The 105,150-nt window shown below is 39.6% G+C and overlaps 3 protein-coding genes across 5 annotated transcripts; 1 reads left to right on the top strand and 2 right to left on the bottom strand.

Annotated features, from left to right (window-relative positions):
- Window positions 1-2,784: 2,784 nt before the first annotated feature.
- PROS1 (protein S) lies at window positions 2,785-48,890 on the bottom strand. Of its 3 annotated transcripts, none has more exons than XM_075197043.1 (15): window positions 48,709-48,890; window positions 44,090-44,247; window positions 42,587-42,611; window positions 41,933-42,022; window positions 40,212-40,334; window positions 38,556-38,687; window positions 36,584-36,709; window positions 34,220-34,341; window positions 22,128-22,246; window positions 20,628-20,817; window positions 17,947-18,111; window positions 14,853-15,021; window positions 14,600-14,748; window positions 10,281-10,512; window positions 2,785-5,127 (listed from the first exon to the last, which is right to left on the bottom strand). In XM_075197043.1, exons 1-15 carry the CDS (start codon window positions 48,785-48,787, stop codon window positions 4,985-4,987), a joined length of 2,022 nt encoding a protein of 673 aa, XP_075053144.1. In that variant the 5' UTR covers window positions 48,788-48,890; the 3' UTR covers window positions 2,785-4,984. The 3 variants fall into 3 exon arrangements, with proteins under 3 accessions (XP_075053144.1, XP_075053143.1, XP_075053145.1); XM_075197042.1 differs by having other exon boundaries at window positions 14,600-14,751; window positions 48,709-48,889; XM_075197044.1 differs by lacking the exons at window positions 41,933-42,022; window positions 42,587-42,611; window positions 44,090-44,247 and having other exon boundaries at window positions 14,600-14,751; window positions 48,709-48,889.
- A 5,459-nt stretch (window positions 48,891-54,349) lies between these two features.
- ARL13B (ARF like GTPase 13B) lies at window positions 54,350-101,819 on the top strand. Its single transcript, XM_075197040.1, has 11 exons — window positions 54,350-54,640; window positions 56,979-57,177; window positions 60,925-60,995; window positions 65,701-65,950; window positions 89,927-90,032; window positions 91,426-91,628; window positions 93,374-93,485; window positions 93,868-94,111; window positions 95,511-95,627; window positions 96,178-96,246; window positions 101,118-101,819. Exons 2-11 carry the CDS (start codon window positions 57,116-57,118, stop codon window positions 101,192-101,194), a joined length of 1,311 nt encoding a protein of 436 aa, XP_075053141.1. The 5' UTR covers window positions 54,350-54,640; window positions 56,979-57,115; the 3' UTR covers window positions 101,195-101,819.
- Window positions 70,043-78,147, bottom strand: STX19 (syntaxin 19). The gene is made up of 2 exons (XM_075197041.1): window positions 77,934-78,147; window positions 70,043-71,769 (listed from the first exon to the last, which is right to left on the bottom strand). Exon 2 carries the CDS (start codon window positions 71,713-71,715, stop codon window positions 70,849-70,851), a length of 867 nt encoding a protein of 288 aa, XP_075053142.1. The 5' UTR covers window positions 71,716-71,769; window positions 77,934-78,147; the 3' UTR covers window positions 70,043-70,848.
- Window positions 101,820-105,150: the final 3,331 nt, after the last annotated feature.

Here is a 105,150-nt window from a genome sequence, read left to right as displayed (position 1 = left end):
CCTTCCCGCTCCTCATCAATACAACCTTGGTATGATATTCACTCAGTTTAGGGTCACTGCTCTCCAATGCTCCTGTATCCAATCTATCTTCCTGGATGCTCCCAAGGTAACAAACCCGGCTGACCTTCCTTACGCTCCACTTTTTCAAACTTCTTCTTAATGTCCCCCCGCACCATGCCCCTTGTACCTAGCCAAGACACAAACAGCGTCACCTGTGGAAAAACTAAGCGCTGTCCATATGGCCTGGTGGCTGTCCAACAGACGTAGGATTGGCCAATAATCCACGCTTAATAATCGTAGGATTAGCCAATAATCCACGCTTGCTTCCTCCATCCGCTAACTGTGGAGAGACCAATATATGTGGAGGAGGGAGTAATGAGAAACAGTGGGGTATAGCCAAGGAGGCATCACTTAGTAACTGCTAGCACATTGTTCGGTTGTGCCCCTGCTAGCCTCATATACCACTTGTAACTATTTGATCTCCATCTCCCCAACCTCTTCATATGCTTGACTGAGCGACCTGATGCTGATGTAGCTATGACTACTCTGAAAGAATGCATCCAAATGTTGTCCTGTCCCAGCCTAAAGCTTGAAAATGCATCTCTTGGTTGTGAACTGTAATCTGGGTTTTGTGTATGTGTCACTGTGTGCCAGAACCCCCCCCTCCCCCCCTTCTTCGCCTGGAGCCGATAAATGACTACCAGAGAAACCACAGGCTCTGGATCCCTTCTCAGATGCACCCATCTCCCTTTACCTAGCGGATCTGTTTGGATTTGTGGATCTTGCAAAGCCCAGGACAGCTGACACTAGCAGGTGGCAGCTGAACATGAATGCCTCACTCTACTCCATACAATCGAGACTGTACAAAGTAGTTCAACTAAAATGGTGCATGGCCTACAGCACAAAACTTACCCAGATTGCATAAAAGATCTTAATATGTATAGTTTGGAGCAGTGAAGGGAATTGGGGGATATGATAAAAACTTACAAATATATCAAGGGTTATAACAAGGTACATGAGGGAAACAATCTATGAAGGAAGAGAAGTATTAGACCACAAGGACATGCACTGACACTGGAGGGAAGTAGGTTCAGAGGAAATCTGAGGAAAAACTACATCACAAAAAGGGTAGTGGATAAGTGGAATAGCCCCCATCAGAGGTGGTAGAGGCTAATACAGTAGAGCAATTTAAACATGAATGTGATAGACATAAGGATATCCTTACAAAGAACTAAGGATCAAATAGAGTTTGAGGTTACTGTAGGTTAAAATATGGGCAGAGTAGATGGGCCAAGTGGTCTTATTGACTGTCAAATTGTATGTTTCACTAATAAAAGCCTTTATAAACAATGTTTTCTCCCCTTCTTTCTAACATATTGATGCCGCTATAAACATTAACCTCTATATTTCTCCATTCTAACATTATGGGACATGGGTACCCAAGGCTCATTGTTGCGAGTGGGGAGCAAAGGCTGTTTTCTGGTCCAATGCCACAGAAGAGCTACTGTAGCACAAATGGTTAAATGTTAAATGCTGGCTATGATAGAAACGTGTGAGAACACAGAGTCAATCGCAGTATGGGGTTGTATAGCTGCAGACCTGTCAGAGTGCCCATGCTGACCCCTGTCCACCGCTGAAAGCACCTACAATGGGCACGCGAGCCCGACAACCGGACCATGGTGCAATGGAAGACGATGGCCTGGTCTGATGAATCACGTTTTCTTTTACTTCATGTGAATGGCTAGGTGTGTGTGTGACATCTACCTGGGGAAGAGATGGCACCAGAATGCACTATGGGAAGAAGTCAAGCCGGCGGAGGCAGTGTGATGCTTTGGGCTCTACTGGGAAACCTTGGGTCCTGGCATTCATGTGACTGTTACTTCATCACGTACCACCTACCTAAACATTTTTGCAGACCAAGTACACCCGTTCATGGCAATGGTATTCCCTGATGACAATGGCCTCTTCCAGCAGGATCATGCGCCATGCCACACTGCAGAAATTGTTCGGGAATAGTTTGAGGAACATAACAAAGAGTTCAAGGTGTTGACTTTGCCTCCAAATTCCCCAGATCTCAATCCGATCGATGAGCCATGGAGGCCCCACCTCACATAGAGGATCTACTGCCAACGTCTTGGTGCCAGATACCACAGGACACCTTCAGAGGTCTTATGTAGTCCATGCCACGATGAGTCCGAGCTGTTTATGCGTGATGCTATCACGTCAACATGGACTAGAATCTCTAAGTAATGTTTCCAGCACCATGTCACAAAGAATTCAGGCTGTTCTGGGGGCAACGGGGGGAGGGGGAGGGGTCCTACCCAGTACTAGAAAGGTGTACCTAATAAGGTGGCCACCTATTGTGTATATATATATATATGCACTGTATGTCACAAGACTCAATGTGAAAGAGGGAATGCATAACTTTGAGTAAAGATAAAACAGATCTGGATATGAGGATCACCTTATACAAGTCAATTGTTTAGTTCCAAATTGACATTTGTGCATTATAAACAATAACGTATCACCTTTTGTAAAATAAGTCACTTCATATGTCCTGGTTTGCGTTATCATGCTTTTATCTGGTCACAGAATCCCTTTTGCGATTTCTAACATATCTTTTCTTTTTTAGAGTACCAGGAAAACTAATATTTCAATAATACATAGAATGTGTCTGGGACTATGATGAATTTAAGAACCGACCAGGCAAGTTCAGGTGCCAGTGATGAAAGGGATTTGTATCCCAAGACAAAATATTGTTTGCAAAAAACAAAATCACTAATGTTTATTATTCCTAAAATACCACTTTATTTTAAAAGGTACACAAATTCTACTGGTACATTTTTTGCATAAAAACAAAAATAGATGGAAACACTGTATATTCTAAACATATCGTTATCTACTTAACTGCTGATTAGTTACACAATTTATTTCTACCTGACACATGTTTTGTTTGATTTAAGTGCAGTATTTGTGTAAAAAAGATCATAAGACAGTTTTCAAAGAGAAACCGTAATACAATTATAACTGATAAACATTATAGGCATTGATAAATGGATGACTGTAATTAGTCTTCTTTATAAAAAAAAAGTTAAGTATTGTAAAGAGTCATTGTTAACCCTTCACCCCATTTTTTTATCCCTCATATTTCAAGGCACTTTAAACTACATTGGTGCATAGTTGCAGCTGTTATTGCAGGTCAGGGATAAATCAGTAGCATCACATGACCTGCTCAGAAAGTGTGTCGTAAGTTACAGCCTCTGATATATTTCTAAAGCCCTCTTAGAATCATGCCAATAGCTGGAGCTAAAACCATACAAGCATGGAGAACGAAGAATTGAAGGCTTGTGCTTCTTGTTTGCTGTTTTGTAAACACCAATTAAAAAAAAAAAGTTTTAAGAATACCTACAACATATTTATAAAATAACTCCACCCTAACCCAAAATTATAACGTAAAACCTCCTTGTCCCCAACTAACGGAACAACAGGGGCTCCGTGCATGTCAGCAGAGGTCCCTGTATTGATCGATTCTCCTGCAGGGGAAAGAAATAGAATGTTGGCTGCCTGACACCTCCTGCAGAGCTCTCTCTGAATGCATATTACTCTTATCATGGGAAGTGGAGTAGTGAATTCATAATACTTAATTTCTCCTGCCTTTTGTGGTTAGGTCTTTGACTGTTGCACAAGAACCAGTGGGATGAATACATGACAAATGGTGGGGACTCGGATACACCCCACCTCCCACCATCGTGCTTACTGGGAGTGCGGATTTATTTATTTTTAGATATAGTTTAATTATAGTTATGTGTTATTGACAGTTTTGATGCTGGTGGCATCAAATATATGCTCACTTAGGTTACGATTTATGTTTATAATGGCTCAATAGTTTTTATGTAGCGGTTTGTTTGACTATATAGTCATATGTAACGGGATATAGTAGGTGAACTAAGTAAGAGCACTTGGCACAAGCAGTACAAGGTCTTGATTGCAAAGTCATTCAATAATGCCTCTTGCATCAATTGCATGGTATTTATACTTCATCTTCAGGTGCACATATGACAAGTAACAGGACAGGTGACAAGAGGTCCGACATGCGCTTAAGAATGTATATTATAGCAATCTAAATTAAAACCACCTTACGCTACTACCACCATTTGGGCACAAGTAATATATTTATTACAACAGGTTAGAAGCAAAGCCCAAAAAAAAAAGGAGCAAATTTGCTCCTGGACAAACCATGTTGCAATGCAAGGGGTGCAGATGAGCTATTATTTTTTGGATACAGGAAAATACTAGCTGCTTTTGCATGTAGCACACAAATACTGGACAGCTTTATTTTTACATAGCAATTTAGTTCAGCTAGGACACGCCCCTCCCAACTCTGAATCTATCTGTACATTTTAAATTTACCCCCCTGCAGTGCAACAACATGCTTTTGCCAAAGTGAGCAGCTGCTCCTTTTTTGCTTAGAAACTCAATGTAGTCAGTACAATCTACCACTATAGTGAGGAAACCTAGGAAAAGATGATCTATACACTGATAAAGATAAAGATTAAACTAGAAGTTGCTGCAGCCAAAAAGTTCATTATTTATACACACAAAAAATGTTTCATATAGTGTTCCTAACCTTGTATCCCGAATGTGACTTCACAAAGACCCACCTACCCTACCCCATACCCCCCAAGCGGCAGAGTAATATACTTTAAGTAAAATCAAAACAAGAGTTATAAAAATTAACAGCATAGACAAAATGTGATATTTACTATAATGCTGTTAACTTACAAATTAGATTTTTGTTCTTGTAACACTGATACAACTGAAAACACAAAGGAAATAATTTTAGCACTTGATACATTACAGCATATTAAAAACACACTGCACAGATGATTCAACTCTGGCACATCTCTTATCAGTCAAATAAGTTTGGTTATTCAGTAGTAGGAGCAAAAATAAAAAATACAAAAAGAACAACTCCCCCTTGAAACTATGAAACGAAAGGACAGGAATGTGATCGAATATCATTTTGCTTGAACACAGCTTCATCTAGGTCGACCAATTTGCCCTTGATGGTGACGTCCATGCAGCCGATATAGAAGGCTGTGACGGGAGTACTTGTAACTGGAATATCTAAGGGTAAAAGCAAACACTGTGTCATTGTGTGTACAACAAGAGACAATTCAGTCTACTACAAACTTCATCTCCCTTAACCATTGTTGTCTTATTTTTTATAGCATTGTAATATGCCAAAACTAGACTTCTTTACAGCACAAAGTATTTGGTACATAAAATTGAATTCATTTTATTATTTAGTGAGTTAGTATATAGATCTGCGACTGGCTGATGCTGGGTACAGAGAAGTATAACTAGGGATGATTGATTAGGATGTGCTAAATCCATATAGTGCAACAAATCCCTTAGGCTTTAGACAGACGTTATTTTAAAGCTTTTAACATTCATTCTGAGGTCCTGCGATGCTGTGACGACGAGTCCAAAACATATATATGCGTATAAGCCTAGACACTGGTCTCTGACAAGCGTTTGCTTCCAGTCTATGTCGACGTCGTTACTTGCGTAAGACATGTGTTCCAAATATAATGGATTTCTGTAGGAATACTCATTTAGAGCATGCCAAAGCACTTAGTAAGCACTTTTAATGACCTGTTAACAGAACTTCTTGGGTCATTTACATATAGTGCTGATTGATGAGCGGTGAGAACGCACATCTATGGTGAAGGTGAATGTCGTTATGCTTCTTTACATGCTAGAGGAACACCCAGAGGTCTATAATTCCACATCCAGAGCACACAGTGATTGCTACACAAATAACTTAGCTAGAAGTTATAAAAAGGTTGACACCTGATTAGGATGGTTTGTCCAAAAACGGAGAAGGCACCAAGCTAATAACACTATACTAATGCTTTCAAATATGGCAAGTCTACGTGCACAATAACACATTAAGAATATTTCAACATACAACCGGACAGGCATGTATCCATGGGATACTTTAACATGTTACTACATGTAATAGCAAACTGAAATTACAGATAACATTACCATCAATACATGCATATAATTATAATTACTAACATGCCTGATATTAAAGTGTTCTAAGAAAAAGAGTTCTGTCTTTTCCCTTTATTATGTTGTTTGGTATTATATATTTAATGTTTCATAGACCACATTGTGAAAATAAGGTAAATTCAAATTGGACTTGAGTCCAATTTGTGTGGCGCCACATATTCAGTGACATATTGACATAAAATTGACATAAAAGACATACATGAAAGCAGTAAGCACAGTAACAGGTACATGGGAACAAACAGCAGAACAGTCATGCATGGATGCAATTAACAGAACAAATTGGTGACGTACTGGAAAATTCAGCATCAAACCCGACAAACAAGGTAGACTGATGACTGACAGACAAGAGTCAGAAGGAAGAGCGGACACTGACAGTGAGAACTTACATTCTAGAGGGGGGGGGAGTAGTTTCAAGTGGGACAGTTAGTTTGGCGAATGGGTCAGAAGCAGCAAAGCATTGATCTCTGGTGAAGGTGCGGGTGTAGCAGGAGAGTCAGTGCTGCATAATGAAACCAAGCAGATCCACTGAGACCTTTTTGGGAGTGTAGAAGCAATTTTTATTTTGATTTTATTTGTTTCTTAGAAAAGCCAGTGTATACATAGTATACGTTCCACCTTAACTTTGTGGTTGTCAGCATGCGATACATGTATTTTACACAGCTGTTTGACATTTTTTATTAAAAACCTATTAGGTACTTCTGCGCAACTCTCCTTTTTCCGTTTTGTATGCTTTGTTGGGAGGGTTAACACTACCTCCTTTTGAGAGCTGCTGCATTTGTTACCTGGTCAGAAATTGTGTTCTTTTTCCTATACCTGTGATATTCATATTAGCGCCAGAGATTTCTTTCGTTCTAGTGTAGAAGCAGGGTAGTATGTGGTGAAGTATGGACAAGGCCACAGTGACTACCATGCGGGAAGGTGGCTGTGAGGAACCTCGAATTCGGCAGTGGTAGGTCGGGAAGTGGGCTGGGGGAGTCCAATAGGTAGACTGCCAGATCAGCTAATAATTATTATTATTATTATTATTAACATGCATTTCAAGTGTTTACCCAGTTTATCTCCCCTCATACTGCCAAATCAGCTCTGACCCATTGAAGCATGGACTCCACAAGACATCTAAAGGTGTCCTGTGACATCTGGCACCAAGATGTTAGCAGCACATCCTTTAAGTTCTGTCAGTTGCAAGGTGGGGCCTCAATGGCTCTGATTTGTTTTTTTCAGCACATCCCACAGATGCTCGATCTGATTGTGATCTGGGGAATTTGACATCTTGAACTCTCTGTCATGTTCCTCAAACCATTCCTGAACAATTTTTTACCATTTTTTGCAGTGCCGCAGGGCGTATTATTCTGCTGAAAGAGGTCACTGCCATCGGGGAATACCGTTGCAATGAAGGGGTGTACTTGGTCTGCAATGATGTTTAGGTAGGTGGCACATGCCAAAGTAAAATCCACAACAATGTCAGGATCCAAGGTTTCCCAGCATAACTTTGCCCAGAGCATCACACTGCCTCCGCTGGTTTGCCTTCTGCCCATAGTTCATCCTGGTGCCATCTCTTCCCCAGGTAAATGATGCACACGTACCCAGCCATCTACTTGATTTAAAAAAAACATGATTCATCAGACCAGGCCATTTTCTTCCATTACTTTAAGGTCTAGTTCTGGCTCTCATGTGCCCATTCTATGCACTTTTGGTGGGATACTCTGATCAGTCTGAGGCCACGCAGCCCCATACGCAGCAAGCTGCGATGCCTTTCTATCATAGCCAGCATTAACGTTTTCAGCAATTTTTGCTACAGTGTTAGGGCTCCCCCGAACCCCACATAAGTTTTTAGAACAGGAGCAAAGGTTTTCCCTTCTAGGAGCCGCCTTTTCCGTAGAGATAGTACTCTCACAGGTACTTGGATGCCCCCAGGACTTATACTCATAGTAGTAAAATCTTATACTGAAGGGACAGTGAGGGGTGAGTGTGAGGAGTAACTGGAGTCAGGCCAAAAAGTCGAAGATCAGAAGCAAACAAGGAGTGTACAAATTCAAGCCAGAAAGTTGGGGGCAGGCAACAAGCAAGAATAGTCCAGGTACAAAGCGAAGGGTTAAATGCCAATCAACAAACAAGAGTGGTCCAGGAAACAAAACCAAAGGGTCAAAGGCAGGCAGCAAACAAGAGTGGTCCAGACAAAAAAACCAAAGGGTCAAAGGTAGGCAGCAAACGAGAGTGGTCCAGGAAAAAACCCAAATGGTCAAAGGCAGGTAGCAAACAAGAGTGGTCCAGGAAACAAAGCCAAAGGGTCAAAGGCAGGCAGCAAACAAGAGTGGTCCAGGAAACAAAGCCAAAGGGTTAGGTTAACAGGTGGTGGATCAGCTGGATATCAGAGTCAGAGCAGGCACAGTAATTGCAGGGCAAAAGCGCTATAACTGACAGAGAGGCTAAGCCCTCCCTGCCTTTTAAACAATGAAAGACCAATTAGAAGGGGGAAGAGGTCACACCTCCAGAACATTACAGGAGATTGCAATCATGTAACTACAGTCTCAAATGCGCGCCCTGGCTGGGCTTGAGGTGGGAGAATACAGAATCATCTTGGGTGGCTACGCAACAGCCGAGACGGACGTATAAGCCGCTGCAGCAGCAGAGCAGCTCAGATTATATTCGGGCCATCACGGATAGCGCGGCAGCTAATAACATACAGTAGCTCTTCTGTGGGATTGCACCAGACAGGCCCCCCCATGTGCATAAATGAGCCTTGTGTGCCCATGACCATGCTGCATGTTCACTGGTTTTTCCTTAAACCACTTTTGGTAGTTACTAACCACTGTATACCGGGAACAATCCACAAGACCTGCCGTTTTCCAGATGCTCTGACCCAGTCATCTAGACATTATTATTATTATTATTATCCTTTATTTGTTAGGCAGCACAAGATTTCCGCGGCGCTGTACACAGTACAAACAGTAGACTATACAGGGTGAAACAGTACAGAACAATAAACAAAAATACCAATACTTCAGAAACTCCAGGCAGGCAGATGCAATAGACACGGAGCAGAAGAACAGGTGAGGAGACAGGAGGGAAGAGGGCCCTGCTCAAGTGAGCTTACATCCTAAGGGAGGGTAAACAGAACAGGCACAAGGGGAGCCGGATGAGGCAAGGGGGAGAGACATCGCAATATGGCCATTGTCAAATTCGCTCACTTTCCCTACTTTCAACACATCAACTTCAAGAACTGACTGCTCACTTGCTGCCTAATATATCTCACCCCTTAACATTGTAAAGAGATAATCAATATTACTAGTGATTTTAATGCTGTGGCAGATCAGTGTATGTGTGAGTCATTAATATGCATGGATATCAGCTAATGAATTCGTGGCCAAAATAAAATGTAATCCTTGCTCTTCAAATGAACAGTGAATACAGGTGTTATAGTAAAAAACTGTTTAAACATATCTCTCTCTCTCTCTCTATATATATATTATATATATATATATATATATATGACTTAGGAAAAAAAATAGTAAAGCCACAGAGAGAGCGGTAACTAGTCTAACATTTTGTCAAACAACCCCACACCTCCCACAATTTAGAATCCTGAAACCAGGACAAAATAACCACTGCCCCTGTTCTACCCAAATCCCACCCACAAATGAGTAGATTTGGGCAGAACCACCCACTTTTATGTTAAGCCCCACCACTTTTTCAAAATGGGAACAGTTGGGAGGTAAACAAACCTGATTTATTATGAAGCATCATTTTCATGTTTTTTATGCAGCATTTATCACTTACAGGGCTCATGTACTAATATTACGGTAATGTGCAGATTTTGCTTTACTCTATAGCAACCAATCATATACTTGCTTTCAGTGCCTAACTTGCACTAGACAGATAAAAGCTAATTGCTGACTGGTCGCTGTGGGTTCAGCGCACTTTTAGCACATAACTGCAATGTTAGTATATAAGTCTGTATAAATGGCAGTTACTGCTGATTTTGCCTGATGAAGCTCCATCTATCCAATCTTCCATCCCTTATTCCTGAAAGAGGTGTTTGTGGAGGAAATACATACCTGGAATTCTACAATCCAAGGAACATTTTCTAAAATATGCCAGAGCCTAATAGTCCTTTAACATCATTTACACAAAGTGAACAATTCATATTTTACGTCCATTCAACAAAACATTGTCTACTAGTTCCCAGACATAAAACATACCTGGAATTCCAGCTAAATATGTATCCACCTGTCCTTTCATTGATTGGTCCAAAATAGAAAGCTGCTTCCTCATTTCCTCTTTGTCTACATAACTGATTTCAGTATAAGAGTTAGCTGTTATTTCCATTGCTGACTTTGTGGTTGTGACACTGATGAAGAGAGATTTGTCGGTACATATCCTTTTTGTTGTTAGTCGTGCCACAGTAACGCTCTGAATGCTGATGATGATATCCTAAACAAATATATATATTACAGTTCATGCCCACATACAGACACACATATTTGAAAGGCAACAGCAACACAGATCATCAATATTTGAGAAGAAAATGCGACGACGAATAGCACAATTAAAGACACTGTTGGGAGACAGTAAATTTTGAGGGACTGCGATGATAATAAAAATAAGCAAACAAACAAACCTAATATTAGAAGATAAACATCTAACTTTTCATACTTGAGTGAGAATTGCTATCTGCTAGGAAGCTCTTCCCTAAGTGGAAGAAACTTGTCAAATCAGATTCAATAGACACCCTGGCTGGGTACAGAGTTAAAATTCTTCAAGGGCAGATGCTGAGGATTTGCTGACATAGCAAAATTATCTCTCACTTGAAGTGATCTTGGAGTACTTTAGCTGCTATGCATACGAGGTGTGCGGCAGCTTGAAATGGATATCAGACTTTTGACAGTAAACTGTTGCAAAGTATTTGTGTAGATATTTGCATTGACAACTGTTTTTTTAATGTTGTTTCCAATAAAATTCAAATATGAATCTCCACCTGACCATCTTTGTAAACACTACTGCAGGTTTAATGTTGGCACACAGAGCCAGCCTGCGAGATTTAAGGGTCTCTTTAACAGAGACAGGCAGACAGCAGCTCAACACACGGCTCTATTCCCAGAAACCGGCTGTCTAAGACCACTTCCTACAAAATGCATACATAGCTGTGAGCATACTTGCCTACCTTTGGCAAGTTGTATCCGGGAGAGGGGCGTGTCTAGAGGGCGGGAGGGGGCAGGGCATTGTGCATCGCGACATTTTGGCCCCGCCCCTGTGTCAAATATGCCTTTTTTCGCAGGGGGCGGGGCCAAAATGTCGCGATTCGCCACGAATCCCGTTATTTTAGCCCCACAATCGCAGGATACGGGAGATTTGCCAGCTCTCCCGGGAGTCCGTGAGACCAACCAAAATTTTGGGAGTCTCTCAGACATTCCGGGAGAGTTGGTAAGAATGGCTGTGAGCCAATAATGTTAACCACCATGCCAGCATGCAACCCTAACATAGAAAAACATTGGGCACAGAAATCCTGTTATGTCGTAATGGTGACATTCCTTGATTTCTAAAGAATATGAAGAGAAAGAAATGTGTCAACTTGGGGCACTCAATGGGGAGACCTCCAACAGGAACGATTAAGAAGAGAGACAAGGAAAATTTTCCTAATGGGGAGTATGACACCCCATGGCCTGAATGATCATAATAATTATACTGCTTTCTTATGAACCATTAATACTAATAATGATAGATGTATCCCTATCAATCTTCACTTAATTTTGTTCCACCTTTAGTTCTCACTTAGATTCATTTTTTATATGTATTCACTTTAATATATTTTGTTTGCACCCTATAATTTCCTTGCACATTTATCACTATTAATCATAATAAAATTAACCTCTTTTTTACAACACTAACAATATATAACATAACTTACCTTTCACATTCCGCTATGTTACCATAGTGTATGATACTGTGTATTACTTTAATAGCACTTATCATATTAAGTTTGCATGATAATCATATTTTATCACATTAGCACTTATTATGATATTTACTTCAAGAATTTTTATTGAAACATGCATAGATATGCCATGTGTTATTAATAAACCAGTGAATTAGTGTTAACTATCATTTAATTTTATAGGAGTAGAGCCTATTAAAATTGAATTACTCAAATGACTTATAAGGAATGGAATGTATCAGTCAAGTATATATATTTTATATAAAAAAGGTACCTTTGTCTGTTTAGGGTATAAATGTAGCCCTGTTAATGTAGAAGTGATCACAGTGCAAAGTCACTAAAGAGAACATGACAGCCTCGATATACATGGCTCCAGAAGTAAACAAAGGAGCTTTAACCAATAAGCGAGGTTGAAATGTGGGACTTGTTATATGATTGGCTGAAAGAGCTGCCTCTCAAACTGTGATTCATAGACACAAATAAACGTCAGCCCTGACTACAATATTGGGCCAATCAAAAGTCAGTTGCTAATAAACGTCTCTAAGCAAGGGTGAATACTGAATGAAGGGGGCGTTTCTATGACTATAAAAGGCTTGTTAGATCTGACCATTGGTTGGTCTTGACAAAGCATCTAGCGAAACGCGCGTCACTTGGAGTGCCCTAAGTTGACACATTTTCTCTCTCTCTTCATATTCTTTATGAATTATACCTATGTGAGGGTGAACCCCCAACCACTATTTTATGATTTATTTTTGTATTATGATAGAAAATTACAAGGTTCTGACTACACCCAATGTGGCATGCAAGCCTCTTTGTAATCCTTGATTTCTCACAGTTTAGGGAAACTCAGGCGGCAGCAAAGACTATTTTAGATCTGCCCTATCTGTAAGCTCTAATAGACACAGTATTGCCTGCAACTAAAGATGGGTACACACTACAAGTTTTTCATGCAATTATCATACCGATCACATAATAACCGACCATTTGATAAGATATTGCATTAGTGTGTACACTACCACGATCATGTACCAAAGCACATCGTATGGTTTGAATTGATTTTATAAACTTCCTAGATATCATTATCAACGATGGAACGATGTCGGGCAAATGTGGAAGTGTGTACGCACTCACAACCAGCAGTATAGGTAGATCTCTATAAAGTGTGCAAAGTCACGATCATTTCAGCAGATGGTTATGACAGATGAAGAGCACAGATCTGAAGGTAAATCATGTAGGTGTGTACACACAGATCTACATGCTCATCGGGACTTTCAGTCGTGGGTAAAATTGTTACAGAAATCGCATCTGAAGCAATTATCTAGCAATAGTATCCAGTTTGCTAGCATACACCAAGGAGGTAAATTTATTCTCAGTTTAACCAGCACATAGCTGAGAAGTGTGGTCATAAAGGGCTTACAAGAGAGTGTTACTACACAGACACAATTAGACTGAATAGAGAGATTATTGCACACAATCACAGATATTCAGAGCTACTAAATTCTCTTTAAGGAGAACAAAAAGTACACCAGCTGCACCTCAAGGTGTATGCCCACTCCATGTCTTTGTAAATATTCCCGTAAAATCAATTTGCAAGATCAATATGGTAAAATACTGTACAGTTTAGCCATACTTCCAACTCTCCCGGAATGTCCGGGTGACTCCCGAAATTTGGGTCGGTCTCACGGAGTCCCGGGAGAGCAGGCAGGTCTCCCGCATACCACAATTGCCTTGTGAAAATGACGTGATTTGCAGTGAATCGCCCCGCGACAAAACGGCATTTTCGTCGCTGGGGCGGGTCCAAAGTGATACATTTGGCCGTGCCCTTCCCTCTCCTGCCCTCTAGTCACACCCTTCTCCCGGAATGCCCTTGCCGAAATTAGGCAAGTATGAGTTTAGGCTTTTTTTGGGTCTTAAATGAATCACAGTGATGGGACACACGGCCTGTTGCTATTACTTGTCATTCTTGTGTGTTTAAAGGTTTTTATTACATTGGTAGAAGTGCACATAGAAATGGGCTTTGCCCTGAATGTAAGAAAATCCACATCCTCTAGAAAAGCAGGAAACATCTCTGTAAATGCACTGCCTGCGTCCCTTTATCTCATTTAAATAACATTGAGCAGCAAAATTCAGGTAGTATTATACAGTGGTCGAAGTGCAAATTTATATATATATATATATTAGATCTGCAGACCAAAAGTGCTGCTCTACAATAAACAAAAAATAGTAATTTTTGCCGTACTAATAAGACTTTTGTTTCAAGCAACTAGGCAAGTAATGTTATGTTTCAATTATCATAAGTGAACTAAGGACAATAGAATGAAGTAGAGATGAAAACATTTGAATATAAATACATGGCTCCCTCTGTACAACACCACATTCACTTATTGCTGGTTATATCTATTGTTATATTATAAACAAAGTGCATCTAATTGCATAATAAGACATATTCTTCACCTTTGCCCTATGGCGTCAGTTTTGACGTGATTTAAGAGAGATTGCTTGTAATAAAAATAGTAAATGTAAATAAGACATATAAACAATGTAAATAAGACATATAAACAATGTAAATAAGACATATAAACATACTTGCACAATATCCGATGACTGATCTTCTATAGCTATTGCTAGAGGGACAGTGTCCTCTTCCACCAGAGCAAACAGCACCCCGGTGCCTGTAGATGATCGAATGTCCAGTGTAACATTTACTGACCAACCTTCATTAATTAATGTGTTGTCTGCTGTAGGGAACAATAATACATCAAGTCTTTTACTGGACAGTTACAAACTCCACACATTTTCAATTAATTGCCTTTACATGAACTGCAATACAATTACTTACTGTAGTTAACGACCAATTGTGCCACTCCCCCTCCAGGGTAATAGGACCCTTTCTCCACTGAGACCAGGCAGTGCTTGCTCTGCTTCTCTTGAATAACTTCTTTAACCCCCAGCGCTCCTTGTTTCATTAAATTCCATCCGCGGATACATCCGTCTAATCGAGGGTTGATCTACAGCAACAAGATGAGTAACACTCATGAGTAAATACAGTGAACTGAGTGTTCACCTCTACGCCGCAGCCATGAAAGTTTCTGGAAAAACTGCTCTGTGTTATTATTATTATTATTATTATTATTGTTGATTTGTAAAGGAACCCGTTTATGATTTATATTATTACTATAATATATGTGTTCTTTTTACTATTGATATATATTAAAATACATGTTTATCTCCCATTTATAATAAACATTCATAATAATAATAAAAATTATAAACATTTAACCGAGCTGTGCGCTAAGCGCTGCTGTTATTTTTTCTGCCCTTTTGCTTTAGACATTTTCCTATCGATTGCCCTTCACTGATGTAGCAGTGATTGGATGGTGGTCTTCTCTCAAAGTTGACCAACAAGCCATAGGTTGACCCAGAGGTTCCCAAAGTGTGCGCCGCTGTTCCCAGGGGTGCCGCGGCGCTTTCACAGGGGTGCTGCGGCCATGGAAAAAAACAAAAAAAACTTATCAATCTGGTGGCGCCCGGGATCTAGCATCCTCCTCCATTCTCACTGAATGTTGGGCGTGACGTCATCAGGGCCGACATATTCAGTGAGGAGCAGCAGGAGAGAGGAGCCGGAAGAAAGAAGACAGAAGAGAAGACAGAAGAAAAAGAAGAAAGAAAGCCAAGTATGTTAAGTAAAGGAACGGAGGGGAAATGGTGATAGGAAACAAAGCAATGGATGGGCAAAAGAATGAAGGAGTGAGGATGAAGGGGCACACAGAGTGAGGATGAAGGGGCACAGTCTGAGGATGAAGGGGCACACAGAGTGAGGATGAAGGGGCACAATGTTAGGATGAAGGGGCACACAGAGTGAGGATGAAGGGCACAGTATGAGGATGAAGGGGCACAGTGTGAGGATGAAGGGGCACACATAGTGAAAACATGAAGGGGCACACAGAGTGAGGATGAAGGGGCACAATGTTAGGATGCAGGGGCACACAGAGTGAGGATGAAGGGGCACACAGAGTGAGGATGAAGGGGCACAGTGTGAGGATGAAGGGGCACACAGAGTGAAAACATGAAGGGGCATACAGTGAGGATGAAGGGACACAGAGTGAGGATGAAGTGGCACAGAGTGAGGATGAAGGGGCATAGTGTGAGCATGAAGGGGCACAAAGTGAAGATGAAGGGACACACAGTAATGATCAAGGGACACACAGTAATGATGAAGGGCACACAGTAATGATGAAGGGGCACACAATAATGATGAAGGGGCACACAGAGTGAGGATGAAGGGGCACACAGAGTGAGGATGAAGGGGCACACAGAGTGAGGATGAAGGGGCACACAGAGTGTGGATGAAGGGGCACACAGTAATGATGAAGGGACACAAAGAGTGAGGATGAAGGGACACACAGAGTGAGGATGAAGGGACACACAGAGTGAGGATGAAGGGACACACAGAGTGAGGATGAAGGGACACACAGAGTGAGGATGAAGGGACACAGAGTGAGGATGAAGGGGCACAGTATGAGAACATAAAGGGGCACACAGATTGAGGATGAAGGGGCACACAGAGTGAGCATGATGGGGCACAGTATAATGGTGAAGGGACAGTAAAGGATACATAAAGTATGGACATAAAGGGGGCCCAGTGTGATCATGAAGGGGCACAGTGTGATCATGAAGGGGCACAGTGTAATGGTGAATAGGCACAGTGTGATCATGAAGAGGCACAGTGTAATGGTGAATAGGCACAGTGTGATCATGAAGGGGCAAAGTGTAATGGTGAAGGGGCACAGTGTGATCATGAAGGGGCACATGTAATGGTGAAGAGGCACAGTGTGATCATGAAGGGGCAAAGTGTAATGGTTAAGGAGCACAGTGTGATCATGAAGGGGCAAAGTGTAATGGTGAAGGGGCACAGTGTGATCATGAAGGGGCACACAGTTTAAAGGTGAAGGGGCAAAGTGTGATGATTTTTGTACGTATTGTTGTTTTATTTTATTGTGATCTTATTCCCCTTAATGATAGCTGTAAATTATTCTTTGACAAAAATATAATTGAAAACGGGACTGCTCGGTAATTATTTTGGAGGGTGCCTTGAAAAAATTATGGAGACTCTAAAGGTGCCGGAACTGAAAAAGTTTGGCAACCACTTGGTTAACCTATTGCTTGAGATAGGAAACCAATTCTTGCTTTGATCTCATTATATGATGTTATTCTTCTAAACAAAATGAATGCGTAGTCCTTCGGTGAGACCAAGGGCCACTTGAAAGGGCCCTCAAATAATATCATGTTGTCCATTACTGAGGTAAACAATGTACATCAATAATTTAGAATAAATCAAGATCACTAACAGGACAGTATCTACTACAGAGGACCACTATGTCTAGGGAAGACCTGTTCAAGGCTTCATACAAAACATTTTCTGTATGAATATTTTATTTTAACTGTCCCTTTTAATTATGTCTTTTTTCTATTATATATAGTTATGAAAATAATGGAAAGGGATTGTTGGATAGAATGCATGAGCATGTGGGGAGTACAATTACTAGTTAATGATCTTTAAATATGCCCACTGATCATTCAACAAAAACCTTTAGAACATCCATTGTGTTATGACTCTGGAACTTTGTAAATTTATGGATAAAAAAGTTTTTTTACTGATGTTATTGATTTCTGAAATTATGGTAATTACAGCACAGAGTATGGAGCTCTGGGGAAATAAGTGAACACGTCACATACTGCCACCGCGGAACAGACATGAAGGACATCATATGGCATGGCATAGGTAGGGCGATTAAGCCGCTGCTACTGGGCTACTCTGCTTTCTGGGCAAATACCAGTTTATTTATTTTATTTTTCTGTTTCTGTTAATGAAGGCATTTAAATTGAAGACGATTAAAACCCAGTGAGTAAACATTCCATGAAATTGAAATTACCGGTTTAATGAGATTCTCTACTTTCTGCGGTAATCCTGCAATGTAGACTTTGGTTTCCAAAATACCATTTACTGGTGTAAATAGATGCTTGGGCTTATTTATATTCATAACGGCTTCTTTTGCAATCTTAACACTGATGCTGTTCTCCACCTCTTCCACAGACACCTAGAAGGAAAATAAACACATTTTAGGCTTCTATGCTATTTTTACAGTGTAGGAACATACAGGTTAAATGTAGAGAGGGCGCGATTACATGCTGGCATTTGTAGTGCCACAAGTGTGCACTATAAACAGTGGCCACATCATGAAAAAAATTGTGCTGGCCCCGTCAAAAATACATTATTTTTGCTCCCATTAGCAATCAAATAATATAGGACCCATAATATAGATGTAACATTATATTGCATAATTAACATAAATATAATGTTAATATAATATTGCTGTCTTAATATAATCATACAGTAATTTTTCCCACTAATATATTCACAGAATTATTTATCCCCCGTAACATCATTATTAATTATTTTTGCCCCCTTAATCAATACATAACAACTGCTCTCATAATGAATTAGTGTATGGTGGCTCCTCTTATAGTCTCTCACAACCACCTCTATTTTCTAAAGGTTGTTTTGGAACTTTTCAGATTACTGCACATCACCGTTGATTTGAGTTTTCAACCTCCAAACTGCTGGCTAGTAAATCCTGCCAGTGATGTGAAAACCCCCAGAGATGTGTGGAAGTTTTAAAACCGCCAAAAAAAGAACTGCTTAGTAAATCTCCAACGAAGCCTCAACGCAAGTTTCTTGTTATTCCTGTATGAACCAGGCAATGTGGAAGTAAAGTTTGGTGTAATATGAGAGTGGCATTGGATAATCAGGCACAGATTGTAAAAATACCACCCAAAGTTTTGGTAATCTTAACCCACCTCTATTAGGATTATTGGCTATTTGGGGTTACAGTTCTACTTGTACTTGATTCCAACTTTCTTTATAAATGATGTCCATCTTACTTTTGTATCGGGTAAGTGATCATAATGAAAGCTAGAAGTATTTTTACAAATACAACTACTCTAACAGCTCTGTTTGCTTTGTGATTCCCTTATAACTATGACCTGTGTTGGGTATCAGTTTGTTTACCAAGGTCCACTAAAACAGGTCAGCTATGGATGGGCCCTTCCCACACAGATGTGTAATGTTGATCGACAGTCCCAGCACTATTGCAGGTTTTTATTATTATATAGTTTATTTATAAGGCGCCAAAAGGTTTCCGCAGCGCCGTACACAGTATGAACAGTAGACCAAACAGGGTAAAAAAGTACAGAACAAAAACAGAGTAAACCAAGACTCCGGAAGCCCCAGGCAGAGCAATTACAGAGAGGTCGGATCAGAAGAAATGGTATAGAGACCGGAGGGAAGAGGGTCCTGCTCACAAGAGCTTAGGTTATTGCACTGGGATGCTCAGTCAAAGTGACTGTAGTATGACGCAGCTGGGGGGACGGTAGGTGGTTCTAGAAACCAGGGAAATTAAATTCAAATTGATACTTAGCCAGGCAGCAGTAAGTTGTGCGTTAAACAGAAACTAGAAAATATACTAGAAACAAAAGAAAAGTCAATATCTCATCTAAAGTGAGAAAAAATTAAGAAATCTCTCTGAAATGGATAATGACAATCAAGACAGGAAGGTTGCGATGGAAGTATCAGGAACAGTGTCAACACTTCTGTCTGCTATGTGTCTTCTGAATTGAAAAATCACCCTAAAATGCCATTATAATACTTTTTGTTATTTTTCGTATACTATATTTTTGTTATATTATGTTTGTTTGTACATAATAAAGTGATCTTACACAAGCATTTCTGACTGAAGTAAGATTACTTGGATAATGCTGATACGATGAACAGTATGTAAAATATAATATTAAGTTGTATTCAAGATCTACATTTACACTGCTTAATAAATGCAGTGTTGTATAGTAATAGTGCCTTTGTTTTGTTTTACAGGCAGTTTAAATGAAACTACGGACATAACAATTGCTTAGCAAAACCAGGCCCTGCATTTATAGTAATTTCTGGTTATTACATGAAAAGATCCAGATATGTGTGTTTAGTATAAAACACCCCATAATATTATGGGGGAAATGTCACAAACAACACAGAACACATATTCTCAGAGCAATTATGAGATGAACAGGCATACAATTGTCTTTCTCTCTGACCCAATGGCCTAAGTATCACTGTACAATAAAAAAAAAACATGGGGAAGATTTATGAAACCTTCTCAAAATAAAAAGTGAAGGTGTTGCCCATAGCAACCAATAAGATTCTAGCTATCATTATCTAAAATGTACTAGATGAATGACAGCTAGAATCTGATTGGTTGCTATGGGCAGTCTATATCAATAAAATATTAATATTTTAAAACAGAGTGAAACAATATTATGTTAAACTTTGGAAGGTAATATGTGCATAGTGGTATTCAGAAGCAAGATGGAACCATTTTTGAGGAAATTAGAAAAAAAATGTATATAGTATTTATTTAAACTGATTTTCAAATTCGTATACAATTGTCATTTGAATCCTTAAGTTACTAAAGTATTATAATGTGATATGAGCATTGCTTGTTTGCTTTTTAGTCGTATAAATATATAGTTTAAAAAAACAAAAGCAATGGGAAATCCAGCTTACTATATGCCACTCTCCATTATTGATTGATTTGCCTCCAGTAGTCACTTTTGTCCAGTAGTCATTCTTGAACTGAATCTCAATCTTTCCATCTCGCAGAGCAAGAAGAAACCACGAGGAATTCTCAGCAGACACGGCGTACAGAATCACCCCCTCATCATCGTATGTTCGGAAGTCAAACTCAGCTGAAAACCTATTCGGAAAAGGAAATCCACAATGACAGCCTTGTAAAGTGGGGGCGCTGGCAGGACCAGCGGCCAGGAATCTACTTTTAGGTTAAATTCACCAACAAAACACATTTTCATGAATGGGACTGTATATATGTTCCTACATACGGGTGAGCTGCATCGATCTGTGCTGCAGAGATAACATGTAGCGCACTTATCATCGTGATCTTTGTGTATTTACAAATCAGGCAAAAAAAGAAATCATGCATCAAAATCTGAACGAGTACAGACAAGGCTGACACATTATCAGAGAGAAGAGACTGACCCCTAACACAAATGTACAGATGCAAAATATAATAAACATTGCCATTTTATCCTTAGCACACCTACCACCAAGGCTATTATTATTATTATTACTATTAGTATTATTATTATACTTTATTTATGAAGCGCCAGCATGTTAAGTAGCGCTGTACATTGAGGAATCATGACACAAACAAATTTATACAATAACCTTAAACAAAAGGTAAAAATAGGGAACAATTGAGACGGAAGGTAGCGGATTAACAACTGTAGCTGTCGGTGTGTTATGTGTGTGTAGCCAGGCAGATGCACCACCAGCCACCAATACAGGAGCTATGACAACAAAGAATAACGATATGGATCATTTAAATCAATTGCAACAAGGACTATAACATTTTGCTCATAAACACATTATAGAGCCGCCAGTAAGATGCCGAGGGCCACTGCACCCTTCACCCGCAACCCCGGCTCCTGTGGTTGACCAGTTGCCAAGATAAACTAAAGCAGTTCATAAAATTTTACATCCATATACCCTTTCTTCTTCCTTCTGAACTATTTATTACTGCATTTTTATTTTATTGTTTTATTTTATTTTTGTTGTTCAGTTTAAGGCTGGTTCGGGTAGGAGTATAGAAAACCCAAATCAACCTCCTGGAGATGGCATAAGTGCTAGTGTTAAAACCCCTCCACCCTGCCCTCTCCCCAATTACACTGGTAAAACAGCAACATAAGCAATATAAAAAGCTGGTCACTCATGGACCAATATTCTGGTTGGGCTAGAACATCGGGATAACAGTCCAAGTTGCAAAACAACATACGTGTCTGACCATATTGGATGAGAGCTGGCCACTTCTGAAACACACGGGGGCCTGTTAGTGCTGTCTGAAGATGACGGTACACAGAGGTGAATAGTGAACATCTTCTAACCACACTTACCGCTGTGCCCGATAACACAACCAGACTATAACCAATATCAGACAGTGAATAATTATTCATATCCTGCTAATAAGTAAATGAAGTTTCTACCACTCACCTTGTAACATCTGGCAGTTTGAATCTCAAATACACTACAGGAATCCCTTTAAACTGTTCTGCCAAGTAGAGCATTTCATAATTAGTCTCAAGATTGAGTGGAACACAAACTGGGATTTCCTAATTTGAAAAAAGAAAAAATACGTATGATATATTTGTAACAGTTCTTATTTAGCTATTAATTAAAATTTTTAATAACAGTAAATACGTTACTCAGTGTAATACATCAATTTAACTTTGGATGTTGTTCAAGAGTAATTCACCAGGACAAGGTGTTTGTGTACAAGCACAAATCATTTATGAACCACACAAAAAAGCGGGCCCACGCTGCTGTTTTCTGTGGGAAAGTGCCATTTATTTTCCGCTAAGCACATATCAAGGTGCACGCCCACTTCCCAGACAAAACTAGATGCACTTGTTGCCCTGATCCGCACTCAGCAACGAACGCCATGATCCATGCTAACCGCCAATCCATTTAATTCATCCTTGCCAACTTTTGAGATCACCCCTCCGGGAGATCTCCAGAGTTGGCCGTGTCTTGGGGGTGTGGCCACGCAAATTGTGTCACCAGTCCCCTACTGTACAATACTAATTTCGGCCTATTATAGCAGGGGGCGGGGCCAGGGTGATATGATTAGCCCCGCCCCCACCCACTTCACCAACAAAGGGGGCAGGATTCAGGAGAGCTCCCAAAAACTCTGGAGTCTCCAGGACATTCCAGGAGAGTAGGCAACTATGACTTAGTTCCACGTAGCAACTATTGCATTTGCACAAAAGTAGGAGCCAGACAGCACAGAAGGATATTTCCACATTTTTGCATTTTCGGACACCCTTACTGTTTATACCTATAGAAAAAAACATCATGTTGTGTTGCTATACTACAGGTGTGAGTGACATTGCAACTGTCCAGCTTCTTATCTATCACCTGGATATCATTTATCTGCCTGCAAAAGGGCAAAAATTATCAAAATATTTATTATGTTGTCATGCATCGATATGCACTGCGTGTTTATTACATTTTATAAAATGTATTTTTATTTTACGTTATCTATAATGTTTTCACATAATGCATCCAGGGAAAGTTGAATGCATTTAAAACAGATATTGCTTGTATTCATTTTGGCTGCGCTTCCACTATGCTATACAACGTATTAAAGCACAATCATGTTACAAAATACTGCATTTCTGAAAAGCATTGATTTATGGCTGACCAAAAGTAACAACGATGCACGAACCAACATTGATGCTCGTTGTGCTCCAAGCTCTGTTCTCTTGTATTTGCTCTTTGCACTTAGAACGCAGATAAAGAGTGTGTTCACATATGCCCTGGCCAGTATGTACAAAACTGTAGCGGCAAAAGAAAACCGCAGGAAACAGGACAGAGTTCAGGAGAGAGGAACATATTTATGTTATTGCTTTTAGCTTCTACCAACACATGGGGGACAAATGAAAATAGACTAGAGGGCGATATCAATAATTGAAAATCACGGACTGTGTGCTATCTAGTTCAGCAGCTAATTGACTCTGCACAGTAGGGCTGGAGAAGGTACTCCCTGCTCATGTCTCCTCATTACAGATGTGATACAGCCAGAAAGATGAAACCGTAAGGAAGGGTACCCCAGGGTGCAGCTGTCAGATTCACTTGCACAGAGAAGGAGATACGAGGTATAAAAAAGTTGTACTGTGATAGTGTTTGTAAAAGTAAGAAGTGATTCTGTAAATCAATTTTTCAGCAATTTTTTATAATAAATTCAACTTATATTTCCTAATTTCCCACTTCCTTAAATCACCAGTACAAGTCTAAAGTTTATGCTTTCAAATCCCTCTGATTCTCTTTCCCACAACCTATATCTGCTCCATTTTCCATCTTGTAAACTATATGCCTTGTTTTCTTACTTTACTCACTGATTTATTTATTTATTCTATAACCGATAACAAATAATTCTTATAGGGGTAATATAATCAATAAGCCCTATAGTCTTGTGCAATGAAATAAGGATAGAGGCATGGTCATAGGATATTGTGTGCTCCTGGATTATTGCAAGAGATCAACTACATTTTGATATACTTTATTCAAATGTTCAATATATTGCATTTCCAATTCAGGAAAACTGACTAGGAAAATGACAAACATATACCAGAAGATGGCGCCGTTGGGCTTTGACAGATTTTCTGTTTCCAGAAAACCAAATATTAGATCATCAGGAAATTAAATTATATTTTGCAGTACTAATTAGAATATGCTTTCATTGTGACTAAAACTGTTTGAATGCATCTCTAAACAAGGACATGTCGAAATAGATTTTGAGATACTGTCAACAAAATCTATATTAAAAAGCTAGGTTATCGAGGTTTTTAATGTTTTCACAATAATTAGAACACAATGACAATACAGGGTCAGCACAACTGCTGGGTGTGTCTGCCAACTCACTGGGGGTCATTTCTAAATGAAGGAAGATGTAATAGTGCCATGTCTCCATGCGTTGTGAAATCTGCCTGTGTTTCTGTGCAGTTCCACCTATGATTATGGAGAAGTACACAGATTGGCGTGACACAATGGGCCTGATTCATACTCGGATGTAAGTTTGTGTGCCGTATCTTGCGTGAAAAACTCGATGCAGTCTCAGTAACGGACCTGACGTCAGTGAACACAATTGCATGAAATTCACATTTGAATGCAAATTACACTTACAACTGCGAGTCGAGAGGCGGATGAGGGAGGCAAGGGGCAGACTAACGTAGGCAATGTACAGTAAGGGTGCGACAAGGCCGTTTCTGACGCAGATACGTCCAGGGGCGCACGGAGGATTGTCGGGGTGGGGGGGGTTTCTCCCTGCCGACCCCCAAAAAAAAAAACCTGTTTCGCAAGCAGCTCCGTTTCGCCAGCGCTGTCCTATACAGCAGCCGCGGTGGACGCTTCTTTGACAGCGCCGCGGCTGCTGTATAGGACAGTGGCCACTTAGTTAGCGCAGGGGGGGTTTCTAGAGACTCAGAAACCCCCCCTGCATGCGCCACTGACGGCAGATTCAAGTCCTGGGTTTATTGTAAGTACACTTCGTTTCAGCTGTATCATTTGCACTAGCTACAGAGAAGGTAATGATGACACACGTAGGCGTGCCGTGCCACTAGCTAGCACAGACCGTGTGTATGCAAGGAGCTTGACTATAACAATGCATTGTGTGTACAGTATGTATTGAAAGCATTTTGACTTAAGTAATGAAAAAGAAAAAAAAATGATTATACTGTTAGGACTTGTTCACTAGTTCATTTATTTTATAATATAAAAAAAAGTTTTGTATGTTTTTTGATGTGGCCTAATATTGCACATATGCTTGTGAGCATACTGCAGTTTGTTCTGTCTGTCTACGTAAGACATGCACCACTTGGGCAGTGTACTTACACCCAGATTCAAATTGAAACGCATCTTGAGATCCGCTTCTATTTGAATATGGTCGGAATGATGCTCAAGTTCCCTGCTCTTTTTAAAAGGCAACTTGCGTCCTTACTTGAATCAGGACGAAGGTGTTTAATTGCAGGGGAACATATTTAGCCCTTACACTATCAATTACTGGCCAGACAGGAGTCCTGTGTGCCTGACGATAATTTTTTTTTGCCATTATGAATGGTGACCACTGCTGGATTAACATAGGGGCTACATCTCCCGACCACCGTCAGATGGGGGAGCAATGCATTTCTTTATTTTTCTGCATAAATGAATGAAGAGCAGCCTGAATGCTGTCAGTCTCTATCTCCCTTCTCTAACTCTGACTAATGTATAAGGGCTAGACATGGGACAGAGATGTTTCCTCTTTTTGCATCTGGGACCCCCTCTAGTTCCAAGCTAGTTCCAAGCTGCGGAGGGACATTTTCAAGAGAGGCCTATAGAGACATTTCCCCCTCTAATTATGTTACATCTACAAATCGGATGACACTTAACTAAACAAGCTCTTATTATATGCAACAAACGGCCGCCCTGTTCTGCCTCTCTAGGCGTACAGGGATACTAGTCTACGACACACACAAATAGACATATGGACATATTTTCCTACCCATATGCAGTACGAAGTTGTGTATACTCACTACACAAAAATTTACAAAAGCCCCATCTCTAAATGAGACCCTAAATGTTAAATATCAATTTAAATGGGACCCAGGGCTGACAGCTGTCACTCAACTTATCATCCTCCAGCCCTGGATAAGACAACAATTTGGAATGGGAAGGGTCTCCGTGTTCATAACCCTATTGTACTGCTGGCTGGGGAGACAGTGTTATAAAATAAACTATTCATTTATCATTTGCATTTGCTACAAAAATATGTCTTCACCAGAAATGACATATGTTTAAACATTCTGCTTATTTTGCAAGCGAATTAAAGGACGTTTATAGCATAGGACACTTTCTACATGGAAACAATGTTTCAACTGTGCAGTGCAAAAAACTGTTATTCATCGAAACTTAAGCCGGGTTGTTGGAATACTCATTTTTGCAAGCTATACCCCAGGAGCTTTCAGGGGCTTAATCAGGATCCAAGATACTGACACGTTCCAGCCTCAATGCCAGAGCTTAGAAGGAATTATACATTTCTGTAGCCTGCTGGGTGCGCATTGTCTGCCAAGTCACTCTTAAAGTGTGCCAAGTATTTGAAGCATTCTTAACAAAACAAAACTCATGGCCTGGAGAGAATACCGAAATGAAAAAGACAAAAAAAAATGTTTTCTAAATATAATAATAAAAACAGCAACATGCAGACAGCATTTATAAAGAGGCATTGTGAAGGACTGTAACCAAGTATTGTAATGAAGGCAATGGAGAGGCACATAATGCGTGACATAGATCATCGTCTGTTTGAGCAGCCTGCAAAAAAAACATACTGAGAAGTCTATAGCCCGGGGCAACAGGGAGCCAATGCTGATTTCACAAATCACTCCATAAGAAACTGGAGAACATTAGGTATCGCTCTCGGTGACCTGTTGTATCATATCTAGCACAAAATAACACCTGTAACTGGGAATTATACGGAGATGAATAGTTCAATGCCTCATGCAGACCTCAATAAGTGACAATTGCCTACAGCTGTGTGTTCCATTACTGTGTGGTCAATGACCCCTGTAACTCAGCGTCATTACTTATTATTAGGTTCCTAATTTGCTTCCCTGTCCAAGAACAGCGGGAATGAATGGCTGGGGTGATATGTAGTTTAGTGGCCGGCTCTGGCAGGGAGATCATTTGATACCTAATGACAAATTAGAGTGATACTTTTCTGTTGTACTTTGTTAGCCAGAGCAGGCTGTTATTACCACGTTCCATCTGAGTGTCTAGTCTGCTGTCAGCCACTATATTATTGTGTGTGACAAGTGGGCACATCTATCTCAGAGATGAACGAGGATTCACATTGTGGGGTCTTTCCTGAGTTAGACCTCGGTAATGAATGACCACGCACAAACGGTTAATGCAGAGGGGGATTTCTATAACAGTGTTCTTTATTATTACCTTTTAAACACCTAAAATTGGATAAAAGAGCTGCTAGCAACATATACATGTAATACATTCACATGGAGAAACATTTAGTGGGAAGCATTTTTTGTATGCACATCCACACTTACTTCCTGTCAGTAAGACAGTGGAAGGTTGGCAAGGAAAGAGGAGGTCAATGTTTCATGTGCTTTTATGGTGGGAAATTCAATTCTGCGCATACTTCTGTTTTAGCCTTGGGCAATGTGCAGCTGGCCACACCTCTGGGTCTTACGGTACCCGAAACATCGCTGATACCCATAACAACAGCTACTGTTACTAAGTAAAAACATGCATAAGGGCCAATTCAATTCTTTTCCCTGCTCCATTGGAGCCTCAAGCGATGAGGCTCCATGGGGTATTATGGTATCCTAAACATCGCTGATTGTTCCTAGCACTGAGAAGTCCACCTAATGGAAAGCAGGAAAGCTTAATCCCGAAGGGCGACACTCTATAGAGACATTACTCAATCCCTCAATCCCAAATTATAGCTCTGCCCCCTATCCTAACATATTCATAGGGTGTTGCTCTGATAATTAATCTATCGGTTAAATGGGAACTTCCACATTCTAAGATTGATGACAAGGGGTGATATTTTACATTACATTATATAATGCAAAATGTTGAATGGACAATGTTTGGAATCCATATCCAGCACCATTCTGTATTTATACCCTCACCGAGTGCTGTGGGTTTGCAGCAAGTATCTCATACTCAATGATGCAGTAGATGGGAGATTATAATGTTATAATAGATCCCTAGGCAGATTATACACAACAATACAGATAGATAGTCCCCTCTAGAAGCTTTTATTCCCCGTGTTACCTGGAGCTACTGAAATCCAAGTGTTGTGCTGTTATATGCATAACAAAAAAAAAAAATGTTAAAAAAAACACAATGTCCAAATGATATATTCCATTTCCAACATTAAGGTATAACAATGCAGCGTCCATTTAAATTATCATGCGTCTATATGGAAGCAGAGATGCTGCATCTCTGGGTATGATCTAAATATCAGCTGGGTGTGTAATGCTCTGTATATAAAACTGCTACATGTCAATATAATTATCAAATGTCCCTAATTTTTGGTATGGAGGTGTATTTGTGTTAAGAGGACCATAGATTGTAAGCTTGCGGGCAGGGCTTTCATACCTCTCTGTCTGTATTACCCAGTATTGTTTTATTACTGTGTTTATTCCCAATTATAAAGCTCTATGGAATTAACTGGCACTATATTAATAAATGTTGACGATGATGATGATGATGGTCAGACAGTTTTATAGTGCTGCCTGCTGGGGATGACATTCAAACAAATTAAACGATTTGCCCAACTGAACTCACAAACCTCCTATTATAACAAAGCAGGAAGCCCAAACAATGTGGTCTTCCTAAATCCGAGACATGTGTTTGGTTACCTTCAATCAACACTTTGAGCAATTCTATGATGGCAAACAAGCAAAGGTGAGACCGCTGGAAGGTTAGAACAATTCTGCCTGACTTACAGAGTAACCCCGTTCTGCACAAGATCTGCGTCTCTCATCCACCCTCATTACATCCTCCCATTCCCGATTACAGGACTTTTTTCGGGCTGCACCCACTCTATGGAATTCTCTCCCTCGCACAATAAGACTCTCCTCTGGTCTACAAAGCGTTTTCTGAAAACCCACCTCTTCAGACAAGCTTATAATATTCCTCAAACACCCTCTTAACCTCACTACATTACCCTATTACCATCCATTACTCAATTTCACACAAGACAACTATTCCCTGACCAACATTGTTGTGTGACAGGATGATTTAACTTAGGAGTCACTTTTACCTTTGCAGTCTGGCTGGACCGAAATGCAAAATGTAGACTTAACCTCATGTATCAAACTCCCATTGTCCCATAGATTGTAAGCTTGCGAGCAGGGCCTTCTCTCCTCTTTGTCTGTTTTACCCAGTTTGTTTATTAGTTTACTGTGTTTGTCCCCAATTGTTAACCGCTACGGAATATGTTGGCGCTATATAAATAAATGATTATGATGATTACGATGATGTTGATGGCTTGTAGAAGTAATATACAGCATATAAGACTACACCATGCCTTATTTGGTGCTATAAATTCAGGACTGTAAAACTGAAACCACTAATTAGATATAGGTATTATAAAGAAAAGACAAGAAGTCCTCAGATACAGACACACTGAACATTATGCTCCTTAAGTATTGTCATTATTTAAGATATTTGGCATCATCATTATAATTATTACAAAAAATATAATTATTGATGTTAATGTATGAAGCGTACCATATCTTGTATTTGAGATCTTTGGGATGAAAGTGAAAATGTTTAGTCTATATTTAAGGAATATAATTTGTGAGGAGTATTATGATCAATCTCTCTGCTAGTCATTTACGCTAGATAATAGTTGTCTGCTCGCCCCTGGCCAAGCTGCTGTTCCCAGCACCATATATCTTAGTTTATGTTCTTGAGAATGTTCCAAAACTATTGGAGAGAACAGATGGCTTAAATATTTCTCCAGTCTGGGACAAGTGGGAAAAATAAAATAACAAAACTTATTTTCTAAAATCTCTTATCGGTGTCTTTTTGCCTTGAACGTTATTACCGCCAGCCCTGAACATACCTGTAGGTTCTGAACAGAACAACAACAACAACTACTTCAAGGGCATAAGCAGAAATTACTGAGCACAATACCAACATAGTGAAAGGGCCTCTCTGTCAGATATAACTTGTTTCCTCCATTAGTTTTATGCAACCACTGACTCCTCTACCCAATTCCCCTCCTGTCAGCGCACCTGCGAGAAACACGGTGGTCTGGGGCGTCATAGTGGGAATATATTTTAGTCTATAATCTTATAGGACAACACAGTGAAACTATGCTATAATGGGACATTATTTATTAAATGACACTACAAATTAATTACATAAGGAATTTATTAACAGTCCCTGATATAGGTGTGTAATAGTCCCCATACTTGACAAAAACTAAGATACTTCCCATTATATTTATATCTGCTGTGTAATGGAGAGTAAGCTGTTGTTCTCTGGTATCATTAACAGCAGCATTCTATAATGTGAATACTGACAGGAAGTCTATTGTATGTAGGAACATATCTCACTCCGCAATTACAATATATATATATATATATATATATATATATATATATATATATATATATATATATATATATATATATATATATACACAAGTTAACCCGTGCATGATACTCATGCATTCTAGTCAAATCAAGCTACTTAAGGTGTTAAAAAGGTTCTTGTCATGCATTTGGGCCATAGCCCAGGCCTCCTCAGGGGAAGAGCGTTACTTCCCGACGTAAGCACCCTTTTTTAACGTGGTTTTGTCCACATGTCACCACCTCATCATTCTTCTCCATCACCTCATCCTTCATTTTCATTGCCACATCTATCCAGATGTCTATCCAGACACAGGGATCTCTGTCAGCGGTCCTGAGTATCACACTCCTCTCGCTCTGTCACCCCCGGCAACCACCAACCACTCCCCACTGTCACCCCCGGCAACCACCAACCACTCCCAACTGTCACTTCTCCTTCAAGAAATATATATATATTTTTTTTAAATCTTTATAAACACTTTTAACAATTAACAAATTAAATTAACAAATTAAAAACATCTTAGTATACCAAATTTCAGCCCTTTCTGAATTTTTTTTCCACACACACTAAGAATTTAGTAGGTCAGTGTATAACTCCGCCCAGCAGTTGGCGCTGCAGCTTGGTTTTATTTTTTTTTAACACACACACACACACACACACACACACAGACAGACTAACACACGCCACTAGACATTTATATTATAGATATATATATATATATATATATATATATATATATATATATATATCGTACATGTATCTGTGTAATATACATCCTGTATTTTATGCTTAGTGCATACTTACCCACTTTTGAAGGCAGTTGTCCGGGAGGGGGTCAGTCAAAGAGGCGTTAGGCTCCGCCCTTGTCAATCTTATGTAATTTCGGCCAATCGCAGCAGGGGGTGGGACCACGATGTCGCGTTTAGCACCGCCCCCACCCATCTTCAACAACGGAGACAGCTGGATCCCGGATTTTTGCCTGCTCTCTCGGGAGTCCGGGAGAACTCACAAAAATTCGGGAGTCTCCCGTACATTCCGGGAGACTAGGCAACTATGGCTTAGTGGTCCTAAAACATAATTTATTACAGGGCATCTGAGCAGTATAAACTGTGGATACAGTTTAAAGGATTTATTTTGCAATGTATGGCTTGTTGTAGGTGTAACCCTAGGCAGAGACATGCTAGAGACATACAGTATTTTCATTTATTCTCCCACAGTTAAATTAGTCAATTTGCTCACATATATCCTTCATTTCATTCACCCCATTCTACAAAATATTAATTGATATTCCACCTACAGCTCAGGCAACACCACCACTAATTTCTGATTTATTTTCCCCTTCACTGTTCGACAATCTCCCATTTTTCCTTCACCTGCCTCTGATCTTTCCACACCATTCTTATGTTTCAGGACAACTTAATACATAACTTTATTTAATTAGGTGCACTGCTGCAGCATAAGAGTCTCCCATTCTGTGACATAAAACCAAAATTGTACAATAACAGAAACTGTACATCTGTATATTATTGCAGTATAATATGCTAACATCCCCTATTATAAAATATTCCATGTATTAGAAGTTGCCTTGGATTTCCCTGACCGGTATGAAAGCATTTGGCCCGCAACCTTTACATGGTCATTGAATTCCTCTGTGACTTCCAATTTACAGTAGGGAAGCATTTTTCCATATATATAATGCCTAACTTCTATTCGGGTAGCCTTTACCATGGTCATTCGAGATCAGTTACAGCAGATTATGATATATACAGTGACTGTTAGAGGCAGGGAGATTATGGAAACTCTAAACCCACCGCAACCTAACTTGCTGGAAAACTGCTTGGATAAAAGTTATCTTCTGATGGGAGGTGATTGGCAGGTAGACGACATAATGTCACACTCTACATACTGCCACGTGTTTAATGTTATATACACAGTAACAGACTAGGTTGAGGGAAAGGACATTATAATGGTGGTAAAAGAAATTGCTGATGCCCAGTGTTGGACTGCGGCATTAAGAGCCCATCAGGGAAAGGCAGATAGGGGCCAGTATGCACGCTGCTGAAGAGGTGTATAGAGCCGCAGAGGGGGTGTGGCCAGCCGCCAGGTCTGTACGATATAGCTAAAGTCCTGTAGAATACACAGCAACAGAGGTGCTGGGCGGACAGAGACACATAGCGGCTCCAGCCACACTGTGTGGGGAACTGGGGAGAGAGAGGACTCACCCATTCAGATGGTACAGTCCATAAGGGAAGACTGGCGCCAAACTGTTATTCATACATGTGCAGAGTCTGGGCTCCTTGGGGAGGGGGTGGGGCTCTCAGGCAGTGGGGCCCACCTGGGATTTTCCTGATAGTCCGGCTCTGAACCTCATGATATCCCTGTGCCCCATAGCAGCCTATGCATATGAAGAGACTAGTGAACTTCTTCAATTGGCTTTAGCTCTACACAGTGTTTAACTTCACTAGTTAAAGCTATCCATAGCTAGATGTTTAGACTATAGTTGACAATGCTATACCATGTCAAGTTTCTGTAGGACTCCTATCTGTCTCTGGACAGGACTGTTATGGTTTTGGACAATGTAAAAATGTATCTAACAATGCTTATTTTTATACAAATCATATATTATTTACTTTTAGAGTTAGAGGGTTTGTCATAATACACAATACAAATTTTTAATAAACATCTAAAAAACATATGGAGTTGCATTTATGACCTTTGCAAATTTTTCATCAAAAAATGTTCATGCTTGATAATGAAAGACATTTGTAATTACAGAGAAGCACGATGTGCAATGGATGTACTCAGGCCCGGCGCTCCCATTAGGCAAGGTGCCGGGCTCTGGAGGGTGCCTGGAGGGCGCCACAGAATTTTAAAATAGTTTAAAACTGTGCGGCGACCGCTGACCATACCTGTCACGGCCGCCGCACAGCATTCAGATGGACGGGGAGGGGGGGAAGAGGCTATTTTGTCACCACCGCCGCCTCTCTGCTCCGTCTCCTCCCCTCCACTTACTAGTGTCAGTGAGTGGAGGGGAGGAGACGGAGCAGAGAGGCGGCGGTGGTGAGACAAGGTAAGGAGAGGAGGGAAGAGGGCGGCGTTTTTTGCGGGGGGGGGGGGGGGGGGCGGCGCTTTTTTAAAAATGCCTAGGGCGCCGTGGACCCTAGCACCGGCCCTGGATGTACTACAAGCTACAGGAGGGCATATAAAACGGGAAAAAAGCTGAAAAAAAAATAGACCTATATGTTAGCTAAAATACCAAATACCAACAACCATATTGGAAAAAAATTAAACGGTCTCCTGTCCAGTTTTGAGGGCCCTTTACAGTACAAAATTTAGAAGGAAATATCTAACAGATGCAACTCGTTACATTTTAAACTGGAGTGTTTTTGTGTAACAGGTGCTATAGATAATTATTACAAATTATAACTTTCTGGTGTACTCACTTCACATGACTTCTTGTCCTGAGCAAGTTTCAACTTCTTTCGCCCTTCACAGTAACATTTGTAACTTCCGGGCACATTAACACACACTTGGCTACAGGAATCCACCGCACATTCATCTATATCTATAAAACAGAAGAGAAACGCTGAGGTAAGGTCCTGTGCCTGGCCTGCAGCCATGATGGTGATACCAAGGTATAGATCTGCATACTTACTAGTGCTTACACTGATCCTACCAGGTATGCAACATAAAAGGCTCCAAATTATTCATGTTTACAGATAACACTTAGATCAGCACTATCAGCACCTGTATATTTCTCAGTTCCAGACCTATATAATAACTCTCAGTAGCACATAATACATAAAAATAGGAATATCATACAGCAAACATGGATTAACATGCAACTTTACTGATTCATCTTCATGGCACTACTGGAATTTCCTCTGCTGCTGTTACATTGTATAACCGCTGTTAGGCTTTGAACACATTTGTACACATTGCGGTGCCAGAAATCAAACAAAATGGGTCATGTTCCTGTCTCAGCAGCAAGTGGCTGTCACTGACAATCATTGTCCGGAGATCCGGGGGACACGCAGGAACACCATCAACATATCTCTATTATGATGTTTTTAAACATCAGTCTGCAATGTGGCACCAGCAGATGCGTTTTTCTTATCACGTCATTGTGTGACAGGGTTCACTTTTGATGGTCTGAGCAGAAACCCTTTGATTGCTTGTCCATTTTGAACAGGACAGAAATTAATTTATCAGTTTTGGGCAAACGCTTTGTATTGAGACAGTGTACTCATGATAGTCTTCTCATATACCTAATCTACCCATGCTGTGTATTTTCCTGTTATAGTGTGACCAGACTGGTGCTGTTTGTGGCATTTGCAAGGGGATCCCACCCTGCCCTCCCTCCCCACATTAGTGTTTACACGGCAAAGCAATGATCATCATCAGAACTGCTCTTTGCACCAGTGGTCAAGCACCAGCAGGGATATGCCTGCTGACAGGGGTATATGCAGATGTGTCATGAGGCAATTATGTGAACACACCCTTACTGTACTCGTACAACACTTGTCCTTCCTTCCCTGTTCCGCTTCTCTAAGAGCAAGATGTGGCCGAACCTACATACGGACGTATGCATCTTTGGTGCACATGTGCTGTAAGGAAAAGCGTACTATATGCAATATGTTGGGTGTGCATAAAGGAATAATGACTCCAAATTGGTAGTAACAAAAGACAAGACTAGAATTTGCACTATGCCCATGAAAATCCTAAAGGGGATCCCCTCCCTAACTGTTAGCAATGATTTCTGCACTGTGCATTAAACTGCAAACATTTAGTGCTCTATTTACCAAGAGCAGAACTGATTAGGTGCAGAGGTGTTGAAAATTGGGGGGGGGGGTCATATTTACTAAGCTGCTGATTTGAAAAAGTGTAGATGTTGCCTATAGCAACCAATCAGTTTCCAGTTAACATTTATTTAGCACATTCTAAAAATTGACAGCTAGAATCTAAATGGTTGCTATAGGCGATATCTCCACTTTATTAAACCTGCAGACCAGTAAATATACCCCTGGATCTCATTCTATACTTACATGGGACACATTTGTAGGCGCTTTTGCCTAATGTAAAACAAAGCTGTATACACACTAAATTGACACATGTAATAAAGACATTTATGAATAATTTAAACCATAAATTATACTAAACCATAGAGCAATTTAGAAGGAAAACAAAAAATAAAGTTTTATTTGATTCAATTTAAAAATAATTAATTGTAAATGTAATAAAATAGGTGGTACTAAATAGCTAGGAGGTTGGAGTTTGATGTGACGTATAACTTTTTGCACAGTGCACCTCTGAAAATTGCCACCCACAAACCCAGATACACTGCTAGTTTCTCAGAGGAGGGGAAATGAACCATTAAGTATGATGCACTGACATTAATATATAAAACAATTAATGCAGTGACATGAATAAAAACCATTAATGCAGTAACATAAATGCAGTAACATAATTATAAAACCATTAATGCAGTGACATAAATAAAAACCATTAATGCAGTAACATAAATGCAGTAACATAATTATAAAACCATTAATGCAGTGACATAAATCATCATCATTTATTTATATATATTAGTTTACTATGTTTGTCCCCAATTGTAAAGCGCTACGGAATATGTTGGCGCTATATAACTAAATGATGATGATGATGATGGTCAGATCATCTAGGCTCTGCGCTTACAGTTCCATGGTAAAGGAAGTCTTTTACAGATAAGAGATATCCCCAATTACACTCCCAACTTGCACAGTAACTGTTGCATAACATTTACTATGATAATCACACAGATTTACCTTCACAATTCTCTGAAGATGTATTAAACTTGTATCCAGCATCACAAACGCACTCATACTTTCCTAGCGTGTTTACGCATTGCGCCCCTCCACAGATTACCGGGCTCAATTCACATTCATTTCTATCTATTGAAAACAATGACGTATTACATACAGAATACATAGATACACTAGAAAAGTTACCAGGTTGTTACCCGCCATGAAATTGTTAATAAAAAGGTTTAAATGTGAAGAAGTACCAGAAATTTCTGTGTTGGATTCCAGGTGCTGTCTAGCCAGATAAATCTTGAGCCAATTGACCTTCTGTGCTGGATGATATACAATGCTTCATTTTCTGTCTAGCTCTCGATTTACTATACCTCACTTTTGTTTGCATTCAGAGATATATTTTGCACTTATATTTATCATTTATTGTCTCACTTGTAAAAAAGATGTAACAAATGAAACACAGACATAACAGATAAAAAGTCAGAAGAACGAATCAGAGCTACTAATAAAGTATATAGAAATATGAAAGGAGAAAGTCAGGACAACAAATATGTAGGGTAAAAAATATTCTGATAAACCGGATTTTAGATTATCACTATTTGGTATCATGGGATGAGGACAAAAGATAAAAGACTTATGTAAGGTCTGCTTGCTGTGTCTTCTCTTGAATTCTCAGCAATGAACATCAATTGATTACAATGATATAGTACCAAGCCTGTCTTTGTCAGCTGCTCTGGGAGACTTTGGAGATACTGAGAGAAGAAATGGGCTGTTGATCACAGAGGACCTGTGCTCTGTAATGTACAGTATTAGCTTTTTAGCTACTGCAGAATCTTTCTGGCAGTGACAGATGACTTCTCTAAAGCCAGCAGAGATAAACGCTCCAAAGTTCTAAACGGAATACACAGTTGTGGTAAATACATTCAAGTCCTGCTGATAAACAATGTGGGTGACTGAAAACATTATTTTACAAGAGGATGATATGAATAGAAACCCACAGATCTGCCCGACAGATTTCTTTAATGTGTCCATCCTTGAACCTTCAAAATCTTTATTAATGTGGAGCTATGACTCACTTATTAACCTGTTTCATTGTATTCGTAAATACTGATGATTCTGGACTTAATCTGGCATTGAGTAGATAGGCTGGGCTGCTGGTGCAAAGTGGTGAAAATTCAGAATGTAGGTTGTGGTCACAAGAGGGGATAATTTGTATTAAGCTTCTTCATGAGTATATGCCACGACGTGGATGAGCCCTTTATTAAAGGGCTCATCCACTTTTGGATAACCTTCTCATTCTGACTCCCCTTATGTAACAAATGGGTATGGGGGGGTTTCACAACGGAACTAGCCCCTTTCCCTTAAAGCGGTCGGGGTACACATCACTGTGCAGCTTACAGAGCAGGAAGATTTACAATATCTAGGGATAGATTAATCAACCTTTCTAAAAAGTAAAAGCGGAGGTGGTGCCCACAGCAACAATTGGATTCTAGCTCTCATGTTCTAGAATATGATTGGTTGCTATGGGCAACACCTTCAAGTTTCCTTTTTAGAAGGTTTGCTAAATCTACCCCCTAGTCTTCTTAAACACATGACTTGAATAGAAGTGCTACATGGATTGCTACGTACAGTAGGGCAGATCAGAAAGAGGGGGGGTCATAGTCCAAAGATGTACCCTTTAAATTGTATATTTAATTAAGTACACACCATGCATTACATATTGTTTTTTTTAATCTTCCTCACTGTAATACAGGTATTTTGTACATGATGCCAGTAGCTATGATAAATGAGAGGACAGAGCAGGATTCTAGTAGTGTAATAAGATAGATGGTCTCTATTACTCTGCGTTTCAGAACATAACAAAAATATTACAACAATTCTCTTCATTTTTATCGCAGCCATTCAGGTGAATTCTTATTTTATGTGTTAGAACCTATGTCATTTTTCATCTGTAGAACATGGAAACCGCGAGTAGAACAATTACCGTTACAGGTATGCTTATCAGCAAGCAAGTAGTAGCCATCGTCACATGCACATCGGTAACTGCCCGGTATGTTCACACACTTCTGACTACAGCCGCCAGCGGGTCTATCTGTATCCTCACATTCATTTATGTCTGAAAGGATAGTCACACCAGCTGGTAAGAGACATTATGCAGCAAACATACTTATTCTAAACAGTGATGTATGCTCTGCCAATAATTCATTGGCTGACTGAACAAGACAAGGATATTGTTATAATCTGTACCACATCAGGTACTCACAAGTCCAACGCATGCTACGTACGTTCAAAGTAATGACATGCAAGCACGTCACAATTCCCTGTAAAAATGTGGGCACATGTTTTACTTAAACATAACTAGGACATAAAAAAGTTAATTTACTTTAAAATTCATGCACTAAATAGCCCTAGTGCTCTTCACACTAGAATATGTTATTCCAATATGATCACTTTGTAGACAGTTGAGAAAGCATGTTTACTTTGTCCTAAATTCCACCAAAAAGCTTTGTGTAAAGGTAACAGCTTTTTATACCTGGTGATACCTAAACACAGGAGAGGTAACTCTTGATTACAAAGAAAAATAAAATAATGTAAATGTATGAATGAGAGTAATGTAAATGTATGAATGAGACTATTCACAAAGGGCAGAATGAATAATAATAATATATATATTAAAGATTACATACAGCCTTTGAGAGAATCATATGGGAAATGGAAACAAAATATATTTGTGTAATAGAGATTTATAACAAGTGAGTTTGGGCTCTGACACCACCAAGCTTTCCCTGTTCCCATCTATAAAACTTGGCAGGTAGTCTATTTCAAACAATGTTGCTGCACTCTTCATAAAAGTATCCCTTAAGGTGAACCTGTCACCTACACGCAATGAAGGGATCCATTATGTGGGCTGAACATGTTAATGTAGCCAATCAATTCTCTAGGAACCAGCAGCTCATGGATGTAAGTCAGGCCACAAGAATATAAGTCAGGCAGTATCTCACTACTGCTGCTGGTTCCTAGAAAATTAACAGGTTCAGCCCAACTGGTTTAATCATACTTAACCACTCTCCCAGAATGTCCTGGGGACTCTTGAATTCTGGGTAGATCTCCTGGACTCCCAGGAGAGCAGGTCATTCTTCCGCATCTGCAGGCAGGATGGGAGCCTCCATTTTTACCCCTCCCCCCCCCCCAACCAGGAAAATAACATACATGCCTCACTGTATCACCGGGGTGGGGCCAAAACACACTGTCACACCCCCCCTTCCCCTCTGGGATCTCCTGGAGAAGAACTTCAAAAAGTTGACAAGCAGGGGAGGTCTTGCAAATTTTAACCCGAGGGCGCCGGGGGGCCGGTGGCAAGACTCGACTCAGCAGCAGCCCATTAGGGACATTTTAAAGGGAAAAAAAATGTAGGTGGCCCAGTGATCCAGCCCAAGGTAGCCCACTATGGGACCAGCCTCTGTTGATCCATATGGGATTGTTGTTTTTCTGCCTTTAATCAGAGGTACAATGAATAACAATGTCTGAAAATCATCTTGTTATCAGCAAGGGGATAGTAATTTAAAAACAAATGAACTAACATCTCCTTTTTGGTCAATCTACTGCATTAAACCACTAAATCTAAACTTTGTGCACTTACCTTCATCACAACGCACTCCGTGCCATCCTGGTTTACAAACACAGGTAAAGTTTCCCTTTCCATCTATACACTCCGTATAGCCATCTTTTTTGCAGGGTATAGGTTTACACTGATCTGGAAGTGCTGTGTAAGAAATAAATTGTGTATTATATGTGATGTACAAACTCAATGAGAAAGAGAAACAACGGATAACACTTCCACACCATTCCCACTCATAGCTATATTCCACCAGTGCTAAAGTGAGAAGGGGAGTTGTCATTTATGTTACCATTATACTTATATTACTGATATTCTAAACTCCATGGGGCATATTTACTAAACTGCAGGTTTGAAAAAGTGGAGATCAGATTCTAGCTGTCATTTTGCAGAATGTACTAAATAAATGATAACTGGTATCTGATTGGTTGCTATAGGCAACATCTTCACTTTTTCAAACCCGCAGTTTAGTAAATATACCCCATGTGCATTTTTGACATCTATGATATTCTGTTATTGAAAAGGACATTCATTCAAGTGTTTTGAATATAGTGCACTATAGTTACATTGTGATACTGTATCCACTGTGCTATAAACATGCAATTGTTTGTTGCAAACAGTCCTATATAAGTCCAGACCTGGACAGGACATTGAATTTGATAGTGTAGCCAGTCTTTCCTGAGCATATTCTTTTCTGATTTGGATATTAGTTACTGAACTTTGCCTGTTATTTGACCTAGCCTGACCTCCATCATTTACCCAGCATTTCACCGCCCATTTATCTCTGTGATTTGGTACCTGTGATGTTTTGGCCATAGCTAATCTGACTCCATCTTTTGAGATAATTTACAAAGAGCAACAAAACAGCCGACCACAGTGCACAATTCTCTTTGGTAGATTTCCCCATAGATCTCCACCAAAGAGCAAGATAGAGACCTTTAGTAGAAGAGCAGAAGTTTGTACAGGCTGACGGGGTTAGTGGGGTGAGCAAGTGGGTTTCTTGAATAGTATGGAGTAGGTGTACCAGTGCAACTAGTCTTACAAAACAATGCAGAAAATTCCCATACAGTCACGGGTCAAAAATGGTGGGGCATGGAGGAATCTGAGCCAGGGATGTGTCATATGATCAGCATATTTTTAACCCTGAATGTCCCTAAGTTCTAAGTCTGTGCAGTGATGGTCTTTTAGCAGAAAACACTGGACCTGTCGAATTACACTCATCATCACCATTTATTTATATAGCGCCACTGATTCCGCAGTGCTGTACAGAGAACTCACTCACATCAGGCCCTGCCCCATTGGAGCTTACAGTCTAAATTCCCTAACATACACACACACAGACAGACAGACAGACAAAGAGAGAGAGAGAGACTAAGGTCAATTTAATAGCAGCCAATTAACATACTAGTACGTTTTTTGGCGTGTGGGAGGAAACCGGAGCACCCGGAGGAAACCCACACAAACACGGGGAGAACATACAAACTCCACACAGATAAGGCCACGGTCGGGAATTGAACTCATGACCCCAGTGCTGTGAGGCAGAAGTGCTAACCACTGAGCCACCGTGCTGCCCCACTGATAAATATTTAAATGTTTTTTCTAACTCATGTAAATGCAGTATGCTGCATCCCTGTCCTACTTCCTGCTCACCTACATAAACTTTGTGGCAGTGCTACAGGTAAACGCTGCGTCGCTTGCCAAAAAGAACCCGGCTTCTAATACAAATTAGTTAATGCTTTACAAACCATTAATGCAAGATCTCAGATCAGCGGGGCCATCAAAATTCAGATAACTAAGTTTATTATCATTTCCATTACGATGTTCACCAAGGCAGACTGTGAAAGATAAAGAAGCTTTATTAGGGCAGTTTGAAACTTTAATGATAGCTATAAAATCTAAGCAAAAATAAAATGCTTATAGTTATTTCATAACCTATAGTAGTTTAATAGTATCCCAATAAGTTTAAAAAAGCCCATTAAGTTTGAATCATGACTAGACCTCCCATAAGGTAGGTAACGCCAATACTTTAGGTGCATCCCATCAGTGCCACTTCTGCAAAGAGTTTGCCCATTTATCGAGTGCTAAAACTTGCAACATCGGGAATAATCCCATCTTAAAAGGTCTAATATGTGAGATTTCCCAAAACTAAAATACATGTCCATACTACAGCCCAAGGGGTACGTTCATCTAACTACCTAAAAAGGAAAAGTAAAGGTATTGCCCATAACAACCAATCAGATTCTACTAGGCGAATGATAAATAGAATCTGATTGGTTGCTATGGGCAACTCAAGACCTCCACATTTCCTTTTTAGACGGTTTGATAAATCTACATCTAAGTGGTAATAATTACTGGGAAAACAACAAATATTGCTATTTATAAATATGTAATCAACTTACCCAAGTATTTGGGATAAAAATACTCCTAAAACAACACAAAAAAACAATAATTAAATGATATCCAAGTCAACTTTATTATTGTAAATTGTGTTATAATACCTTTCAGATTAAACATAGAAAAATGCACTGATTACTGTGTAATATAAGGATATTAGGTATCACTGAGGAGTTTCGTTGCCATATATACTGGGCGGGGACTTCTCAAGGCCTTATCATTCATAGTAAGGGGTGCATTATTCCTTATAATACATGAGTAGTGGTTTTTGACAAAATAATAAAAAAGTATTTTAGTGTCCTCTATTTAATTGTATTTTGCTACACTTCTTATTTAGCTGTGTATTATTTTAAATTAGATAAACAGAGTTGTGACCCGATTGTGTCTGTGACAGTCTGCATGGAGGAGGGTCGGCTGTGTGGTTAGGTGTACAGGGGCGCACGGAGGATTGTCGGGGGTGGGGGGTTTCTCCCCGCCGACCGAAAAAAAAAAAAAACACGAGAGAGAGCTGCTGCGCATGCGCCCGCTCCGTTTCGCCAGCGCTGTCCTATACAGCAGCCGCGGCGCTGTCTAAGAAGGGTCTGCGGCGGTGTTGTATACAATACAGCACCGCTGCGGACGCTTCTTTGACAGCGCCGTGGCTGCTGTATAGGACAGTGGCCACTTAGTTAGCGCAGGGGGGGGGGTTTCTAGAGACTCAGAATCCCCCCCTGGGTGCGCCATTGGTGTAGGTCTAGTGATGATAACTGTGGTGCTGAAGTGTAGTGCAACTTGCTCTTTTGTGATGTCACGCGCCTATTTTGCACCAGGATTTACCGGGAAGCGCATGAATTTGTGGGGCAGGATTGTGTGTCTGCAGTGGTGAGAAAGATTGCTCGACAGACGGGAGCAGTTGAGTGGATAGGGGGCATTGCTTGTTGACTAGGGGCTAAGCAACAAAATTATTTAAATTAGATAAAGGTTTGGAATGGGTGTATATACAGGAGCTTTCCCAAGAAAGCTCACCGCCCTTTTCTCCCCGCAAAAGCACTTGAGTTGAGCACAACAGTAAAATTTTTTGTAGTCTACAGGGACTGTTGGGGAGTGTGACTGGATTACTGCCTGATAGCAACTGCAGCTGGTGCGTTAGGCAATAGTGGGGTGTTTTTAGTGGAGGGGAGAGGAGGAAAGTAGAATAATGTGTCACACTGTCCATCTACACATAGCTTGGACTGTTTTCCTAGTCACATTTATAGGGGCAGGAGGAACATTTTGTCTTTGCAATCTTCTCATTTTTTTCACCTGGAAATACTGAAATGCAAAAGGAGCAAGGACACCATAATATACCTGTGTCTAAGCAAGGTGACTGAATCAATGGCACAATACAACTACTTTTACTACTTGTAAATTGAGCATTTCTGCCAACCAAATGAAGTTGTAACTTTTCAATCACCAAAGTGAGCAATATAAAATGAACCAACCACAATGACCATTTTGCACACCAATCAGAATACATCTGGCCTGCTTACTGTTTCAGGCACGTTCTCAAATATCTCCCGGGCTTCTTCCTTATTGCACAGTTCCTCAATACACTCCCTCTCGAGGTTCCCACCTTTGCTTTCTTCGAAAAATGAATTAGCGCGCCGTTTCCGTGTAAGGAACTGTGATGCAGACTGAGGAGACATAACTTTGTACAAGGAACTAAGTTAGTTCTTATGTATGAAGGTATTTTTTAGCTAAGTAAGAAAAAGAACAGAGACGCCCAGAAAATCACATTAGCCTAAACATTTATTGCAAAATGACACGATTCAACACAAATCGCGTCATGGAAGTGGACAGAATGCGGGAGAATGGCCTGCTCTCCTGGTAGTCTGGGAGACCTACCCGGAATTCCTGGGATTGCTGGATTGCTAGGAGGTCTGGTATCTGATCCAATGCTAGATCTATTATTTGTCCCCTACAGGTGCCTCTATCTTCTAGTTTTGTACAAAACATAGCATGATTTGATGTCCAAGCAGCACATGTACTGTGACAGTAAATCATAATGCAAATATCCCCAAGGATTAGTTCTACTGGAAGACGTGAAGCCTACTGAAGATAGGTTAGTTGTTGCTGAACATGTCATAATAATATTATATTGGATAACAGCTGTTATAACAGTTTCTCTGGGTAGACTTTAATAGTGTGTATTTTCTTCTGCAATTGTTGCAATATTGATTTGCAAATCAAGTAAAGAACAGTAATTTAGACCTTGGATAACGTTAGATTAAGTCATACCACTCCAAAAACATACTAGTAGGTTAATTGGCTGCTATCAAAATTGACCCTTGTCTCTACCTGTCTGTCTCCCTCTCTGTCTGTCTGTATGAGTCTGTGTGTGAGTGTGTGTCTATATTAGGGAATTTAGACTGTAAGCTCCATTGGGACAGATGTGAATGAGTTCTCTGTACAGCGCTGCGGAATCAGTGGCGCTATATAAATAAATGGTGATGATGATGATGATGATACCCTTTCCCCTTGTGTTTCTCATTCTTTACATTTATTGCAAACATTTTTTTACTTACCCTTACCTTATGTGTAAATGTTGTAATGTGCTGCACTAAACAAATACACTCATGCATACATTGATTTCTGGCTTTGAGCGATTGCTAAGGCTGGGTACACACTATACATAATATCTCCCGATGCGACATCTTTAACGATTTTACCAACGACTGAAAAAAAAGTCCAGATCAGCAGCCGATTCATGTGTACACAACATACACGTTTTACAAGATTTACCTTCAGATCTGTGCTCTTCATCTGTCATAACAATAGGCTGAAATGATCGTGACTCTGCACATGTCATAAAGATCTATGGACACTGCCAGTCGTGAGTACATACACACTGCAGAATTGGAACGACATTGTTCCATCGTTGAACAAGACTTTTAGACTGGTTTAAAAATCAAATCAACCGATACAATGTTCTTTGGAACGATAAACCTTCATTGTTGAACATACACACTAATGCACTATGGGGCCGAACGGACGTTTATTGTCTGATTGGCACGATAATTGGCTGTAAACCCTGTAGTGTGTACCCAGCCTAAGTTTAGCATGAAAAAGTTAATGAACTGGGAAAAGGACTGATGAGTGAGACAGGAAAGAAAGTTGTTAGGAGGATGGGGGTTGAATTTCTAGAGAAAGGAATTCTGAGCTTCTGCCCTAATCACAACTCCTACATCCCTTTCCTCCCCCACCTAGAGTTCACTGATAACAAACTCATGCAACTATGTATAATTACTGATGGGCTCAGGAAGTAGGATTTTAGAGATCCAAGAAATCCCACAACCACTTTTGATGTCTGCACCATTGCTGTTATAACAGTGCGTCAGGATTTGTTCTGTGCCTTTTCCTGAAGGTCAGACCATTTCTTTTTAGTCAGAAATCATTTAGAGTTTCTTACTGCACACTTCCATATTTCTGCAAAAGTCAGTCCCCCATTTCTAGCCACTAGGGCTGTTTTACGGACGACAAAGCGTGCAGACCTACCATGTTCCTTTATGTTTGCAAGCGTGCCTAATTGTCCAACAAGCACTTTTTAGGGGGCATTCTCACATCTTGGGCCAGCCAATTCATTAATTTCAACTTTCCAGGTTAACTCCTAAAATACTGTGCGGTTTAGTAACATTTATAACCTGTGGCCATCGGGACTGTCTTGTGTCACTTTTGCATGTTTGAAGCTTTTTATTATATTGGTCAGTCAGAAATGTACTTTCCTGTAGAGGATGGAAGGTAATATAATGTGCTCCATTATTAGTATAGTATTAGTATATAAATGGTGATGATGATAATGATGATGATATTAGTATTGGGATAAGACCTGTCTTCTGAGACCTTGGAGGTTGCGGAGAATTCCAGTCCTTTTGTGGGGAAGGAAAAATTGTACGTCCTCTCAAAAAGCAGGAAACACTCCTGTACATGCGCACCCTATTCATCATCATTTATTTCTAGGGCACCACTGATTCTGCAGCGCTGTACAGAGTACTCATTCCCATCAGTCCCAGCCCCATTGGAGCTTACAGTCTAAATTCCCTAACATACACACACACACACACACACACACACACACACAGACTAGGGTCAATTTTGATTGCAGCCAATTAACCTACTAGTATGTTTTTGGAGTGTGGGAGGAAACCGGCGCACCCGGAGGAAACCCACGCAAACACGGGGAGAACATACAAACTCCACACAGATAAGGCTATGGTCCCTTTAACTTATTTAAATAATTAAGTCTGTAAAATGAAACCTAATTTCTGCACTTCGGTGTCAAAACAGGTGCAGTTGTACACTTAAAGTGCACTTAGCAGAGAACACCCTCAATCCACTAATCTCCCATCACCTACTGCAAATTTTAGCACCCCAACAGACATTGCAGTCTTAGCCTGCAAGTCCATGAGCTTCCCCATAAAACTTGGTGCACTTGCATAAACGTAGGCACATGACATCACAAAACAATATTTGTGCTGCACTTTTGTGGTTTGTAAAGGAGCATTACTGACCAGGCTTTTATTACTGCTGAATGTTACATACCAGTTTTTGAAATAATAAACAATTAGAGCAAAGTATTTGTATTGTTGGTATATACAGTATAATTACACAGTATATACCACCTACATTAAGCAATATAAACACAATCAACAAAACAACAAAACATGAAATTGTACAACTGATGGGAAATCTTTGCCCTATGTCTCATGTCCGTCCACTCTCTGTTGTCCTTGTTCTGTCTTATGCAGGATTTGTTCTGTATGCAATACGATTTGTTCAGTTTACTGTATCCAAACATTTATTATTCTGCTCAACTGTACTCTTGTTCCTGCTGTTATGTATATTGTTTACATTAATGTCATACCTGTATGATTTGTGAGGCACGGAATCCATGACGTCATATAAATATATGATGATGAATTGGTAAATAATACATACTTACCAACTTTCTTCAGCTCTCTTCCGGGAGCCTGCCGGTGGAGGTGGGCGTGAGGGGACGGGGCGCCAAAAATCGCATCATTGTGTGACGTAATTTGCCAACAGGGGTCGGGGCCAAATGCAGCGATTCACAGGGAATCACGGCGTTTGGGACCTAATTTTGCCCACTTCACTAGGAAGTGGGCTCTTCCTAGTGAAGTGGGCAGAATTCGAGAGATTGCCACACTCTCCCAGGAGTCTGTGAGACTCTCGCAAAATGCGGGAGAGTTGGCAAGTATGATATAATACTAGCTTCGCTTTGGTTCTGAAACAATGATCTCCTATGGTGTAGTGCACACAGTAAGATGATGAGACTGCGTGTTGCATGGGAACTGATATTAGAAGGATAAATTGTGCAGTTAGCTATCAGAAGAGGATGTAATATGTAAAGATCATTTTTCTTGACCATGTCTGCATATTTTTATGCATTGAGCTGCTGCGACATGATTGGCTGATTAGATATTTGCACGTACATTTAGCACACAACAGAAATAAATAATATCCCTCTAATTACAAGTAAAGGCTTAGACAGTTTTATCAGAATTTTCAAAACAATTTGCTGGACGAAAAGTGAGCAAATTCTGACACTCCTCTGAACGAACCTTAAATGTGCATTGTTTGGAGGAATGACAGTGGGAACAAAGACAATGGGAATATAAAGTGATAAAGGAAATCATCCAATCCACAGTACAACACGTGTTCCAGAGAATCACAGCTGTGATAAACAACAGGATGCAAGCAAACAATAAAGAGAACAAACTGGATACATGGCATGAACTTTTGAACAATGTTTACAGGCCACAGGCTCAGCTGGACACTCTCAGATCTCAGGACACACAATCCTACGCTGGATTACATTCCTCTTAGACACTAAGATGCAAATAATGCTCTTATATATATCACTCCACCACATAATCCACCGGGTGTGAGCAGACTGCTTCTGAGATACTGTGTCACAACATTCTAAAGCTCCCTGGATAGTTACAGAATTATGATTGCTCCTACTCACATATTCACCTTGACTAAATATTACTATGCTCATTACCCTTAGTGGTAAGCATAAAAAAAATAACTTCATACCAAAGAGATAACAAGAGAGAAAGATAAGAGGAAATATAAAGCTGATGGTACTTACAAGTTTGCCCTTCAGACAGGACAGTCATTAGCAGAGAGGAGGCCAGCAGAATCAGGCAGACTGTGCTTTGTAACATCATGTTCCGTTAGTAAAGGGAAGCTAAATGCTGATATAGCCTGGCCTGCACACTGCTCAGTCTGTAAGCTCAGCCCAGCCTCTCGTTCATTACACTGAGCTGTGCTGCAGGGGCTGGAGAGTGGCTGAATGATTCCAGGGCATTTCCAGGAAACATCCCTCCCCTGTGCAATGACATGACAAGTACACTAAGTTCCATCAGGTATCCACATGGATTCTAAGGTTATCACACCAGGGAGAAATTGCACAACAATTGGGTATTTACATTAACCCAATTCTCTAACTCTGACAAATCATGGCATTTAAAGCTGATGGAGCGGACAAAATGGACATTCCTCCGAGAAAATCTGGGTGAGTGCACATTAGATCATTAAATAAACTGTCAATCAGCTGACAGGTAAGAGAAAGAGTTACAAATGTTGGAGATGTTTTAGTAATTGCAGACATATAATTTATTATTATCCATTATTTTGTACAGCCCCGACATATTAAGCTGCACTTTACAAAACGGGAAAACTGTAGAACAAACAATAGACAAACACTGATATAAGCATAGGCAAATCGAGGGTAGGGGGGGTTTACTAGTGCCTGGAAACCCCCTCCAAGCCTGGGGCACTGTATAATTGAGGTGGCTGGACCCTGTCCCCGCTTCACACTGCTCTGCTCGAAAAGAGAGCGCTGCATGCACCTAGCAAAAGTGCACGCAGCATTGCCCCTGTATATTATGGGGATAGGGAGAGTTGGAGAGCAGCAAGCTCTCTCTAAAATTCTAGCCACACCCCCATGCACGCTGGTCACCCCCACTGGCGGCGTGGTGTGGAAACCCCCTCTGCAAATCCTGCATTTGCCCCTGATAAGAGGTATGTAGATTGCTGTCCGTATGAGCTTGCAATCTACAGGAGCAGGGAAATGTGATACATAAGCAGTGTGGGGAAATGGTGAGGTTCACTGAAGAGGAGTAATGGGATAAAGTGCATCTTTCTCCAGAGATAGGAGACAACTCCTCATAAAGTAGGAGCAGAGATAATGGGCCTCATGGTAATAATTTACGCTTAAAAACGCAGCCGGTAAAAACCTTATGCCTACATAGTGCATCCAAGCTCTATCAGTCAAACAGAAGCAGCTAGCCAGTGCTGTGACTATCATCATCCCCAGTGCGGGTATTTGCACCCGCTCCCTAGCTCTTGACAGGCATATATGTGTCTCTATGCTGGTCTGCCTCAGCTGCATTTGCATGAACACGCCCTTACAGTACTCATCTACGTTCAACCACCCCCATTTCAACTAAGTGTAAGGAGGCGCATATATCAGATGCGCACAAATCTGCATGTGCGCATCTCTGTGTGCACCCTCTGTGGGCAAGCACAGTGCACATTTTCAGAATTTACGCTGTGCAAACTGGCGTGATTTTGATTCACAATCAGGCCCAATTTGAGAAAGGATTAAGGATCACACCTAGACAGCAAGCTTGAGGGGTTATTATCATGTTGCCAACAGAAACTGAAATCTCTGGCAAGTAACTTCTGTTGGCTGATGGGATTATTGAAAGTTTGCGTTTGAGGTGGCAAGAGGACATTCGAGATGAAATGGCAGAAAGACGTTCAGTGACATGGTCTAACACAGATGGTGAGAGATCCGCAGGGGATAGATAAATTAGTTTATCATCTGCATAGAGATGATGCTGAAACCCAAAGGAGTTTATCCGTTTTCCAAGACAAGATGTATAGATAAAAAAGACCAGAGGACCTAGAACTAAGCCTGTCATAGTCCAACTGATAAAGGAAGTGGAGAGAATATGGATCCAGAAAAACGAACGTAGATAGAGCAAATAGATAGGTAGAATGAGAACCAGGGAAGGACAACAAAATAAAGTTTGGTTTAGAATCAAATTTGTCTTTAATTAATCATGACAGTATGGGGACATCAGGACTGTGTTAGTTACAGTCAAGTCCATAAATATTGGGACATCGACATAATTCTCATATTTTGGGCTCTATACACCACCACAATGGATTTGAAATGAAACAAACAAGATGTGCTTTAACTGCAGACTTTCAGCTTTAATTTGAGGGTATTTACATCCAAATCAGGTGAACAGTGTAGGCATTATAACGGTTTCTATATGTGCCTCCCACTTTTTAAGGGACCAAAAGTAATGGGACAATCGACTCAAAAGCTATTTCATGGACATGTGTGGGCTATTCCCTCATTATTTCATCATCAATTAAGCAGGTAAAAGGTCTGGAGTTGATTCTAGGTGTGACATCTGCATTTGGAATCTGTTGCTGTCGACTCTCAATATGAGATCCAAAGAGCTGTCACTATCAATGAAGCAAGCCATCATTAGGCTGAAAAATCAAAACAAACCCATTAGAGCGATAGCAAAAACATTAGGTGTGGCCAAATCAACTGTTTGGAACATTCTTAAAAAGAAAGAACGCACCTGAGAGCTCAGCAACACCAAAAGACCCAGAAGGCCATGGAAAACAACTGTGGTGGATGACAGAAAAAATTTTTCCCTGTTGAAGAAAAACCCCTTCACAACAGTTGGCCAAATCAAGAACACTCTCCAAGAGCAGGGGCGCACGCAGGATTGTCAGGGGGGGCCCAAAAAAAAACCAGCAGCTCCGTTTCGGCATCACTGTCCTAAACAGCAGCCGCGGCGCTGTCAAAGAAGCGTCCGCGGCGGTGCTGTATACAATACAGCACCGCCGCTTCTTTGACAGCGCCGCGGCTGCTGTATAGGACAGTGCCGCTATGGTGGCCACTTAGTTAGCGCAGGAGGTAGGTGTATATGTGTCAAAGTCAACAATCAAGAGAAGACTTCACAAGAGTGAATATAGAGGGTTCGCCACAAGATGTAAACCATTTGTGAGCCACAAAAACAGGAAGACCAGATTAGAGTTTGGCAAACAACATCTAAAAAAGCCATTACAGTTCTGGAACAACATCCTATGGGCAGATGAGACAAAGATCAACTTGTACCAGAGTGATGGGAAGAGAAGAGTATGGAGAAGGAAAGGAACTGCTCATGATCCAAAACATATTTACTAAACTGCAGGTTTGAAAAAACGGATATGTTGCCTATAGCAACCAATCAGATTCTAGCTGTTATTTTGTAGATTCTACAAAATAAGTGATAACTAGAATCTGATTGGTTGCTATAGGCAACTTCTCCACTTTTTGAACCGGCAGTTTAGTAAATATACCCCCTAGTTTCAGCAGAATAACATGTAAGATATAAAACATTATACGTATGGAAACTTAAATCATCTGCAATTCAGAGACCAAATTAGTAACCATTTCACAATGAGTAGGTATGTGGTACTGCCCTGTAATCAGAATTATTGGTATAGTTACAGTGTTGTTAACAACCATTTGTTTTTGTCTACTACATGCTGCTGTTGTCCACCAGGTACTCATACATTTGTGTCTAGAGGTAATAGTGTGAAACAGGCTCCTGACAAAGATAATGCTATTGTATGCACATAGTTAAGTACAATTAAAATACATAAAAACTGTAAAAACAAATTGTGTGTATGCAGAACTGTTTGTTTATTTGTACTGTAAATATATAACAGTTGTGCAATATCATTGTAAGCACAATCTGGAACACTTATATAAAGTAGGTAATAGTAAAACAATGATGTAACCGATAGCAACCAAATATTTGCTTTAATTTTTTTAAACTGTACAAAGAAATGGTTTATGCAACAAAACATTCTTGTTTTGCACTAATTTACATGATGTACCCCATTAAAAGGAAGACTTTGAGAGGTTTGCATAGCTACTCCCATGTGTTTAGAATTACTGCAGTGTGTAGGAATTGTTGAGGAAGTCCAACTTTGCAGACTTTTAGGGGTATATTTACTAAACTGCGGGTTTGAAAAAGTGGAGATGTTGCTTATAGCAACCAATCAGATTCTGGCTTTCATTTATTTAGTACATTCTACAAAGTGACAGCTAGAATGTGATTGGTTGCTATAGGCAACATCTCTCCTTTTTCAAATGCGCAGTTTAGTAAATATACCCCTTAGACACAAAAGTTGCCATAAAACTTACTAACTTTACATAACATTGCCATATCAGCCATGTTAATGCAAACATACACATTCCTCCCAACATTTCTAAAGGCAACATTGGAAGAAAATAAGCCCCACTCCCGCTCTGCCTAAAACCTGCCATCCAATCTCCCAAATTTGCCCACTATCAAGCCAAATAGCACACACTTTTGGCACAGCTCTACCCACTTCAGTACAAGTTCCGTCCCTTTCTTGTAAACGAATTGGGACTGTCCAGACAAAATCAGGACAGTTGGGATGGGTATGTATTTGAAGTACACATGGATTTCAGACCCATATTTTTTTAAAAAGTGCTCCACCTTCAAGCAACTTTTGTTGTGTTGTATCCCCCCCACCCTCCACCGCCATAGTGGACCTAACATACACCAATTGTATATATCCTAGTGGTAATACATTTTTTTTTTTACCATGAAATGTTTCTTTATGCTGGCAGAGATGTTTATGTAAAATCTTCTGCCAAAATGAGGTAATAAGTTGAAAGTGTCAACATACCAACCCCACAATTGTGCCTTACCCTCGGCCTGTTTTTACATATCTGGGTCTGGCTGGAGAATGAGTGAATACAATCAGTTCACCTGCAGGCTATCTGTGACTACTATACTTTCACTCTGCAGGCATGCATAGGGATTTCAATGAAGCAATGCAGCATGAATGATTCATGAAGACTTGCCAGGTCACACAGATCACATTACAAGTTCTCACAGGGACCAGAGGTCATCACACAGGGCATGCTAGGAATTGTAGTTCCACAGAATCTGGTGACACACAGGTTCTCTGCTTTTCTTATTAGATATAGTCCCATAGTTTCCAGCATTTCCAAATAGTTCACAGGGGCACTTTGGTGCTGAGCAAGTGCATCTCTTGTACAGTCTATGTAGGAATTCCAAGACTACAATCCTCATCATTTACTGGACTCGGGGCCGTAACTAGGGCTGTGCGACAGCGGCGACTGCCCAGGGCGCAACGCTGAAGGGGGGCGCAATTTAGGAATATTTTGGGTTCATTTGGTTAAAATTGAGGGCTAGGGGGGCAGCATTTGTCTTTCTCGCCCCAGGCGCTAGAATTCTAAGTTATGGCTCTGACTTGATTTAGCTATAATTTCATTTATTGGCATTTTCAATGCTCCTATTTAAGAAATATTGAATCATAAAGCCCAGGCAACAATAAATGAATAATGAGAATTGCATTCAGTATACCACAGAAGAGGAAATGTACTGTGCAGATAGATGGTCAACCTGGGACATTTCCAAGAACTGCCTGGGATTGTCCCTGGTAAGTGGGGACAGATATCACTCAGCTATGTAATTGACACCTCTAACTGCATCACTATCACTCTCTGGTTGCAGTATATAGCTCCATCCAGCCTAACACAGCCAGCTGGAGCTCTGCGGCTTATGAGACCCACCTCGCCATTAGTAGATTCTAATCAGCCTAGGGATTGGCTGTGATGTCAAGGTGGGCGTGGCTACGAGCCGCAGGAAAGTGTTTGCTGGGTTACCATAGAGTGCGCAGCTTCCGGTGCACACAGTGCTGTCCGTACGTCTGTCACATACATACATACATAGCGGTGTCCGTACGTCAGTCAGTCGCACATATATCCAACACACTGCGGCGAGTCATCAGTCCCACATATATCCAGAACACTGTGGCGATTTATTAGTCGCACACATACAGAACACTGCGGCGATTTATTAGTCGCACATATATCCAGAACACTTGGGCTATTCATCCATCACACAGGTATCCCTCTCCTACACACCGGAGGGTGCTGGAAGGTAGGTCGTGTCCCGCACGGGCATTGTGTAATGTGCAACATCTGCTGCCATAGAAGGGTTCACAAACTTTCCCTGTACCTGTCACATTGGGGTGAAGCTGCTCCAGGCTTAGGTATTGTCTTTATGCACTGATTATAGACGTTTCATCTGATCTAAGTGACTGTCTCCCTTCCCATTGACATGATGTGTTTGGTGCATGTAGCTGTATGGGCACACACATATCTATGGGCAGGGATTTTGGTCCCTAAATGTGACTCGGCAGCAACTGCTGTTTATTGTATTTTAGTTGTGTATAGTAAATATTTCTACTAATTTGTGGTTTGCCAGGAAATGCTCATTCATGTGTTTTCATAATAAAGAAAGAGGGAATCGGTTTAATCATAAACGTCACTTGCCATTTTAAATATTGGGATTTATGGATTAGTTATGGATACATCTGTTAATATTGGCCACAACAGTGGGTAATATTTGTTTTTGCATAAAATAAATGTGATCAGTAGAATGTGAAACATTCCTTGTTTCCCCAGTGTTCATGGTGAGGTTGTCACCCAGGGTGATGTTGTGTAAATAAACATTTGCCATGTAAACTCATGGCTGATTCAGATCTTGTTTTGATTTTATTTTGTCATTTTGCTTTCATTTATTTTGGATTAAGAAGTAGTAAATAAAAATTACATGAAAATTAAATATTTGTTTCTTAGGACCAATTTTATTTTTGCAAGGGTCAACAGAGAGTAACATTCTGTACAGCAATGTGTTACAAACCGTTGAAGAATATATATGCCTTTAAAACATACAGCATCTTATTAGAAAAGAATATGGGTAAGGGTGTTGACCTGATTTTTCAATAAAGAAAGAAGAAACTTCAGAGAGAGAAGTTAGACAGAAGAGAGTGAAGAGGGGAGCGGTGTGGTGAGCCGTCTGAGACTAAGGTGTATATTTACTAAACTGCGGGTTTGAAAAAGTGAAGATGTTGTCTATAGCAACCAATCAGATTCTAGTTATCATTAGTACATTCTACAGAATGACAGCTAGAATCTGATTGGTTGCTATAGGCAACATCTCCACTTTTTCAAACCCGCAGTTTAGTAAATCTAGCCCTAAGATAGGTAGGATTGGAATCGAATTTAGAAAAAAAAATAGATGAAAAGTATGAAATAGGGAAAGGAAAGAAGGATCCAGATGGGGTAATGCTTATAGAATCACGTGACGATAGGCGTTTGGATTTGGAAGTTTGAGGTCCACGGTGCCCACACCTTGTTAAATGACTTGGAGGTATTGCAGATGATGCATGTCTTGTATTCCATTTGATAAGTGTACCATATCCTACTGAGAATCGTCTGCAGGCGCAATGGGCTGTTTCCAGTCCGTGGCAATTTGACATAAGGCAGCAGAGACTATGTGGCGAAACATCTTTATTTGATGTTTGGTAGCTGATGGAATCCCAAGAGGGAGGAGGAAAAACCTGGGAGAATAGGGAATGTCAAGTTGCAGTAACTGAAGCAAAGTCCTGAAGTTCCATCCAGAAAGGGCTAAGGGGGGGGACTAATTTTGAAAGCCGAGTACAAAAATAACTGGAGATCGAAGTAATTATTTGCAAATTCCATAGAGATGATTCTAGAATTCTGTGTTTTTCAGTACATCCAGTTCAGAAATGTCACCCAGTGTTTTTCAGATTGTGTGTCCCCCTCTGTGTAAATAATACATTCACGTCTAGGTCGGCACATTAAAATGATTATATGCTTAATAAAGACATACGTCAAGACTTGAATGAGTGAATAAAACATTGGTGACATTATGGTACCATTATTGCCAAATTTAGTATTGTAGACACAGTATGGCCTTTATACAGGAGGCCTGCTACTCATCATGATTTATTTTAAGGTACCACAGAATTCTGCAGCGCTGCCAGTGGGTATAAATATTTATAAAATAAACAATAATATCTAAGACCAGAGCAAGTACATACCAGGTTGACAAAGAAGGTGCAGATGTGAGATAGAGGGTAGAGAGGACCCTGCTTGGGAGATCTTACCAAAAAAAAAAAAGTTAAAAACCCAAGTAACATTAAACCTGGCCAAGCAGACTTAACTAATAACCACATGAACTACAATATATACTTATACAGTAAGTATTGTGTTATATATGCAATGCTTCATAGATTGAAAACTGCATAATTATGTGGATTTCACAATTCTTCTTGTCCTTAAACTAAGAAACAAAATATAATGCCAGATTATTTAATTGTATTTATATATTTCCATGCATGTTCTGAAATGTCATTGTGTGTGTTGGGCTTTCTAGAATGCTAAGTTGCTTCTTCTATTTAATTTGCCAGGTCTGAATAACTTGATTTGAGAATTGGAGGAAAGTGGCAGCCATCGTAGAGGACCCATGATGTTGAAGCCCTCCTAAGACCTCCACACCAGTGATTTTTGTTTTTATTATTTTAAAGCACACTCTCTTGGATTTCCTATGTTTGGCCTCATGGCGAATTGCTGTCGGAATTGGTTCAAACGGTTGCGCCAACCAGTAAGGTAAGGTACAGATTAATAGGTAATTTGCAAACACATTAGATAGCAATTTAAAAAAAATCCATGGAACACTGTTCATCTAAAACAGATCCCTATTTTTAACCAGTATCTGTTGAGGGATGTCTGTCTGTCTGTGTCTGTCTGTCTGTCTGTCTGTCTGTCTGTCTGTCTGTCTGTCTGTCTGTCTGTCTGTGTCTGTCTGTCCGTCCTCCGTCTCAGATCGGAAAGGGAAGACGTCAGTGAAATATGTGTGAGACTTTGTTTCTACAAACACAGTCTAATGATAAAAGATTAGTTTAGATCTAGTCCAACCACCTTATTGACAACAAGAACTGAAGGGACTGTTCTTCAATCAGTGCCACGCCGCCCTTATGGCTGTATACTGTCCTCACTAGGGAACATTTCTGAAAATGAAAGCATGCATGCCTACTCTTCCGGTTCCCAGCGGAGGCCGGGCTTAATTATGCAATCCACGTCATCAGGCCCCGCCCCTGCAATGTGATGCTGTGAATCTCTACATTACATAGCGGGGGGACGGGGCCATGGTGGCGCGATTGCGTCACCAAGTCTGCCCCCACACTTGCCAAATGACCTCCCCTCCAGGTAGATAATAAAAGTTGGCAAGTATGGTTTTCTGCACCTTGTTACTGGGCACCAGTGTTCATAGATATCTAACTGCGCCTAGGTTTTGATGACTTTGTTTCTTACTTGTCTCTCCTGCCATTGAAAGTGCTGAATTTAGTGAGGCATCCTTGGTGTAAAGAGGTTGGCAATAAGGATGTAGCATGCTGTGTAGGCACTCATGCAGGATACCATACAATGGTTTTCTTGATCGTACTTTATATCTGCGTTGGTTGCTGTTGCGCTTTATTTTCATAAATAAATGCATTTACATGTTCTAATAAGAGAAGATTAGCGTGGAGCTAATCTAACTTCTGATTGTAGTCTTCGTGAAGAAACGTGTTTCATTATTATTGTTAAAAGATATCTGTGGTCCAGAAAAGTAAAAATCGGAAAATAATTAGAAAGATGATGCTGGCTTAGGTCATTTTCTAATAAACAATATCTACCAATCTCTTTACATTGCTGAGTTTTTTAATTTTCATTGTAATATACATTTAGAACAGGATAAAGCAATCCTTCGCTCTTTGTAAAGTAAAGATGGGGAAGAGGAGAAGGGGGAAATCAAGCAGTTAGACAAAGTGTGACACTGATAAGAATGTTTCTGATTTCAGGTCACTGTTAATTAGCTGTAATTAGTAGAGAGCAAAAACTGCTGTTCTTTTAGGCTCAATCAAAAGTAGCACATTTACTTTTGTAGGGGTTTAATTATCCTTTAAAGGCAAACTTTTCTTCCTGAAAATTGTTAAAATAATATGTCCCCAAATATTTGATTCAATTTTCATTAATAACTTCCAATGTTTAAGTTGATACATTTATCTCCTTTATAACATTGTGAAAATTGTGATTGATGTCATGATTTTTGTATGTACGAAGTGCTTTTAATAAAAATGCTGTTTAAAAAAAATAACATGTCCCCAAATGGATCTAAGATTTTTGCTAGTAGATGTTCCCCCACCCCCCGCCCCCTCCTAACTGCTATCCTTTTCCAATCGGCATCTGCAACAGCTTAATCTATATTTAAATTTGTAGCTGTTGTCAGCGGCGCTTCATCCTCTGATTTCAGGCGATTCCAACAACCAGTGCAAGTCTTGAACAGTCCCCTTTCCAGCACATTATGCAGAAGTATTCAATTGATCGGTTTGAATCCCCTGCCATTGAGTGATGCGGCAGTGAGGGTGTATGCTCCCAATTGTATTAAAATTGAAAAGGTTATGTTGACCATGTAAAAATGTTCTCTGGAATGAAAAATCAATCCCAAGCATGTTCCTCATTGGTTGTACAACAATATACTTTTTTTTTTTTTTTTTGAACATGTAACTAGCATATTGTATTCATTGTGTAATATGTGTGGATAGATCTGTGTGTAGAAGATACAACATATTGTAGTGCAGTGCGTTCCTGTGCATGGGCAGAGGATAATCTAAAGCTTGGGTAATCTGTGTGATTCAGTGTATTACTTATTATAGGTATCAGCACATGTATATGACGCTGGCGTACATGAGGTTACTGCATTGGGAGGACTCGGTACAAGTGGGTAGATGGAGAGAGGATTGGTAACAATGTCAGTTTCAGGGAATAATTGATTAAGTATTTGTCATTTACCTACTGATTAAACTCCAAGCAAAACTCATCATTTTATACCTCTGAACATGGCCAATGGCTAATACACACTATACTCACTGCAAGTCAATGATTTGGGAGGAATTATCACAGATTTCACAGCTAGTGAGCAACTCCACTAATTTGATACCCAAGGAAAGTAAGTCTTCACAGGCTACACTTCTACAGTACACAGTAAAAGATTGCAATGTCCTCTTTTGGGTCTACGTGCAGAGGCGGAACTAGCAAGCTGTGGGCCCGGGATCCTGACCCTCTGCATCTGCCATGCAGCGGGCCCCATTATCTCCGTGGGCCCCGTTATCTCCATGGGCCCCGGTGCACGTCACCAGCCATACCAATGGTAGTTTTCGCCACTGGCTCCATTGGAACTTTTTGCTCTCAACATATATAACAATATTTCATTAGCTTGCCGAACATTTTTGCAGCTTTTTTTAATACATTTTATTATTTTCTCTAGAATAGTAGCAAAAGAAGCATAGGGAGTTATACAGTAAAAACAGAATTCATGCATTATACATTAATGTCACAAGTTAATATATTATATCCTTCTAAATTATACCTAGTGATGTTATCACTTTCTAGTGTGCATGTGTATTTACTATATCTGTTACTGGTGTGTGTATGTTATTCATACTTGCCTACTTTTAGAGGCAGCAGTCCGGGAGGGGGGGGTCCGTCGAGGGGGAGTGGCCACGCGTGGTGTGCTGTTAGGCTCCTCCCCTGTCAATCTTAGGCCATTTTAGCCAATTGCAACAAGATGGTGGGGCCACAATGCCCCTTTTAGCCATGCCCCTGCCATCTTCAACAGCGGTGACAGCTGGATCTGGGATTTTTGCCTGCTCTCTCGGGAGTCCGGGAGAACTCCCAAAAATTCGGGAGCCTCCCAGACATTCCGGGAGAGTAGGCAACTATGATGTTATTATGGGTCCACTTAAGAGGACCTGCCACCAATATTGAAGACATCCCTCAGTTTATTAGGAATCCTTGACATTACTGAGGCACTATTTGACTTATGTTCATGGGGTACTGCTTCTCGGGAATGTGTGTATATGTGTATATATATATATATATATATATATATATATATATATATACACATACATACGCTTTCCTTATTTCTAAAATACATATAATTTATAGTTGGAGTTATTTCCCAATATAACAGCTCTCAGACCATCTTTTTTTTTTTTTTGTTTAAAAGTGGAGCTGAATTATTTGAATATACAAGTTGCCCTCTTAGTAACGTCAGTGTGTGCCAGAGTCTTATTTTAGAGGTTGCAAAGAAAAATTAGCCATGCCCTGCAACTACGGATTTCTTTTTTAACATTTATAGCGTTGTTCTATCCATTTTTCATAAATGTTTAATTCAAATGTTTCATGCTTGACTATAATGTACTTCTTCTGTGAATACTCTGTACTAATCATTTAACTATATGATCTCCTAGCATAGTGTTTTCCTGCATTTCTTTCATCAATAATAAACCATTTCATTTTGTTTCAATATAGAAAAGTGACTCTGGTTATGGTGGGTCTGGACAATGCTGGCAAGACTGCAACTGTGAAGGGCATCCAAGGAGGTGAGCCACACATTTGTCACCGGCCCCCATCTCAAAGGCCAGACGTAAAACATAAAATAACATTCTTTTAGGCATCGCATGTTTATCCACTAGTTTATTAAAAAAAAATGTTACAGTGCAGAATGATGTCAACCAAATGACTACAAATGCTCTGTGTGATAATGCTGCATTACTTGCAGTGTTTCTTCCTCCAAACTTCCCATGATAGAGCCCTTCATGGATTTTTCCCCATTGGTACCCGTGTCTAGTTATTGTTTATTTATTACTTATCATGATGGATCTGTGTCTGCACCAACTCAAAGCTGCCAATGTTCAGGCAAATACACGTCTTTTGTTTATTTCCATATGTTTTGTTCAGGATAGAGTAAAACAAACCCTATTTGCAAATAATGTGTATTTTTATTTTCTCTCCATCTAAGGAGCCCTCAGTGCAGAAACAGTTGTGGCTTAGATTGGAAGTCTTTGTGTGTCCACTTTGTTTGTTAGTTGAAACATCACTGTAAACATAGTCTTGTATATATCCTGTTTACGGATTGGGTCATTTCCAATTAATTCGTTTTTGAATGGCCCTTCCCTCCGCCGCCATTTAAAGATGGTGATCCTCATTTATATGCTGGTGTAGTATTGTAGTGTAATTTATTTCCTTTTAAAATAAAAAGCCCACAGTTCTATCAAATATTTAACTGCTGAAATATTTTGTTATATTTTTTTATTTTATTTTTCTAATGCCTTAATTTAACTTCAATGGAAAACTTACTCTATTGTAAAGTGGTTTATGTTTATTATTATACTAAATATTCATAATAACATTAATTGTTTTTATTCTACCGAGAGTGTTCTTCAGCATATTTCCATTTATTAAATTGTCAAATCTACACATATTAATATTTCCTTTATCAAGTGGGACATGCACAATACAACTGATCACCTACCTGACTGTTACGGTTTCTTATATATAGATTAGCTGGTATTATAAGGAGGGTAGTGTTACAATGCGTGTGATACAATGATATCAGGACTTTTCTAAAATGTCTAACACTTTCATTTTATTCTTATAAAAATACGTTGCACGTTTCATGCATGTAGTGTTTCTTTGTTTACAGGTTCAATATAAAATAAATATATAAACCTTTTTTTGGTCTTCTCTTAATAAAGATTTATTGAACGAGGCTGGCCCGTAGTGTACGCTTTTTGTTCCATTAGCATTTATTTATGTACTATGCGTGGCTGTGATTATTCTTAGCTTTCTTTTCTTATGTCCTGTAGATCCTAGGGGACCACAAGTGTGGCCGTTGCCACTCTGGGGCCCCTATTAATTCATTACTCAGACTCTACAACCTGGAGGAATCTTGGAGGAAAGCCAGCAGTTGTCAGTGCAGCGCTGGCTAAAACTTTTTTTTTTTCAATTGTTTATTGTTTTTTGTATTATTATAATTACTTTTTATTCACCCACCCCCTGCATCATATTGGAGCACCACTGGTCCTTCTATTGAGATAGGACCCGTGCTAGCAATAATAGCAAGAAATTATTTAAAAAACAAGCAGCATGACCACCCCTTTAAATTGTATGGACTGCGTTGGTTAGCTGCTTTAAAAGTATTTTAGATATTAGCAACCTCCTACACCATTTATTTCAATTGATTTCAATCAAAGAAAACACAACATCACCACCCCCCAGGTTCAAAAATGTTTTATTAAATAAAAGTTAAATAATTTTTTTCTGTCTTTCTTCTAATGTACTGACTGTACTTTTAGCTCGCTAGGCCTGAGAAAATCCTAACGCATGCAAGCGACAACAATCCCGTAGAAAACACCCTGCCATTAACGTCGCTAACGAACGCTGATGCTAATTAAATGATACAAAGAGTTTTATGAATTTCCAGAAATGGCTGGTCCAGTCAACCAATTAGAAATGGAAGAAAAGGTTTCAAACCATTTCCCAATTATCTATTTGTCCAAACATTTATACAGGGAGTCTAGGAGACTCTTGGTTGGTTAGCACCACCATTGATGCTGCTGCAGTTGTGTATTCAGTTTACTTTGAATTGTGAATCTGTTCCTTTTCTGTGTGTAGAGAAACTCACCATGTAATTAATTTTGCATACTTGATTTATGTAAATAAAAGTGCCCCTAGCTATAAAATAGGTAGGTATCTCTGGCTACTGTTCCCACTGACAACTCCAGAGCAGCTTTAATATTAAGTAATTATTATTCTAGTTATTTTACAGCAGCCCTGGAGTGAGAGCTTGCTCCAGGGGGCTAAAGAGTGGAAATGTGGGTGGAGAGATTTATACAATGATCATATTATTAAATACTTATATATTTATTAAAATAAGTATGCAGATATAGGAAAGTAATAGTTAGTGTTGTATTAAACATTGTTATGTTTTTCTGTATTTTGCTTATAGTGCCCATTTAAAGTACATTGGTGCAGAGAAATGACTTACTGTATGAACTAACAGCCTGGCCCCTCACACTGGTAGGCAAATTACTGCAATCTGCAGGACAAACCCTTTTAGTGGCTATTGGGAGTATTTGGACAGCAAATCACCCCTTCCTGACAGTGTTCTCCAGTGCCCGACTTCACCCTCCTTCTTACCTTATATACAAGAGGCAGGTAGAGGAGGGGATGTCCCTGATACCACATACAGCATGCTGCTGTATCCCTGATTGTGAGCGGAGCACACTAGTGCTGCTGAGTTCACAGTCACTCAATGACCCGGAGAAGTTAGCATGGTCCCTTGTACCCTGTATTAGGCTTTGTGGTCCTTTCCTACTAAAGCACTTAGGACAAACCCTTCTTAATTAAACCTCTTCCCCACATACCTGGTACCTGAATCGGATTGCAGAGGAGGAGAGTTCATGGTGGAGGTGTTGTATATGGTGTGCAGTGGTCAGTTACCAGGGTCCCCTCTATTTGCTATTTGTGATACAATGGAGTATGAATTGATCTATTACGTATGGCTTTAGCCCTGAACATGTGTGAGTTACAATATGTCTATCTCAGCCATGGTTAAATAAGATATCAGCTATATTCTCCAATGAGAGAGGGTCCCCAGTGGCCAATTAGGGAACAGTAGATTACTGTACTTGGCTTGGCTGTGACATAACTGTTAGACAACACATTTCTTAGACATGGGAGTACAAACAAAACAGCACTCCAAAACAATGTTGTAATATGTCAATATAAAGTCCTTTTTAAAAAAAAAATATATATATATTAACTCAACCCAAAATTAAATATTTAAGGAATTAAGTTAAAGTAAAAAACAAAATGTTATATTTGCCATGTATACTCCTTACACCAGATCTTGCAGCTTGGCCATTTCAGTTAGGCTAAGCCGATATTGATGCCACTTCCTGTGAACTTACCATTATGGGTGCAATGTATCAAGCGCTCACTCAAAAATCACCTTCTGACATTTACCTACCTGGACCCATCCTAAGACCGTTTCCTCCTCATGCTCCACCTACCTGCCCATTTCACTCCACCTCTTTCATCTCCACTTACTACTCTTATCCTCTTAATTTTAACTCTCACTAATTTGGCCCCCTCTACCTCCTATCTCCTCATCCTCGTTTCCTTTGTTCTAGTTGTGTCTTCTTATGTAGTTGCTTTCTCTCTAGTCTCTTGTATTGATTGTTACTGATTCTATTATTTCTCTTCTCCTTTATTTATGTGTATTTTTTTTTCTGTTTATTGTTTGTTGATTATGCGGTTGTTGCGGATTCTGTGGTGGCATATAAATAAAGATGATGAATTCAATTACCTGTTACGTCCCCTCGGAGCCTTGCCTGATGTACAGCTGCGCGCATCTCTGGGTATGAGGTGTGAGCAAAAATCAGCAATGTTTGTCTGTCCTGACATTCCACAAGGCTTGGAAGGGACTTTGCTGGTGATTAATTTCTCCTCTATGATTGAAAGATCTAGGGGAGTTGAATTGACAGCCACATGAATGGGAAGATCAGGGAGAAGGGCAATTGACACCTGCCTGTAACAGGCTGGGCGGAAGGCATGTTGCCTTAGCGTATTATATTGAACTAGCACCATAACCCGAGGATGCACAGATCAGATTTGAAATGTGTAGCAGTTTTTATAAGCAAATTATTTGGTAAATAGACCAAAAATGCTATTTAGAAAATAAGATTTGTTGCTTTGTCGCGTTGTCGTCATGTTGTACCGAGGTTTCCTACCAGCGTCAAACAATTGTTTACAAGTCAAAAATTATGTTTTCAATATTTGTCACATTGTCTCGTTGTCGCTATGTGATCTAATAGGTTACTTTTTCGATACTAAATAACTATGTAGATTTGGCAGCTTTACCCTGAGAGCTGTGGAAGATATTCACAAACAACTAAACAAACTTCTTCTTTTGTATATTGAGATATATTATTTTTATTTATATGAATTTGTACGTGTATATTTGTTAATATTAAAAAAGTATCCAGTTTCAAAAGAAAAACATGCATTTTTATCTGTATTTTTCTTGTAAACATCACATTAGTTTTAGGACTGTAAACATAAATGAAAGTTTAAGCAAACAGATTCTGTAGCAAACCATGTTCTCTCATGTTGCATCAACCATTCCCGTAGCTAAATAAAACAATATTCGTGCCTGTATATATAATGTCAGTGTTGGGAATGGATGCATTCTGTTTTTGGAACATTGTGCATGTCTTCTTGACTCTTGATCTTTTGTAACAGAGTCTCCGCAAGATGTGGCTCCGACAGTGGGATTCTCCAAAGCAGATGTGAGACAGGGGAGATTTGACATCACAATATTTGATCTTGGTGGCGGCAAGCAAATCCGTGGCATTTGGAAAAACTATTATGCCGAGTCCTATGGAGTGGTGTTTGTTATTGATTCCAGCGATGTGGAAAGGATGGAGGAAACTAAGGAGACCGTGGCAGAGGTTCTAAGGCACCCGAGGATTGCAGGAAAACCAGTGTTGGTGTAAGTAAGGACATTTTTAATGTACTTTTATTCATCTTATATTCTGCATTATTCACCTGTTCTTGCACAATACAGTCACACAATGCAAATTGCAAATAATATGTCGGTATTGATTACATGTTTGTTAAAGAACTCTAATATAAGCACATGTTTGTGTATATATAGGTGGCGTGGTCTGGTGTTTTTCACCTGGCGCGTTAAACGTGCCTCCTACCTCATACCATACTTACCTTACAAATGTGCAGATAATGCAAATCAAAGCCATTTACTTTACAGAAGGAACAGCTGCTTTGTCTTTAAGTACACCAGACCCCCCACCCCCTCCCCCTCTTCCTGTTTAGGTATCCCACTGATTAGAAGATGCACAATCAGAGCAGAGTTTCTGTTGTCCTTTAGTTCCTTGTGATGGCACCAGATCCAGCAAGGTACTATTTACTTTGAGAGACTTCCATCAAGGCTACCTGGAGTCAGCAAAAGCTGAGATCTCAGAGTTGATGTGATTAGTATATATTACTCATCTATCAGAGAGAGAGAGAGAGAGAGAGAGAGGATCATGTTTTAACTGTTTGGTTTATCATTTCGTACATTTTGATTGGTTTAAAGTGGATCCATGATCTTCTCACTTCGGAGGCAGATAACTTGTGAGCTTAACCAATATATAAACTTTTCAATGAGCTTTTCTTTCCAGGCTCGGACACAAAAGTATCTGTCTGTAGAAGCCTTTGGTTTCCAGTTACCCTGGCCGTCCCGTGTGTTACCCTGGCCGTCCCGTGTGTTACCCTGGCCGTCCCGTGTGTTACCCTGGCCGTCCCGTGTGTTACCCTGGCCGTCCCGTGTGTTACCCTGGCCGTCCCGTGTGTTGGAAGGACAAAGTTATAGCTCCCATTGGCAGGAGAAAGTGGTTTATAGAAATATTATTCCTCTTCAAACCCTTCAGTGCCAAGGACGCGTGGGACTCATTGTCCACATAGACCTCTAACGTGCCCTGGCCTGGTCCGTTCGTCCTTAGCACTCATGGGGTTAAACATCTAAAAATAACACTGCAGGTATGGTGAGTGTGTTGCTGGTGAAGGCTGGGGGAAGAGGCAGCACATGATGATGTCACTATATCGGTGCGCTGTGACGTCACTGAGCAGGTGGAGCTCAGCCACTGCACTGCAGAAAACATCTGAAAGGTGTGGCCCTATAGATGTTAGTGTCTGGTAATCCTGTGTATCATCACACCATAGCACCCTACACTACAGAAAACATTAAGCAGCCTAGGAAATGGGGAGGGGTGTGTTAATGCCCCTGTTTCGCCCCATCCTGGCTCCAAGTAACTGTGGGGTCCTCTCTTTCACATCTTGCGCCCTATTTTAGTAGTTATTGTCTGATGGTCACCAGACAATAACACCCTACACTACAGAAAGCGTTAACATTGAGATGGTGGTGGTTATAAAGCCCAGATCTCCCCCATTCTGGCTTCAATAAACTCATGAGTATCCTCATTTGATGCAGTAGGTTGTCTAGTTTTCAAAGTAATATGCCTTTGTTGGGCTGCCCATATTCCTACACATCTTATGTAGTTCATTCAAGACAGCTTTTTGCTGTTTAAGAAAGGTGGACTGATGCCAACGCAAGACCCACAAGGTATTTCTTGGTGGTGTTTAGAAAACAATATATACGTTTGCTTTTAGTTCACTTTCTTGACCTTTCAATAAAAAGAAACAAAACACTTTTTTGCCAATTGTACTTAGATTTTCTTTGCTTATACCTCCTGGTATGGCAAACTAATGGTATTTTCTGACAGTTCAAAGTGTTCCAAAAAATAAATAATAAAGTCTAATACTGAATACTGTATTACTAATATTGATGTTGGAATGTGACCAGTCCATAATAGGCTCCGCACAGGGGAAATCTTCAATGAAGGGGGGGGGGGGGTAAATACTGTTTCACAATTTATTGATTTCACTTACAACAGAGGGCTAATTAGAGCAGAGTAACATGAAGTTAGACTAATAGTGATTTTGTACATTTCAGGGCGCAGAGGAAATGATTCCCCAACATGCGTCCATCATCCTCTAAAATAATACTTGTTTAGGACAAGCATGGTGTATGAGCATGTTCTACCTATATACAGAGGGTATAGTTTCATTTTTACATATTTTTGTTGCTACTAGCAAGTGTGTGACACAAACTGAACACAACTAGCACAACATGCAGGTTTGTGTTTACTTTTTTTTTTTTTTTTTACCTTCAAGTGTCCCATTCAACTTACAGAGAGAGTCGACCAGTACTGAAAACATTGACCCTGTTAGAGCAGAAATATATTCATGTGTGCTTGAGTGGCAGCATCTGATAGTAACTGTACAGGGCGAACTCTGTGAAGTTTAATTTAGCAGAAAGCTCTGTAACAAATGTGGAGGGTGCAGGTGAACGTGGCAATTACATAGTTTGTAAGGTGGTAAAAAAGACACAGATCCATTGAGTTCAAACTTTCATAATTCTAGTTATAATTGTGAAGGCTGAACAACATCCCCCAGTGTGAGAGTCATCCAGGTACCTTACAGAGGGGAAAAGATTCCTTCTTGACCCCAAAATGGCATTAATGTCCTCTGCTAGGTATACCATTTTTATGTAAGAAAGGCATCCATCCATGTATATATTCTGTTAGTGAATTTGCCGTCATCCCCTCACATGGTAAAGAATTACACAGCTTAGCCACTGTTAGGGTGAAGAGCCCCTTCCTATGCTTATGGTGACGCTGTCTTTTTGCCATTTGCAGGTGCTGATCTCTGTATGATACTTGATACAAAAACGTTATTATACAAATCTGTGTATTGACTTTAAATAGATCCATGTTAATGACATCACCTCTAAGACAGCTTTTGTTCCAAAGTAAATAAACCTACCTTATCTAACCTCTCTAGTTTAACCCTTCTATTTCCTCAATGAATTTGTCTGTCTCTGAACCCTCTCTAGTTCTGCCTTCTTACAATATGGTACCCCAACCTATACCAGAGTATTACACATGTGGTCTGACTAGTGACTTTTGGATATATTTGCTTCATGCGCATTTATCCACATTTGTATACATCCAGAATTGTATCCACCTTTTGTAGCTGATGTCTGGCACTATTTGCAGCTACTTGCCGAATATCCAAAGTACTTTGTCATCTTCATTTTCTTTAATGGTATTCCATGTAACGTCTAACTAGCATAGTTTATTACAACAGCCTAGGGGCATGAATGCTACATTTTTTTACATTACATTTCAATGCCATATTGTGTCATAGATTACCATTGGTCTAAGTCTTTCTGTAGAAAATGACTCTCCTCTGTATTAATAACCTGACATAGATTAGTGTAATAGATAAATACAGACTCCTTACATTGTAGGCCATCTATAAGGTCTTAATAAAATCATTAATTACTGATCCCTCTGGTACACCACCAATAACTTAGGCCCAGTCTGAATGTATTATATTTATTACTACTCTTTGTCTGCTATCCTTCCACCAGTTCTCTACCTATATGTTCACACCTAGACCTGTTACTTTCATCTTATTATTATTATCTGTTATTTATAAGACAACAGCATATTACTTAGCACTGTACATTGAGGTAATTGTTTACAAGTAAGTACAATGACATAAAACAAAAGGTAACATTGGCCCTATCCAAATGAATTTGTAGTCTTGAGAGGTGTGGGAAACATTGATACATAAGGTAGTGGAATAATTGTAGCAGGCGGCCATTGGCGACTGGGATTTCTGTGAATCTACCAATGATACGGCTGGAATGAGGAGAGTAGAAGGTGGAGACATGAAAGATGAACCAGTCTGTGTAGATATGTAAAGACAGCTATCTGCAGGCAACTATGGCTCTCCTTCACCTCAATCATTTTTGCTAGAAGATGATTATAACATTGTGTTATGTGTGTTAAATGCTTTTGCAGAATCCAAATATATTGCATCAGTAGCACTACCAAGATCCAGTTTGAAACTTGCCTCCTCATAAAAAAATAATCATATTGGACATGGTCCTACATCAGCAGTGCTGGAAACTGGTGGATACAATATGTTGATGTTATATACTGGCCATTGGAACTGGTATTATATGCTGGACATTTACAAGGAATGATGTGGTATAATAGTATATTGTGCAATAATTGAATATCTATGTAAACATTATAGATAAATATACACCATCTTTTTTTACATAGGAATACCTACTTTTACATGTTTCCCATTGTGTATTACTTTACTATTACATGTGCAGAAATAATCTGTAGGCAGATAGTGCTCACCCATTCACCCCAGTGTCATACAGATGTGGTGTGCCCTTAGATCTATCACACGGCACTTACTGCCTTTTTGCATTATGATTACGTTGGTAGTCTATTCTGCACAGTAATAACAACATTGAGCTCTTGTGGAACTACAGGACTTCAATATCCCCCAATAATTTGATATTGTAAGATACTTTACTGGACCATTCTAGACAAAACTCACAACATGTTTCCAGTTATTTTGTATATATACACTATGCTGCTTATTGTGTATTTGTTACCTTCACACAGTGGAGCAGCTACTTACGCCTCAGTGATGTCACTTCCTGCTGGTAAATTGGTTACCATTTTCTCCTGAATACTGGTACAGCACACAAGATGGCCGCCTCCACTGTGTGTAAGTGACTGATCCACTGTTGCTATTGTGAAATTTAATATTCTATATACGCTTCAAAGGTACAGTGCTAATGGTATCATTAACTGTTCAACATGGATCTCTTGGATGTGAAAACACCCGGCTTCTGTTCAGCAAGAAAAGCTGTGCAAAATAAATTTGGTGCGTCGTGTTCTGTTTTACTACAAAATTAAATAACGTAAACAGCAACCAAAGTCAACAGTTGGTAATATTTTAACAACAAGGACAACAGCAGCAACATAACATCTTGCATGGGTTTTTCTTTTTGTATTTAATGGCCAACTTGAACTTCTCGTTTGTCTTTTTGACATAGTCCTCTGTATTATTTACAGTCATTTCAATATTGTTCAAAGTTTCCCCTTGTTCCTCGACTAAAATAAAAATCTGGAGAAAGAGGTCTCTTAAATCCTTCACCTGCTGTTCTAAGCTTAACAGCTCTTTGTGTCTCTGCTCAATCTCACATAATTGGGCTTTGGTGATGTTTGATTCAGTGATCAGGTTTTCGTTAAAGACATCCCATTTGCCTTGTTCCATCATTTTGTTCACTTTATCCTCATCTACCTCTTGTCCAGCCACCTCTAGTTGTCGGATGATAAATGTTTTACATTTGTCCTGCTTGGTCACAATGGTCTCATTATATTGAATCATTGTGGCTTGAAATTTTCTGAATAGGGTTGCGTGGTGGTTTTGCAGGGTCCTGGTACGGCTGGATGACTGTCCTGTTTCTGTTTCTGCTTTTTTTGCGTGCTGCAATAAAGTGTCCAAGCGGTTTTTAATGTTCTCTGCTTGAACCTTGATGTCCTTCGCGATATTGCTCTCAGTCTTCAGAACACTGAATCTTCTCATAGAGGAGACCAGAGTCTTCTGCTGTTGTCCAAACTTTGTAACGTTGTCTGAAAGCTCCTTAATACTATTTTGAAGTTTTTTTATGTCCTTTAAATAGCAGTCAATGATAGGTTCTTGCTCGAATATGACAGCTTCCTGCTGGAACTCTACCGACCCTGCTGTGGATGGTTTTGTTTCATTGGACTGTTCCAGGTCTTTTGCTCTCTGCATTAGTTCTTGAAGTCGATCCTTCATTTTGACTTAATCTGCTGAAGCTAAGAAGGCTTAGGAAGAAATTGTTTCCGATTTCTAAACAAATAAAACAAAAGACAAGTTATTGTAAGTTGCTATTTTGAGAGAGTTCATTTGTTTATTTCTTAATGTCAAGATTTGTAAATGAGTAATTTGGCTTAATTGGGAAAGACGTGTTTATTAAGTACATTATGACATAAGACATAATCTGACAACTGCAATTACTGTTTTTGGGACAACCTAATAATAATATTATCTTTTATTTATAAGGCGCCGTAATAGATCTGCAGCATCTTACATGACATAAACAGAAGTACACAATAAACACAATGAAAAACAAAATACAAGGACCAGACATACTGATTAAACGAACAACACACAGATAACATTTCATGCAGATCAAATTATTTACTGGTCAGTGAGTGAGATGATAATGTCCAACGTGAAGTAGGTATGAGCTCAAGAAAACTGGGCTAGGGAAGCAGACCTAGAGGTACAGGGGGTGATGGAATAGTAGAACGAGAACACGATGAAAGATGGCCCTGTTCATGAGAGCTTACAAGCTAAAGGGAAGAAGAACACACAAATAGGGTGGTACTGAGTGGGGGGAATAGAAACAATAACTGAGACAAAGGAATTAGGAGACGGGCTGACAGGCTTGAGTAAAGAAAGGAATCTTAATGGCATGCTTGAAGGTCCTGGAGAGTAGAGGTTAATTTAATAGGGCGTGAGAGATCATTCCACAGCTGGGGAGCAGCCCGGGCAAAGTCCTGGAGGCAGAAGTGAGAAGAGGTAATCAGTAATTGGCAAAGTGGAACGGGTGGCAAGGATTGTGTGTAGAGATGAGGTTGGAGATATAGGGTGGCAGGATAGGTTGAGTGCTTTGTAGGTGAGAATAAGGAGTTAAAATTAAATTCTGAAGGCTATGGAGAACCAATGTAGTGACTGGCAGAGAAGATAGAATTAAGAGGGGCAAGGTGGGAGTCTGGTAGGCCAGAGAGAAGGAAGTTGCAGTAATTAAGGCAAGAGATTAACAAGTGAATAAGAGTTTTGGGGGCTTCCATGATGATAAAGGGCCAGATCTTGGATATATTCCAGACATGGAGGAGGGCTGAATGTGAGGTTTGAAGGAGAGGGAGGAGACTGGGATGACCCCATAGGCAGCGGACTTGAGGGACAGAAAAGAAGGTAGTAATAACTGAGAGGGGGTGGGAAAGCCATGGAGGTGAAGGGGAGACTATTATTTCTGGCTTGGAAACAGTGCGTTTAAGAAAGTGCTGGGTCAATCAAGAAGAGATGGCAGAGGGACAGCAGGAGACACAAGTGAAGGGGAGAGGTCAGGGGAGGAAAAATAGATTTCGGTGTCATTAGCAAACAGGTGGTACTGGAGACCAAAGTGATAAGGTCACCAAGGAAGGAGGTGTAGAGGGAGAAGAGCAGAGAGCCAAGAACAAATTCCTGGAGAACTCCAACAGCTAAGGGAGGATGGGGGGAGGTGGAGACGGGTGTAGAGACTGGAAAGGAGCTGTTGGTGAGATAAGAGAAAAACCAGGAGAGGACGATGTTGCAGAGCTCAATAGATTGCAGAGTTTGCAAAAGGCGGTCAGCAATATCAAAGACAGCAGAGAGGTCAAGAAGGATAAGAACGGAAAAGTGTTGCTTAGATTTAGCGTAGAGGTGACCTTAATGAGGCTGATTCGGTGTAGTGGAGGGATCGAAGTGGGTCAAGGGAAGGGAGTGAGATGAGAGAAAGGAAGCAAGAAGGTTTTAGACAAATCACTGGAAAAGTTTGGAGGGAGATAAGGGCTGTAATTGGAGAGAGAGAAGCAGAGTCAAGGAATGTTTTTTTGAGTATGGGGAGAGACGAGTGTGTTTAAAGGATGAGGGGAAGATACAAAGGAGAGGGATAGGTTGAACAGGTTGGGCAAGATGAACACAGGCCTTCAATTTAAAACTTAAAAAGTCTGAATATCATAATTGGTTCTGTTTTCAAAGTTCTATTTGGATCTTACATTATTGTCATGCAGAGGTAACATAACATAGTTATTAGGCAGTGTTATTACTATTTACCAGCAATAGGCAGTGCTAATTTTGAAGTCAAGTAGGGTACTAGATGTAAACATTGGACAATATATCATTACAGACTGATGGGATCTCATGTAACTTCTTTAGCCAGAATTCAGAATTTTTACCAACTTTGCCCACTGGTGCACAGTAATACGATAGTGGTACAGTTTGCAATTTTGAACTATAGATATGTGTTAAAAGTTACTGTTTTACAAACCTGGTTGGCTACATACATTTTCTAGTCACCATTGCATCTGATAATTGCATTTGCCCAGCTTTGAAAATGTAAGGATAGGCTACAAACTGATGCTTATAAACGTCCTACTTTGCACTGCCATCTGCAGCATTATGCTTATAAATGTAAGCGTAAAGATGGCGAATGTGTGCTCCTGTCCAGACCAGAAGTCTTGGATCCCTGCAGTCCATGGCATTGAGATACAGTGAGAGGTCCAAGTCACCTGTCCGTTACAAACAATATCCAAATTCTGATATTATATGGCCAATGCAAAGTTTTTCATGGGGCACTCCTACGAAAACAGGTTGAGACCATACAAATGTGGTCTAATAGCTTGATTAGAATGAGTTCAGCTTGGATCTCTAATTATTGATAATAGGGGTCATCTATTTCTAGGGGGGTTTTGTAAAAAAAAAAACCTCATCTCCTTGTTCCTGACACTATACCAGGAGACGTACTCGGACATTGAGTAGCTGGCACATATTTGGTGAAATGCTTCTACTTGGGAGAACTAGGTTATTATATTTTGGCAGAAAGTAACTACAGAAATAATTAACAAACAAATGTACATTTTGAAGTTGTTTCTAATGGTAATTAACATATTTTAATATGCAACCAAAAGAAAGCATTGTGTCAAAAGACAGATAAATAAATTGACTTGAGTAGACTAAGAACCTAAATCGTTATTCCCAGCAAAAGGGACGCAAAGCAGAAGTGTAAAAGTGGGTTGTACAAACAAGCAACTTTTCTCACTTAGCAATTTAGCTCTGTTTGATTAAAGGGAGCTTTCCTGTATTGAAATGTCTTTTACTGAGGTTTCATATGCGGTTTACTCGCATTTCAATGATCATTGTATAGACTCAAATGTATTGTAATGCAGCAATGGAACAAGTAGCTTTCAGAAAAACAGGGATACAACACAAGTCTGAATGCAAATGGAATTGGTCTCCCTTAGAATGATGATTTGTAGTCTCCTATATGTTTACATGCATTAACTTAGCTTTAAAAATGCATATTCAAAAATTCCAGTGGTTATGTGGCCAAAGGGAGAAAAATATATACATTGCAACACCCCTTATATGAAATTTACAAACTTTTACCAGGAGAAGTGTGCTTGTTAAGATTTAGAAACGTTTTTGTTTAGAGATGATCCTATCCTCCTCTCTGTTGCCAGTAACATGTTACTTTATAATATCCTAGCAATACTCTGAATAAGTTCATATAAAGGGCATGTGAAAATAAACTTCAGTTATTATAAAATGCCGGGGATAATCCCATTGTAGCGTACCAGCTACATACACACTTTCTCCTCAAGATAATATTTTGTCTAACCCTACAGTAACACATTTTTTTGAACTTTTGTTTTCCTGTTTTGTGTCCCTAAATGGATAATAAAACAGACATAGAATAGTGCACAGGTAACTGTACAGAAATATGTTGTTACCCATGGCAACCAATCAAACTGGCTGCTATGGGTTACAGTACCTGTTTTTAGAAATGTTCCTCCTACTGCTATAATGACTATTTCTCAACTGAGTGCTATATACTATGTAGTTTCACCACATTGCATTTAGGAGCACCATGTTGAAAAGTCCATGATTAATGTCGCATTTTTCCGTTAAGGGCCAAGCACTGCATTTGATAGAGATCATCGTCGGAGAAGTTTGAAAGGGGCAGAAGCGTTCAGAGAGGACCGTGTGCTCCGCTGTAAATCAGTCGGCTTTAAGAGTAGAGTTAAAGCTGGTACTCTTATTATCTCAGAGATATTTAAAGTCAAATGTTATACGTACAAAACTTCTAATGATGGCCTCTAGGTGGAGCTGTATATTATGAAACCGCTCCACCTATATTATTGAAGGGAAATTACCTTACCTATGTTTTTGACTTGAAGAGCAGTTCTTTTTTTATTTATGAACGTGTATTTTTATAGCCCCAGCATACATTACACAATAGTCAAATAAGGTTGAGTATTAACAAATAGTGTTAGGAGGAATCTTGATATCTGTAGGAAAATAGGAGTTTGATAAATAAGGTTAAGTGTCACAGATTGAATATTGGTTCAGCCAGATTGCAATGGGAAGAAGTGCTTAGTAATTCCATATGATCCTTTCACACAGCAATGTTGTTTTTTGGGAGTCGGAAAGATGTTTGAGTATAGAGTGAGAATAAATGTTAACTGCATAGAGGGGTGGAAATTGGGTAGAATAAGGGGGAAAAAGTCTGACTTTTGGAGGCCAGAGAAAAGTCTTGTTGTGTTGGGGTGGGAGAGTTTCCACAGAGTGGGTGCAGTCAGAAATAACGTTCAGTGTGAGTAAGGGGTGCAGAGCGGATGGGCCGAGTTGGGAGATATTTTGAGAGCAGGGGGCCATGTTGTAGAGGAAAAAATATGTCTTAAAGAACTGAATAAGGCTTCATAATGAATTTATCCTAGCAGTTATATGACCTGGAAAATGGAAAATAATGATAAAATAATATATATAATTCAGAGTAATGTGCCAGATTGCTACTGTGAATACTGGGCCTGAGGATGGAGCAGTCATTGAGAGGTATGTATGACTTTATAATGGGCCGTGGGGGCTCCATCATAATTTTATTATGATAAAGACTGATTTCTTTGTGTAGGTTTGGGCTTAGCCATCCAAGTCTATATGCCCCCTTCTTGGGGTGCGAGGTAATATTGTGGAGAACTGAATCCGCTGCATACACTTTTTGGAATAAACCACCTGCCACTACCCAGTAGATCCACAGGTTTGATGTGCCCTGGACTCAGCCCTGCCGTCACCTGAGCTTATACTTCTGCAGGCCCAAATGGGCTTTCTGCAGGGTTTTACCTAATCAGCCTCAGTGACATCCTTCCACTGCAGAAAGTTTGACACTCAAAGTCCACCAGGCTGTTTGACGCTTGATCTTGTCCAATTTGACCACCCTCATCCAGAGAAAACGTCTAGTTGACATCTGGTGACCCTGGGGCGTGCTAGTGCACACACATTCTGAGAGCAGTTACCCCATGACGCCATGTGTGTGGCCAACATATATTTTAAGATTATGTTACTCAATTGTAAATCATGCTTGACAGTGTGTGAAAACTGGCCCTGTCCATTTGAGTGACATCACACTTCTATATTATACATTTAATGTATGCACACTCTGGAGTGTTTCAGACTGATTCAGGGAGCACATAGGCTTTTTTTAAATTTAACTCAAAATGATGTTTTTATGTATTGGCGAAGTATAACGCATATAAAAGAAATGAGTGTTGGTATCAGTGGTGGTACCTCAATAAGTGGTATATATTTTACATGGTTTCCAAGGGTATGTAAGTGATTTATGGATATACATGTATGAACACTAGAGGAGTACTTTATTGGCTTGTACAGAAACGAGGGGTTCATTAGTAAACGTACTGGATTACTTTTACCAGCACAAGTAGTTAATTAGTGTACTTTACCAGTAGAGGTAATGTCTTTACTTTGAGATACAAGGGGTTAATTGATATTAATGTACGCACACATTACAGCTGTAGTCGGTCAACATTTACAGACATAAGGAAGTACATGATAGGAGAATGGCTAAGAAACTCTTATGTGTGCCATATAAAAGGCTTGGGCGGAGAGGTTTATTAAACATTAATATGTGCATTTATTATCATACTTCTGATGCTTGTTTCTGCATATTTCAGGAATTGACGCATAGTATAAAATTTCCTACCTGTCCTGATATTACAGCTGTGGCATATGGTGTAATCTGTCTAACTTTCTGGTATTGAAGAGAGAGGAATGAACACTGTTTAATCACCTTCCATGTCTGTAACACATAGACAACTGTTGATTTGCAGTTTGTATTGTCCCCTCTGTTTAATCTTGTGCACAGTTAGCAGCCAGGTGTGTTGTCATTTTAAATAGAAATGTGATTGACTTACCCGGATAGTCTCTGTGATGTTGTCTTGTTTTATAATCCAATGTGGAACGTGTGTTATCTCTCTCTCCTTTCAGTCCAGCACTGTCCTCTGCTCTGTCGTCCACTCAGATCCATTAGAGGAAGATCCCAGCACAGTGTATATTAGGAGTGAGAGTGACCTAGTATCTAGCATTTATGTGAACTGCAGGGAATCTGGTTTTGCCTGTTAGAAGCCTGTGCTGTGTATTTGTAGGCATGGCAGCTGTTGTACTAGCCAATCAGAGAAGGGCAGAGGAATCTATTGTTCATGCTTTGCATACTTGTTATAAAATAAGAATGTTGTAGTCCTGCTTCCCAGCACACCAAGCCTTGGTACTGGCTGTAATTACTTTCAGTATCTGTTTATTTGCCCAGCTTGTTTCACTGTCATTTAACAAAAAAATAGTTTTGATTTTAGTCATATCAATGAAATAGTTAAACCTACATTTATTTTACGTGAACAGATAGGAGACTGGTTGGGCTAGTTTATTTATTGACAGTCTGAAAACAGTGGAATCATTTGTCCTGTTTTGGCAGAGGGTGCCAGTTATCACTGGTGTGGAAATTTACAGTAAAAATGTAATGTGCCCTCCGGATGCTTGTAATAAATACAAGGCTTCTCTTTATACATTAAAACATACGTTGCTTCCAAGTCATCCAAAGTAACACCCTAAATAGAAAAAAATTCACCCTATTTTCCATATACACTTTTTACAGCTTAAAGTGTATTAATTGTTTTTTTTATCTGGGTTTTTATGCTTTGTGTTTTAGCCAAATACAAAGTATATTTTTCAAGCTTGAAAATGTACTGGTCACTTATTTTCAGTGGACGTAGCCATTTTGTGTTCTGAGCCAATAAAATGCTTTATGCATCAGTGATGTCACTATATTGGCTGCCTATACTGCATAATGGGACAAGTCATCAGTCTTATCCCAAATAACTTTATTTCTAACAAATTCATGGAACATAGAGCAATCAGATGGTGCAATTTGGTTGTTTCAGAGAATTACTGGGCCTGTCACAACTCTACTTGTGTGATTTTAAAAATAATTTAATGGTTCTGCATGAGGCCTCCTGTAATCCACTCATTCGCCCAACCACTAAGCAGCTGGGTCTGTAGTTTGGCCTTCTATATGTATTCAGGTCCAAGACATGTGTATACATAGGCAAACCGAGGGGGGTTTCCTAGTGCCTGAAACCCCCCCTCCAAGCCTGGGGCACTGTATAATTGAGGTGGCTGGACCCTGCCCCCGCTTCACACAGCTCTGCTTGAAAAGGGAGAGCTGCATGCACCTAACAGTAGTGCATGCGCAGCATTGCCCTTGTATATTATATGGATAGGAATTGCCTGTGTATATGATGGGGATAGGAAAAGTTGGAGAGCAGCCACTCCCCCATGCATGCTGGTCACGCCCACTGGCGGCGTGGTGTTGAAACCTCCCTCTACAAATCCTGCGTTTGCCCCTGGTATAGCACCAGTGTTTTATATATTATTTACAGCTTATGAATGTTGTTAGCAGCTGTTTTAGAAGAAAGCAGTTTATATTTTAGTAAATTCCAGATTTGCAAAGTCCATACATTCTTACCGCTTTCATACTGCTGCCCCGGCAATATCCCGGGTTTTTCAAGCCGGGTTTTTTCTGGGGCTCGGAGCGTCCCAGCTCAGAAACACCATTCATACTGCACCTCGGACCCGGGAATCTCCCGGGTTGACCCCATTCATACTGCACAAGTCTGTGCCCTGGCAATTTGTGGGAGTCATCACCAGAGCACTTTTCATTGGCTGAAAAATGGTGATGTCATTGAAAGGTGTTTTTTTTGACGCATAAAGATGATGCAAAAATACACACTTTTTCAGTGAAATAAAAGCAATTTTCTCCAACAAACTCCGATTCTGCTTCAGCTTGATCTGCACTCCACCATCCACCATTTCTCCTAAACTCCTTCTCGAATCTTCCACGGGTTCCCACCGATGACATCATCCTCCAGAGACAGGCAGACAGCCAATCAGCTTGTTTTCTGTGCAACCCGGGTTGAAAAAAACATTCATAGTGCAAGCAACCCTGGTCCGACCTGGGAATTACCCCTCGATAAATCCCGGGTTTTTAGACCCGGGATTTTTGACTTGTACCATTCATACTGCACCAAGACCCGGGTCGTTTGAGCTCGCCCCAGCAAAAATCCGGGATTTTGGTGCAGTATGAATGGGGTATTACTGATCGCACAGCCTGGACAAATCCCAGGACATAGGTAGTCAGAGGGTCTAAAATTTGCACCTAACTTTTTTTTAGGGGAAGCCTTTAGATCTATATGCCACTGTAATAGGTTCACCTGCCCCCTAGATTGTGATTCTACACTATCTTGTCTTGTACATGTTATATAGATATAATATAGCATATATTTAATTCTGGGTCACTTTGAAACTGGTGTGCACTGGATGGCAGCCTCTAGGCCCCTTTAATCTTATGCTGGCTCTTGTGTACATGGTCATTTCTTTCTGTTCTAAAGACCTGCTTCCTAATATGCTGTCAACAATACACCATTAGCTTTAGACTGTAGGACTTCTTATACAATGATATGTTTAGGCATGTTTTATGTCTGATAAGTGCAGGACATTGTTAAACTCTTATGCCTGATTTCCAGACCAAAAACATTCATCGCAGACATAACTTCCAGCCTATTTTACATTGTTATCGTGATATGAAACAAGGCAAATATTTGTAAGTGTTTACACTCTTAGGTCTGCCTGGGCGAGCCTTATTCAGATCATCACCTTATCTCGATCCCAAGGATTAAACATTAAACTATAAGCTCTTGGTGGGAGCATTTTGTGGTGGTGTTGGTGTTCTTATTATATATTATACTGTTATTTATATGACTCCAACATATTCTACAGCACTGTACAATGCCTCTATTCAGGCACTCCTGTCCATGTTCCAGTGATGTTTTTAAACTGATTTCCCTTCTGGTGTACACATACACCATAGTATAGTCAGAGTATAGCATTAATCTACCTATGTCTGCAGACCAGAGGAAACTGGAGCATCCAGAGGAACAGAGGGGAGAACTTAATAACTCCACATATAGATCCTGCCGCTGCTCATAGCAAATCTCTTTTCTATTACAGCTAACTCTAGTTATAGGGTGTATTTTTGTTAAGAGAAAACTTTAGTCGACATTCTAATAACTTTATTGCTCTGTAAAGTGTTTTCCTAATGGCCATATTTTGTCCTTGGGTAACTAACATTCATTTAAACCAGTGATGGGCAACAGGCACCCTGAAGTGTATCAGGTCCCCTGAAGTGCATCAGGTTACTGATCTAAACAGCAGAGTTGATACTATGACATAGATGTGACAACATGGGGATTTTATGAAGGATGTGAGTATCTGGAATTTCAGATTGCATAGTCATAGGTGGTTTTAGGAGCCTACATGACAGGCTGCATTGTTAATTATAAATGTGTCCTAACATTCTACTAGAAACTGGATACATTGCTTATGTATGAAATGGCTGGTTAAAAAAATAAATATATACCGTATTTTTCACTCCATAAGACGCACTTTTTTCCCCCCAAAAAAGTGGGGGAAAAAGTGTGTGCGTCTTATGGAGCTAATACTGCATGCCAGAAAGGAAGGAAGAAAATAAAACTTACATGTCCAGCGTGGAGCAGCGGGTCCCGGCCAGGCTGCAGATCCTCCTGAGCGTCCGTCCCTCCGCCTATCTGTGAGGACCTAGCTGGACATGTAAGTTTTATTTTCTTCCTTCCTTCAGGAGGATCCGCAGCGCTGAAGACACCTGAGGGAATAAGATAAGGCTATAGTGTTTGTGTGTGTGTGCTGGAGACTATACTGTGTGTGTGCCAGTGTGCTAACATAGCATGTGTGTCTAAGAGTGGGGATCAGTGTGTTTAATATAGTGTGTGTGTGTGTGTTGGTGAGTGTGAGTGAAGGGGCCAGTGTATTTTGTGTGAGTGAAGGGGCCAGTGTATGTTTTCCTTCTCTAAAACTAGGTGCGTCTTATAGTCAGGTGCGTCTTATGGAGCGAAAAATACGGTAGATATAAATATATCTGTGGATTGAGACATTCACTGCAACTTTCTAAAGCTGGGTGCACACTACACTGTTTTCGTCCAATAATCGGCTCAAACAGCCGACCTACGACCGCTCATTCAAAGGTCGGGTCAGTGTGTGCAGTGACACGATGGTCGAAAGTCTGCCCAAATGGACGATTGTCGCCTCATTTGGTTGGTCGTACCGTTTACTATTTTCGTTCCAATCTCGTTTCCGCTGTGTAGTGTGTATAAACTTCCGACCGATCCACAACCGTGAGTACAAAATTAGTCATTGCTCACGACAACATGGCTGTAAAAAGTCGCTAAAGGGACGTCCGCTCTTCCCTTTATCGTCCTAAACAAGGCTAGTGTGTATGCAGTCCATGGACCGAGCAATCGGACCATCGATCGCATGTAAAATCGCTCGGCATTAAAAAGTTGGTCGCACTTTCTGTAGTGTGTACCCAGCTTAAGTGATATGATCACCAGACATTGTCTTGGATAAATGTTTCCAGGGACAAATCTTCAAAACCTGGGACTTCCTGAAAATATATCTCTAATTTACAATCTCCTATTTCCAGCAATGACATGTGATCCGTGAGATGTGATTTATATATGGCTGACCAATAGCAAATTGTATCTGTCATTAAACTGTACAAGATTTATTTTTTGGTTTCAGCAGTATAAACAAATGCAGGGTTCACATACACATTAGCTGCCAGTGTGTCTGTGTCTTCTGGCAGGTTACATTTAATTATCAGGGCAGTTCCACCTGTCTTTCATATTCATATTCAAATCGCTCCTGAAAAGCTGTACATGGGGCAGTGTAGTAACAAAGAGATGGCTGCTGTGTTGTCCAAACATCCTCTGTATGTCACTGTTGTGTGCTCTGACTACTGTGTGATCCCATCACATTTACATTCTATCAATCCTTGTTTTGGAATTACACCGTATTTCCCCCCTGCTGGAACAGCTCCTCTTCAATCCACACTGAGCATGTGGTAAAGTGTAGGTTCATTTAATTCTGTTTCCAGAAACCATAGAGCAAGCATAAGGGGAGGACAAAAACCCATAACATATAATACAGAATGTAAAGGAAAACAATCATAAAATAAATAGAATAATAGGTTTGTTATAGTAAAATAATGATAAATACAAAACCAATAAACTTATACCGCTTTCATACTGCCGCCCAGGCAGTATCCCGGGTATATGAACACGGGATATTGCCGGGGGGCAGAGGCTCTCCCAAAGTCAAAATCCCGGGTAGACCGCGTTCATACTGAACACGGGTCTGCCCGGGGTCTCCATGGCAACATCACAAGAGGAGCTCTGATTGGCTCCTCTTGTGATGTTCGTTTTTTTTTTTTTTCTTTAAGATTGTGTTAAAGTACCATTCATAGTGCAGGCTTCCTGGGGCAGACCCGGGAATTGACCCGGCTCTGATGACCTGGGAATTAGACCTGGGACTATTCATACTGCACCTCGACCTGGGTCTTCAGGACTTGCCCCAGCAAAAACCCGGATTTTTGGTGCAGTATGAATGGGGTATAATTCAGTACACATACTTGGCTCTAGAATTCTTATGATGTCAGATGTTGTAACAGACAGTGCAGCATATATGGCACGGTATACGTGACTATCTCAGGCGGTTGGCAAAATACTGCAGTGCGGGGGGGACCCTGAAATGATGAACCTCCAGCTGTCTGTGCTCATCTTTGAACCTCACAGACAAGCTGCATATTATCTGAGCAGGATTTAATACCGTTGCTCACCTATCCTTGTGCCCGAGCGGAGAGGCAGGATTGTCCGGCATGTGGCTACCATAAAGACAGGAATGCTGTGTGTCCAGTGCATAGTGATTTTATAGCAAAGTCTGATTTATCTGTTTTGAATTATTTTTCATGTGAGATTTGAAATACTTTCCACTCTTTGGAGACTTTTTTCTTTATTTTGTCATTGTTATATATGGCCCAAATGGTCTATTTTGCAAATATAATGCATCGGCTATATGTAATAGTAAGATCCACTCTTTAGCAGACTATATCGAAGAGTTACCAACTCTATTCATGCTACTGTGTTAAAATTCATTACCAGCAGGTGTGTGATGTGGAGGACTTTATAGGCCTGATGCCCCAAGCATGGAAGCCCTGCAGGAGAATTGCATGTTAGATGCACACTGCTAGAGTGTATCTACCAAACAGTATATACCCTATTTAAACCCTAGTATATGGGATAGGGTTTATATTTTCAAAATAAACTATTTGTAATTGTTATTTAATCTAGCTGTTATATCTTTGCTTATCCATGTTGTGAAAAACACCTCCCCCCACAATCACCGTATATTCACAAGTGGGTTAGTAGGTCACTGACCAAATCTCAGTGGGACAAAATTATAAGTCTCACTACTAAATGCACCATCCGCTCCCACACAACAAATATTTTAACATTTTTACTAGATGGTGCAAGAGCCCAGACTTGGTTCACAAAGCGTTGATCAGCAGATGTTGGAGATGTGGCTGGGTATATCCACCACTGTCCTCTTATCACTATCTAAGGATGTAAATAAAGAATGTTTTCTTAATTTGAATGTATGAAACATATATTTCTTCTTCTTCTATATTTTTTTATTATTTTCTTTTACATTTTTTAATTTTTTTGTGGAAAGTGGAGCTTGAAGCCCAAGCCTGAGCCTCTAGTACCACTGCGCATGTGTGCTCAAGCAAATAGCAGTGAGGGAAGATTTTCTATTGCGATAGAAAATCTTCCATATCACCTGGTTTTGTTATAGAGTCCTCTGTGTCTTCTGGCTGGTTACATATGATTATCGGTAATAAGGCCGTATCGCCCTTCTCTCATATTCAAATAGCTCCTGAAAAGCTGTACCTGGCCCAGTGTAGTAACACATAGATGGCTGCCTGGCATCACGCTGTGTTGTCCATACATCATCTGTATGTCACTGTTGTGTGCTCTGACTTTATTGTAATCCCATCCCTTTTATGTTTTATGAACCTTTGTTTTGTAAACCTGTTGAAAGATCAAATAACACCCTTTACCCCCTGGCTCTTCTTCACACTGAACAAAACTGAACAGCGAAGATTAAAGTATCGATTGATTTAATTCTATATATAAACATAAGGACAAGACAAAAACCATAACATATGATCTAAGGTGTAGGAAAACAATCATAAGATAAATGGAATAATAGATTCATTACATTAAAATAATGATTTAAAGTTGGACATCGTCAAACATCAGAAATAAATAAATACTGTTTGTGATAAACCCGTTACACTAATACAATGCACACATCATACATGTCCAGCTGGTTGTGTGGTCATTTTTCACCTCACCGATAAGCTCCCAAGACCTCTGACCACTCAAGGACTTACTACATGTTTTGTCACTGATCCCTGTGCCGCAGCAGAGTGACGAGATGTGACACTTTTGGTTTATTTTGCATTAAAAACAATGTCTACAAAGATGGGCTTATCCTTTAAATACTGACCAAATATTGTTGTTAAATAAACATATTCCTATTAGTTTAACATTAAGTTAGTTCTTCTGTAAATTGCACCAAACATTTTGTGAGCTGAACTAATAAGTAGGGGGCCACCGACATTGCTGAAGCATGAAGTGCATTTCAGGAAAGATGGGATAAATAGAAGGAAAGTCCCTTAGTGATGACACTGGCTCCCAGTGAATCCATAAACTGCATTCTCATAGATGTTGGTTCAGCCCACAAAATGTCTGCCTCCACTGTATGCAGACTAGGGTTACACTTTAAATCAATAAAGCGTTATTCTGATAAGTTTTCTTTTGTTCTGTTCCCAGCGAAATTTAACGCAAGAAAACAAGGAGCTTAAGGGATGGCTATGAGATACACTAAGGTTACAGCAAGGAGATGATGTAGACCTCATTTTCAAACGGTAACCTCCACGTTAACTGAATGTTAAGTGGGCTTGAACCAGAAATAGGCCAGTAGCTGTAAAGAGATGGTCAATCACAGTCATCTGCTCGGCCTATTATAGGAGCAGAGATATTGTGCATCCTGCAAGATCTATACAATTATGTCCAAAAGATAGGTTGGAACTGGATGGCCGATCCCCGGTGTTAGTAATAACTGGTTGTCTGTGGTAATGCTATGCCTGGCAAACATCATTCAGTAGGTCATTGTGATAAGTCCAGTGCTCGGCACTGTGCTATTGTGTTTGTGGTTGTTGTATTTGTTTGTATTTTGTGTTTACTATATCTAATCTGAGCAGTCCATATACAATTAGAAATATGCAGATAAATATGTCTATTCAAAATAAGTGTTTATTCACAGTCCATTACATTAAGCAATGTTTATATACTTGGCTTAGTTTAATTGTATGTTTGTACAAATGCTTAGCAGGTGCATATATCATTCTTGTCAGAAAAAATCACTATAAAGTATTAAATGCTATCAAAGCATTTCTGGTGAACAGTGTCTTTGGTGACCGGACTGATGTGTTAATGGTAATAATCTTGTGTAGATTTCAATCAAAGACTTGTTTTCATTCTGCAAGAAGGGATCTATAAACCACATTGTTTCTGATCATGTTACAGGCAATGGTCGAAGTGGAAACTATTAATATATAAGTGACTTGGATTTGGGCCACTGGTGTCTGGATAATGCCCAGCTCACAGGATTGGCTACAAGGGCCAGAGACATTTATCAGATCTGTCAGGAAAAGTGTAAAATCCTCTAGTTATGTTGTCACCAGTCTTATGTTGTCTCTGCTGCTTGTTTGCATCGAAAATCTGTCTGCTGCACTAATCGGAATAGCGAAAAGATAAGTGGTCGAGCCAGGGAGTAAAATCCTACATATTCAATAAATAATAAAGAGGATGTAGATTGGAAACAATAACTTGTATACATTACCATAAATATGATTTATTGCAAAAACTGGTAAATAATCATATAGTAGTAAATATATAAAAGGATTGATCCTCAATATTAATATATAATATAAACGTATTATCACTGGCAGTTCAATATGAGCTCTTCATAGACATTGTCTGTGAATAACAATAACACACTGTCCCAATAATATATGGACACTATCTAAAAGATGTTACAAATGTCTGCTCAATGCAATAGATAGAAATAGGAACAGTTACAAACTGTAGCTACCTTACTCTTGAGGATATCTAATGAGAAAAGAATGTTTTGTCAAAATTGTCCTATGATATTAAAGAAGCAATCCCACATCTGAACTATCTTAATTACTTAATCACCTTTTGAACATGCATAATTTTTCTTAGCTTTCCTCCCATAAATCTTTTTCTCTTTTTCATTATCTCTGGTAGACAAACACATGGCTGACAGACACTGACAGTCTGCTGTACAGGCTCACAGCTCTTAGCATGTCATGAGGAGGGAGAAGGAGGATATTACGGTGCATACAGAGCTCAGAGAGGCATTCCAAAGCTTCTTTGCTCACAACATCATGTGACTGTGGTTGCCATGGTAGTCAAGAATCCTAAGTCATTAATAGCAGCCCGATGGAAAAAAAGCAAGGGAGGCAATAGTAACTTTATTCTTATAGCCTGCCACAGTGATTTATGGTTAAAAAAAAAATAAAAATCACACACCTCATTTTATTCATGGAATTGCTACTTTAAAAACCACAAGCACTTCCTCACTAATTGATGACTGGTTTTGCAGAATTCATATTAGTGGAGGTAGGAGAAATCGCAGACTCCACAGAGCACAAACGCCTTAGTTCACAGCACAGGGCTGTCATTTGTTAAATTGAGAACACAACAAAATGTAGTTCAGAACAAGGTGAATAATACATCAATCAGTAGCCCGCTGTAATAGTGGCTGCTATGACAAGTATATTTAATAAGTTTCCTTTTGACTTTTGTGTTCGAATTGGCAAGCTTGTCAGCCCTCCTCGTGGGTGGCGCTGATGCCTTCTGCGCTCAATCAACTTTAGCTATATTGATCAGAGTTAAGATCTCCGATTCCCAGAGCCCACTATCTCAATCTTCGGCTAGATCCAAATGACTCCAATATTGTAGCCGGCTCGTACCCCCAGATTCTCTTATTTGCTCACAGATTTAGATGATACTTATGCAGTATAATAAACCAATGTAGAATCTTAGATATATGGAAAACAACCAAAATGTTTTACTCTTTTCACTGCATACATGCCATTCCATCAGACATGGGTATATCCTTTCATAAGGTTTCCTGCATATTTTATATGGGATAACCAATTATTTGAGGCAAACAATTAGTGTAGATTTAACTCTTAAGTTGTCTTCTATCAAATAAATCTCTTTACTTTTTGGAAAAATAAACACAATGCAAAAGATGAAATAATAATAATAATAAAAAAATAGTGTATGCTTTGAGTGCACCTTTTAGTACTTAGACATGCAAAATCGGGACAACTTTAGCCCTGCCCCCATTTCGACCACACCCTTCCCTAATCTGCCCAAAAACTCCAACTTCTGGGAGAAACACCACCCACTTTTCTTTATTTTATTTTTTTAACAATTTTGTCTGTTTTCGTGTAAACCAATCAGGATATTAATCAGGAGATATTTTATGTTCTAGCGGCAATGAGAGGGGTGTGGATTATTGTTACTACACAAAATAAATCAAACAAGCACTTAGAATTATAGCAGTATTGTAAAAACATATAGTTGTTTGATATACTGGTAACTACCAAATGTAAGATATTGTGTATTAAAGTAATTCTATCATTTTTAAATAAGCATTGCATAAGCGATTGTATTGTGTCTCCAAAGCACAAAGTAATTTATTTTAGCAGATGTAAAATTTAACAATTCAATACATGATTATAATACAGTACAGCCAATACCAAATGATAAATACATACCGCTGCGCTCGCTTGCGCTAGCTGGCACAAGCGAACATTACTTCACTCCAGAATACTGTGGTCAGACCAGACTGAGGCCAGTGGGAGTACAGCTATATTATATACACTCAGTGTTACAGAGAGAACAATGCAGATGACGGGGCTTGCTTCTATAGGTCCAGGCTTCAGGTGGGTCCAGTGTAAACAGGTCATAGGCTAGTTCAAACAACCCCCTCTAAGGTTGAGGGTCAACATTCCAGATGATTCTCCTGCCCAGAAACCAGTTTAAGCTAGTCTATTTACACATTACAGTCAATATAACTTTAAGTATTTATTCCCTAACATCACTAACTAGAGTATGCAATGTGCGATCTCTTCGGCAAATAAACAACTGCTGATGAATAGGGGATTAAAATGATATCAGACGTGACACGTTTCCTATAACCTGGACCTTAAATAACACTAAAGTGTACATATAATCATGATATATAAACTAAACTAAATACTATCTGCTCATAAATCACTGTGGAATGGAATCAATATAAATATGAAATATATAAATAACTAAATGTTGTAGTGCGAATGTGTGTGTATTTTACCGCGTGATCGCGCCATGCCACGTGTAGCGTGGCATACTGAGTGCAATTGCACGATAAAACAATATTAACTTATATACTTTCGCTCATCCAATTATACGGCTTCGACATGTGACATAATGTTCCACCAAAAGCTGCCATAACAGCGGTACTACTTATGACCATTTGGTGAATCGAAAACTATAAATACGTTTCTGTACAGTGTAATTTATAGACTATACTAAGGCACTATCTGTATTTGCCATACCTGTGTGTACAGTCTAGGTATCCTCTGTATATATAAAATATGATGTGGTATTTGGAAACAAAGGGAAGTGTGGAATAGCACATAGGACTCCATTGCGTTCTGCTATAAAGAAGTATACTATAGACTGACAAGACAAAATATTGGACAGCTGTGCCTAACTGGAACTTTTAATATGTTTATGCGTCGTTCACTAACCAGGTTTGTGTTCTTTTTATATTGCAGATTGGCAAATAAACAGGACCGGGAAGGAGCTATGGCAGAAGCCGATATCATAGAGTTTCTCTCACTGGAGAAACTGGTAAACGAGCATAAGTGCTTGTGTCAGATTGTGAGTATCTCACTATTTTCATTTATTACGGTTGTTTCTCTGACATATAAATATACTCTGAAATTGCGATGCACCAAATCCATGTTTTGATATTATGCCAAACACGGCAGAATAATGAGGCCAGTGGCTGATTGGAACATAAACAAATCTGCCAGATATCGGTTAGGTCCGAATGACCGGATCTGACGTGACTGTATGGTTCCGGTCAGCGATGCTATACATACACAATGCATCTCGTGGTGTGACTGAATTGGCCATCATGTCTAATCAATTCTGCTTCAACTAGACCTCAAGCTCCTCACTCTTACATACAAGGCCCTCGCCAACTCCTCTGCACCCTACTTCTCTACCCTCCTCTCTATTCATGCTCCATCCCGGCCTCTCCGATCTGCCAATGACCGTCGCCTCTCTTCCCCCCTGATCACCTCCTCCAACGCGCGTATCCAAGACTTCGCCCGCGCTGCCCCCCTCCACTGGAACAAGCTCCCTCCTTCCATCAGAACTTCCCCTAATCTGTCCAGTTTCAAACGGGCTTTAAAAACCCACCTTTTTCTTAAAGCCTTCCAGTCTCCCACTTAATTTCCTACCTTTTCTTCTGCCTCTTCCCCTTCATTCCCCTTCCCTTATCCTCCTTCTCTCCCTCTCTCCCTCGTGTCTCTCTGTCTGTCTACCCCTTCCCTTAGATTGTATGCTCCTTTGAGCAGGGTCATCTCTCCTCCTGTCTTCACCACTTTTAACTCTGCTCTCCAGCTACCTAGCCCTCCTCCTCGAAGACTCTCTTCCCCCCGTCCCCTCTCGCTCCCTCCTCCTTTCCCCTCTCCCTCTCCCTGTCATCCGTGCCCTCCCTCTTGGGCTCTGTCGTTTGCGGACCTTCCCCTCTCCTCTCCTCTCTAGCTGTGCTTTGAGCTCACTGAGTTACTGTGCTTATTGTTTACTGTACTGTGCTGTCTCACCTCGTATTGTAATTTCGTTTGTCCCTGTACGGCGCTACGGACACCTAGTGGCGTCCAATAAATAAAAATTAATAATAATAATAGACCAGATTTTGATCGGACAGGAAGGTTGTGTGCTTGACCATACTAGTTACAGTGTTGGAATAGTTCGGTTGAAATTGACCGAATTGTCGGGCATCATCTGCGAATGTGTGATCACCTTTGGTGTTCGATGCATCACTAGCTGAGACATTAATTTTATATTACGTTACTTTATAATGCTCTTACAGGTCACTTAGGAGTTATGTTATCAAAGTCACAGTGCAGGTGTAAGGATGGTCCGATTTGTACATTTTAAGTATTTCGTTTAAGATATTCTTTACTTTTAGATAACAAAACAATAAACTGATTTTTATGTGTAAAGTGCAATAAAATGAAGTCCTATTTTGTTTCCCTTTCAGGAGCCATGTTCAGCAATCCTGGGCTATGGCAAAAAAAATAATACACATATAAGAAAAGGTCTGAACTGGTTACTAGAAGTGATAGCAAAAGATTTCGATACGATACATGAGCGCATTCAGAGGGAGACGGCGGAGCAGAGGGCCCAGGAGGAGCAGGACAAACAGAAGATAGCCGAGAGGGTGAAAAGGCTACGGAAGGAAAGGTAATGTGAGTGAGTTCTCTGTACAGCGCTGCGGAATCAGTGACGCTATATAAAAAAATGATGATGATAATGTCTGACATCCTGGCAATTGGGTGACATTTGGTAACTACATTATTAAAAACAGGTCTCTACATAGTATATACTAGTAGGCTACCTGTGGCTCTCCGGCAGCTGTGGTACTACAAGTCTCAGCATGACCTCCCTGACTGCACTGGAATAAAATGCACATCAAATGGAACAATCTGTAAGGTTTTGTTTATTAATGGATCACTGAACATGGACTTACGGTATACCAGCCGGCCCTGCTAAAGACATGAGCTCCTGACTGATCAGTCGCTGACAGAACATTAATGTTCAGCTGGTTGGTTTGATGCGCAGCAGTGAATTTGCTTTAGCTGAATACTCAGGTCTGCATATTTATTTCTGCTTCTGCCTCAGATGATTTCTACATAATTCTACACCCTCAGCTGTTTTGTATCACTGAATGTATGAGAACATCAAAGCTGCTAAGCTAACAGTCTTGGTATCTGTGAAAACCTTTAAATACACTCCAAAAAGGCTGGAGTCAATTGTTCTTATACGTTAATCTGCGTTATTTAATTTTTAGACAACAAAAAGGAGTAACAAGTAGAGTGCGGTGCTTCGGAGCTCCTACTCCCTTCCTCAGGTGTAGAATGATTACAAGCAGTGTCATAGGCATAAATACATAGGGGCGTATTCAATTGTCAGCGTTAACGCTGCAAAAGGAGCGCTCAAAAAATATTACCGTTTATACGGTAATATTGCGCGCGAAAACCGTTAATACGGTAGTTTACTCGCGGAATTTCATCTGCGAGCTGAAATTCCGTGAGTAATTACCGTATTAATGGTAAGATTTTTAGAGCGCTCGTTTTGCAGCGTTAACGCTGACAATTGAATACGCCCCATAGTCTGTTCCATCAACAAGAAACCTGAAACAAAACATAAATTTTATCAGAAGTGTGTATGTATCTATTTGTGTTTAATCAGAAAAAAATCTGCAAAAATAATACAAAAAAATTATATGGTAATAAGCAACTAATCTAACTATATATATTTGATCATTTTAAAGTCTGCAACGTATGTTCTGTCAATTAAAGATATGAGGCGGCATGTGGGGAATTATGGCCTTTGTGTGACTGATACTGATTGGTGGTTTCCAGTGGCAGAAACAGTCTTAGTGGTATATTTACTAAACTGCGGGTTTGAAAAAGTGGAGATGTTGCCTATAGCAACCAATCAGATTCTAGTTATCATTTTATTTTGTACATTCTACAAAATTACAGCTAGAATCTGATTGGCTGCTATAAGTAACATCTCCACTTTTTGAAACTCGCAGTTTAGTAAATATATCCCTTAGTGTAAAATGAAGTACAGAGGGTGAGTTGGGGACTCAAGTAATTGCTGGATCTAGAGCCAAAGAGGTGGTAGCCTGAGAGTCTGTGGGCAGGAACCAGAGAGGTAGTTGTCCAAGGGCCAAGGTTAAGGAGCCAGAGAGGTAGTTGTCCAAGAGCCAAGGCTAAGGAACCAGAGAGGTGGTTGTCCAAGAGCCAAAGGTCAGGAGCCAGGGAGGTGGTTGTCCAAGAGCCAAGGGTCTGGAGCCAGGGAAGGTAGTCTTCCAAAATCCATGAGTCAATTGCAGGAAGGCAGCCAGAAATGTGCAAGATACAGATATATTATCACATGTACACTTAACCTGAACCATGTTTTACTTTCACAATTTACAGAGAGGAAAGAGAAAAGGAAGAAGCAGAACAAGAAGGAAGACCTATAGCTGACGAAGACACTTCTGTTCCTATGGTCAATCCATTCCAGCCTATATCTGCTGTTATCGTGGAGGTATATTATAGAGTGTGGTAGTTACAGCGTGGTATACACGAGTCAGTCTATGTTGCATTTGAATCTTGTTTTATAATAAGAAATGCATTTTGACCATATTTCACACACCCAAGTCAATGACAGGAGCTCAGAAATTGTACAGCAGGTGTGAGTGAGTTTTATGGCCGGACATATTAACTGTTAGAACACCTGGCTACTTGTGAAGCACAAGGGACACTGTATTCATAAATTTATATTTGTAGATAAGTGACAGCTGTGCAGGAACAAACATTCCACACCTCGTTGGCTGCCCTTCAGCTCTCTCCTTTGCTAGCTCATGACACTACACTGAGAACTGGCATACATTTCATTTGTTGAAATCTCGTTATGATTTTATTGCTAGAATGAAAGCAAAATCCGGTTGGAAAAAGAGAAAAAACGCCAAAAAATGGTGAATGGACAAAGTGGAGCAGATATTCCTCTGGAGCCCAAGGCAGGTGAAGAGGAGATGGATTCTGGCAGTGAGGGTAGCGAGAGCAGCCAGGCACAACAGGACGGACATTTATTAGAAACCTACAAAGATGCTTTGTCCCAGAAGCTGGAGCAAGAAGATAAGAGTGTAGACCCGTCTGAAAGGAGAGAATCAGGTATTTTTGCTAAGAATAGTCATGATTTCAGGATTCTTATCGCTGAAAGGGATTTATCATCCAAGTGCTTAAAGGGGTTGTATACACTCCTCTGCTTTTGATGGTGATCAACGGCAGAAGTTTGGAAGAGGGTGGGATGTGTTCTGCTCAAGGAATGACATCATCTGTTTTATTGAAAGCCTTGCTCTCCCATCACATGCTGCCCTGTCCGGCTTACAACCTATCAAATCACATTCGGCACTCAGCAACCCTATTTTAAACTGTTTTTGGGCAAATCGCTGTCAAAAGCAGCATTTAACGTACAGGAAGTATATAGCCCAAAAATGCCCAAAATTCAGCCCGTCAAGATCATTTTATTGTGGCCTGTGAAAGTTTTTGTTGATGTCCCTGCAGTCCGTCCTATTCCAATCATTACTCTTAAGATTTCCAGAAAGGAAACCTCTGGAGCGCACTTCTTGTGTGTGCTGGCCAATGATTGGTTAGTTGCTGCTGGTGAGCAGGGGGATGGGTTGCTTTGTGGTCCTGTGGTGTACGGTCATGTAATATAGGTACCCTAACCGGGTAAAGTTCATACTTGCATTCCATGATCGTATGCCGGCTCCGTTCCGCTTTAAATATTCAAGTGGCGGTTCACAGTGACGTTATTTTAAATCATCGGGCTCTCCTCACATCGGAAATGGCCTGAGTCTATGTAAACATAAGTCACTGTTTTTAACATATCGCTCTCTTTACATTCGGATTATTTATGTTGCTGTAAACACTGTCAGTGTTTACAGCGACATTAAGGTGACTACCACCGCTGGAGAGGGCTTCCCTTTGTTTGCTGTGTACAGGACACATTGTGGCTATAACTTGAAAAGTAAAGCCGGTAGCTGGGTGGTGGGTTCTACCTTTCAACCTTGTACTACTTTACTTAATCCCCCCTCTAGCTAGTAAACGTTACATTTCCATCAACACCTTGTAATACCATTCAATAACTGCAGGATGGGATAACTTAACAGTACAAACTTATTCCAGCAATACTTTAGCATATACAGGTGGAAACGGGTACCTAGAGGACTCTTATAATACTAACAAGCTTCAAAGCGGGTTCATTATGCAGGGCAGGAATGATTGCAGAGTTGGCTCATAGAGGTTAAATATTTAATAATTTGTCTAAGTTATTCAGAGTTTGTGTGCATTGACCTTGCATAGACCTGCTGGGTTCATACTGAAAGAATAGACATGTTATATAATTATGTGTCCTCTATAGCACACCACTTATTTAACTACAAATTTATACTAAGCAAGAAACATACAAATTGGATTTAATGCATATGTTGAATGTATACTTATCCCAAAACATTATTATCATGCGTGGCTTAAAGTTGTTGTTGTTTTGGATTTTTTGTTTTTTTAGTTCAAAGCAAAAAGAAGACAAAAAAGCTTAAATTAAAAAGAAATAACAAAATAGAACCCTTTGGCACAGAGGATTCCGATCCAAAAAGCCCGGCTACACCCCCACCGCAATTACCTGGTGAGTAAAGAAGTCATCTACCGGGAGAAGATTTCTGAATAAATTCCGAACAATCGTTTTTTTAAGTGTGGACAGCTGGTAACCTGAAAATGCTTTTATATAGATGGCAATAACTCTGATAACATCACATCATCTTCTGACCACTAGGAGGAGCATTATATGGAAGCACTTAACAAACTAAACAGTTAATCCAACATGAACTTCTTTGTTTTGGCTGCTATAGAGAATCCGTATTCCAAAAACATTTTTAAAGATTTTTGTATGTATTTTTTGTTTAGGCATTAATTGTGTTTACAATTTTTGTGTAATATTGTACTGTACATCAGTATTTAAGCCTGGTAATAGTTTTTAAACTGTAAAATGTATTTTTGGAAAATTAAATTATTGGTACTTTATTGCTATAAAAATATTCTTTAGTATAAAGAATGATGTATTTTATTGCTCTGTCTTTATATTTGATTTTTTTGTACATTTTACAGTCTCCTCAGGGCCACCTTTCCGTGGTTTATTCTGTTGTTTTAAGTGAAATTGTGTTTTGTTTTTCCTGTAGTTGGCTGGGGAACCCCAAAAGTTACTAGACTTCCAAAACTTGAGCCTCTTGGAGAAACACAGCATAATGGTAATTGTAAAATGCCTTTATCTTGTTTCTTCGCATGCCAGTCACTATCCATTCTCCATGGTGATAGCAGCATGTACTGCACTCTCTCATTAACACATTGTTTTGTTTATGCGTCTGTTTACTCGCAAGCATTAGGCATCTATCTCCTGGGCTTGTATCATCTCACATTTCTTTCCTCTTCATTATTTTATTCAATAAATATTAACAGCATGAAATCTAGGGAAGGTGATGTCAGGACTGTTGGGAACTCGGCAGACAAGGAGAATGTATCTGTTTGTGTGTATATATGTATATTTATGTAATATTTATGTGTCTATGTTTGTATTCCCTCTAGCTCTAATTTACTCAATGTATGTTCCTCATTGAGTATATGAAAGAGATAAGCAATGTATCTACAAATTGATGAGTTGTACTTACTGTTGCTTAGTGGCAATGCACAGAGGGTGGCCTACAGTAATAGACCAAAGGTTGTGTGGCTCCACCCATGCAGGAACAATCACCAGGAATGGCAGAATTCTATTCTTCTAGGAAAAAGATAATAACCTCCAGGCTTTATTAATTTGTTGTGGTCTGATATCTGGAACACTGGGATTCACAGAGCTGCATTTTATATGTTATGTTCTACCTCTGTGGTTTAGAGCAGTAAATCTTTCAATTGGAAAAATACTCAACTTTAATAATCATCACATCTCTCCAATTGTTACATCTAGAATGAATCACATAGTAAACAAGTATTTAGTATATCCAGCTAAAATCACTGAAAACCTAAGGGGTAATTAATATATTGGAAAATCTACAATCTATCAATAGAGGGGGTTATGCCACCTCTTCTATAGAGTAATGCACAAGAATATCACTATATTAAAACACATCACATTTCTCCATAAATCAAACCAAAGGGCTAATAAACCTTGCGATATACACTAAGTATATAAAATCAATCTAAAACTAATCCTAATAAAACAGTATCTAGAATAAATAAAAATACACTATTTAAAGAGAAACCTATAATACAGACCATATATGTTCTACATTGCAGTATCCCACATTCAGTGGAGATGTGATCACAGTCTAATAGCAGGTGGCCGCACACCTGCCAATAATCCCAATAGTGACCGTTCTATTGTGTCTCATAGCAATAAGAGAATATATCCCTTCTTTTACTGCACCCCAAATGGATCTGTATATGTGTATGTGGTTGCTGTTGCTCTTCATTCATAATAAACCACATTTCCTAACCTTTGTTTTTGTGTTAAAAGAATTATTATGGGATTGTCTTGATCGTCATATGAAATGTTGGAATCAACCTTCACTTCCAAACTTAATTTTACCACTAATCTTCTCATTGTTCTAGTCCCTGTCTCTGCTGTTAAATCCATTTACTTAATGGATGATAATGTCACCCCCCACTCTATTTCCTCCTCAAAGTAGATGATTTAGGAAAGTGTGTACATTTACCCACCTGGGAGATCTGAGTTTGCCTCTTTCCTGCCCATCGGATGTGGGAGAAAGATAAATTCATACAAAGGTTAGAGACTGGGAGCTATTTGTTTATGATGCCTGATTGGACAGGACACAGGTGAACTCGGAACTTGTGAACGTTACAGGCTGTGGTAAATCAACCTGCAGTAGTGAGAGCAACGTGAGTGTGGTCATAGAGGCGTCAAACATCACTGGTATTGAAGGAGTTAAAAGTATAACTGAAGAGATAATTTTTATATATATATATATATATGTTTTTTACTTTACAGTTTTCATTGACAATACAACAATAAACTGTACCCCTGAAGCCTGCTGCCTAGGTGTCATCCTAGACTCAGAACTGTATTGTGTCCCCCATATCCAGTCTGTAGCCAAATCCTGTTACATACATCTGAGGAACCTCCCCATAATACACATATATCTCACACAAGACACTGCTAAAACTTAAATTTGTGTGTTAATCTCCTGCATTGACTTTCCCAGTTGTATTCTTTATTGTCTTCTAACCTAACTTTCACCCCTGAAATTTATTTTGAATACAGGGGTTAGACTCATTTTCCTCTCCACTCTGTCAGTCCCTACATTGATTGTCTGCACTTTACTGAAAGTCATTAACAAAACAGTACCAATATTTCTTCATTATACTGCCCGAAATATCTCCCAACTGACCCCTCCAAACTACCAAAGATGTATCTGGCCTCATTGCTCCTATTCCCTATTACAGGACTTTTTTTGGGGTGCACTCACTCTGTGAAACACTGTCCCTTGTACAAAAATACTTTCCCCTTGTCCAAACCTCCCTAAAAACTCACCTCTTTAGTCAAGCTTATCAGATTCCTGAAGCACCCTCTTAAAATCCTGAGGCTATTATACCTCATTACCCCCCTCCACACAGTCCAAGCAAAACGTAACATATTTTCTCTTTTATATACTCAATCAACCTTCTGACTCTAAAACCAACATTGCTGTGTGACTGGATCGTACACCCCCACTAAGCACTTTTTCCATTGCGATCTGGCTGCACCGATATGCAATTTGTGGCACCTAAGAACATGTATCAATCTCCTATATCCTGTAGATTGTAAGCTTGCCAGCAGGGCTGTCTTCCCTCTTCATCTGTCTGTAATACCCAGTTTTGTTTTATAACCGTCTTTGTTCCCAGTTGTAAAGCACTGTGGAGTATGCTGGCGCTGTGTTAATAAATTACGTTAATAATCATAGTTTCTTCATTATTCATCGGTATGAAGAGTATGAGCACCCCATGTACTGGTAGGAACTTGCTCATTCCACTTCTCATGTGTTTTACTGTCCTAAGCAAACTTTCAGATGGTCATCCATTGACATGTGTAGACATTGACTTGTTCAAATGTTAGGTGTATGGACCTCCCTCTATGTTTCATGTAGCTAGTTTGCAATCTTGTTACACGATTACCATATCAGTCAGGTTAAAAAAAAGTTTCATTTGTACAAAATATAAATGCCACACAACGAACATAGGTTCTTATAGGCAATTGTACATGTTTGTTATACTGGTAAAGTTGGGATAATGGGAATTTTGGGAAAAACATAATCGCAGTACTCCAAAGTCTTAGATAGATATATCTGTTAATGTTATTAGTATCTTTTTATTATATAAGGTACCTTGTATTTTAATTACGCTAGATCCCAAGTGTCAGGCAAGCTGATGCACTTCACGTTGGGAGCCACAAGGGTGGCCCTTTAACTTTCAGAAGGGTCACACATTACCCTTAATATTAGTAATAAGTTAAACAATACCTTTATTTGCAGCAAGAGACCCCTACCTGGTAAACATACCAGCAGGCATTTTAAACAAGTGTTACAAGCTATAACAAACAATTCTGACAATAAATCAATAATATTATCTGGGCACCTGAGGCCCGTGACGTTCTCTCGTATATCTGCACTACACACCTTTGTCCAGCTCAAGCTTTCAGGCAGTGGTTGGTTTGCTATTTATATAATTATTATGCTCATGCAGGAAATATTTTTGTATATTATTAAGCCCTGTAATACACAGACTTTCGCATACACTGTATCATTACCAGTAGTTGTTTTATATGCTCTATTACTTACACAGCCATTTTTATGCATGTCAACCTTGCCTTGTAAAACTGTGATATTTCTTGCATCAGAGTTCTGATGATAGACTTCATTAGCAAGATCACCAGATACAGATTGAGGTTGGCATACATTTTCTTTGACCTTAGACCTCAATTGAGGTCAGTGCATGTAAAGTGTAGGAAACATAAAACATGGATTTATTTAAAGGGACATTGTACTCTTAATAAAAATGTACATATGTATTTAACATACCACCCAAAACATTTCAAATATAATTTTGATTGTGGTTTGTTGTTTGTTTGTTTTTTGGACACTTAATGCAAAATGTACCATGTATGTAACCAGCGGTATTGTTCAGCCTGGGCACACAATTGCAATAAGCTAAAGGAGGGTTAGTGGTGTGCGTTTAGTATTTGTACAACAACTATAGGCGGATTGGAAAGTTATTTACCCTCTAGAGGGGAGTTTTGTGTTTAATCAGCTGATGTTGTGATTAGTCATTGATTTAATATTGTATATGTAATACATTTTAGAAAAGACCAAGTAACTAGTGTTTTGTTTAGTTGTATGATTTTAATCTGGACAATATTGTAGTGATTAAATTAAACAGTGGGGGGAAAAATGGGAACATTACATTTGTTAATATCCCCCTCTAGTCCCAAGTAGTAGAACCAGGGAAATCCATTGCTTTGGACCCTCATATATTGGAACCACAAACCTCCACTTGCATGAGAAATGGTTGTTTCTCCAGGCATAACAGCCAGGAGTAGCCTGAACGGATATACTGTAGGATGAATTGAGCATTGTTGATCCGTTTGACTGGACAGGGCAGAGCCGTAGAAGGCTGCTCCGCTGATACATGTTCAGCTCTGCCTCTTTACTTTCTAACCTCTAAAGGCTTTTACACCTGGATAAGCAACTTTCACCAGTGTCAGCGATAGTAAGCAGCTCCCAAGCCGCAGAGCCCAAGGACATCAACCCCGCACGTTTGTGGGGCTAGGGGGGATTTATTGATGACTTTTTTTAATTATTATTATTGGCTTGGAGTTTTACTTTAATAAATGTAATTTCCACTACATTCATTGCTTATTGATATATGTGCTGTACCTATCCCTTTAGAATTTATTATTGAGAGAGAGTTTTTGCAATCCATTACTTATCATTCCATTTAGCATTGTCATCTGATGGATTTAATCCTAAGCACCTATCTCGCTCATATGTGTCACCTAAGAACATTCCAACAGCCAGACCTTCTGTTTAACTAATGAGACCATTTTGTCTTGTGTTTGCTGTTTGTTTTGAATTAGATTTTTATGGAAAGCCACTTCCACCATTGATGTTACGGCAAAGACCCAACAGCGACACACATGATGTAATCTCTTGAAATGTACAATAGTGACCTCCAAATTGTTTTGGTTTTTGTGCCTTGCACTGATGACCGTTACAGGACGAGAACAGTATTTTATAAAAAAAACATAAACCAAAAGGCAAGTATTGATTGGAACAGATGTAGCCAAGTGAGACAAGACTTTGGTTCACCTGCCTTGTAAGTCGGCTAAGTGTTAGCTCTTGGAACGAGCACTGTTACTTGCTCTTATAAATTATATTGGTACAAGTGACACATGTGTCATACATCGGCTTCGGACACCATCATTTCTACTATGCTCCGGAAACTCAAAAGGACTTTGACCCAGTATTAAACATTTCTATCTCACTTTTGCACTCGAACTTCATATTGAAAACTGTACAGCTTTTAAGATTGTTTTTATATTTCATTCTAATAAGCACAATAACTGCGGAGTATTTTAACATTGTATAACTTTTTAAAGTATTTTACTGACATTTAACCCGCATCATTCCAGTATTCATATCCTTAACTGTGTTTATGCAGTTTGCTATGTTTATACTGCTAAATATAAGCTTCCAGAACACTGTATATAGTAACTGTATATAACTTGAACAAAGTATTGTTACACTTTAAAATGTTAAATAAATATATCGAACAACAATGCAATGTGCGTGTTTTTTTTATTATTATTTATTTCTAATATTTTCAGTTAATCTGATGGATACAATGCAGTTTCTAAGGCTAAGTACACACTATACAAAATTTCTCCCAACACGATATCCTCAACGATTTTACCAACGACTGGAAAAAAAACAATCATCACCATTTATTTATATAGCGCCACTGATTCCGCAGCGCTGTACAGAGAACTCATTCACATCTGTCCCTGCCCCATTGGAGTTTACAGTCTAAATTCCCTAACATACACAGAGAGAGAGAGAGACTAGGGTCAATAGTATATTACTTAATGCATTTTACACGAGATATATGTAAAAAAAAGCTTTGTCTGGAAGAGGACATAGATACACTGCTGTATGGAAATGTGTTTACTCTGCTAGATGATTTTGTTCGCTCCCAGATAGCTTCTTACACTCTGTTCCTTCTCGCAAGTCAGGGGAGCTAGGACGTATGGAGGTAGTCTTCTAAGAGAGAACCCTATTATTATTATTATTACCATTTATTTATATAGCGCCACTAATTCCGCAATGCTGTACAAAGAACTCACTCACATCAGTCCCTGCCCCATTGGGGCATACAGTCTAAATTCCCTAACATACACACAAAGAGACAGACAGAGAGAGACTAGGGTCAATTTTGTTAGCAGCCAATTAACCTACCAGTATGTTTTTGGAGTGTGGGAGGAAACCGGAGCACCCGGAGGAAACCCACGCAAACATGGGGAGAACATACAAACTCCACACAGATAAGGCCATGATCAGTTATTGAACTCATGACCACAGTGCTGTGAGGCAGAAGTGTTAACCACTTAGCCACCGTGCTGCCCCAATCCTGATCATGCCGATTCATGTGTACACACTAAACACAGTGCTCTTCATCTGTCATAATCATCGGTTGAAAAGATCGGGACTCTGCACACTCCATAGAGATCTGTGGACACTGCCGGTCCTGGGTGCATACACAGTGCAGGACTGGAACGATATCGCTCCATGGTTGAACAACAATTTTAGTCCGGTTTAAAAATCAAATCAAATGATACGATGACCTTTGGAACGATAATTGTTCATCATTACAGTGTCGAATAGTCGTTTATCGTTTGATATCGAAAACCCTGAACAATGTGCTGTTCCTGCAGTGTGTATGCACTCACGAGCAACAGTGTAGGCAGATCTCTATGGAGTGCAAAGTCACAATCTTTTCACCGATGGTTCTGACAGATGAAGAGCACAGATCTGAAGGTAAATCCTGTAAACCATGTATAGTGTGTACACATGAGTTGACATGCTGATTGGGACTTTCATTCATTCGTAAAATCGTTAAAGATAACGAGACATTTAGTATAGTGTGTACCCAGCCTAAGGCTACTTAAGTAAAAGGAAATTTGCCCTAGACACTACCATGCAATGAAGAGAGACAACATTGTTTGCAAAACCAGTTTGGATGGGTCCCTCTTGTAGAAAACATGCTGAGGGCTGTTTATGAATACTGTTCTACAGATAACTGTTTAGAAAATGAGGTGAGACCCCTTCAACCAGTATGGTCTAACGCCTTTTACTGCTAAGGTTTAGAAAGGAAAAGAAGGTCTATTGGTTATAGCAACTTCTATTCACAGTTACCTATGGAAGAGATTACATAAATGTCCTAATTTTATACTACTGCAATCTAATATTCAACGTATTTATGAGGTTTAACAATAATACAGGTGACCTATTTATTGTATAAACAACAATAATATGTAATTTGTGGAAAACCATAAAGTAGTTAAAAGGAAAAGCTTTATTAATAAAATAAATAACAATGGCTCACAAAACTGATTAGAAAACAGAACCAACATCCCAGACATAAAATGTTAATTTTCACCTGTATCTCTGACTGGGGTTTTCAGGTTTACTAGTTTGAAAGTGGTTAGTCTGTGTTTATTTGTTACAGATGTACACAAACCATCCTTGGTCAAACTCCAAGTAAAAATTGGACAAAACCTCAGCAGGATACAGATTCAACATGGCAGATTTCTGAACAATCACTGTTTATTAGCTAAATTTGTGCCAAGGTTTGGTCACCCTGCTCAGTACTTAGTAATACAACCTTCGGCAGATATCTCGGCTTCCAAACGTTTCTTGTAGCCCAATAAGAGTCTTTTCTTGCTTCCCCAATCTCACAGAACTCCTTTAGCTCAGTAATATTCTCAGATCGTCTTGCACATACTGTATGTTTCAGATCTCCCCACAGGTTTTTAATAATATTCAAGATATGTAATCATTGATTGTTGTTTAGAGCTTGTACAACTTCCAGAGAGGATAGAAGGGACTGAGAATAAGAATCTTCTAGCTCAAATCTGTGATTTCTGCCAAAGGAGGCGTTACAGAGGTGGCCAAACTTTTGCACGTGCTGTATACACTGTTCTTTTCCAATCCGGTAAAATACAGCAAATAAAGAATTGTGCAGTAATATGTGTGTGTGTGTGTGTGTGTGTGTGTGTGTGTATGTATGTGTGTATATATATATATATATATATATATATATATATGTATATATATATGTATATATATATAATGTATATGTGTATATATATATATATATATATATATATATATGTGTGTATATGTGTGTGTATATATATATATATATATATATATATATATATTATATACACATTTGTTCCATGTAGAGATTGTATTAACTTCATTTCAGTGAAATATACAGCTAGACCAAGGGTGTCCAAACATCTGCCGACAACTATGTTGCCTAATACTAAATAGGGTACTAAGCAAATGATTGGTGCTTGCAAATGTTATAATATCTTTGATTTTAACGTTTATTTAGCGTATAATTATTAATGGCTGTTATTTATTTTGCCCATATAGATCAATTAATATATGTACTTTTGTGATGTTCATGTGGTCCGTATTTTCATTAACCATTTTTCATCTACATAAATTAGCTTTTAGAATTGCTGTTGTTTACATATATGGAATATTAATCACTATTTTATTTCAACTGAGTCTGTGATTTTAAAACATACACAAAAGAGTGCTTTTAGCTTGATTCCAAGTGGAGGGTGACATTTTTATTTTATTAGCCCAGTGATATCTTTTTTTTTTTCCCCCCATGAGCCATATGTATACTAAGTACACTTTGTATAGTGCTTTAAGTTCCATCATTTGTTTTAATATTTGATTATAGGTCTTTGAAAGAATAGTTTTTCATATATTTCTATATATTTGCTTGGTAAAATCACTTCCACAATAGATATAACGGGCCTGATTCATTAAGGAAAGTAAAGCAAAAAAATTAGTAACTTTTCACCTTGGCAA

Source organism: Mixophyes fleayi, chromosome 2, assembly GCF_038048845.1.
Source record: "Mixophyes fleayi isolate aMixFle1 chromosome 2, aMixFle1.hap1, whole genome shotgun sequence".
Taxonomy (NCBI): Eukaryota; Metazoa; Chordata; class Amphibia; order Anura; family Limnodynastidae; genus Mixophyes; species Mixophyes fleayi.
Note: the sequence above shows the minus strand (reverse complement) of the source record. Positions and strands in the feature narration are given on the sequence as shown.

Excerpts from the sequence above, each read along its gene's own strand:
- PROS1 (XM_075197042.1), bottom strand. The coding sequence starts at position 48,787 with ATGATGTTACAAAGCACAGTCTGCCTGATTCTGCTGGCCTCCTCTCTG. Across the intron at positions 36,710-38,555 it reads TGATAAGCATACCTGTAACG|ATAGAAATGAATGTGAATTG; the intron begins GTAATTGTTCTA and ends TGTTTTCAATAG. Across the intron at positions 20,818-22,127 it reads AAACTGCCAGATGTTACAAG|GTTTTCAGCTGAGTTTGACT; the intron begins GTGAGTGGTAGA and ends TTTTCCGAATAG.
- ARL13B (XM_075197040.1), top strand. The coding sequence starts at position 57,116 with ATGTTTGGCCTCATGGCGAATTGCTGTCGGAATTGGTTCAAACGGTTG. Across the intron at positions 91,629-93,373 it reads AAAAGGCTACGGAAGGAAAG|AGAGGAAAGAGAAAAGGAAG; the intron begins GTAATGTGAGTG and ends CACAATTTACAG. Across the intron at positions 94,112-95,510 it reads GTCTGAAAGGAGAGAATCAG|TTCAAAGCAAAAAGAAGACA; the intron begins GTATTTTTGCTA and ends TTGTTTTTTTAG.
- STX19 (XM_075197041.1), bottom strand. The coding sequence starts at position 71,715 with ATGAAGGATCGACTTCAAGAACTAATGCAGAGAGCAAAAGACCTGGAA.